This window comes from Mobula hypostoma, chromosome 31 (assembly GCF_963921235.1).
Source record: "Mobula hypostoma chromosome 31, sMobHyp1.1, whole genome shotgun sequence".
Classification (NCBI taxonomy): Eukaryota; Metazoa; Chordata; class Chondrichthyes; order Myliobatiformes; family Myliobatidae; genus Mobula; species Mobula hypostoma.
This window is the reverse complement of record NC_086127.1, coordinates 4215388-4359566: the sequence shown is the minus strand read 5'-3', so window position 1 is coordinate 4359566 and position 144179 is coordinate 4215388. Positions and strand designations below refer to the sequence as shown.

General features: G+C 48.5%; 2 protein-coding genes and 2 non-coding genes across 9 annotated transcripts in view; 2 read left to right on the top strand and 2 right to left on the bottom strand.

Annotated features, from left to right (window-relative positions):
• LOC134339949 (NACHT, LRR and PYD domains-containing protein 3-like) overlaps positions 1-26229 on the bottom strand; it is a 37635-nt gene extending 11406 nt beyond the window's left edge. The window contains exons 1-8 of the mRNA XM_063036751.1: positions 26023-26229; positions 21235-21327; positions 16425-16591; positions 15831-16002; positions 15660-15725; positions 11891-13622; positions 4285-4371; positions 10-180 (exon numbers count right to left, since the gene is read on the bottom strand). Of these exons, the coding sequence (XP_062892821.1) occupies positions 10-180; positions 4285-4371; positions 11891-13622; positions 15660-15725; positions 15831-16002; positions 16425-16591; positions 21235-21295 (2456 nt within the window). The 5' untranslated portion in view covers positions 21296-21327; positions 26023-26229. The remainder of the gene's footprint in view (positions 1-9; positions 181-4284; positions 4372-11890; positions 13623-15659; positions 15726-15830; positions 16003-16424; positions 16592-21234; positions 21328-26022) is intronic.
• Positions 26230-29346: 3117 nt separating this feature from the next.
• trnak-uuu (transfer RNA lysine (anticodon UUU)) lies at positions 29347-29419 on the top strand. The gene has a single exon. It is a non-coding gene; the product is annotated as a tRNA-Lys (tRNA).
• Positions 29420-60109: 30690 nt separating this feature from the next.
• Positions 60110-102703, bottom strand: LOC134339942 (equilibrative nucleobase transporter 1-like). Of its 6 annotated transcripts, none has more exons than XM_063036734.1 (12): positions 101590-102703; positions 88570-88702; positions 86141-86187; positions 79689-79765; positions 76815-76907; positions 74560-74699; positions 73048-73409; positions 72496-72546; positions 69094-69213; positions 68019-68211; positions 66023-66146; positions 60110-65344 (listed from the first exon to the last, which is right to left on the bottom strand). In XM_063036734.1, exons 1-12 carry the CDS (start codon positions 101771-101773, stop codon positions 65246-65248), a joined length of 1623 nt encoding a protein of 540 aa, XP_062892804.1. In that variant the 5' UTR covers positions 101774-102703; the 3' UTR covers positions 60110-65245. The 6 variants fall into 6 exon arrangements, with proteins under 6 accessions (XP_062892804.1, XP_062892807.1, XP_062892803.1 ...); XM_063036737.1 differs by having other exon boundaries at positions 73144-73409; XM_063036733.1 differs by having other exon boundaries at positions 60111-65344; positions 72496-72663; positions 73144-73409.
• A 36075-nt stretch (positions 102704-138778) lies between these two features.
• trnak-uuu (transfer RNA lysine (anticodon UUU)) lies at positions 138779-138851 on the top strand. The gene has a single exon. It is a non-coding gene; the product is annotated as a tRNA-Lys (tRNA).
• The last annotated feature ends 5328 nt before the right edge of the window (positions 138852-144179 follow it).

The window sequence follows — 144179 nt, the reverse complement described above, 5'->3', positions numbered from 1 at the left end:
GGTGCTTACCCCAGTATCTGAAGTTTACAGTTCGGGTCTCTCAGAGCTGCAGACAGCAGTTTCACTCCGGAATCTCCCAGTGCATTACCACGCACGTCCAGCTCCATCAGTGACCTGTTTGTCCTCAGCGCGGAGGCTAGATGGTTAACATCAGGGTCCTGAAGGCCACTGTGGTTCAGCCTGTGGATCAGAGAAAGATGGAAGTGGGAAGGTTGCATGATTCAGGGTAGAGGGATCAGGGTTCAGGATGCAAGATACAAGATACATGATCACTCATTGTCATTCCTCAGTGTACAAGTCTAAAGGGGAACAAAATATCTGTTTCTCCTGATCTGATGAGACCCTATGTTGGTCAACATTGACCGTGGACGCTGCATCCCGGCTCTTTAAGTAATACGCAAGCCAGGGCAGTATGATATGGAGAGAACATAAGAACGTGAGAAATAGGAGCAGGAGTCGGCCATCTGGCCCGTCGAGCCTGCTCCGCCATTCAATAAGATCACAGCTGATCTGACCATGGATTCATCTCCACCTGCCTGCCTTTTCCCCGTAACTCTTATGTGACGAGAAACCAAGTTATCAGAAGATTGATGCTAACGAGAAAGAGATAAGGGGGACAATGGAGGAACGTTCAAAATGTTAATGAGAGAGAAGAGAGAGATAATAGAAAAGAAACACAGTTCAGAATATTGGCAAACCAGTTGCTTTGAACCTGAACTGTTTGAAGTTGGATGGACAGGCAATACCCCAGCAGGGGAATAAAAAGTACAGGTTCGCTAAGGCACAACACACACCACAAGATCATGAGATAACGAGACCCTGGAAGAGCGGTGTGCCCCCACAAGTTGGTGGAAGTTTGGAGGTCTGATTCGAGGGAACCGGCCATAGACTGACAGGGTGAAAAGGTACAATCGGCGGGAACCTGGTGTGTGTGTCCGCCCTAGCCTGGGTGCCGGGTTCACTGCGGAAGAACGGTCATATCCGGAACTGAGGGGTCACAGTCGGTGACCACAGCGGGATAGAAGACATAAAAGGGTCCGCCCGAAAGCCAACTGCGAAGAACATCAAAGGTCTGCTTGAATCAAAATTTGCATTTCTCTCTCTCTCTCTCTCTCCAACAGCACAATAGCAATTACTGTGAACTGTACAAAGCTGAACTGAACTCTGCGTCACTTAAGACTGATCATTTTACCCCTAGACCGCGATAGAGCTTGGTTGATTCCTGTTACCCTAGTCCTGTGTACATGCGTGTTTTATCATTCCTAACCTGTTGCATTTATATCTGTACGATTAGAGTACTGTGTTACTTATTTCTTTAATAAAACTTTATTAGCTTCCAGTAATCCAGACTCCAACTAGTGGTCCACTTCTGCTGGTTTGGTAACCCAGTTACGGGGTACGTAACACTTAATTCCCCTATGATGCAAAAACTGGTCCAACCTTGTCTTCAATATATTTACTGAGGTCGCCTCCCACTGCTTCGTTGGGCAGAGAATTCCACAGATTCACCACTCCCTGAGAAAAGCAGTTCCTCCTCATCTCCGTCCTAAATCTTCTCCCCTGATTCTTGAGGCCGTGTCCCCTAGCTCCAGTCTGACCTACCAGTGGAAAGAACGTTTTGCCTCTCTCTTAGCTATGCCTTTCATAATTTCAGATGTTTCTATTGGATCTCCGCTCACCCTTCTGAATTCCGGCAAGTACAGTCCCAGGCGACTCAGTCTCTCCCCATATTCTAACCCCTTCGTATCTGGAAATATATGTAAGACAAGTTTGATTTTCTTCTGTTCTTATATTCATCCATCATGAAGTACTCATCATTTATTTCTCACGATTATTATTTTAAAAGAAAATTCTTTTTGGCTTTGCACAGCTTCTTGTCTTTTGCACACTGTTTGCTTCTCTGTACTGTTGGGTGCGGTCTTTCACTGATTCTATTGTGGTTCATGTAGTTACTGTGACTGCCCACATGAAAATGGATCTCAGGCTTATATATCGTAACATCTCTTGGCTCCATCCCTCCCCCTCCTGTCTTCTCCTATCATTTTGGATCTCCCCCTCCTCCTCCCGCTTTCAAATCTCTTACTCACTCTTCCTTCAGTTAGACCTAACGAAGGGTCTCGGCCTGAAACGTCGACTGTACCTCTTCCTAGAGATGCTGCCTGGCCTGTTGCGTTCACCAGCAATGTTTATGTGTGTTGCTTGAATTTCCAGCATCTGTAGATTTCCTCGTGTATACCTTATATCTCTTCATTTCCCTCTTTCCAGCTTAATCGGTTCTCTTTTTAACCGCAAGGTAACCAAAACTGCACACCGTGGCAGCAAACGCGGCGGGAGTGGCTAATACCAGGTAATTGGACGAAGGTGTAGGCGGGGTGTCAGGTGTTGTTTTAACATGGAGTGGTGGGTGCATGGAACGCCCTGCCGAGTCTGGCGGTAAGGGCGGATACCTTATGGTCATTTAAGAGACTCTTTGAAAGGCATTTGGATGACAGAAAATGGAGGGCTACCAGCGGGAGGGGTTAGTTTGATCTTGGATAGGTTAAAAGATCGGCACAATATCATGGGCAGAAGCACCTGCGCTGTACTGAAATGCGTTCTGTTCTACCTGAGCGCAGTGTTGCGGAGAAAAGCCGCTGAAATGAATATCAGACGTTTCACCAGGAATGAGGTGGGTAGTAGTTACGGGAGAGGCGTCTGGCCTACACCTTCGGGTTCACCGTTCCCGCGCCGGGACGGCGGAGAACGGTGGCGCCGCTCCTTTGGGCCACACTGCCCCGGGTGAGACGGGGAGCGGGCCTGACGCCGTCTTGACAAGTTCAAAGCGAAGGGACCGTCCTAGCGGGGAAGGCGCGCTATATTTAACCGAATTTCCCTGCAACCGATGGTAGAAATATCGGGAGCGGTGCTTCCACAATGTCCCCTGCGATCATTCGCTCAGTCCCCTCGCTCACGCCTTCTCTCTCTTTCAACAGCGAACCTGCTGACAACGGTGGTCCTCCTCAGGGGGAACTGCGGCCTTTCCCTCTACATGGTGGCCATGGCAACAGCGGATCTCCTGGTGATGGTATTCAGTCTAGTCGGCTACCACGTGGTCATGTACCAATTCCCGGCCTCCTTCCTGTCCTACACCGCCGCCTGTAAGGTCGTGCTCTCTTTCATGTCCATGAGCCTGCACTTCTCCGTTTGGTACACAGTCTTGTTCACCTTTGACCGCTTTGGGGCCATCTGTTGCCAGAAGTTTAAAACCATGTATTGTACGGTGAGGGCAGCCTCGGCGGGCATAATAACTGTGTCCGTTCTGCTGTGTTTCCACAGCCTTCCGTATCTGTTCGAGTACAAATCAGCACGGATAATTAACGGCTTTCTTTGGGGCTGTCAGCCCAGCGCTTGGTTCTTCACATCGCCTGTAGGTGTCGCATTCTCCTTCTCGCGAGGCATTTTAACGGCGATTGTTCCTTTCTGCGGGGTCCTCTTGTTTACCTGCCTCACCGTCAGGCGCATTTTAGTGGCGAGTAATGCTCGCCGCGGACTCCGGCGACGGGGCAGCGAGCGGGATCCCGAGATGGAAAGCCGGAGGAGATCCGTCATTCTCCTCTTCAGCGTGTCGGGCAGCTTTCTCCTGCTGTGGGTGACCGCCACCGTCAACTTCCTGACCAGCAAGCTCACCGGCACGGCGCATTACGCCGGCGACTACACCGAGCCTGCCTACATCGTCACGGAGGCCGGCTACATGCTCATGTACCTGAGTTCGTGCACTAACGCCTGCATTTACGCAGCCTCGCAGACGAAGTTCAGAGAGGAGCTGGGCGCCGTGTTGAGATGTCCGGCGGTGCTGAATCTGATATTACTTCAAAGACAGTGAAGTCAAACTAGGGGCACACGCGAAGTGCTTGCGTTCCTCCGGCACTTCGTGCGCGTGCTTGCGTTCCTCCGGCACTTCGTGCGCGTGCTTGCGTTCCTCCGGCACTTCGTGCGCGCGCTTGCGTTCCTCCGGCACTTCGTGCGCGTGCTTGCGTCCCTCTGGCACCTTGCGCGCGTGATGCTGTTGTTGGGCTTTAACAAGCTGACTTGCCTCCGTCTGCGTGTACTTTGATAATCAATTTACTGTAAACTTTTGAAACAGTCCACGGGCAGAGTGAGTGGGATCCTTCATGATATTTATGGTCTGAATATTGTTAGTCTTAACGAGCAGTTGCAATACTCGAGCCCTCAAGATCAATCTATTCAACAGTTATTAAAGAATTATTAGTTCATCAGCACACAGTCGCCCAGCCTTTCACTCACCACAGTCTCTGGATTTGACAGCCGGGGACTCTCAAAGCCGCAGACACAACTTTCCCTGCAGAATCTCCCAGGTGATTGAAACCTAATCTGCAAAAGACAGAGGAGGTGACAGACAAATTGATTCAAGTTCAAGCTCAGGTTTATCGACACTCGTCCACACACATGTATAAGGCTAAATGAAACATTGTTCCTCTGAGCCCAAAGTGCAACACAGTACACAGACGGTCCTGTGCTAAAGTCTAAGGATTGGAGAGCGAGTTTTTAAATCTAGCAGCAGAAAAGGATGGTGAAGGCTCGCTGGAGGGGTGTGGGATAGATGGCACAGAGAGCGTGCGTGGGGGGGGCAAGGGGTGTAATCATACCCAGCCCTGAGACACTGGGTCAGGTCATTTGATTCCAAACAATCATTTTATTGATCGGTACAGAATGTCTGTCTGGTGCTTCTCGCTCCTGTTCCCATTTCCCGACCATGGTTCTCTTCTCCCTGCCCCCCTTCACACGCTCAATCCACAATAGAAACCCATATCAGAATCAGGTTTATCGTCACTCACATGGGTCATGAAATTAGTTTTTTTTTGTGGCAGCAGTACAGTGCGATACGTAAAATCACTACAGCACTGTGCAGAAGCCTCAGGCAGCACAGATATCGAAATGTACCTGAGACTTTTGCACAGTACTGCAGTCGCACAGAGCAGATATCGTTACGATCCAGTGTTTAAAAGGCATCCGTTAGTCTTGCGAGACCATGGATCTGCGCCTGGAAAGCCCGCAGTTGCCCATGCTGCAAGTCTCCCCTCTCCATGACACCAATGTTGTCCAAGGGAAGGGCACTAGGACCCATACAGCTTGGTACCAGTGTCGTCGCAGAGCAATGTGTGGTTAAGTGCCTTGCTCAAGGACACACAACACTGCTTCGGCTGGGGATCGAACTCACGACCCTCAGTTCACTAGCCGAATGCCTTAACCACTTGGCCACGTGCCCACACGATCCAGTGTTTAAACTGGCAAAATATAATTCACATCAGTTCCTGAATGGTTTGGCCTGAAGACTGACAGGGTGACATAAAGTGTGATGTGCATGACAACATGAGGTTATGAGAATAACGTATAAGATCCTAAAGGGATTGGACAGGCTAGATGCGGGAAGATTGTTCCCGATGTTGGGGAGGTCTAGAACGAGGGGTCACAGTTTGAGGATAGAGGGGAAGCCTTTTAGGACCGAGGTTAGGAAAAACTTCTTCACACAGAGAGTGGTGAATCTGTGGAATTCTCTGCCACAGCAAACTGTTGAGGCCAGTTCATTAGCTATGTTTAAAAGGAAGTTAGATATGGCCCTTGTGGCTACAGGGGTCACGGGGTATGGAGGGAAGGCTGGGTTCTGAGTTGGATGATCAGCCATGATCATAATAAATGGCGGTGCAGGCTCGAAGGGCCGAATGGCCTACTCCTGCACCTATTTTCTATGTTTCTATGTTTCTATGTTATGTAAGAACTATAAAGTCACTACCATTATTTTAAGACTTGACTGGAAAATCAGCGCCAGGGCTGTTTACAAGAAGGGGACGAACAACACTCTATTCTCTAAGGAAGCTGAGATCCTTCAATGATGTTGGAGGTCTCTTTCTGGTCTGCAGGTACTGGTCTGGAAACTATAGAGAGAGTGCAGAGGAGATTTACGAGGATGTTACCTGGATTGGGGAGCGTGCCTTATGAAAACAGGCTGAGTAAACTCGGCCTTTTCTCCTTGGAGCGACGGAGGATGAGAGGTGACCTGATAGAGGTGTATAAGATGATGAGAGGCATTGATCATGTGGATAGTCAGAGGCTTTTTCCCAGGGCTGAAATGGCTAGCACGAGAGGGCAGAGTTTTATGGTGCTTGGAAGTAGGTACAGAGGAGATGTCAGGGGTAAGTTTTTCACACAGAGAGTGGTGAGTGTGTGGAATGGGCTGCCAGTGATGGTGGTGGAGGCAGATACGATAGGGTCTTTTAAGAGACTGCTGGACAGGTACATGGAGCTCAGGAAAATAGAGGGCTATAGGTAGTCTTAGGTAATCTCTCAGGTAAGGACATGTTCGGTCCAGCTTTATGGTCTGAAGGGCCTGTATTGTGCTGTAGGTTTTCTATATTTCTGGAGCTGAGTAGGTTAAAATATTGACACAACAGTGTGGGCTGAAGGACCTGTACTGTGTTGTAGAGTTCAAAGTTCCATGTGTCATAGTGTGCCAGTGAATGAGTGGGAAGGCTTTGGCTAAACAGCCAGAGGTACAGATAAGAAGAGGGAAGCTCTTTGTTTTAGGACAGAATATTTAGGAAGGAATGCTCCTCCTGTCAGATGTGGGAATTCAGGTTACCTGACTGTTTCCCTGATGACTACATCTGTGGGAAGTGCACCCAGCTTGAGAGTGGTGAGTGTGTGGAATGGGCTGCCGGCAATGGTGGTGGAAGTGGATATGACAGGGTCTTTTAAGAGCCTCTTAGATAGGTACATGGACCTTAGAAAAATAGAGGGCTATGCGGCAGGGAAATTCTAGGCAGTTACTAGAGTAGGTTACATGGTCAGCACAATATTGTGGGCTGAAGGGCCTGTGATGTGCTGTAGCTTTCTGTTTCTATGTTTCTGTTGCAGCGAGTGCAGTCTCCTTTGTGCTGGTGATGCAAAAAGACTGAATAAACTCATCAGAAAGGCTGGATCCAACCTTGGCTGCAACCCAGACTCCTCTGAGTTCCTGGCGGGGAGGAGGTCACTGAACAAACTGTTATCCATTATGACACGCACAGATGCTGGAGGAACTCAGCAGGCCAGGCAGCGTCAATGGAAACAGCTGAGTCCCTCCAGCATTTTGTGTGCGTGTCGCTTGCATTTCCAACATCTGCAAATTTTCTCTTGTTTGTTATCCATTATGGACAAACAGGCACAACCTCTCCGTGACCGACTGAAGAAGCAGTGGGCATCCTTTCGAATGGGCTCATTCAGCTCCTCTCGGTCATTACAGCCCAACCACATGCCTTCCACTCTATCACTGCAGCTCACCAACATGCTCCACTCTCTCTCTCATTACAGCCCACCAACATTCCCCACTCTCTCATTACAGCCCACCAACATTGCCCATTCTTTCTCTCATTACAGACCAACAATGACCCCTCTATTCTCTCTCATTAGCCCATCAACTTCCCCACACTCTCTCTCTCTCTCTCATTACAGCCAACTCCATCCCCCACACTCTCTCATCACAGCCCACCAACATTCCCCACTCTCTATCTCATTACAGATCACCAACATCACCCATTCTCTCTCATTACAGACCACCAATGACCCCCTCTACTCTCCCTCATTAGCCCACCAACTTCTCCACACTCTCTTTCTCATTACAGCCCACCAACATGTCCCCCACTCTATAATTACTGCCCACCAACATGACCCACTCTCTCTCTAGTTACAGCTCACCAACATCCCCCTCTGCTTCTCATTACAGTCAACTACCTCCTCCACACACTATCTCATTACAGCCCACCAACACCCCACCCCTTTCTCTTTCATTACATGCCAGAAACACTCACCCCGGTCTCTCTACCTTTGTTACAATCCCCAGTTACGCTGTCCATCTCCCCCACCCCTCGTTACACAGTTACCGCCTCTCCCTCTCACACATAAACACATGCGGGCATCAATAAGTTAGAGCGCTTTAAAAGGGTAACTGAGAGGACTGATGAGGGCAGGACATACGATTTTCATTACGGGGACATTAGCAATAGAGTCAGAAAAAGTACAGCACAGAAACAGGCCCTTTTGCCCAGCTAGTCCGTGACGAGCCATTTTAACTGCCTACTCCCATCGACCTGCACCGATAACCACAGCTCTCCATGCCTATAACCATCCACGTACCTATGCAAACTTCTCTTTGAAATCAAGCCCTCATGCACCACTTGTGCTGGCAGCTTGCTCCACACTCTCACCCACCCTCTGAGTGAAGAAGTTTCCTCTCATGCTTCCCTTAAGCTTTTCACCTTTCACCCTTAACCTGTGACCTCTGGTTGTAGTGGCACCCAACCTCAGTGGAAAAAGCCTGCTTGCATTTACCTGATCTATAGCCCTCATAACTGTGTATACCTCTACTAAATCTCCTCTCCATCTTCTACGTTCAAAAGAATAAAGTTCTAACCTATTCAATCATTCCTTATAATTCAGGACCTTCAGACCTGGCAACATCCTTGTAAGTTTTCTCTGTACTCTTTCAACCTGGTTTACATCTTTCCTGTAGGTAAGTCACCAAACTACTATTACGTCGACTCAGGCCTAGGGGGCCGGCGTCGGGTACGATGATGGACTCTCCACTTCTCCCTCTCCCTCATCAGTGTGTTCAGTTCATCTACATTAGCTGCGCCACTGTCTTCTAGGAACGTGTTGACCACAGTCTTGGGAGGGCGCCCAGGGTTCATCCTCCCATGCTTGGGCTCCCATATGATGACCACGCTGGTCCTGCTGGTAAGTTAGCAAATTTCAGGGCACATGCCAGTGATAATAAACCTGATTCTGGTTCTGGTTATGTGACCACTGATGCCAGGCAGACAATCCCTGAGGAGTATGGACAATGGCTGGAGTCACCCGTCTTGTAAAGACGCCGTCCAGAGGAAGGCAAGGGCAAGCCACTTCTGTAGAAAAATTTGCCAGGGATAATCATGGTCAGAGAAAGACCACGATCGCCCACATCAATACGACATGGCACATAATGAACGAACCGCAGGGAACAGAATGTTACCGCCCACCTTATCTCGGCCTCTTTTGAATACTTCTCGAAGGTTGCCCCTCATTCTTTCTTCGTCCCGAGGAATAGAGGCCCATGCTCTCCCTGTTACTAGGGCCCTTTAGTCTTGGCAACGTCCCTGCAAAACTTCTTTCGCCCTCGTTCCAATTTGGTCATGTCTTTCCTGTGATGGGGCAACCAGAGTGTTCTACAGTGGCCACCACAACGCCTTTTGACCAAAAGACAAAGACCATAAGACCATAAGACAAAGGAGCAGAAGTCGGCCATTCGGCCCATCGAGTCTGCTCCACCATTTTATCATGAGCTGATCCATTCTCCCATTTAGTCACACTCTCCCACTTTCTCATCATAACCTTTGATGCCCAGGCTACTCAGATACCTATCAATCTCTGCCTTAGATACACCCAATGACTTGGCCTCCACTGCCACCCGTGGCAACAAATTTCATAGATTCACCACCCTCTGGCTAAAAAAATTTCTTTGCATCTCTGTACTGAATGGGCGCCCTTCAATCCTTAAGCCATGCCCTCTCGTACTAGACTCCCCCATCATGGGAAACAACTTTGCCACATCCACTCTGTCCATGCCTTTCAACATTCGAAATGTTTCTTTGAGGTCTCCCCTCATTCTTCTAAACTCCAAGGAATACAGTCCAAGAGCGGACAAACGTTCCTCATATGTTAACCCTCTTATTCCCGGAATCATTCTAGTGAATTTTCTCTGTACCCCCTCCAACGTCAGCACATCCTTTCTTAAATAAGGAGACCAAAACTGCCCACAGTACTCCAAGTGAGGTTTTACCAGTGCCTTATAGAGCCTCAACATCACATCCCTGCTCCTATACTCTATTCCTCTAGAAATGATACCAACATTGCATTCGCCTTCTTCACTACTGACTCAACCTGGAGGTTAACCTTAAGGGTATCCTGTACGAGGTCTCCCAAGTCAAAGGAGCAGAATTAGGACATTTGGCCCATCGTATCTGCTCTGCCATTCAATCATGGCTGACCCCTTTACTCCCCCTCCTCAGTCCCACCCCGCGGCCTTCTCCCGGTAACCTTTGATGCCGCGTCCAATCAGGAACCTGTCAATCTCTGTCTTCAACACACCCAACGACCTGGCCGCCACAGCTGCCTAGGGTAACAGATTCCACAAATTCACCACCCTCTCCACATCTCCATTTTAAATGGACATCCTGAGGCTGCGCCCTCTTGTCCTAGACTCTCCCACCACAGGAAACATCCTTTCCACGTCTACTCTGTCCAGACCTTCCAACATTCGAAAGTTTTCTTTTTTTTCGTGCGTGTGCCTGCGTGCGTGCGAGTCTGTGTCCATGATGATGTCTTTTTCATGGCTTTTACAAGGCATGGAGCGAGATAGAGAGAGAGAGAGAGAGAGAGAGAGAGAGAGACAGAGAGAGAGAGAGAGAGAGAGACAGAGAGAGAGAGAGAGAGAGAGAGAGAGAGAGAGAGAGAGAGAGAGAGAGAGACAGAGAGAGAGAGAGAGACACACAGAGAGAGAGAGAGAGAGAGAGAGACAGAGAGAGAGAGAGAGAGAGAGAGAGAGAGAGAAACTGTGTGGCGAGCACACAGATGTTTTTGCAGTATTTTTCCCTTTGCTTTACGAGGTCAAGTTGCGATCGGGAGCAGACTCGACTGGATTTGAACCCGCGAACCTCGGTTCCCAGGTCTGGCACCGATGTCATTGCGCCACCAGCCAGCCCCTTTCGAAAGGTCTCAATGAGATACCCCCACCCCCGCAATCCTCCTAAATACCAGCGAGTACAGACCCAGAACCATCAAACGTGCATCATATGATAACACTTTCATTCCCGGATTCATCCCTGTGAACCTCCTCTGCACCTTCTCCAATGCCAGCACATCTTTTCTAAAATGGGGAGCCCACAACCTGTATAATTCCCCAACTCCTGTACTTGGTACCCTGATTGATGGAGGCCAGCAGGCTACACACCTGTCCGCTTGCCCTCCGCGGTCCCTCCATTCCACCCCACTCACTAGTGCCCGGCCATTCACAGTACACACTCAGTGGACACTTTATGAGTATGCCTGCAAGAAAATGAATCTCGGAGTGGTGCGTGGTGACATACATGTACTCTGATAACAAAATTACTTTAAACTTTGCACCTCCTGTACCTAAAAAAAGAGTGACTATTGAGCATCTGCTTATGGTCTTCTGCTGCTGCAAAGGTGCAAAGAAGAGGAAATCCAAGCAACACACACACAATGCTGGAGGAACTCAGCAGGCCAGGCAGCATCTGCGGAAAGGACTAAACAGTCGACGTTTCCCTCGATGCTGCCTGGCCTGCTGACTTCCTCCAGCATTTTCTGTGCGTTGCTCCAACTTCAAGGTTCAACCTGCTGTGCATCCAGAAATGCTCTTCTGCACACAACTGTTGTAACGCACGGTTATCTGAGTTATCGTCACCTTCCTCCTGTCAGCTTGAACCAGCCTGGCCATTCTCCCCTGACCGCTCTCATTAACAAAGGTAGTTTCACCCACAGATTTTAGTTTTTTTGTATTTTTCACACAGTTGTGTGTGAAAATCCCTGCAGATCAGCAGTTTCTGAGATTACTCAAACCACCCCACCTGGCACCAACAATCATTCCACAGTCAGTCACTTGGATCACATTTCTTCCCCCGTTCTGATGTTTGGTCTAAACTTCAGCGGGACCTCTTGACCGTGTCTGCGTGCTTTTTACGCAATGCGTTGCTGCCTCGTGATTGGCTGATTCGATACTCGCATTAACGAGCGGGTGTACCTCATAACGTGGACGCTGAGTGCGGAACAATTTCAAAGCTGGAGATAAATTAAAAATTACCTCAACTCCTGGCACTTGTGCAGCCCTGGCCCCAGCTGCTGGAGTCTTCCACTCTCGATACGGCAGCTCTTCAGGTCGAGGCGCTTCACTCTGTCACAGAGCCCAATGGCGTGAGACAGGACAGCGCAGTCGATCGGGGTCAGACGCAATCCACGGAATGAAAGCACATCCATGGACCCCAGGGTGGCCTGAGCCAGCCCGCGATCCTGGGACTCAAACAGGTAGTGCAGTGCATTCAGCAGCCTCTTTTGACTGGCTTCGCCCCACATGTTTCGGATCTGACGTCCGACTTCCTCCCTCACCCAGTCAGCCACCTGGCCGGCCGTCCGACGGGGGAGAGGGCCCAGAAACTCCTCCAGGACCCGCGTCGAGCCCGCGGCGCTGAGACCGGCGGCAAAGCGGAGGAACATCTCGAACCGCCCGTCTTCCTTGCCGCGGGCTTCAGCGAGGAGGTTCAGGTCCCCAGGGTCCGGCGCCAGGAATTGTGCCAGGGCGGCTATGAACTCTTGGACGGTGAGGTGGGGGAATGTGTACACCACGCTCTGGGCAGATTCCTCTCTCTCCAGGAGCTCTGTTGGAAAGCCGGACAGGAGCTGGGAGGGCTGCAGGTTCCATTTGATCAGATCCCCATCTGTAAATATAATGTTGCTTTCTGACACTCCAGTGAAAGCCATCTGACCAATCCTCAGTAGCAGGTCACAGGGGCTTTTGAGCTCCTGGCCGTGGTTTTTCAGGACGCTGTAAAGGTAGCAGGAATAGAGCTGGGTGATGGTCTGGGGAACTCGCCGCGGGTCGCGGACTGTCAGGGTGAAGGGCCCCAGAGCCAGAGCGAGGATGAGGCAGCAAGCAGGGTTGTAGCTCATGGTGTACAGGATCTCGTTCTCCTGCACGTGTTCGAAAACAGCGGACGCCACCGCCTGATCTTCAAAATGCCTGCTGAAATACTCCTTCCGCTCCTCGCCCACGAACCCCAGGATTTCAGCCCAGACACTGATGTCTGCCTTTTCCAGTAAAGGCAATGCAGCGGGACGGGTGGTCACCAGCACGGAGCACCCTGGGAGCAGCTTGTGCTGGATTAAACTGTACACAACGTCCGACACCTTGCACCGGAATTCAGGATCCGTGCACGTGTGCTGTGGTTCTGTGTCTCTCCGACTGTTGGCAAAATCAATTCTGTCCTTAAATTCATCCAGACCATCAAATATAAACAACAACTTCTCCGGGTCCTTCCAGACCTCTCCCAGAGTATTCCCAAAGTAGGGATACTGATCCAGGATCAGCTCCCTCAGGTTTACTCTGCAGTTAAGATTGTTTAAATCCCGGAATTTGAAACTGAAGACAAACTGGAACTGTTGGTATATTTTCCCCGTGGCCCAGTCATAAACAATCTTTTGTACCATTGTTGTTTTCCCAATCCCCGGCACTCCGGCCACTGCTGCCGAACTCCTGGGTCTGGATGTGCTCTGGGGAAAGCTGCTCCGGAACAGCTGATCCATCCGGATTTTCTCCAGCTCCGTCTGGAGGCCCATCTCCCCCAGCTCACCTCCGTCCGGGCCTCCCGCCAGCAGCTCGTGTTCCCCGACTCCCCGCCGTCCAGCGCGGGAGATGACCGTGACCTCGGCGTACCGATCCAGCAGCCGGAAAACTTGAACCTTCGCCCCGGTCTGCATCGTGGACACTCGCAGTGTCTCGGTCCGCGCCCGCAGCGTCTCCCTGTGTCTCTGCCGAACATCTTGCACGGAACCAAGACAGTGAACAATAGGGTTAGACGTCTCCACTTAAAGAGAATGCAAAATGCCCGAGAAAAACGGTTTGTCTGCTCGATAGGTCGGAGGGAGCACTTCGCTGGATGAATCCAAGGTGTGAGCTGTGACCCAGGTGAATCAACAGCGGTGAAGACACACTGACAAAATACCAAGGAAGTCTGCACGGGCTATATAGCTCAGGTGTTTGAGACTTTTGCACAGTACTGTGGTAATTTTATGCATTGCATTTGTAAGGGGTTTCTTCTTGTATGTTACTGCATATGTTAATCAAAATGGCATCTTTGTTATGTTAATCTTTTATGTTACTGCGTAAGTTAATTAAAATGGCTTTTTTGTTATATTAAATGCTGAGAAAGTCTCAAGCTAGCAGTTTGCTTGGGATATATTATTGGTAATAGAGCTACTGAACCAATGGGTGTCCATGTTATTCTTTCTTGGGGTGATATGCTGTCTCATATGGTTGGGAAATGGGAGTTTCGGCGGAGAGTTGGAGGAGAGACCGGGAGGACGACTGTTGTACTGGGAGTGCTCTGGTTGATCACTCTGGGTGCTCCCGAGCTGCAAGTCGAAGGGGTCGGAGTGGATGGCAGGGGGAAGAAAGGAAGTCCTGAGCTCCAACTGTGTGTGCACGAAGATATTGAACTTTGATAAGTCTGGCGCCTTTTTTTTCCCCCATTCCCTTTTGTATTGTACCTCTATTAATCTCATAGTCCTAATAATATTAATAAAGTGTAATTTGTTAAATGTACATTGTGTGCTGGCTGATGATTGATGTTTGAAGCCGAATCAGGTGGCACTTGCACAGAAACCAACGTAAGTGGGAGACACGGTTGGGCTGTGGACGGGGCTTCCCCTAGGTAAATATGAGCTGATATAGCTGAGTGTCACACATTGCAATGCTGCTGAAAAAAAAACTAGTCACATGACATACATACCCTGTCAGGGGTGTGTGGGGTCTCACAGTGTGGTAAGACCCTGTCAGGGGTGTGTGAGATCTCACAATGTGTCAGGAACCTGCCAGGGATCTGTGGGGTCTCACAGTTTGTCAGGACACTGTCAGGGGTGTGTGGGGTCTCAGAGTGTCAGGACCCTGTCAGGGGTGTGTGGGATCTCACAGTGTGTCAGGAACCTGCCAGGGGTGTGTGAGGTCTCACAATGTGTCAGGAACCTCCCGGGGTGTGTGGGGTCTCACAGTGTGTAGGAACCTGTCAGGGGTGTGTGGGGTCTCACAGTGTGTCAGGACCCCGTCAGGGGTGTGTGGGATCTCACAGTGTGTCGGGACCCCTTCAGGGATCTGTGGGGTCTCACAGTGTGTCAGGACCCTGACAGGGGTGAGTGGGGTCTCACAGAGTGTCAGGACCCTGTCAGGGATGTGAGGGGTCTCACAGAGTGTCAGGACCCTGTCAGGGGAGTGTGAGGTCTCACAGTGTGTCAGGACCCTGTCACGGGTGTGTGGGGTCTCACAGTGCGTCAGGAACCTGCTGGGGTGTGTGGGGTCTCAAAGTGTGTCAGGCCCCTGCCAGGGGTGTGTGGGGTCTCACAGTGTGTCAAGACCCCGCCAGCGGTGTGTGGGGTCTCACTGTGTGTCAGGACCCCGTCAGGGATCTGTGGTGTGTCACAGTGTGTCAGGACTCTGTCACGGGTGTGTGGGGTCTCACAGTGTGTAGGACCCTGTCAGGGGCGTGTGGGGTCTCACAGTGTGTCAGAACCATGCTAGTGGTGTGTGGGGTCTCACAGTGTGTCAGGACCCTGCCAGGAGTGCACGAGGTGGGGATCTCAGAGTGCATCAAGACTCTCCCAGGGGTGCCCAGGGGTCTGGCAGTGTGTCAGGAGCATGCCAGGAGTGTCTGGGGGCCCAACAATGTGTCAGGACCCTGCCGGGAATGTGTGATTCAGGGTTTCACAGAGTACCAGGTGACTGTCAGGTGTGAAGGGCCAAATGCCTCCTGTCAAACTTTGATTTTAACAAGAAGATGGACTTGAAATTACTTTTTGGCTCTCACCTGTCAGTTCAATGGGTGATTCCGAAAAACCTCGGGCGACGTTCATATATTCATGCACACCCAAACCTGTTCAAGTTTAAAAAAAAGAAAGGTTTTATGAAACCAGATCTGATTGGCACTGTTAATTCCGCAGAGATGAGATGACTTTGAGTTCAGCGTGCTTTACCGTACCGAACTCCTGGATTTCTTCCAGTATTCTGTCCAACTTTGGGAGCTCACCCCTCACTTTCACAAACGATTTCCACATCACAATCCAGGTCGGTGAGCCTTTCCCCATCACCAGACCGAGGAAGAGCTTGGAGCTGTCCATCCAGTTTCCCCTCTCCGCCAGCCGGTAGATTATCTGCAGGCAACAATGGTGCATTTGGCGCTGATTGGGCTGGCAAAGCGTAAACAGTGTGGAAAAGTGCCTGCAGCAGTTTTGAGTCGCGAAGCCCATTACGAGGGGGGGGGGAGGGCAATGGAATAACTGTTGTTAGTGTACGGCCCTGGGTTCCATCATGTCTAAGAGGAGTTTGTATGTTCTCTCCGTGACCGCGTGGGTTTCCTCCGGGTGCTCCGGTTTCCTCCCAAATTCCAGTTGGTAGGTTAACTGGTGAAATTAATTGTCCCATGATTAGGCGAGGATTAAATTGGGGGATTGCTGGGCAGCAGGGCCTGTTCTGAGCTGTCTATCTGACAACAAATAACTAAATAACTAAAGACATAAGCAAGCAAGCAACAGAACAGACAAAGTATAGACAATTACACCTTAGGCAACTGTACCTCATGTTCATCTGCACTCAAATGTCCTTCCTCTCTCAGCATCAGGCTGAACTTCCCAACCCCTCCTTCAATCGCCTCTGTCAGTCTCTCCCAGTAGAATTTCCCCAGCTGGAACAATTGGTAATCATCCCACTGCATCAGGAGCTCAGAGAGTGCGGACTTCGGATCTGTGGAGACAAATGGAGAAATTGGAAGTGAGAAATTATACACACCACTGTGAACGTAACAGTCATTGCTGAGAGGGAGAGAGACAGAGAGAGGGAGGGAGACAGAGAGAGGAGGAGAGACACACAGAGAGGGAGATAGATGGAGAAACCTTACTTTATACTTTATTGTCGCCAAACAATTGATACTAGAGCGTACAAACATCACAGCGATATTTGATTCTGCGCTTCGCGCTCCCTGTAGTACAAATCGATAGTAAATATTAAAAATGTAAATTATATATCATAAATAGAAAATAGAAAATGGAAAGTAAGGTAATGCAAAAAAACCGAGAGGCAGGTCCGGATATTTGGAGGGTACGGCCCACATCTGGTCAGGATCCGTTCAGCAGTCTGATCACAGTTGGAAAGAAGCTGTTCCCAAATCTGGCCGTACGAGTCTTCAAGCTCCTGAGCCTTCTCCCGGAGGGAAGAGGGACGAAAAGTGTGTTGGCTGGGTGGGTCATGTCCTTGAAAGGGAGAGAGAGAAAGGGACAGAGAGATGGGGCGAGAGGGACAGACAGAGAGAGAGAGACAGATAGGGAGAGGGAAAGAGAGACAGGGAGAAGGAGAGTGACAGAGAGAATGAGAGAGATGGAAGGGGAGAGACGGGGAGAAACAAAGAGAAATGGAGAGAGGGAGAGGTGGAGAGGAGGATGGAGAGACAGAGAGCAGGAGAGAGAGAGGGAGAGAGACAGAGAGAGTGAGAGAGACAGACACAAAGACAGAGAGACAGACAGCGATAGAGAGTTGGGATGTGAATGAATGTGTGTAGCACTGTGTGTGCTTTGTTCTACTGTGTCTGACTGTGTCTGTGTGTGTGTGTAGACTTCGGATCCCTGGAGAAATTATGCACAACGCAGCAATCATCATCATCATCATCACTGAGTGAGTGACAGAGTGAGGGAAGGAGTGAGAGAGTGAGGGATGGAGTGAGAGACTGAGAGATGGAGTGAGAGTCAGCAATGGAGAGAGAGTGAGGGATGGAGTTACAGAGTGAGAATGAGAGATGAAGTGAGAGAGTGAGGGATGGAGAACGTGGAAGAGTGCCATTGAACACTACAGTGCAGAAGGAGGCCCTTCAGCCCATCTAGACCATGCCAAAGAGGGAGAGTGCGACCGGGGAAGCGACAGTGAGAGCATGAGAGAGGAAGTGAGTGAGAGTGTGAGAGAGAGAATGAATGAGTGAGAGGCAATCAGAGAGAAAGTGAGAGTGAGCAAGGGAGTGTGAGAGGGAGAAAGAGAGAGCGCGAGAGCGTGAATGAATGCGTGAACTACCATGTGCTTGCATGACACTCCTGTGTTTCTCTGCACGCTGTCTGCATGTGAGTGTGAATGTCCACATCTCTGCAAGTTTGACTGTGTCTGTCTCTGTGCGTCTGCGCCATTCTGCACGTGAGTGTGTGTGTGTGTGTGTGTGTGTGTGTGTGTGTGTCTGTCTGTCTGTCTGTCTGTGCATGTTTGCAATTTGTCTCCAAAACCAGAATCTCACAGTGGGAGAGGAGGAGAACAAAAGGGACAGGGGAACAGTATCACCATCCGCAGGTCGTATCCTGCCCTGAGACCGGTTCCCTTGTCACACAAGGCTTTGTGATTCCTTGGAACTCACTGCCAAGACCTCTTTGAGGGGTCCCCTCTTCAGGTACATTTACCCTCACAGAGGCGTATAAAACCACGAGGGGCATAAATAAGGTGAATGGTCACTGTCTTCCCTTACTGCTCCCTCTAAGCTGCGCAGATGCATGGCCGCACAGTAACCGAAATGCTCCCACACACATAGCCTTTGTTGCCGTGCCAATGCAATAAAGGCAGATGAGAAAAAAAGTTTACGAAACGTTCAAGATTCCCTTTGTTGAACTGTGTTTCGTTGTACCCTTCAGTGAGTAAGTAGAAGAGAAAGTTGGTGATTTTTCAATGTCCATTCTAAATTTTCATTGTGTGCATCTTACAAAACCATGACGTTTAAAGAGCTGTGCAGGTTTCAGGCCGTGTAAAAATGTCCTGCTGTGAGCAGTGGGTGATAGACGCAGCTTTAAGATAAACTAGAGAGAATGCCCAAGGCAGGAGTGTTGGAAACTGGATGGGAAAGGTAGAAAGTGAGATGGGAAAGTCAAAAAAAGACACCAGAGGGGCAACTTCTTCACAGAGGGTGGTGTATACCAGACCATGCGAAATACCAGCAGAATCAGGCCATTTGGCCCGTCAGATCTGCTCCAACATTCAATCGCGGCTGATTTATTATCCCTCTCAACTCCACGCTGCTGCTCCCTCTCAATGACTTTCATGCCCTGACTGATCATGAACCTGTCAAACTCCGCTTTAAGCAAAAAGCATAAGAGCTGACCGTGGATTACAGGAGGAACGGAGACAGACTCACTCTGATCAGCATCAGTGGGACTGCAGTTGAGAGGGAGAGTAGTTTGAAGTGCCTCGCATCACTCCTACACATCACTGAACATCCCACCTGGACTGTACACACTGGCTGTGTGGCAAAAAAAAGCACAACAGCATCTCTTCCACCTCAGGCGACTGAAGAAGTTCACCAGAAGTCTCCAAATCTTCAAGACCTTCTACAGGGGCACTGAGAGCATCCGGACTGGCTGTATCACCGCCGGGTACGGGAACTGCGCCGACCCTGATCGTTGGGCACTGCAGAGAGTGGTGTGGACAGCCCAGTGCATCTGTGGATGTGAGCTTCCCTCCAGTCGAGACATTCACAGCACCAGGTGCAGAAAGGAGGCCTAGAAGATCATCGGGGACACCCGTCACCCCAGCCACAAACCGTTTCAGCCGCTTCCGCTGGCAAGCAGTACCACAGCACTAAAGTCAGGACTAACGGGCTACGGTACAGCTTCTTTCTACAAGCCATTAGACTTTTAAGTTCACACGTCTGTACTTTGTGAAGGAGTCATAACGCAAAGATTTTTACTCCCTCACGTTGTGGGACAGATGCAAGATTGAAATAAATTCCAAATTCTGTAATCAGAATTCCTAATGGACTTTAGGAGTTTGAGGAGAGTTGGCATGTCAACAAATGCACTCAAAAAATACTGTGGAGAGCATTCTGACAGGCTGCCTCACTGTCTGGAATGGAGGGGCTACTGCACAGGACCGATAGGAGCTGCAGAGGGATATAAATCTAGCCAGTTCCATCTTGTGCAGAGGGTTGTAAATTTAGTCGGCTCTATCTTGGGCACTAGCCGCTCAAGGAGCGGTGTCTCAGAAAGGCAGCGTCCATTATTAAGAACCTCCAGCACCCAAACATGTCCTTTTCTCACTGTTACCATCAGGAAGGAGGTACAGAAGCCTGAAGGCACACACTCAGCGATTCAGGAACAGCTTCTTCCCCTCTGCCATCCGATTCCTAAATGGACATTGAATCCTTGCACACAACCTGTTTTTTTTTTAATACAATTTCTGTTTTTGGCATGATGTTTAATCTATTCAATATACATGTACTGTAATTGATAGATTTATTTATTATGTACTTTGCGACGGGGTCATAATGCAAAGATTTTTTTCTCCCTCGCGGTTTGGATGTCTGTAAGATTTCAATAAATTCAGATTTAAAAGTACCCAATGACATGCCGTCTGTGGCAATGACTTCCACAGATTCGCCGCCCCCGGCAAAAGAAATTCCTCCTTGTCTCTGTTCTGATGAGGTGTCCTTCTATTCTGAGGCTGTGCCTTCTGGTCCCAGACTCTGCCACTATAGGAAACGTCCTCTCCACGTCTACTCTATAGGACTTGCAATAATCCATAGTTTTAATGAGATCCACCACCCCACAACCCTGTTCTTCTGAACTCCAGTGAGTACAGGCCCAGAGATAGTAACACTCTTTGACCAAGCTTGCCCATGCAGACCCAGGTGCTGATCTAAGCCAGTCCTGTTTGACCCATGGCCCTTTCCATTCTTCCATCTATCTGCCTGCTCTGCAGGAGAGCAATGGGGGGCCTCACAGTCAAGTTTATGATTATGAGGTGCAGATAAGCTGGATGGTAACATCCTTTTCCCCAGGGTAGGGGAGCCCAGAACTGGGGGAGGAAAGGGGGGGGTGAAAGGGTAAACACAAGGGGTTGAGGGGTAAACAGGGTGAGAGATGGAGGTGATTACGAGGAACCAGCTGCCAGAGGATGAGGTTGAGGTGGGGACAGCAGTATTCTTGACGAAGCACTTGGTTTGGTACACAGAGGAAGATGGGATGAATGCCAATAATTGGGGCTGGCAGGGTTGGGCTCATGGATAGCATGGGCAGGATGGGCTGAAGGGCTGAATTGCTCCACGTCCCTGTCCAAATGTCTTTTAAACACTGCCAATGGACCCGCCTCTGCCACTCATACCGTAGACCTGCCACCTTCAGTGTCAAAACAAACCTGCCCCATTAAATTCTTTCCCCTCTCACCCTAAACGTTTGCCCCACTGGCTTGAGGCTCCCCGACCCCAGGGAAAAGACTGCAACCACTCCCCTTATCATGCCTCTCCCCACCGTCCAGACCTCCGTGCGGTCACCCCGCTCCGAACTCCTGCCTTTCGAAGAACCAGGCATGGGAGCAGAAGAAGGCCGTTCAGCCCATCGGCTTCTCTGCTCTGCCATTCCGTCACCCACCTGGGTCCCTGTCCTCTGTCAGCGCCAGCACGTCTGCCCTGGAGTTGGCGTTTGTTGCCATGGCGACACCGGGCCACTGTCAGCTCCTGCACTCTGGAACAAAGAGTAGATTTGTCAGTGACGATTTGTGGAGTTGTTTTGCAGTTTATGTACAGCTTTTCATAAATTCTGTTATCTCTTTATTTTCCTGTACAGGGTTAAGGTGAGAGGGGAGGGGCACCGGGAGGCGGTGGGGGGGTTGCTGTCGGTACATGGAACAAGCTGCCAGACAAAGTGCTTGAGGATAGGTAACAAGTAGAAACTTTGGTAAAAACTGACTTTGACTTTGAAGGTGAGACGGGAGGCAGATTTGACAATTTGGTTCATCATCTCCAACCATTTATTTCACATCAGTGTACGCACAGTATACTCAGAGACTGGCAATCACCATTCGAGTTTTAGCTTCAGTTGGAAGTCAACAGGCTGTAGCAGCTAGCTACAAACTGGCGTCAAGCACGGGGTCCTCCATAATTTCGGAGGTCTGTGAAGCTTTATGAAAAGCATTGCAGCCAGAGTTCCTTCCCTGCCCTTCAGTCGCTCACTGGGAAGCTCTTGCAGCATAGGAGGAAATGCGATGCTACCAAGCGGATCAATCACAGTTGTTGTGGTCTGCGTCGCCGTGACGCGTAGTTACATTTTGGGAGAGGTGAGCGTCAGGCTACGATGTAAGGTACACGGCTACGGCGTAGATTTGACGCAGAAGTATAAGTTGGCCTTCGGACCTCGGCACAGTACTGTATAGGTAGATACTTTATTTATCCCAAAGGAAGTTACACTGTCACATCAGCATTACAAGTGCACAGATATACAAATATTAGACGAGCAGCAGAGAGAATTGAAAACGTTATCTCAAACAGTAACAGGAGGGGGAGTCTCTTCCCCAACTATCAGTTGACAGATTATCATTTAAATGGTGAAAGATTGCAGCATGCTGTTGTGCAGAGGGACTTGGGAGTGTTTGTTCATGAAAAGCAAAAAGTTGGCTTGCAGGTTCAGCAGGTTATTAAGAAGGCGAGGGGGATGTTGTCCTTCATTGCTACAGGGATTGAATTTAAGAGCAGGGAGGTGATGCTGGAACTGTACAGGGTACAGGTGAGGCCACACCTGGAGTACTATGTGCAGTTCTGGTCTCCTTACCTGAGGAAGGATAGACTGGCTTTGGAGTCGGTGCGGAGGAGGTTCACCAGGTTGATTCCAGGGATGAGGGGGTTAGACTATGAGGAGAGATTGAGTCACCTGGGACTGTACTCTCTGGAATTCAGAAGAATGAGAGGGGATCTTATCGAAACATACAAAATTATGAAAGGGATAGATAAGATAGAGGTGGGAAAGTTGTTTCCACTAATAGGTGAGACCAGAACTACAGGAAACAGCCTCATAGTTCGGACAAGTAGATTTGGGATGGGGGTGAGGAGGAACTGCTTTCCCCAGAGGGTGGTGAATCTGTGGAATTCTCTGCCCAGTGAAGCCGTGGAGGCTGCCTCAGTAAATATGTTTAAGACAAGGTGGGATAGATTTTTGCAGACTCCTGCTCCTATTTCTTATGTACTTATGGGAAGGTGAAGCTGAATCGCATTGGTCCATCATAGAGTCAGGTGGTCGTTATAAATACCTGAACAGCCAATCATGTGGCAGCAACTTAATGCATCAGAGCATGCAGGCATGGCCATGAGGTTCAGCTGCTGTTCAGACCAGAATGGGGAAGAAGTGTGACCCAAGTGACCTTGACCGTGGCGACAGTTGATCAGAGTATCTCAGAAACTGCTGCTGATCTCCTGGGATTTTCAGCTTACAGAGAATGGTGCGAAAAACAAGGGGGAAAATAGCATCCAGCGTGGGCACAAATGCTTCGTCGATGAGGGAAGCCAGAGGAGAAAGGCCAGAATGCTCCAAGCTGACAGGAAGGTGACGGTAACTCAGACAAGCATGTGGCAAACCTTGGAAGGAGATGGCCCCATCGGGTCCCAGTCTGTACCGAATTTAGTGGACACGGGGTGTGCACTCTCTGGGACATGTGAAGCCCTTGTTACCCCATCACAGGAAGGACGTTGAACGTCTGCAGAAGGAGTCTGCCTGGATTAGCGAAAAGGGGAATTCTCCGCGCACTTCAGGATGTTGAGGGAGCACATGCCCGTCCCCGTGGAGCAGTTTGTGGTGGAAGGACGTTCCTGCATGCCAACGTCTCCAACGTATCGATGCAATAGCAAAAAGGTGGCTCTACTTCACCAGGAGTTTGAGGGGATTGGCTCGGGCACCAGAGACTCCTGTAAACTTTCACAGAGGCATCCTGCGGGGAGCATTCAGACTGGTCACCTCACCATCTGGTATGGAGGGGGCACTGCGCAGGGTCGTAAACTCAGCTGGCCCCTGCCCCCGGCAAGGACACGCTCAACAGGTGATACCCCAAAAAGGGCAGCATCCATCATTAAGGATGCTCAGCATGCAGGACGTGACCTCTCCTCATTGCTGCTTTCAAGGAGGCATTACAAGAAAAGCTTCTTCACCCCCACCACCAGGTTTCTGACTGGACATTGAACCCACCCACACTGCCTCACTATTTTTTGCTCAATTTCTGATCTTTATTGTAATTGACAATTTATTTTACGCCCTGCACTCTACAACAGATTGCACGACACATCTCAACGACTAGTAAGCCTGATTCTGGTTTTGAAGAGGGTAAGAGCTGTGAGGAGAGATCGGACACACACTTGGATCATTTTTCTTTCTGGAGCATCAAAAACTGTGGAACAATTTGAGAGAATCTGACAGCCACATGAGACCCTGGTCAAACTGCACTTGGAATACTGTGCTCAGTTCTGGTCCCCTCACGACAGGAAGGATGTGGATATTATAGGGAGAGTGCAGAGGAGATTTATGAGGATGTTGCCTGATGGCATGAATATTGAATTCTCTAATTCCATTAATGCCCCTCCTCCCCTTTTAACCCCATCCCTTTTTTTATTTAAAATTTTTATATTTTTTTATTTTTCCCCTTTTTCTCTCTCTCTCTTTCTCTTTTTTTCTCCCTCTGTCCCTCTCACTATAACTCCTTGCCTGCTCTCCACCCTCTGGGCTCCTCTCCCCCCTTCTCTCTCTCCCCGGGCTTCCTGTCCCATGATCCTCTCCCTTCTCCAGCCTCGTATCCCTTTTGCCAATCAACTTTTCAGCTCTTAGATCCCCCCACCCCCGTTCCCTCCTGTCTTCTCCTACCATTTTGGATCTCCCCCTCCCCCTCCCACTTCCAAATCTCTTACTATCTCTTCTTTCAGTTAGTCCTGATGAAGGGTCTCGGCCTGAAACGTCGACTGTACCTCTTCCTAGAGATGCTGCCTGGCCTGCTGCGTTCCACCAGCATTTTGTATGTGTAGCTTGAATTTCCAGCAACTGCAGATTTCCTCACGTCTGCAAGGATGTCGCCTGGATTGGGGAGCATGCCTTCTGAGAATAGGTTGAGTAAACTCGGCCTTTCCTCCTTGGAGCGACGGAGGATGAGAGGTGACTTGATAGAGGTGTATGAGATGACGAGGGGCATTGATCATGTGGATAGTCAGAGGCTTTTTCCCAGGGCTGAAATGGCTAACACCAGAGGGCACAGTTTTAAGGTGCTTGGAAATAATACCAAGGGGATGTCAGAGGTAAGTTTTTCACACAGAGAGTGGTGGGTGTGTGGAATGCACTGCTGGTGACGGTGGTGGAGGCGGATACAATAGGCTACATGGAGCTTGGGAAAATAGAGGGCTATGTGGTAGGGAAATTCTGGGCAGTTTCTAGAGTAGGTGGGCTGAAGGGCCTGTAATGTGCTGTAAATTTCTGTGTTCTATGTAAGTGTTGATCGGGTTGTAGATATGGTAGTCTGTCTTTTTGCCCCAGAAGTAATGTCGGATATTGCAGGGGAAAAGCAAACACATACTATGTGCTGGAGGAAAGTTCCTCCAGCGTTTTGTGTGTATTACGATGGATTTCCGGCATCTGCAGAATCTCTTGGCTTTTGCAAGGCAGAGAGTTTTTTTAAGTTACTACATGGGGAGTGGCGGGGGAGGGTGGAGGTGCGGAAAGAACTGCCAGGGAAGTTGGAAGTAGAAATGGCAGAGGATGCTGAGACCGGGACACCAACCTGTCTTCACCTGTCGCCTGAGAGCTTGTACTTCCTCCCCTCCCTCCCCGCATCCTATTCTGGCTTCTCCGACCTTTCATTCCACTGTTTATTCCTTCCGTAGACACTGCCTAACCTACTGAGCTCCTCCAGCATTTTGCCTGTTCTATCCCCTGCAATGTTTAATGTAGACACTTCACTTTGTTTATTCACGCGTAATTCATTCCCAGATTAAATTCTAACTTTCCTAGGTTATTGAGCGGTATATGTGTGTTACGTGGACTACTGTGCTTTACATCCTGCTCCTGAGAAACGCAGTCTCGTTTGACAGTACCCATGTAAATAGTTAAATGACAATAAAGAGCCCTGCAGATTGTATATAGTGAAAGACAATATTGCGAATTAAAATGTAGTCCCTTCCATGATTAACCAATTCTACGGGCGGGACATCGTGCTCGTTCCCCAGAGTGATGGGTGCGTTGCCCTATGAGGAGCGTGGACACGCGGTTGGGGGGTGGGGCGGCAGGGGGTGGCCGCGCGCTTGGCGAGAGTGATGGGCGGATTGTCCAATGAAAAACGTAATCGTAGAGGGGCGGGTTCACACCGGTACGAATCGCTCCGCCCACCGGTTCCCCCGCCGCGTCTCCCGGACTCACCCGTTCGATACGAAACCCAGACAGGAAAGTGGGCTTAAATGTCTGCGGCCGACTTCAAGCTGCACCCGGAGCCGGTTCTGTTAAACGTCTGGCGACTTCCCCCCGCACTTGAGGGCTCCAAGGGACTCACCGAGGGGAACTCCGCCCTCAAACGCTTCCCAAAAGACCGGAGTCCCTCAGTGACCCACTCCCGTAGACGATCAAGGAAGTCGAGACGGTTACACCCCCAGCGGTGTGCGCATGCGCCGGAGCTACAGCCCCCGTCTGGCTGCGGAAAGTAGTTCTCTTCCTTTCCTCACTGTACAATTGTAAAGGAAACCAAATGATTGGTATAATAAGCATAAGGAATGCAATAAAGTCATATAAATACATAATATGAGCACTATCTATGTAGCATTGATTGCACAAGATTGTTTTCAGATTCAAGATTCAAGATCGTCGACGATGCAGTGCCCTGGTTCGCATCTTCACTGTTATGCTGTAGCTATTTCACTTAGCAGCTCTGTAAGAGCGGTCTGTTCTGCTTTCAGCCTGTTTGGGTTATAGTTGAAGGGATGAGGTGCACACAAGGAAATCTGCAGATGCTGGAAATTCAAGCAAAACACACAAAAAATGCTGATGGAATGCAACAGGCCAGGCAGCATCACTAGGAAGAGGTACAGTCGACGTTTCGGGCCGAGACCCTTCGTCAGGACTAACTGAAGGAAGAGTTAGTAAGAGATTTGAAAGTGGGAGGGGGAGGGGGAGATCCAAAATGATAGGAGAAGACAGGAGGGGGAGTGATGGAGCCAAGAGCTGGACAGGTGATTGGCAAAAGGGATACTAGACTGGAGACGGGAGAGGATCATGGGATGGAAAGCCTGGGGAGAGAGAGAAGCGGGGAGGGGAGCCCGGAGGGTGGCGAGCAGGCAAGGAGTTTTTGTGAGAGGGACAGAGGGAGAAAAAAGAGAGAGAGAAATAAAGGGGGAAAATATAGAAAATAAATAAATAAGGGATGGGGTGTGAAGGGGAGGAGAGGCATTAACGGAAGTTAGAGAAGTCAATGTTCATGCCATCAGGTTGGAGGCTACCCAGACGGAATATAAGGTGTTGAGAGTAATCGGGCAGTGGGCAAATGAGCCCTCTTGTGCTGTTTGATCTCGTCACTTGATCCCGCGCCTTCATTAATCAGGTCCAACACTTGCCTTTCTTGGATCTTGCCCCTCCTGACAAAGGTCATTGGGTCTGTTGAGGTGTGGTCAGGGTTAATCAGGGTGTGCCTAGGTTTGTGGGGGTGTGACCAGGGTTAATCGGGATGAGGTGGAATATGTGCCATCTGGGTGAGGGACAATGGGCTTTCGTTCGTGAGGAGATAAACATTAAAGATGCTTGGGAGAGCCAGTCGCAGCATACGATCCGGTGGGAGACCCGTTTGTTCCAGATGGATTGTGAGCAACGTTCGGAAGGTGGGGTGGGTTTCCACGCTGACAGAGAAGCTCCAATTTGTGCGCATTGCATTGGTGCTGCTTCCTGCACACATGCTGAACTCGTTGACTTTATTAACTTTGCCTCCAACTTTCACCCTGCCCTCAAGTTTACCCGGTCCATTTCCGACACCTCCCTCCCCTTTCGAGATCTTTCTGTCTCTGTCTCTGGAGACAGCTTATCCACTGATATCTACTATAAGCCTACTGACTCTCACAGCTATCTGGACTATTCCTCTTCTCACCCTGCCTCTTGCAAAAATGCCAACCCCTTCTCGCAATTCCTCCGTCTCCGCCGCATCTGCTCTCAGGATGAGGCTTTTCATTCCAGGACGAGGGAGATGTCCTCCTTTTTTAAAGAAAGGGGCTTCCCTTCCTCCACCATCAACTCTGCTCTCAAATGCATCTCCCCCATTTCACTCACATCTGCTCTCACTCCATCCTCCCGCCACCCCACTAGGAATAGGGTTCCCCTGGTCCTCACCTACCACCCCACCAGCCTCTGGGTCCAACATATTATTCTCCGTAACTTCCGCCACCTCCAACGGGATCCCACCACTAAGCACTTCTTTCCCTCCCCCGCCTCTCTGCTTTCCGCAGGGATCGCTCCCTACGTGACTCCCTTGTCCATTCGTCCTCCTCATCCTTCTCCACTGTTCTCTCTCCTGGCACTTATCCTTGTAAGCGGAACAAGTGCTACACATGCCCTTACACTTCCTCCCTTACCACCATTCAGGGCCCCAAACAGTCCTTCCAGGCGAGGTGACACTTCACCTGTGAGTCGGCTGGGGTGATATACTGTGTCCGGTGCTCCTGATGTGGCCTTCTATATATTGGCGAGACCCGGCGCAGACTGGGAGACCGCTTTGCTGAACACCTACGCTCTATTCACCAGAGAAAGCAGGATCTCCCAGTGGCCACACATTTTAATTCCACATCCCATTCCCATTCTGACATGTCTATCCACGGCCTCCTCTACTGTAAGATGAAGCCACACTCAGGTTGGAGGAACCACACCTTATATTCCATCTGGGTAGCCTCCAACCTGACGGCATGAACATTGTCTTCTCAAATTTCCGCTGAAGCCCCACCTCCCCCTCGTACCCCATCCGTTATTTATTTTTATACACACATTCTTTCTCTCACTCTCCTTTTTCTCCCTCTGTCCCTCTGACTATACCCCTTGCCCATCCTCTGGGACCCCCCCCCGCCTTGTCTTTCTCCCCGGACCTCCTGTCCCATGATCCTCTCGTATCCCCTTTGCCAATCACCTGTCCAGCTCTTGGCTCCATCCCTCCCCCTCCTGTCTTCTCCTATCGTTTTGTATCTCCCCTCCCCCTCCCACTTTCAAATCTCTTACTAGCTCTTGCTTCAGTTAATCCTGACGAAGGGTCTCGGCCAGAAAAGTCGACTGTACCTCTTCCTAGAGATGCTGCCTGGCCTGCTGCGTTCACCAGCAACTTTGATGTGTGTTGCTTGAATTTCCAGCATCTGCAGATTTCCTCGTGTTTGTGTCGATAGAGGTGTACAAGGTGATTAGAGGCTGCTATGTTCCATGTTCCAGGACATGTGCATAATAATCGATAATTACATAATATATGTACTCTGGCTCCTGACAGAGAGAGAGAAAAATTTCCCGCACTTCTCCTTTGAAATAAAACCTTAAATGTAAATCTCTCACGTGTGAACTTTTGTGTGCTTCGTGCTGGGAACGCGGCAGCGTCTGGACCGGGACTTGAACCCGGAACTCTCCGTCGGAGGCGGAGGTGATAATGGGTCGGGGAAGACAGCGAGGAATGAGATCAATGCCAGAGTAGTCAGTCAACCTCCGGTGGGCGCTCTGGAGCCGGATTTTCCCGGAGCCTGGATAGCTCAGTCGGTAGAGCATCAGACTTTTAATCTGAGGGTCCAGGGTTCAAGTCCCTGTTCAGGCGTTGACTTTTATATCGTGAGTTTGACCCGTTGCTTTCCATCTAAACGACTTCTGGAACGCGCTTTGTAAGCTTCTGCCTGTCTCGTCCTTTTGACATCTTTGGCATTTCACACGAGTCCCGGAGTCAGAGAGTCGGAGACATAAGCAACTACAGAAACAAGCGGGATGAGTCATCGTTATACAGAAGTTCACATGACGTAGACAGGCCCATCAGCTCACGGGTCACCGTCATACACAGGTTCACATGACGTAGACTGGCCCATCGGCTCAACAGGGTATCGTCATACACAGGTTCACATGACGTAGACTGGCCCATCGGCTCAACAGGGTATCGTCATACACAGGTTCACATGACGTAGACTGGCCCATCGGCTCAACAGGGTATCGTCATACACAGGTTCACATGACGTAGACTGGCCCATCGGCTCAACAGGGTATCGTCATACACAGGTTCACATGACGTAGTTCGGCCCTTCAGCTGAACGGGCTCCTGCGATGCCACATTCGAGTCAGGCCCATCCGCCGGCGTTTGTCCCCAGCGATCTTCTGAAAGTTTCCAGTCAACGCCCCTGTCCACGTGTCTTTTAAATGTCTGTCATTGCCGTTCCGCGTACCCCGTCGGAGTTCCACTCTCCATTCCCATTTCGACAGGTCGGCCCACGGCCTCCCCTCCTGCTCCACTCCTCTCCACAGTGAGGTCACTCTCAGGTCGGAGGACCAATGGCCTCCAACCTGACGATATGAACAGTGATTTTTTTCCAACTCCTTCCCCACCACACACCCCCAGCCTCAACGCGGGCGATGCCAACAGGCTCAATAAACTGATTAGAAAGTCTGGGTGTGTTACAGGAGTCAAACTGGACACACTGGAGGCGGTGGCGGAACAGAGGACCCTACGGGAAATCCTGGCCAATACTGGACAATGTTTCTCACCCTCCGCATAGCAAATTACACAGCATCCACGCCAACCGGGGGTTTGGGAGGGGTGGGGCTCCTCAATCTCAGATGTCTGGCGGGGCCGGAGATTGTCTTCCCTGGACTTACACAGCCAAGGAAACGAGAGCGTTTCGATTGCCACTCCGGATCTGATGCATCATAATACAGGAAGATAGTGAGCACGTTAAGATTTAGCTGTATGAATAGCCTGACTGTTTTACAGAAAGTAACTGTCGGTGCAGGACTATTGGTGCATAAGGTAACTCTGACAGGAGATAGAAACATAGAAACATAGAAAATAGGTGCAGGAGTAGGCCATTCGGCCCTTCAAGCCTGCACCGCCATTCAGTACGGTCATGGCCGATCATCCAACTCAGAACCCTGTACCTGCCTTCTCTCCATACCCCCTGATCCCTTTAGCCACAAAGGCCATCTAACTCCCTCTTAAGTATAGCCAATGAACGGGCCTCAACTGTTTCATGTGGCAGAGAATTCCACAGATTCATCACTTTCTGTGTGAAGAAGTTTTTCCTCATCTCGGTCCTAAAAGGCTTCCCCTTTATCCTCAAACTGTGACTCCTCTTTCTGGACTTCCCCAATATCGGGAACAATCTTCCTGCATCTAGCCTGTCCAATCCCTTTAGGATTTTATACGTTTCGTTAAGATCCGCCCCCCCCCCCGAATCTTCTAAATACCAACGAGTATAAGCCTATCTCCCGCTCCCAGCCGCGCACACGCGGACAGTCCTCCAAATCTAGGGCAGGCCTCCGGACTTCCGACCGACCCTCGGGCTTCGCTGCGTCTAATCTCAGTCTATTCCGCATTCTCCCTCGACCGCAGTAACACATCACCCCCTTGAAAGTCAGGAAATGCGACAGCTCTGCCTTAGAAGCAGTCAGAAGTATACAGTACACTGTCACGGTTGAAGATGCTTCCCTTCAGTGGTGAACCAACTATCTCACCTCTCAGTTAAATAGCCGACCCCTAATATTGGCAATGATGTCCCGGGACAACAAGCACCCTGCTCTCAATCATGCCTTCTGGATGGAGCACTAGGACATCACAACGAAGAAGCCAGCCCTTCGGCCCACACAGTCCGTGCCAACCATTTACCGCCCAGTCCCATCGACTCACGCCCCGACTGTAGCCCTCCCCAATCGTGTAGCCAGCCAAATTTCTCTTAGGCGTTGCGGTGTTAGAGGTTTCGATCGAGTTTCTTCTCACTCCTGTAAAACTCCAGCAGATGCACGCCCAACCCGTCCAATCTCTTCTTCAAATACCGTCTTCCCATTTCACAGCGTCAGTCAATTGAACCTTCTCTGATCTCTTCCACCCCGCTTCTGTAAGAGCGGTGACCAATGCTGTGGACAATTCTCCGGTCGTGATCTCACCAGTGTCCGATATAGAAATATTATGCAATGAAATATATATATATATTGTGGAATTGTGGAATGACACTTATATACAGATATGAAATTAACATAATGTTGGCTAACGTCTATTTATGTTTTCTAATCAGGTTAATGTTGTTCCATTATTGAAGGATCGAAATGGGGATAATCCTGTAAAAGACGGGTCAGTGAGTCTCAAGTCAGTGCTTGCGAATTTGTTGGGGAAGGTTCTTAGAGACAGGATTAACGAGCATTTGGGAAGATCCAGCCTTGTTTGGAACCGTCAGCGGGGTTTTGTGTGGGGCAAGTCGTGCCCCTTACGGACCCGACTGAGCTCGGGCTCTTCTCTCTGGAGAGAGGCAGGATGAGTTATGACACGGTAGAGGTGTAGAAGGTCATTCGATACACAGATCGAGTGGATAGCCAGAGACTCCACCGTCCTTCGCCCCCCCCCACCCTCCAGGGAAAACTGGCTAACACGACGGGGGCATATTTTTTTTAGCGATTAGTGGAAAATATGGTGAGGACAGCAGATGTATGTTTTTCACACAGAGTGTGGCGGGTGCGTGAACCGCCCTGCCAGAGATGGCAGTAGAGGCAGATACTTAATGGGAATTGAAGAAACTCTTAGATAGACACGTAGATCATAGAAAACAAAAAACGGAGGGTAATGCGGGAGAGAGAGGTTAGTTTGATCTAACCCTTAAAAGATAAAATGGTCGGCATAACATCGGTGGCCGAAGGACCTGCACTTTGCAGTAATGTCTTATTGTCATAACGGGGGAGCTGGGAGCGGACCCAAATGCAAGACACAGACTCTGAAGTACTAGGAGCAGGACTTGACTAGAGTTTGGGATGTGACTGGAAGCAGACTTGGAGCTGGGACAAGAGCACAGACTAGGCTAGGAGAGCGGGACCAGGACAGGGAACTGGGAACTAGGAGCCTGTGCATGGACTCCGACCCAGAGGCTGGACAAGGACCCAGACCCCTAGGCAAGGCGAGGTGAGTCTTCAGACGAGGCAAGGTGAGGCAAGGCGAGGCTTCAGGCAGGGCTCGGGCAGGAAGGTGAAGGGAAGAGCAGGGAGCAGTCCAGCAACTGAAGCTGAACCCGGGAGCTGTTTGTGTAGCCAGCCCAAGATCTGAATCATGTGCTTCGATTAAGGCATACAACAGGACAAGGGAAAACCGGAAAACCTGTAATACGGATCGATGGGCCGGACCATGAACCGGAATGCGGACTTCACGGACTGGACCATGACACCTATGCTGTCATCTCTGTTCTGAAAGCTGTGTATTCTCTAACTCTAGTACATCCTCAAATGAGGTGCCTAATGGGTATAGGAAATGCAAGAAAAACTTAAAAATGAAATCAGGAGGACTAAAGGAAGGTATGAGAGTGCTCTAGCAGACATGAAGGAGAATCCCAAGGACTTCTACAAATATATTGAGGTTAAAAGGTTGTTCAGTCGTTAAGAAGAATCGGACTCTTCGTGACCTCATGGACTCCTGTACACCAAGCCTTCTTGTTGGCAACTGACTCTGTCGGATCCCTCAAGGCCATACGCACTGTCTGTGTAATATTATCTATCCATTGTAGCCTCTGTCGTCCTCTCCTTCTTTTACCTTCTGTTTTGCCTAACACGAGAGTCTTCTCCAAGGAATCCTGTCTTCTCATGATGTGGCCAAAATATTTGAGCTTTTATCTCATAATCAAGCCCCCTAGTGAGCAGTCGGGCTGTATTTCTTCAAGTATTGACTTGTTGGGTCTTCTTGTTGTCCAACGAACCCTTAACACTTTCCTCCAGCATCCAAATTCAAAGGCGTCGATTCTTTTGTATTCAGCCTCACTAATGGTCCAGCTCTCACCGCCATATATCACAACTGGAAATACCATAGACGTGACCATAAGGATCGCTGTAGACAATGTTGTGTCTCTGCTCTTCAGTACTTTATCCAAATTTTCCATCGCTGCCCTCCCCAGAACTAAGCATTTAATTTCGTGGCTGCAGTTACCATCTATACAAATCTTTGCACCGAGGAAGACAAGGATTGCACAAGCGTGGCCTTCTTGAAAATCAGAGTGGCCATCTATGCAAGGGTTAGGGTGGGAGGGGGATGGGTGGCGATCTTAAATTGACTGTTTGTATCTGTATTTATTCGGGAGGCGGACACAGAGTCAAGGACCGCTACGTGAAACCAAGCGACATAGGTGAAAACAAGTCTTCGCTCGGATGAGCTCAGTGCCTCCTACGCTCGCTTTGACCGTCAAAACAAGAAGGAACTCCCACGAATTCCCACGAGTCCCCGATGATTCCATGAGTTCAGTCTCTGAGGCCGGGGTGAGAGCATTCTTCAGGCGGGTGAATACATAGAAAGCATCCAGGCCAGATGGTCTACCTGACCGAATACAAAAGAACTGTGCTGAACAGTTCACTGACATATTTAACCCTTCGGGTAGGCAGTCTAAGATACCCATCTATTTCAACTATAGCATTGCCGAAGAACAACGTGGTGACCTGGCGAATTGACTACCATCCAGTAGCAATTACAAATCCTCGTGATGAAGTGCTTCGAGAGGTTGGTGATAAAACGTTTCAACTCCTGCCTGAAAGAGTCTTGTATGCACTCGAATTTCCCTACCGCCACCATCGCTCAATCCTGGAACGTCTGGACAGCGAAGAGGCGCACATCACGATGCTCTTCATCGACGACAGCTCGGCATTCAATACTATCCTCTGCCCAAAAACTCAATTCGGCCTCAATACACCCTGGTGCAGTTAGTTCCTCGATGTAACGACCTGTAGACCCCAGTCCGTTCGAATTGGTAACAACACCTCTACGGTTTCCATTAGCACATTCGCGCCACAATTCTGTGTGCCTGGACCCCTGCTCTACACGCATCATACAGGGAACTGCAAGGTCAAGCAGAGCTCAAGTTCTGTGTTTAACTGTACTGCCGGCACCGCTGCCGCTGGCCGAATCAAACGCGGTGACCACTCAGCATTTGGGAAGGAGATTGAAACTCTGGCTGAGTGGTGCTACAACAACAACGACCTCTCACTCAGTGCCGGCAAGACCAAGGGGATGATTATTGAATGCAGGAGGAGGAAGCTGGAGACCGTGAGTCAGTCTTTATCGAGGGATTAAAGGCGCAGTGGTTCAGTAAACTTTAGATACCTCACTGTAACTATTTTAGAGGATCTGTCCTGGGTCCATCACGTGAGTGCCATTACCATAAGTCATAGGAGCAGATTTAAGCCCTGTGGCCCATCGAGTTTGCTCCACTATTTCATTGTGATCCAATTTTCCTCTGAGCTCAAATCTTCTGTCTTCCCTCCATATCCCCCCATGTCCTGAACAATCAAGCATCTACCAACCACTGCCTTAAAATACGTGAAGACTTGGCCTCCACAGCTGCCTGCGGTAAATAATTCTACAGATTCACCACTCTCTGGCAAAAGACATTGCTCCTCATCCATTTTAAAATGATGCTCTTCTATCCTGAGGCTGTGTCCTCTGATCTTAGACTCTACCGCCATAGGAAACATCCTCTCCACATGCTCTATCAAGGCCCTTCAGCATTCGATAGGTTTCAATGAGGTCATCGCCCATTCTTCTAAATTCCAGTGAATGCAGGCCCAAAGGCATCAGACGCTCTACATACGATAAGTCATTCAACCCTGAAATCATTTTCGTGAACCACCTTTGAACACTCTCCAATTTCAGCACATCCTTTCCAAGATAGGAGACCCACAATCTGCTCACAATACTCCAGTCTGAAAATTACTTTCATATTCTCGTCCTCTTGAAATGAAGGCTAATATTCCGGTCTTTACCATCCCCTCCGACCTTCAACTGTCGGAGGCAGAACGCTCTGTTCTCAGTAAGGGCCTCACGTTTGTCCCCCTTCGCCCACACCTCAGCGAGTTCCGTGTTCGCCACGATGCGGAACTTTTCTTCCGCCGTCTCCGTCTCCGAGCCTACTTCTTCGGCAAGGACTCTTCCACCCCCACCGATGACCCCTTCTCCCGTCTTCATCCCTCCTCTTCTTCATGGACACCCCGCTCTGGTCTTCTGCCTGCTCTGGATCTCTTTATTGCCAACTGCCGACGGGACATCAACCGTCTCGACTTCACCGCACCTTGTCCCCATTCCAACCTCACTCCTTCGGAACGCTCTGCTCTCCACTCCCTCCGCACTAATCCTAACATTATTATTAAACCCGCTGATAAGGGGGGTGCTGTTGTAGTCTGGCGTACTGACCTCTACCTTGCCGAGGCACAGCGACAACTCGCGGATACCTCCTCTTATTTACCCCTCGATCGTGACCCCACTAAGGAGCACCAGGCCATTGTCTCCCACACTATCAACGACTTTATCCGCTCAGGGGATCTCCCTTCCACTGCTACCAACCTTATAGTTCCCACACCCCGCACTTCCCGTTTCTACCTCCTACCCAAGATCCACAAACCTGCCTGTCCTGGCCGACCTATTGTCTCAGCTTGCTCCTGCCCCACCGAACTCGTTTCTGCATACCTGGACACTGTTTTATCACCCCTTGTTCAATCCCTTCCGACCTATGTTCGTGACACTTCTCACGCTCTTAAACTTTTCGATGATTTTAAGTTCCCTGGCCCCCACCGCTTTATTTTCACCTTGGATGTCCAGTCCCTATATACTTCCATCCCCCATCAGGAAGGTCTCAAAGCTCTACGCTTCTTTTTGGATTCCAGACCTAATCAGTTCCCCTCTACCACCACTCTGCTCCGTCTAGCAGAATTAGTCCTTACTCTTAATAATTTCTCCTTTTGCTCCTCCCATTTCCTCCAAACTAAAGGTGTAGCTATGGGCACCCGCATGGGTCCTAGCTATGCCTGCCTTTTTGTTGGGTTTGTGGAATAATCTATGTTCCGTGCCTATTCTGGTATCTGTCCCCCACTTTTCCTTCGCTACATCGACGACTGCATTGGCGCTGCTTCCTGCACGCATGCAGAACTCGTTAACTTTATTAACTTTGCCTCCAACTTTCACCCTGCCCTCAAGTTTACCTGGTCCATTTCTGACACCTCCCTCCCCTTTCTAGATCTTTCTGTCTCTGTCTCTGGAGACAGCTTATCCACTGATGTCTACTATAAGCCTACTGACTCTCACAACTATCTGGACTATTCCTCTTCTCACCCTGTCTCTTGCAAAAACGCCATCCCCTTCTCGCAATTCCTCCGTCTCCGCCGCATCTGCTCTCAGGATGAGGCTTTTCATTCTAGGACGAGGGAGATGTCTTCATTTTTTAAAGAAAGGGGCTTCCCTTCCTCCACTATCAACTCTGCTCTTAAACGCATCTCCCCCATTTCACGTACATCTGCTCTCACTCCATCCTCCCACCACCCCACTAGGAATAGGGTTCCCCTGGTCCTCACCTACCACCCCACCAGCCTCCGGGTCCAACATATTATTCTCCGTAACTTCCGCCACCTCCAACGGGATCCCACCACTAAGCATATCTTTCCCTCCCCGCCTCTCTCTGCATTCCGCAGGGATCGCTCCCTACACAACTCCCTTGTCCATTCGTCCCCCCCATCCCTCCCCACTGATCTCCCTCCTGGCACTTATCCGTGTAAGCGGAACAAGTGCTACACATGCCCTTACACTTCCTCCCTTACCACCATTCAGGGCCCCAAACAGTCCTTCCAGGTGAGGCATCACTTCACCTGTGAGTCGACTGGGGTGATATACTGCGTCCGGTGCTCCCGATGTGGCCTTTTATATATTGGTGAGACCCGACGCAGACTGGGAGACCGCTTTGCTGAACATCTACGCTCTGTCCGCCAGAGAAAGCAGGATCTCCCAGTGGCCACACATTTTAATTCCACATCCCATTCCCATTCTGACATGTCTATCCACGGCCTCCTCTACTGTAAAGATGAAGCCACACTCAGGTTGGAGGAACAACACCTTATATTCCGTCAGGGTAGCCTCCAACCTGATGGCATGAACATTGACTTCTCTAACTTCCGCTAGGCCCCACCTCCCCCTCGTACCCCATCTGTTACTCTTTTTAATGCACACATTCTTTCTCTCACTCTCCTTTTTCTCCCTCTGTCCCTCTGAATATACCTCTTGCCCATCCTCTGGGTCACCCCCCCCCGTCTTTCTTCCCGGACCTCCTATCCCATGATCCTCTCGTATCCCCTTCTGCCTATCACCTGTCCAGCTCTCGGCTCCATCCCTCCCCCTCCTGTCTTCTCCTATCATTTTGCATCTCCCCCTCCCCCTCCAGCTTTCAAATCCCTTACTCACTCTTCCTTCAGTTAGTCCTGACGAAGGGTCTCGGCCTGAAACGTCGACTGCGCCTCTTCCAATAGATGCTGCCTGGCCTGCTGCGTTCACCAGCAACTTTGATGTATGTTGCTTGAATTTCCAGCATCTGCAGAATTCCTGTTGTTTGCGTTTAAATTCACTACTGCGAAGCCTCTTCCGGTGATGCCTACACCGAAGAAGTTTAGATCCTCTCTTCGACGGGAGTTCAGTGAAACCATCTCTCACTGCTCCCCATCTGTGATTTCTTCGGCTCTTCAACTTTTCGACCAGACTTTGACTCAAACTCGCGATCACTGCCATGTATCCTTTCTTGGAACGTGCCTCCGTCGCCAACTTACTCCAGTTGGCTTTAGGATTCGTTTCCAAGCCTCTCAATTTGGACCTTCTGAGGATCCCAGGTACTCACATTTCATTGACTCTGCCTCTCGCCGCTTCTCCCGTCAAGCTCTGAAGGCGACGCTCTCCGCCATGAGGAGGTACTTGGTGTCCCTATCCCAGACCCTTCCACACCTTCGGGACACTTTCTTCGCCGTCTGTAATGGTCCTACCCGCTATTTCATCCTCCGTCGGATCCACGCCTGCAATCGCCGTTTCTTTGACTTTGTCATGTTAGGCAAAGATCGCAAGATCTTACATCTACGGACTCCAGAGCCTGCCGGCCCCGACGCTAGCAGGCATGAACTTTCGGTTGCGGCCTCTGCCGTTGGTCTCGGCGGCTCCAACACCTCAGGACATATTCAAAACCCGGACTCCAGCAACGACCATGGAGACACTCAAAGCGATCGCGCAACCACCAACTGCGACTCCAGCCTTGAACTCCAGGCCGGGTCTTTATGTGCTGCTGTTGTGACTCCCGTCTCCCCTTCCCCCACCACCACTCCGCAGCCCCGTCTTCCTCAGATCCCACCGTCAGCTCCTGGGCCCTCATAGGCTCCATCTTCCTCTCACCCCAACCCTCCCCTCTCCACTGACACCCCCAGCCTCCCCCCTCCCCCCTCCCCCCTCTGATCCCAGCTCTAATCCTTGCCGGGTCTTTACCATCCCCTCCGACCTTCAACTGTCGGAGGCAGAACGCTCTGTTCTCAGTAAGGGCCTCACGTTTGTCCCCCTTCGCCCACACCTCAGCGAGTTCCGTGTTCGCCACGATGCGGAACTTTTCTTCCGCCGTCTCCGTCTCCGAGCCTACTTCTTCGGCAAGGACTCTTCAACCCCCACCGATGACCCCTTCTCCCGTCTTCATCCCTCCTCTTCTTCATGGACACCCCGCTCTGGTCTTCTGCCTGCTCTGGATCTCTTTATTGCCAACTGCCGACGGGACATCAACCGTCTCGACTTCACCGCACCTTGTCCCCATTCCAACCTCACTCCTTCGGAACGCTCTGCTCTCCACTCCCTCCGCACTAATCCTAACATTATTATTAAACCCGCTGATAAGGGGGGTGCTGTTGTAGTCCGGCGTACTGACCTCGACCTTGCCGAGGCACAGCGACAACTCGCGGATACCTCCTCTTATTTACCCCTCGATCGTGACCCCACTAAGGAGCACCAGGCCATTGTCTCCCACACTATCAACGACTTTATCCGCTCAGGGGATCTCCCTCCCACTGCTACCAACCTTATAGTTCCCACACCCCGCACTTCCCGTTTCTACCTCCTACCCAAGATCCACAAACCTGCCTGTCCTGGCCGACCTATTGTCTCAGCTTGCTCCTGCCCCACCGAACTCGTTTCTGCATACCTGGACACTGTTTTATCACCCCTTGTTCAATCCCTTCCGACCTATGTTCGTGACACTTCTCACGCTCTTAAACTTTTCGATGATTTTAAGTTCCCTGGCCCCCACCGCTTTATTTTCACCTTGGATGTCCAGTCCCTATATACTTCCATCCCCCATCAGGAAGGTCTCAAAGCTCTACGCTTCTTTTTGGATTCCAGACCTAATCAGTTCCCCTCTACCACCACTCTGCTCCGTCTAGCAGAATTAGTCCTTACTCTTAATAATTTCTCCTTTTGCTCCTCCCATTTCCTCCAAACTAAAGGTGTAGCTATGGGCACCCGCATGGGTCCTAGCTATGCCTGCCTTTTTGTTGGGTTTGTGGAATAATCTATGTTCCGTGCCTATTCTGGTATCTGTCCCCCACTTTTCCTTCGCTACATCGACGACTGCATTGGCGCTGCTTCCTGCACGCATGCAGAACTCGTTAACTTTATTAACTTTGCCTCCAACTTTCACCCTGCCCTCAAGTTTACCTGGTCCATTTCTGACACCTCCCTCCCCTTTCTAGATCTTTCTGTCTCTGTCTCTGGAGACAGCTTATCCACTGATGTCTACTATAAGCCTACTGACTCTCACAACTATCTGGACTATTCCTCTTCTCACCCTGTCTCTTGCAAAAACGCCATCCCCTTCTCGCAATTCCTCCGTCTCCGCCGCATCTGCTCTCAGGATGAGGCTTTTCATTCTAGGACGAGGGAGATGTCTTCATTTTTTAAAGAAAGGGGCTTCCCTTCCTCCACTATCAACTCTGCTCTTAAACGCATCTCCCCCATTTCACGTACATCTGCTCTCACTCCATCCTCCCACCACCCCACTAGGAATAGGGTTCCCCTGGTCCTCACCTACCACCCCACCAGCCTCCGGGTCCAACATATTATTCTCCGTAACTTCCGCCACCTCCAACGGGATCCCACCACTAAGCATATCTTTCCCTCCCCGCCTCTCTCTGCATTCCGCAGGGATCGCTCCCTACACAACTCCCTTGTCCATTCGTCCCCCCCATCCCTCCCCACTGATCTCCCTCCTGGCACTTATCCGTGTAAGCGGAACAAGTGCTACACATGCCCTTACACTTCCTCCCTTACCACCATTCAGGGCCCCAAACAGTCCTTCCAGGTGAGGCATCACTTCACCTGTGAGTCGACTGGGGTGATATACTGCGTCCGGTGCTCCCGATGTGGCCTTTTATATATTGGTGAGACCCGACGCAGACTGGGAGACCGCTTTGCTGAACATCTACGCTCTGTCCGCCAGAGAAAGCAGGATCTCCCAGTGGCCACACATTTTAATTCCACATCCCATTCCCATTCTGACATGTCTATCCACGGCCTCCTCTACTGTAAAGATGAAGCCACACTCAGGTTGGAGGAACAACACCTTATATTCCGTCTGGGTAGCCTCCAACCTGATGGCATGAACATTGACTTCTCTAACTTCCGCTAGGCCCCACCTCCCCCTCGTACCCCATCTGTTACTCTTTTTAATGCACACATTCTTTCTCTCACTCTCCTTTTTCTCCCTCTGTCCCTCTGAATATACCTCTTGCCCATCCTCTGGGTCACCCCCCCCCCCGTCTTTCTTCCCGGACCTCCTATCCCATGATCCTCTCGTATCCCCTTCTGCCTATCACCTGTCCAGCTCTCGGCTCCATCCCTCCCCCTCCTGTCTTCTCCTATCATTTTGCATCTCCCCCTCCCCCTCCAGCTTTCAAATCCCTTACTCACTCTTCCTTCAGTTAGTCCTGACGAAGGGTCTCGGCCTGAAACGTCGACTGCGCCTCTTCCAATAGATGCTGCCTGGCCTGCTGCGTTCACCAGCAACTTTGATGTATGTTGCTTGAATTTCCAGCATCTGCAGAATTCCTGTTGTTTGCTAATATTCTATTTGTCTTCCTCACCACAGACTCAACCTGCAAATTAACTTTTATGGAATCCTGCACAAGGACTTCCAAAGTTCCTTCGTCCCTTAGGTTTATTGTGTATTTTCGCTCCGTCTTTCATTTCATCTACCAAAGTGCATGACCATACACTTCCCGATACTATACTCCATCTGCTCTTTCTTTGATCATTCTCCAAAGTGTCTAAGTCCTTTTGTAGCTCGTGCTTCCTCAAAAGTACCCGCCCCTCCACCCATCTTCATTTCGTCTGCAAACTCTGCAGCAAAGCCAACAATTCCATCAACGAAATCATTGACATATAACGTAAAAAGAATCGGTCCCAACACTGTGGAACACCACTAGTCAACAGCAGCTAGCCAGAAATGTTACCTTTACTCCCACTCCTTGCGTCCTGCCAATCAGCCACTGTTTTAACCGTGCTAGAATATTTCGTTTAACACCATAGGCTGGTAGCTTGTTAAGCAGCTTCATTTGTGGCAACTTGTCAAAAGTCTTATGACAATCCAAGTGCACAACATCAACCGATTCTACGTTGTCCATCCTGTTTGTTATTTCTTCAATGAATTCCACTTGAATTATCGGGCAAGATTTTCCCTTGAGGAAACCATACTGACTAACGTGTCTCCAAATACCCTGCCACCTCATCCTTAATAATCGACTGCAACATCTTCTCAATCACTGTGGTCAGACTAACAGGCCTATTGTTTCCTTTCTTCTGCCTCTTTCCCTTCTTGAAGAGTTGAGTGACATTTGCAATTTTCCAATCGCAAATGTCACTCTTCAGGAACCATTCCAGAATCTAATGACTGTTGAAAGGTCATTACCAATGCCCCCACGATCTCTTCAGCCACCTCTGGGGTGTATACCATCTGGAAAAGAAGACCTATCTACCTTCTGATCTTTCAGTTTCCCAAGAGCCTTTTCTCCAGTTATTGTAACTTCAGACACTTCATGACCCCTGACACTTGGAACTTCCGCCGTACTGCTGGTGAAGACAGAAGTGAAATGCTTGCAACATACATCAAAGTTGCTGGTGAACGCAGCAGGCCAAGCAGCATCTATAGGAAGAGGCGCAGTCGACGTTTCAGGCCGAGGCCCTTCGTCAGGACTAACTGAAGGATGAGTGAGTAAGGGATTTGAAAGCTGGAGGGGGAGGGGGAGATGCAAAATGATAGGAGAAGACAGGAGGGGGAGGGATAGAGCCGAGAGCTGGACAGGTGATAGGCAAAAGGGGATACGAGAGGATCATGGGACAGGAGGTCCGGGAAGAAAGACAAGGGGGGGGGGTGACCCAGAGGATGGGCAAGAGGTGTATTCAGAGGGACAGAGGGAGAAAAAGGAGAGTGAGAGAAAGAATGTGTGCATAAAAATGAGTAACAGATGGGGTACGAGGGGGAGGTGGGGCCTTAGCGGAAGTTAGAGAAGTCAATGTTCATTCCATCAGGTTGGAGGCTACCCAGACGGAATATAAGGTGTTGTTCCTCCAACCTGAGTGTGGCTTCATCTTTACAGTAGAGGAGGCCGTGGATAGACATGTCAGAATGGGAATGGGATGTGGAATTAAAATGTGTGGCCACTGGGAGATCCTGCTTTCTCTGGCGGACAGAGCGTAGATGTTCAGCAAAGCGGTCTCCCAGTCTGCGTCGGGTCTCACCAATATATAAAAGGCCACATCGGGAGCACCGGACGCAGTATATCACCCCAGTCGACTCACAGGTGAAGTAATGCCTCACCTGGAAGGACTGTTTGGGGATCACTTATTGTGCTTTATCATCACATTATTAAGCTTGTTGTGCTTCTTTTAAAGCTATATCGGGTCAGGAGTAACCAGTTATTTCCTATTATTTCCTTCTACTTTACACTGGTGTGCTGGGAATGACATTAAACGATTTGGAGTCAAGTGTTGCGATCCCCGGAGAAGCTCCGATTACAAGATAGACAGGTCGGTGTAGCTTTCTCGGAGTCGGGGAGCCACAGGGCCATAATGCATGGAAACGGGTCCTTTCGCTCAGTTCCTCCATGGCAAGTGTATTGCCCAGTCAACAAGACCCATTTCCCATTGAGTTGCTGACAGTCCCATCGATATATTTATATCAGTGACTCCCCACTCTTCGCCAGACATGACAGACACCAGGTTCAATTTCAACTGTCATTGAATCACACACTCGGATGCAGCTAAACGAAACACCATTCCTCCGGGACCCAGGTGCAAGACACAGTGCACACAGTCGCACACCGCATGCAGTACGTAATTGGGATAGCTGATGCAGTCACAAAATAATGTTAACGTAAGTCGCCGAGAGGAATGGCCTGAAGATTGATGGTGCGTGGGAGTTTGCACTGGAGCCACGTTGCTGTAAGAACAAGCACGCAGCAGTTCCTCATCTCATGCCGGCTCGGCCGCAGACGGAGGCAAGTCAGCTTGTTAAAGCCCAACAACAGCAGGACGCGCGCAAGGTGCCAGAGGGACGCAAGCGCGCGCACGAAGTGCCGGAGGAAGGCAAGCGCGCGCACGAAGTGCCGGAGGAACGCAAGCACGCGCACGAAGTGCCGGAGGAACGCAAGCACGCGCACGAAGTGCCGGAGGAAGGCAAGCGCGCGCACTAAGTGCCGGAGGAAGGCAAGCGCGCGCACGAAGTGCCGGAGGAACGCAAGCACGCGCACGAAGTGCCGGAGGAACGCAAGCACGCGCACGAAGTGCCGGAGGAAGGCAAGCGCGCGCACGAAGTGCCGGAGGAAGGCAAGCACGCGCACGAAGTGCCGGAGGAACGCAAGCACGCGCACGAAGTGCCGGAGGAACGCAAGCACTTCGCGTGTGCCCCTAGTTTGACTTCACTGTCTTTGAAGTAATATCAGATTCAGCACCGCCGGACATCTCAACACGGCGCCCAGCTCCTCTCTGAACTTCGTCTGCGAGGCTGCGTAAATGCAGGCGTTAGTGCACGAACTCAGGTACATGAGCATGTAGCCGGCCTCCGTGACGATGTAGGCAGACTCGGTGTAGTCGCCGGCGTAATGCGCCGTGACGGTGAGCTTGCTGGTCAGGAAGTTGACGGTGGCGGTCACCCACAGCAGGAGAAAGCTGCCCGACACGCTGAAGAGGAGAATGACGGATCTCCTCCGGCTTTCCATCTCGGGATCCCGCTCGCTGTCCCGTCGCCGGAGTCCGCGGCGAGCATTACTCGCCACTAAAATGCGCCTGACGGTGAGGCAGGTAAACAAGAGGACCCCGCAGAAAGGAACAATCGCCGTTAAAATGCCTCGCGAGAAGGAGAATGCGACACCTACAGGCGATGTGAAGAACCAAGCACTGGGCTGACAGCCCCAAAGAAAGCCGTTAATTATCCGTGCTGATTTGTACTCGAACAGATACGGAAGGCTGTGGAAACACAGCAGAACGGACACAGTTATTATGCCCGCCGAGGCTGCCCTCACCGTACAATACATGGTTTTAAACTTCTGGCAACAGATGGCGCGGGAACGGTGAACCCGAAGGTGTAGGCCAGACGCCTCTCCCGTAACCACTACCCACCTCATTCCTGGTGAAACGTCTGATATTCATTTCAGCGGCTTTTCTCCGCAACACTGCGCTCAGGTAGAACAGAACGCATTTCAGTACAGCGCAGGCGCTTCTGCCCATGATATTGTGCCGATCTTTTAACCTATCCAAGATCAAACTAACCCCTCCCGCTGGTAGCCCTCCATTTTCTGTCATCCAAATGCCTTTCAAAGAGTCTCTTAAATGACCATAAGGTATCCGCCCTTACCGCCAGACTCGGCAGGGCGTTCCACGCACCCACCACTCCGTGTTAAAACAACACCTGACACCCCGCCTACACCTTCGTCCAATTACCTGGTATTAGCCACTCCCGCCGCGTTTGCTGCCACGGTGTGCAGTTTTGGTTACCTTGCGGTTAAAAAGAGAACCGATTAAGCTGGAAAGAGGGAAATGAAGAGATATAAGGTATACACGAGGAAATCTACAGATGCTGGAAATTCAAGCAACACACATAAAAGTTGCTGGTGAACGCAACAGGCCAGGCAGCATCTCTAGGAAGCGATACAGTGGACATTTCGGGCAGAGACCCTTCGTCAGGACTAACTGAAGGAAGAGTTAGTAAGAGATTTGAAAGTGGTGGGGGAGATCCGAAATGATAGGAGAAGACAGGAGGGGGACGGATGGAGCCAAGAGCTGGAAAGTCGATTGGCAAAGCTGATATCGAGGATCATTGGACAGGAGGCCCAGGGAGAAGGAAAAGCGCGGGGGGCGGGGGGTGGAACCCAGAGGATGCGCAAGGGGTATAGTGAGAGGGACAGAGGGAGAAAAAGGAGAGAGAAAGAAAGAATGTGTGTATAAATAAATGACGGATGGGGTACGAGGGGGAGGTGGGGCCTTAGCGGAAGTTAGAGAAGTCAGTGTTCATGCCATCAGGTTGGAGGCTACCCAGACGGAATATAAGGCGTTGTTCCTCCAACATGAGTGTGGCTTCAACTTTACAGTAGAGGAGGCCGTGGATAGACATATCAGAATGGGAATGGGACGTGGAATTAAAATGTGTGGCCACTGGAAGATCCTGCTTTCTCTGGCGGACAGAGCGTAGGTGTTCAGCGAAACGATCTCCTAGTCTGCGTCGGGTCTCGCCAATATAATGAGGTATGTTTTTTTTTCAACACAGGCTGTGCGAGTTGAAAAGCACGCCGCCAGCACAAGTGATGAAAGAAGACACGATATCGGCGTTTAGGATTGAGAGAGCCAGTGAACAAGTATAGAATGGGAGGAAATGCACCATGGGCGGGCAGATGGAATTAGATGAACTGGCACAGACATGAGGGGCCCAAGAGCCGGTATCCGCGCTGTCCGGTTCAGTTTTCTGTATTGTACGGCAGGGAGGGCTGGCGAGGTTTCGGCTCTCGGAGCCTGAAACCCGGCGGCGGGCTGGGCAATGAGCCCCCAGCGGAAATGGCACCTCGGCTTACCCGGAACCCCGAACGCCGCGAGGGCAGGGTAATAGACGTCCATCACGTGCCTGATGGTTAGGACAGCCATTGGTCGGAATGACGCGCGAGCCGTGCCCGACCCGTGGCTCTCGACTGGGGAGTGCCTGAGATCCGAAACGCTTCCCTTTTATGCAGCGGTTCTCTGGGCCCGCCGAGAGTAAAACCCGGTGACGCAAGAGCTCCTGTTCGTTACAGTCAATTAACAACCAAGGCGCGGCCTGCAGTTCTGGGCGCCCGAGGAATCGCGGGGCGATCAGTGACAGCTCGGGGCCTCAAACCGCCCAGGGGGACTAAATGATGACAAAGCAGCCGCAGAGGGAAGGTGAATCTCGCGGTCCTGGTAGAATTAGCGAAGGTTCCACCCGTTTTTATCGCCGACCAAGCACAGCGGGACAGGTAAACAGAGGCCCAGGAGGAGAGAGGACAAATAAGGGTCAATAGAACGATATTCGGCTGGTATTCAGTCGGCCTGGGTCATTGGGCCGAACGACCAATTTCCATGCTCGGTGACCGTGACTCCCATGGGGCAACACGCGACCTTCATTCCGAACTCACATCACGTGACCATCCGCAGTTTGCCGGTTCCTTCATCCCATGTGGGTGGGAGGGATCTGACTCCCAGCCGTGTATTCCCGTCGGCGGGTCTGCAGCGAAATATCGCCGCATCACTCTTCCAGCATCGCTGGCAGTATCTCACATTCGCAGTGGCGAGACCTCTGGAACCAATCTCCCCTTTCATCTCCCTGTGAAAGTATTACCACTCGGGATCAATAAAGCATTTATGATGATGATGATGATGATGATGATGATTATTATTGTTATCATCATCATCATCATCATCATTATTATTATTTCTGAACGTGTTGCCACGTTCTCGGACCTTTAAACCTCCCTTTCATTGTAATTCCGTTATTGTCAGTTGAGCAATTGTTTTCACGTTACTTCAGACTGCAGCTAAATCTTTGTGATGTCCTGATGTTCTGCTCTCGGCGTTGTATTTATTAATATCCGACATGATGTCGACTCTGAGAGCTACAGGCGCAGAAACAATTTCACGGCACCACGGTGTGCGGTCAGCGGCCACTTTATTAGGTGCACCTGTCCACCTGCTCGTTCATGCAAATATCTAATCGGACAATCATGTAACAAAAACGCAACGCATGCAACCGAAATTTCCTCCGTCATTGTGTGTGTGTTGCTCTGGGTTTCCAGCATCCGCGGAGTTTCCGCATGAAAGTAGATACGAACAAGAGGTTCAGTTGTTGTTCAGACCAAACACGGGAACGGGGAAGTAAAGTGATCTCGGTGACTTTAACCGTGGAATGATTGTTGGTGCCAGACGGGGTAGTTTGAGTATCTCGGAAACTGCGAAGATTTTCACGCACTGTAGTCTGCAGAGAATGGTGCGAAAAAACAAACAAGCAATCTCTTGTTAGTCTCCCACACTAATTTCCTGCTTGTACGATCACTCAACGTTTGAGGACGGCCTGCTCGAGGCTGATTTACAGCTGTCCCATATTCTTTCCATTTCTTGATGATTGACTTAACTGTACTGGAAGTAAAGTTCAGTGACTTGGATATTTTCCTGTATCCATCTCCTGACTTGTGCTTTGCAACGACCTTTTCGCGGAACTGCTTGGAGTGTTCTTTTGCCTTCATGGTGTTGTTTTTGCCAGGATACTGACTCACCAGCAGTTGAACCTTCCAAATACAGGTGTATTTTCACTACCATCAACTGAAACACCTTGGCTGCACATGGGTCTCCAAAAAACAGATCTAATTACCAGACTTCAAAAACCAACTGCCTGCACCAGTGATGACTTGGTGTGTTACATTAAGGGTGGGCGGTGGGGGGGGGGGGAGGAGGTGAATGCTTATGCAATCAATTATGTTGCCTTTTATATTTATAATTCATTTACTTCACTTTGTAGAGATCTGTTATCACTTTGACACGAAAGAGTCTTTTCCTGTCGATCAGTGTCAAAACAGCAAAATTAAGTCCACAGTGATTCAATGTTCTAACACAACAAAACATGAAAACTTCGAAGGGGTGTGTGTGTATGTGAATACTTTATATAGGCTCTCTATCTATCTATCTATCTATACATCTATCTATCTATCCACCTATCCATGCATCTAACTCCGAATCTATCTATGACTCACTCTATCTATCTATCTATCTACCTATCGCAGTGAAAAAGACTTAAGTATATGTAAATATCTGTAAAGCGAAGATGCTTTCAAAAATTACACTGAACAACAAAGGTTTTGCTTCCTGAATTCCTTTGGGTATGGCCTATGGATTACAGGCTGCTGTTCACGAAAATCACCATGAAATGTTCCCATTTCTTTTGACGGAAATCGCCGATATTCGTTATTTCAATTCACAATTCAAGTCAATTAAAATGTCTGTCTGGTCCAGGCATTTCTGGGTATGCTTAGTCAGGGAGGATGCTGCATGGCAGGACTGTATTCAGAAATGCTCTGAATTTCGGTGAAGCATTTCAATATTTAAGACAGAAGCTTCCCAGAATCACTAATGCCAATACTGTGGAATTCATATTGTTGGTTCACAAATCAAGCATGGTCGTCAATAGCAGGCAATACCAACAACCTCTGGTGGGACCGGAGAAAATCACAAGGAAGGCATTCAAGGATGTTAGTAAAATTTTTCTTGGCAACTACAGAGCACCAAACTACGTGCAGCTGGTTGACAACATGCTTCAAGCATACAAAACCATGGAGTGCAACATGTCACTAAAGATTAGTTTTCTGCATTCCCATTTAGACTTCTTCCCTGAAAATCCTACCGTTACCAGTGATGGACATGGTGTAAGGCTTCACCAGGTCATTGCGGTCATGGAGAAACAGTATCAGAGCAACTGGAATCAACCAAAGCAGGCTGATTATTGTTGGACACAGGAGAGAAGCCCCAGTCACTGTGTATAAACGAAAATCGTCACCAAAACATTTTTAGCTCAGGTGAACTATTGCAAAGCGTCAGCACCATTACGCTAATAAACGCATTACGTTCAATGGAAATGAATTTCTCGTTTTTCCAAATTCCTACGTGATACAAGTACTCTGGAATTATATTTCTGTTCGGTTTCGAGCGGTTTATCTACTCTCAGAAAATGTACTATAAAGAGCAGTAAACAGTTAAAAGAAAAAAAAACAGCATTTAGTGTAATGCACTGCTTCACGTTTTTACTGTTATGCTGTGTAGAATTAATTTTGGCAGTTCTGTTAGAGCTGCTTGTCTTCAGGTTGTTCCGCTTCGGCTTGTTTGGGCTGCTGTTGAAGAACCAGTCGTGGCATACGATCGGATGGGAGAGCCGTTTGTTCGAGATGGACGTTCGGAAGATGGTGTGGGCTTCCACACCGACCGCGGGCCCAGCGCGGGAGTGACACAGAAGTTCAAGGTGCACATTTCACTGTCTAAATAGAACGGGCCCTTTCAAATTTGTTTTTCTTTACTAACCTTTCAGTTAAAGTAAGATTCGTAAATATAATCCTTTTAATCGCATGCAGTGTACTGTTTGTTACTACTTTGTTACTCCTGAGAGTTGGCTTCGTAGTTCCAACTGCTCCTTAAGTTTCTGACTTGTGGGACTCTCCGGGCATTTGGGCGCTGGCCCGCGCACTTCAGGCGAGTTCAGGGAGGGTTCGAGTTGAGCTGCAGAAAGCACCGGCCGTTGGTGGCAGAACAGAGAACACAGACCAGCGGGGCACACAGACAGGCCCTGAGACTCACGATGTCCTGCCAAAATAATTCAGCCAACGACGCCTAATTTAACGAACCGTCTCTGCTTGTGAGATCTCCAGGACTCTCCGTTCTCTGCATACTGGCGCGCCTCCACGGGAACCTCCGTCGCCACATTGAGTTGCTCTGATTAGCTGATCAGATGATTCCCGAATCAGTCCTGGGTCCACGAAATTAGGGGAAATGGGGGTTTGTCCGCTTCCCCTACCATTGATCCGTCAAATGCGCTGTAGCTAGAGGACTGTGAAGCTTTAAGAAACGAACAAACGACAACTAGAAAGTCGCCAAGAAGATAAAGACTGAATACCAGAGCAAGCCAGCCAATAATATTCAGATACATGCAGTGTAAAAGAGAGGCGAGAGTAGGTATCGCACCTTTGGAAAACGATGCTGGAGAAGTTGCAATGCGGTGAAGGAAATAGCAGACGAACCGAGTAAGTACTTTGCAGCATTCTTCACTGTGGAAGACACTAGCGGTGGAATTTCCAGGTGTCAAGGGTTAATGCAGTGCGTGAAGTTGCCATCACGAGAAAGATGGTTCTTGGGAGCCTGATATGTCTGAAGGTAGACAAGACGTCCGGATCGGATAGTGTGCACCACCGGGTTCTGCAATGGGTGAAAGGAAATATAGGTCAGGTAGTTTTGACTTCAGAGGTTGAGAAGATGTTGGCGTTGTTGGTGAAGGATGAGGTCTCCGGGTACATAGTAAAATAGGCCGTAGTCAGCATGGTTTCCCAAAGGGAAAATCTTGCCAGACAAATCATTTGGAATTCATTGAAGAAATAACAAGCAGGACAGAGAAAGAAGAAACGAATCGATTTTCAGAAGGCCTTTGACAAAGTGCCACACATGAGGCTGCTTAACAAGTTACGAGCCCGTGGTACCACAGGGAGGATTCTAACATGGATAAAGCAGTGGCTGATTAGAAGAAGGCAAAGAGTGCGAACAAAGGGAGACTTTTCTGGTTGGCTGCCGGTGACGAGTTGTGTTCCACAAGGATCTGCGCTTTTGACATTATATGTCAATGATTAGGATAATGGAGTTGATGGCTTTGTTTCAAAGTTTGCAGACGATATGAAGATTGGTGAAGGTACAGCTAGGTTTGAGGAAGTAGAGAGGCTACAGAAGGACTAAAACAGATTAGAAAAGTGGGTAAAGAAGTGGCAGATGAAATACAGTGTCGGGAAGTATATGGTCGTGCACTTTGGTAGAAGAAATAAAAGGGATAGAAACATAGAAAATAGGTGCAGGAGTAGGCCATTCGGCCCTTCGAGCCTGCACCGCCATTTATTATGATCATGGCTGATCATCCAACTCAGAACCCCGCCCCAGCCTTCCCTCCATACCCCCTGACCCCCGTATGTCCTTCCTTTCTATTGCGTTAATCTCTTCTTTAACCAGCAACGCCACCCCACCTCCCCTTCCTTCATGTCTATCCCTCCTGAATATTGAATATCCCTGAATGTTGAGCTCCCATCCCTGGTCACCCTGGAGCCATGTCTCTGTGATCCCAACTATATCATAATCATTAATAACAATCTGCACTTTCAATTCATCCACCTTGTTACCAATGCTCCTTGCATTGACACATAAAGCCTTCAGGCGCTCTTTTACAACACTCTTAGCCCTTATACAATTATGTTGAAATTACAACAATTAGTTATGATGACTAATTTCTAAATGGAGAGGAAACGCAAAAAAAAAAAAATGAACACGCGAAGGGACTTGGGGCTGCCTGTGCAGGATTCCTTAAAGATTAGATTGCAGGTTGAGTCTGTGGTGAGGAAGGCAAATAAAATGTTTACATTCATTTCAAGAGGACTTGTATGTAAAAGCAAGGATGCAATGTTGAGGCTTTATAAAGTACTGGAGAGGCATCACCTTGCCTATTGCGAGCAGTTCCGGGTCCCTTATCTTGGAAAGGATGTGCTGAAACGAGAGCGGGTTCAAAGGAGGTTCACGAAAAGAATCCAGGATTGACTGGCTTGGGATATGAAGAGCATTTGACGGCTCTGGGCCTGTATTCAGTGGAGTTCAGAAGAATGAGGCGTGCCCTCACTGAAACCTATCGAATGGTGAAAGGCCTCGATAGGGTGGATGTGGAAAGGATGGGGAGAGTCTAAGAGTAGAGAGCACGGCCTCAGAATAGAGGGGCATCCTTTCAGAACGGAGATGAGGGGGAATTTCTTTAGACAGAGAGTGGTAATTCTGTGGACGTCTTTCTGCAGCCAACTGCAAAGGCCAAGTGTTGATGTTGATGGTTACGTGGAGGAGGCAGGAGATTGGGGCTAATAGGAAAAGTGAAATAGGCCATGATGAAATGGCTGTACAGCCTCGATGGTCAAATGGCCTAATTCTGCTTATTGTACAGGAATTTCACCACCCAGGCCATGCTTTCTCCTTGCTACTACCATAGGGCAAGAAATACAGCAAACTAAAATCCCTCAATACCACTTTGGAGAACAACAATTGAACTTCAACCGCGGAATTCCTGAACTGACGAAGGCAATTTCATCCATCTCAACTCTGAACTGATTCCACAAGCTGCAGATTCCATTTCAAGGACTCTACAGCTCATGCTGTCAGCATTACGTATGTAAGTAGCGATTGATTGATTGATTCACTCAGTCATTATTCATTTACATATTTTTATAGGCATCCATTAGTCTCGTGAGACCATGGATTTGTGCTTTGGAAGGTTTCCAGGGCGCAGGCCTGGGCAAGGTTGTATGGAAGACCAGCTGTTGCCCATGCTGCAAGTCACCCTTCTCCACGCCACCGATGTTGTCCACGGGAAGGGCATTAGGACCCACACAGCTTGGCACCAGTGTCGTCGCAGAGCAATGTGTGATTAAGTGCCTTGCTGAAGGACACAACACGCTGCCTCAGCCAAGGCTCGAACTAGAGACCTTCAGATCACTAGACGAACGCCTTAACCACTTGGCCATGCGTCAACACATTTAAATTTTATGTTTGCATTTATTTACATATATTTAATTATTTATCCACACATCCATTTATTTATCATTTTACCACTGTATGAATGTATGTTGTATGTATCTATTTATTAATCTATCTAATTATCTATCTATCTATCTATCTATCTATCTATCTATCTATCTATACATCCATTTAGACATCTATTTAGGTATATATTTATCTCTCTATATATTTATTTATGTATCTCTGAATGTATGTTGTATATATCCATTTATTTATCTTTATCCCATTATCTATCTATCTATCTCTCCATCCAGCCATCTACTTATCTATTTATTTGCACGTTTTGCCTACTTTTGAACATTGGTCATTTGTCAGTATTCGTTATGAATAGTTCTTCATAAATTCTATTGCCTTTCTCTAGTTTCCTTTGAAGTAAGTGCATGGAAGAAATTGAATACATAATTAATATGTTGTGAAATTTACAGTAATTTACGAATAATTAATAACCTAAATTTACTTTGATTTTGAACTTGACTTCGACAGGGAAGCAGAATTGACAGTACACCGCTGTGTTGGAGGGGCCCTTGATGCCTGCGGCCCGGGCGGTGGGTGCAGTGAAGGGAAGGCAGTGGTCTGCTGCCAGAGGTAACGGGAGGATCTTTCTGTAAAGGTCAATATCAGCCAATATTGTGGCTGTAACCCAATGCATAAAAGCATATGGACATGGCCAAGAAACTTAGCTATTGCTCAGTTCAGAATGAGGAAAAAATGCGAATTGTTGACTTTAACTCTGGAAAGATTGTTGGTGCCAGATGGGGTGGCCTGAGTATCCCAGAAACTGTTGATTCACTGGCATTTTCACGCACAACAGTCTCTAGACTGGTGCAAGTAAAAAGTCCAATGACCGCAGAAGTTTAGGAAATGATGAGATACATCGATAGGTTACACAGTCGGAGGCCTTTCCCAGCCTGGAAATATCTGATACTAGAGTACATAGCTCTCAGTTGTTTATAGGAGATGCGGCGGTGCCGCTTCTCTTGCCCTATCTCCCACAGTCCACTTTCCTCTCCTCTCAGATTCCCTTTCCTCCAGACATTAATCCTGTCCACTTATCACCCCAATGCTTCTGACTTCACTCTCCCCTCCCCGCCCACCTACCTCGCCCCTCACCAGGCTTCACCTGTCGACATCCCCTCCCCCACGTCCTTGTTCTGACATCTTCCCACTTCCACTTCAGTCCTGCTAAAGGGTCACGGCCAGAAACGTCCACTCTATTCCTCTCCATAGATTTTGCCTGACCTGCTAGGTCCCTCCACCATTCTGTGTCCGTGTTTTACTCCGGATTTCCGGCATCTGCGGAACCCCATGTGTTAATCACCGCCTCTCTCTCTCTCTCTCTCTCTCTCTGTCACACACACACACACACACACACACACACACACACATACACACACATAACTGAACACCACTCCACTCCGTTTGCAATTTTAGTTCATTTCTTTCTCAATTACTGCTAAAACATTGTTTACAGTGTTTACATTTACATCATTTATTATTATATTGTAATTTGTCCTTTACTGTGCCAATTGTCTTGCTTATTAATTATTGTACTGTCTTGCATTGTTTTGTGCACTTTACGTAGACCCCTGTAGCCTGAAGTCTAATGTAGTTTCGTGTTGTTTCAGGTACTCTAGTGTAGTTTTCTGTTGTTTCAGATAGTCTAGTGTAGTTTTGTGTTGTTTCAGGTGGTCTGATGTAGTTTTGTGTTGTTTCAGGTGGTCTAGTGTAGTTTTGTGTTGTTTCAGGTGGTCTAGTGTAGTTTTGTGTTGTTTCACGTAGTCTAGTGTAGTTTTCGGTTGTTTTAGGTGGTCTAGTGTAGGTTTGTGTTTGTTTCAGGTAGTACAGTGTATTTTTGTGTTGTTTCACGTAGTCTGGTGTAGTTCTGTGTTGTTTCAGGTAGTATAGTGTACTTCTGTGTTGTTTCAGGTAGTGTAGGGTACTTTTGTGTTATTTGAGGTAGTGTAGTGTAGTTTTGTTCTGTTTCAGGTAGTCTCGTGTAGTTTTGTGTTGTTTCAGGTAGTCTAGTATAGTTTTGTGTTTCACGTGGTCTAGTGTAGTTTTGTGTTGTTTCAGATAGTCTCGTGTAGTTTTGTGTTGTTTCAGGTGGTCTAGTGTAGTTTGATGTTGTTTCAGGTAGTCTAGTGTAGTTTTATGTTGTTTCAGGTGGTCTAGTGTAGTTTTGTTTTGTTTCACTTGGTCTAGTGCAATTTTTGTGTTGTTTGATGTCGCACCACGGTCCTGGACGTTCGTTGTTTCGTTTTTACTGTGTACTGTACCAGCAGTTATGGGTGAAATAAGAATAAAGGCGACTTGATTTGACTTGACTTGTCTCTGACGCCCATTACTCCTCCCTCACCCTATTCACCGTTTGTTTTCGATCCCTGTGTCACGTGATAAATAGTTGACCTCTGCACCCTTTCCATATCCCTGTCCAGACATCCCTCGACTTCATTTGCCGCAGGAGAGTCAAGCGCAACCAATACAAAGGGCTACGCGGTCGGGAGATTCCGGGCCCTTTCTGGAGTGGATTACATGGCGGGCACAACGGCGTGGGCCGAAGGGCCTGTAATATACATTTCTGACTTCTATATCATCTCTCTCCATAGCTGAGGTCCTCCGATCCTTTGCATTTTCCGCAGCGCAACCCATTTCCCACCCATAGTCCGACTGTGAAAGGTGTACGCAATGCTACGAATGTGGTGTAAGATTGTGATCGAATTCTTATATTCAATGCCCCAGCCTCCAAAGAAAATCATTCATGGGTTCCCTTCTCACGCTATATACCTGCGTTCAAAAGGACGCCCAGGTTTTTCTCTTTGACCAACATTCCTCAGTCCTCTGCCAGTGGCACTGACTTGTACAATTGACAACGGGGGAACCAGAATCGCTGCATCTTTTTCTTCCTGACCGCTAAATATTTATTATATTACCCTTGTTGGTGATTCAGCTGTAAGACGTACCACCCGGCCGGGACGGAGCTGATGGGGGCGGTGGCGGTAGCACCTAACATTCGTCCTGTTCATGTTGCATCGCTCGTTCTTGTCCGGGGGCCTCTCAGCCTTCCTCCCCGTGACATAAGTTTCGCCCGCAGTGCTAAGTGTGGTGTGTCAGGATTTGGTTGCCCGAGTAGGTTTCCTCAACCGGAAAGAACTTCAGAAGAACTCAAATCCGGTGTTTTGGAGGAATGAGCAAACAGATAATTCGGGGTGAATTGAACACTGATGGATCATTAAGGTGGGTGATCGCTGGTGTAAGCTAGCATCTATCTCAGGTAATTGCACTCCAGCTGAAGGTTCTCAAACACAAACATCCGCAATCCCGTTCATTCCCAGTTGCTGCGTGACGGGCTAAGTTCTTATGTGTCTCTCCAGGTTCCAGCAGCTGGACCCGTTATGCCTCCGATTTACCAGGGATAAACAGTGCGGCTTTGAGTGGCGAGACCGTGCCTTACAACTCGCTTCAGCTTTTAGAGACCATCGCGAAGGGAAGGTGTCCATTTCAGACTGAAAAGGTCACCCGTGTGAGTCTAATCCAGAAGAGCTAGACTAGAGGCCTCCTGGTTATGGACAAAGCACTGTGGTTGGGAGAGGGCGCGGAGAGCCTGACAAGGATCCTGCCTGGACTAGAGGGGCTGAGTTACAGGGAAAGGTTGGCCACGCTGCGTCATCATTCACTGGAGTGCAGATGCACGAGGGCCTCACTGAAGTTTCCAAAATCAGGAAGGGTACGGATGAGGTGGGCGATCATATTCTTTACCCTGGAGTTGGCGTGTCCACACTTCCAAGGGAACAGGTGACAGGTACAGGATGAGGAAGAAATAGAGGAGGGAGGGAGAGAGGGAGGGAGGGAGGGAGAGGGAGAGATAGATAGTTAGATGAATTGCTTGAGAGAGAGTGAGACAGTGAGAGGGAGAAGAGTGGGAGAGAGAGAGAAGAAGAGAGCGGAGGGAGAGAGAGATAATTGGACAAAGAGAGAAAACGAGAGAGAGAGTGAGAGAGAGAAAGGGAGATAGAGGGAGAGAGAGAGGAGGGAGGATGAGAGAGAGTGAGAGAGACAGGGAGAGTGAAAGAGAGAGAAGAGAGAGTAGGGAGAGAGTGAGGGTGAGGGAGAGGGAGAGAGAGGGGAGTGAGGGAGCTGGGAGAGTGAGAGAGAAAGGTGGGAGAGAGAGAGGGAGGAGAGAAAGTGGGAGAGACAGGTGATAGAGGAGAGAGGAAGAGAGAGTGTGGAGGGAGAGAGAGAAAGAGGAGGGAGGGAGACAGAGATGCCTGAGAAGAAACTGCGCTACACAAAGGTTAGTTCAGAAGCTGCATCTGGACAAGGACACGGAGGGAAGGGGCCTCGAGGTTTAAAGGCCGAACTCTGGCAACTGAGACCAGCAGGGTGGACGCTACAGTCGGCATGGACCAGTTTTAGTGCCGTGTGACCGCATGACTCTACTACCGCGGGGAGCCTGGCAGACTCCAGGCTGCGGCTACAGGAGGGGTGGTTGAAGGATGTTTCTCTGACTGCTGTAGCTTTTCAGGACGGCCTGCAACGACACCTCCGTTGTCAGTGATGTAATTTGTCAGACACCGGCGATGCAGGCAGTGCAGAATATTCTCAAAGAACACAGCGGGATACAGGTCAGTTGGAAACACAGTCAGATGAACAAGTGGAATTCAGTACGAGGGAACGTATGAGAGGAAAGCATCGAGTGGATATCAGGGTTCTCGGGAGCATTGACGTACAGAGGGACATTAGAGTGGATATTCGTCAGTTCCTTAAGCTGGCAAAACGGGAAAAGGTGGTCCTCGTGTGAGAGAGCTGAATGCAAGAGAGAAGGCGGATGAAAGGTTGAAGGAAGAGAGAAGGCGGATGAAAGGTTGAAGGAAGAGAGAAGCCGGATGAAAGGTTGAAGGAAGAGAGAAGGCGGATGAAAGGTTGAAGGAAGAGAGAAGCCGGATGAAAGGTTGAAGGAAGAGAGAAGGCGGATGAAAGGTTGAAGGAAGAGAGAAGCCGGATGAAAGGTTGAAGGAAGAGAGAAGCCGGATGAAAGGTTTGAAGGATATGCAGCATCTATTCAGCAGGAAGAGAGAAGAGAAAGGCAGGGAAGCAAGGAATAAACGGGGCTGGAGAAGGAGATGACAATTGAGAAGGCCTTGGTCAGTAGAATCGAGGAAAGACCAAGACGTTCTGCGTGCATTTAAAAAAAAATATATAATAATAACCAGACTGACAAAGAGTGAAAGTAGGGAAAACCCTTCATGAAAAGTTGCCTTCAGTATTCACCACTGAGAGAGACTTTGACGTCTACGAGGATGGCGTCAAACGGACTGATATGCTAGCATATGTTAAATTAAACATAAAAAATGATGTGCTACAGGCACTGGTGTAGCTGGGTTCCCAGGACACTGATTGTGCCTTTCGCCATTATTTACATAGAACATAGAATAGTACAGCACAGTACAGGCCCTTTGGCCGCAATGTTGTGCCGACCCTCAAACCCTACCTCCCATATAACCCCCCACCTTAAATTCCTCCATATACCTGTCTAGTAGTCTCTTAAACTTCACTAGTGTATCTGCCTCCACCATTGACTCAGGCAGTGCATTCCACGCACTAACCACTCTCTGAGTATAAAACCTTCCTCTAATATCCCCCTTGAACTTCCCACCCCTTACTTTAAAACCATGTCCTCTTGTACTGAGCAGTGGTGCCCTGGGGAAGAGGCGCTGGCTGTCCACTCTATGTATTCCTCTTAATATCTTGTACACCTTTATCATGTCTCCTCTCATCTTCCTTCTCTCCAAAGAGTAAAGCCCGAGCTCCCTTAATCATGATCATAATGCATACTCTCTAAACCAGGCAGCATCTTGGTAAATCTCCTATGTACCCTTTCCAACGCTTCCACATCTTTCCTATACTGAGGCGACCAAAACTGAACACATACTCCAAGTATGGCCTAACCAGAGTTTTATAGAGCTGCATCATTACATCGCGACTCTTAAACTCTGTCCCTCGACTTATGAAAGCTAACACCCCATAAGCTTTCTTAACTACTCTATCTACCTGTCCACACGTGTCCACACTGTCCATTAGAGTAGTAGCAAATGACTGAACAGGGGCAAATGTTATTCCTTTGTTCAGGAAAGGAAGTAGGGGTGACCCAGAGAATAATAGACGCATAAGTTTAAATTCAATTGTCATTCAGCCATACACAAATACCCAACAATACAGCAAATCGAAACAGCGTTACTCCGGGGCCAAGTTGCAAAACGCAATACCAACAGTCACGCACAGAACAAAGCACACATAGATAATACAGCATTGAAATATTGTCCTGAGTCGATGAATGTTGCGTCAGTGTGCAGTCTTCTGCCGAACGAACACTGGAGAGCAGCATTTTCTCCAACAAGTACGCTGGAGAACCTTGGGTTGGCCCAATCGAAGCTGCTGTGACAAAGCGTGTCGCCAACTTACCGGGAGAGCTTTACTTTAGTGTGCATAATTTATTGGAGAATATTCCTAGACAGATGATTTGTGAACATTTGGAGAAGCATATCCTGATGACCAAGAGTTAGTCCAGGCCATGCTTCACGAGACTGACTGAATTCTTTGTGCATGAGACGAATTAAATCATAAAGGTACATCAGTGGATATGGTATATAGTGATTTTAGTCAGGACTTGGATAAGGTTCCCCATCGTTGACTCATTACGAAAGTCAATAGGCATGGGATACTGGGAAAACTAGCTGTATGTATACAGACATGTTACCCATAGATGGCAGGGGATAATTATAGATGGCGCCTATTCAGACTGTATGCCCGGTGACCCATGTAGATAAGTTATCTCTGACTCGCCTGAGGAACTGGAAGGGTGTCAGTAAGTTTGCATATGATACGAAGCTTGTTGGTGTTGTCGATACTGTCGAGGATTACAACGGGACGTTAACAGGACGCAGAGCGCGGCTGAGATGAGGCAGGTGGAGGTCAGTCCGGAAAAGTGCCAAACGATTTGCTCTGTCAGTCGGATTTGATGATAGATTAGGATAATTGACAGCCAGGGACATTTTCGCGTGGCAGGAATAACCAATAATTTTTACGCTGTTATAGGAAAAGTACAGGGTGAAAGACAGAGGTAAGTTTTTTTTAACATAAAAATTGTTGAATGCGTGGCAAACACCATGCCAGGGTTTGTGTGGAGGCGGATACGTGAGGGATATTTTACGAAACTCTTGAATAAGTACATGCTTATAGAAAAAATGAGGGCTATGCAGTAGGAAAGAATTGGATTTATTCCAGAGTAGGTAATGAACTTTAGTAGTAATGAACTTTAAATACATTGGTGTCAATATATCAGAGGCTTTGTCCTAGGACCAGCAGACAAGTACCATTTAAAAAAAGGACGGACAGAGCATCTGCTTCCACTGAATTTTTCGTGCATTCGTTGTTTCACATAAAACTTCGTCAAACTTTAACAGATAGACATCGGAGAGCATTCTGACTGGTTGTGCAGTTTTTCGCAAATAAAACAGAGTGAGGCGTTTTTATCTTAAGTGAAACCCGCGAAGCGTTTTATTGAACTCCAAGACCTAAACACACACACACACACACACACACAAAAAAGCTGAAAACTTTTACGTAAAAGAATGCCATCGCATCAGACCAGCCTCTTCAAATGAAACCCGAACTCAACGTCGGTGCTTTTCACCCGATGACGTTACCCTACACCCCTCCCCCCACCAGCATTCACTAAAACCGGCCTGGTAATCCTGTCCGGATCTCGGTCGAACCGCCCGGCTCGGGTCCAGTATTCCGTGGATGGAGCTGCGTCTGGCTCATCCAGAGGTGCGTTGACACGGTCGCGGTCACGTTGTGACGCCAGGGGCATGGCAGCCACTTTAGGACCATCTACCGAAATACGTTCAGGTTTGCCCCTTTTAATCTCTGATCAAAGTTTTTTCTCCTCGCTCCAAAACGCGGAACGGGCCACAATATGGGGTTGGAGGAGAGGGAGCAGGGGGTAAGAGGGCGTTGGTGTGCATCATGGCGGACGAAAACAAACGAGGCGGAATGTAGATCAGCAGGAGCCCTGGGGTGCAGCATACCATGATGGGAGGTAGGACTAGGTGAGAAGGGATTTAATTTACTGAGGAGGGTGGGACGCTGCTGGGCGGCCGACCATGTGGTCGTGGCGTCGGGAATAAATTCACCAGGTTCTCGTAACGGCTGTCCATGTAACCAACTCAGCGGCGGGCGACTGTAGGTCCTCTTTTAGAGCTGTTAGCTCCAGCAGGACCCACGGCAAACGGTGATGACCAATCCGTCAGGGAAGCCCTCAGAGTAGTCTTTGAGGAGCGGTGTAACTGTTCCCTTAGGCCATTGGACTGCGGGTGATATGCCGTGGTGTGATGCAGCCAAACGTCGTGTTTCCGGGCCATTGCAGCCCAGAGGTTTGATATGAATTGGGAACGGCGGTCGGAGGACCTATCAGACGGGGTGCCAAACAGAGCAATCCAGGTGCTGATGTACGTCCGAGCCACGTCTGCGGCCGTCGTCGATGCTCGAGGGACGACCTGGCGGTGTGCTCCTCCGTAGTAAGAAGGTGCGTGAAACTTCTCGAGAAGTAGGAAGAAGACCAACAAGGTCCACATGGACATGGTCAAACTGTAGCTCAAAAGGCGCCAATGGCGCCCGAACGTGACGGTTAATTTTCGCTCGTTGGCACTCCACGCCGTACGCAGTGCGATCACGCATGCGCTTCCTGAGGCTGCACCAAAGAAACTTCAGATGAACCAATTACTGTGAGGCCTTCACGCCCGAATGCGACAGACCATATGGAGATCGAAAACAGTCTGTCTTCAGTCTGCGGGCAGGGTGGGGGCGCTGAGACATCTCACAGGAGAGAGACCGAACTTAACGTCGGCTGACCGCAGGCCCCGTGACTGTTGTTGGATAAGCTTTTAGACAGCACCCGCAGCATATTCTGGGGCGTTAGTAGTGATGGCTATGGGTGCTTTGGGGAGCGAGTGCGCCAGTCGGAAGGAGGAGCAGAAGCTGGAGGCGCGACGCAGCGCGCCCGCCCTCTCCGGTGATGAAAGTCTGTTATCTGTCAAGTAGGAGGCCGTGCACAATCCTGATTTGATGGAGACAGACGTGAGATCACGGAGGAACATCTGGTGAAACTTCTGAAATGCCTGTTTCGCTGCCGCTGCTACCGTGTGATCCGAAATCTCCGGAGGGGACGGCCCCGAATCCTTGGCGTTGCCTGTTGCTTGGCGGCCGGGGGCGGGGTCGAACCGCTCGGCAGAGATGGCGCTTGGTGCCCTGTGTCGGAGGGCTGGTCGGAGGCTCGAAGTTTTCGGACGGACTCAGAGTCGGACTGTGGTCGGGTGCTTCCAGGATGCTGCATCGACAAGTTTGCGGCGCTGGAAGCTCGTGGCAGGGAGAGTTTTTCCCTCCTACCGTCTGCGTGAGATTTTGAGGCTATCGGGACTTTGAGAGGCTTTTTTTTAACCTTCCTCATGGTCCGCTCTTATCAAATTATGGTATTGCTTGCACTGTTGTAACTATATGTTATAATTGTGTGGTTTTTGTCAGTTTTAGTCTTGGTCTGTCCTGTGTTTTTGTGATATCTTTCTGAAGGAACATTGTATCATTTTTAATGCATGCATTTCTAAATGACAATGAACGAGGGCTGAGTGTCCCCATAATCTAATAATCTAATCTAATTAGAAAGAGCTCTTGGTAATATCATCAAACACCTTGGCCTGATCGGCTGACCAGTCATGGGGAATTGTCTTTAAGGGCACTGTACCCGGGGGAGCATCAGATCAGCAACTCACGGATGAAGCAGCGATGGAAATTTATCATACCTAAAAATTCCCTTGTTTTTTATAGTGGTGGTGGTGGTGAGGGGGTGGGGTGTGATCTATAACAGCCGTTACTTTTGATGGGAAGGGTTTCGCACCTTCTGCCGAGATGCAAAGGCTGAGAAAGTCAATAGTTGACAAACAAGCTGACATTTAATAGGGTTAATATCAGTCTGTGTTAGGTTAAGCTGTGTAGAAGTGTGCGGAGATGGGATACATGGTCGGACTTGGATGTGCTGGCGACAGGTCTGTCATCCATCTGAACAAAAAGAAAATCTAATTCACTTAATACAGAGTCCATCTGCCGTTGCGAAGTCGGTGCAGCGTTTTTCAGTCCAACTGGCATGACAAGAAACTGAAAAAGGCCAAACGGAGCCGTTATTACAGCCGTTTTGGGAATGTCCTCCGATCACACAGGCACCTGATGGTGACCCTTCAGTCAATCGGTCTTGGAAAAAAGAATAACTTCCCGGATAAACGTGCCGCAATGTCTCGGATGTGTGGGACCGGGTAACGATCGAGGGTGGTGACCTCTCTAAGGCCTCGGTAATTCCCACATGTGCGGCGACTGCCATCAGACCTAGCGACCATATGGAGGGGCAAAGCCCAGGGGCTATTCCACTGGCGTAGGATACCGAATCGTTTCATGTTGCCAGACTTGCCGAAGGGAAGCTCGAAAACCAATTGCGCCAACTACCAGAGCAAAACACTAAGCGAGAAGGAGTGAATTTACCTGGGCGCCACTGACCAGAACAGGTGCCTGCCCTAGGTGAGTATCAGATGAAAGCTTACTCAAATCTTTCCAGCATTTCTGATGAAGCTGAGCTCAGGGGCCATTTTGACCAGCGCATTGTCGATTTGCCTGGCTTGACTTGTTCTCAGCCACACCAAAGCTCTTCAAGGCACGTCCTTCGCCCCAAAATTGAGGCGGGGCTCAGGAACGAGATGATTGAACCAGTTACCATTTTCACAATGGCAATCCCCTCCTTTGCCAGCACTCAAAAGTGATGGCAGCGTTAGAATATGTGGGAATTGCAAGGTGACAGTGAATTAATGGCGCCGAAGAGCATACATCAGATTCTTCCCGAGCCCTGTCTCATCCTTGCTTTCGAACCTTAAGTAGTCTTCTTTCTTCCTCCTCAATGTCTCCTGCTGACCGTGATTCACCCTGTATTCTTTTCTCGGCTGTACTGGGACACTCTTAACTGGAAACCCCGTGCAATTGCTTGCTAGACAATCTTTACATTTCTGTTCTGCATTTCCCCAAGCACATTTGTTCCGGATTTATGCTCCCAAGTTCCAGCCTAATACCATTATAATACCTCCTCCTCCGATTTACCGAGGGTAGCAGACACCAACAGAATTAACAAACTCATTCGTAAGGCCAGTGATGTTGTGGGGATGGAACTGGACTCTCTGACGGCGGTTTCTGAAAAGAGGATGCTGTCCAAGTTGCATGCCATCTTGGACAATGTCTCCCATCCACTACATAATGTATAGGGTGGGCACAGGAGTACATTCAGCCAGAGACTCATTCCACCGAGATGCAACACATAGGAAGTCATTTCTGCCTGTGGCCGGCAAACTTTGCAACTCCTCCCTTGGAGTGTCAGACACACTGAGCCGATAGGCTGGTCCTGGACTTATTTCATAATTTACTGGCATAATTTACATATTACTATTTAACTATTTATGGTTCTATTACTATTTATTATTTATGGCGCATCTGCAACGAAAACCAATTTCCCCCGGGATCAATAAAGTATGACTATGACTATAACTATGACTATTAGTGGATTAGTAACGCCCTGGAAATGTATTTTTCAACGTGACACACAAAGCTGACCGCGGTGTTGATCTTACGGGTCGGCTTTGGGGAGTGGTGAGGGCTTCACTGTGCCCTCCGCCGGCTCTCCCGTCGGCAGTAGAGGTAGACGTTGACTGGATGGGCGTAAGTCAGGGCGACCAGGGCGATGAATGCGATGTTCAGCTGGGAAAGGAGGGAGAAAAAGACGATAAGAGAGACGATGAACTGAAGCAGTTTCCATCCCTCAGCCTGGAGTGGGGCCACTTGTCATCGCACCCCACCCCTCTCACCCCACCCGGCTCACCCCCGGTCCAGTTCCGTACTGGCAACTCGCAGGACAGTGAGTTGGCACCAAATCCTCGGGGCCATTCCCAAATCTGAATAGAAGTATTTACACCTGGTACAATGCGGAACAATCCTGATCAATCGAGTCTCCATCACTCGATCAGATAAACCTTTCAAAATCAGAACCACTCGCTGTGTGCGGAAATAATTGAGGTCCTGTGTTAACTCGCTTCAGCTTGAGCTATTCCGCAAACAGTCTCACTCTCCGCAGATACAGCTTCTCCTCACCTACTCTAACGGCATTTGTCACGATTTGGACTGCTTCTGTTCAAGGTGTCCTTAAACCACCTCTGCTCTCGGGAAAGCAACCCGAATTTCTCTGGTCCTACCACAGATAGTTACGCTCATTCCCTCTGCGCACTTCCACAACATTCACGTTCCCCCTAAAGGTCGTTTCCTGCAATCAGTCACATGTCACACCGTGGCCTGGCTTTCGGCGTCACACCCCGATCCATCTCCCAGCCACAGGGAACAGACGCACGGTTCACAGGGACTCATCAGCCTCCCGATACTTACGTACAGTGGGTTGTCCTCCAAGGGGCCGTTGACGAGAAGGAAGAGAGGATACTGGAGCAGGTTGACCAGGGCACCCACGATGCTTGTTATCCCGAAGAGTTTCCCAAAGTGGCGCGGAGGGAACCTGCCGAGGGAGGGGAAAGGCAGAAGGTTTCAGGGAATGGATATCGCAATGCTGGGCCATTCGGCCCAAATAGTCTGTTCTAATACCGGTCCAAGGTGCTTCCTCTCATCCCAGCACAGTACAGGAACCTCCCATTCACCCCAACATTGTTGCGTCACTCATAATGCTAATTTATGCAAATCCCTTCTGCGCTCTCTGCGCGACATGTATCTCCACATTCCTCGTCCGTTCATGGGTTTACCTCGGTGTTTTTTTTAAAGTATTGCCTTCGTGTGCTGCTTTCGCGATTTCTCCAGCAGTCCGGTCCACACACCTACGATTTGTTTCGTGTTGTTGTCTCGAACGTGCTTCCCAAATCTCCCTTAACTCCTCTTTAAGGCTTCCCCCTCTCACCGTAAATGCTTGAAATGTCTACGCTGGGAATAAGACAGCTTGTGCCTCTCGGTTTAATTAATCTACTGTGTATCTGGTCCCTCCCGAGCCTCTGAAGCTCCAGAGAAGACAAACCCAAGTTTGTCCAGCCTCTAACAACAGGAATTCTGCTGATGCTGGAAATTCAAGCAACACACATCAAAGTTGCTGGTGAACGCAGCAGGCCAAGCAGCATCTGTAGGAAGAGGTGCAGTCAACGTTTCAGGCCGAGACCCTTCGTCAGGACTAACTGAAGGAAGAGTGAGTAAGGGATTTGAAAGTTGGAGGGGGAGGGGGAGATCCAAAATGATAGGAGAAGACAGGAGGGGGAGGGATAGAGCCGAGAGCTGGACAGGTGATAGGCAAAAGAGGATACGAGAGGATCATGGGACAGAAGGTCCGGGAAGAAAGACAAGGAGGCGGGGGGGACCCAGAGGATGGGCAAGAGGTATATTCAGAGGGACAGAGGGAGAAAAAGGAGAGTGAGAGAAAGAATGTGTGCATAAAAATGAGTGACAGATGGGGTACGAGGGGGAGGTGGGGCCTTAGCGGAAGTTAGAGAAGTCGATGTTCATGCCATCAGGTTGGAGGCTACCCAGACGGAATATAAGGTGTTGTTCTTCCAACCTGAGTGTGGCTTCATCTTTACAGTAGAGGAGGCCGTGGATAGACATGTCAGAATGGGAATGGGATGTGGAATTAAAATGTGTGGCCACTGGGAGTTCCTGCTTTCTCTGGCGGACAGAGCGTAGATGTTAGGCAAAGCGGTCTCCCAGTCTGCGTCGGGTCTCGCCAATATATAAAAGGCCACATCGGGAGCACCGGACGCAGTTTATCACCCCAGTCGACTCACAGGTGAAGTGATGCCTCACCTGGAAGGACTGTTTGGGGCCCTGAATGGTGGTAAGGGAGGAAGTGTAAGGGCATGTGTAGCACTTGTTCCGCTTACACGGATAAGTGCCAGGAGGGAGATCGGTGGGGAGGGATGGGGGGGGGGACGAATGGACAAGAGAGTTGTGTAGGGAGCGATCCCTGCGGAATGCAGAGGGGGGCGGAGAGAAAGATGTGCTTAGTGGTGGAATCCCGTTGGAGGTGGCGGAAGTTTCGGAGAATAATATGTTGGACCCAGAGGCTGGTGGGGTGGTAGGTGAGGACCAGGGGAACCCTATTCCTAGTGGGGTGGCGGGAGGATGGAGTGAGAGCAGATGTACGTGAAATGGGGGAGATGCGTTTAAGGGCAGAATTGATAGTGGTGGAAGGGAAGCCCCTTTCTTTAAAAAAGGAAGACATCTCCCTCGTCCAGCCTCTTCTTGCAGAACTGTGCTATACGTCTTCTGCACTCCCTCTCCAACGCCTTCACATCGTTCCTGCAAATGTGGAGAACAGAACTGCCCGGAACACTATAAATACTGGCTAAATGGAGTTATGTGACGCAAACCCGGCACGGCGCGTGGCACTTACGTCATGACGAGGAAAGCCGAGATACCACCGTACAGGAACGATCCTGCCAGCATGAACAGGACAAATGTCAGGTATTGCACCTCCGGCACGGGGATAGCGGCGGAGATGGAAAAGAGCACGAAGAGGGTGACGGTAATGGCGAAGGAGAGCACCGCCGACTGCATGTCCGCCAGTCTCCGGAAGGCGACCGAGCCTGGGATGGGGAGGGGAGAGGAGACAAGGTTTCAGCACTTGTCCATCAAATGCGTCCCTTTGCACAAACACTCCAGGAGAGAGACGAGTGAAACTATGATTTCAGGTGGTGAGACGATGCACTTCCGGAAATCGAGCCGATGCGCCATGAATGGGAAGCGACTAGGGAGCGGAATGGCCCAGCGGTTCTCAGGAATGTCAGAGTAGGGGGCCAGGAGACGGCTGAATAGAAATGTTTAACATTTTGAGATGCATAAAGAGAACGGTAACAGACTAATCCATTGGGTAGAACACTGCAGAACAATTTGGGAAAGAGCATTAGGCTGAGATGGGAATCATTGAAAAGGGTCTTGAGCGATAACTTTTTCATGCGGTGGGGGCGGGGTGTGACAGGATATTCGGGTACGGTGGGTGGGCGGTAGTGGGCCTGTTCTCGCTGGGTCGGAAGACTGCATGCGTGATCTCTGAAACTGCATGTGGACAGAACATATGGGCTTGACAATCGGTGCGATTGAATGCGACGAGTGTGCGGTGGTCTTTGTGGACCTGTGGGCGTGAGCGTGAGTGAGACGGTGAGCGTGCACGCCGCGACTCGAGTGGATGTGAATGCCCAATGGCCGTTCTGAATGAGAGAAGAAGAGAGCGCGACTAACAGAGCCTGATAAGATATGTGTGCGTATGTGTGTGACAACGTTTGAGGACGTGAGTCTGATGCTGCTTGTCGTGGGCGACAGAGCGACATGCGAAGTGTGAGATTCACACAAGACGCCAGACGCTCAGAACGGGACGAGCAGATCCTGACGCACGTGTCCCAGGTTACCCAGTGAAGAGGGTCACCCCGATCGCAGGTCACCGAGAAAGCGTCACTTGACTACGGGACTACCTGACTCCCACTTCGAACGCCCGCCTCTCCACTTGTGTCGATCGAGGATTAACCCGTTCCAGGAAGCGCAAACAATATTGAGGAGCTGGGTGAAGGCGAAGGCGGCGGTCAACCTGCTGACTAAGAGGGAGAAGAAGGAAAGATTAAGAATGCGTGTAGAAGGGAGGTAGGCATGTGTGGAAAGGGAGAGAGGGGGGGAGAAATGGAGAGAACGAGCGAGAGAGAGAGATGCTTCTCAATTCGTAAGGGTGTGTCAAATGTAACGAGACGAAGTGATAGGCATGTGGTGGAGAGGAGTAACAGTCAGCAATGATAGAATGGCGAAGGGTACTCGATTGGCCGAATGGCCTGACTCTGATCCAATGTTTTCTAGTCTCAGGGTATGATTTGCCCGTGTTTCAGCCATAGTTCCGTCAACCACATCCTGTGACTGTCAAAGGGAAGGGAGAAACACACGACAGAGTGAAATCACAGGGATAAGAAAACCAACAGAGAGAGAGAGAGAGAGAGAGAGAGAGAGAGAGAGAGAGAGAGAGATGGATAGGTACATAGATGGGTAGAGAGATAGAGGGAGAGAAATAGAGAGGCCGGGGGAAGGATTGAGTAGCGAGAAGGAGACAGCGATACATTTCTCCAGAGCTGCGGGCACAGAGCAGTGCATCATGGGAAACAGCCTCCCGACCATGGACTCTCTCTACACTTGTCTCTCCGCAGTGAAGCATCGTAAATCGACAAAGAGCGCACACACCCTGGACGTTCCCTCTTCTCGACTCTCCCAGAGGGCGGAAGGTACAAAAGTCTGAAGGCGCGAACATCGAGACTGAAGGACAGCTTCTGCCCCGAGGTTACATCGTTCTCTTTTACGACAACATGGGTACTGGACCTCCAAGCCGACGTCGATTTGGTCTTTCACCTGATCGTACACCTGCAACCCACTTTCTCCGCAACTGTCAGTCATTGTTTTACCTCGCTTTTCCTCAATCCTCAAGACAAACTCCTCAGTGTACCTCGGTCCAGGTGACAATAAAATAAACAATTTCAATTCTCTACCTGCGATGCTGCGCAGAACGTTATACATTTTGCTAACTACCCTCGGTAGGATTAGTCTTCCGCTGGACAAAGCGACGTGCTGTGACTCGCAACCAGGACGGCAGTCTGATTGCCTCCGGCAGCCGGATGTCACCCGCCTCTCCGTCTCGTTCCGGCATCTCCAGATCTGACACTGGTTTCATCCTGACACCTGGCTTATAACTTTGTCCTCCAGAAAAATAGCTGTGTTTCTGTTTTTTTTTTAACATTCTAGATCCTAGTATTCGCGATCTATGCTGACTTCGCCCATTTCCAGGGGCTGGGCCGCGTGAAACTTTTATGACCGGCTTTCTATACATTCTATTTTTTTCTGTTGGGTGCTCTAATTAAGACAGCTGATTCATATATTGGTCTGGCTACATAAATAGCTCCTTGGTTCAGCTTCAGTTGCTGGATTGTTCCTGTCCAAACCGCCTGTCTGAATCCCTCCTCTTCCCCTTCCTCCTGAAGCCTTGCACTGCAACTAGTGTCTGAAGCCTTGCCTCGCCTTGCCTCGGCTGAAGCATTGCCTCACCTTGTCTCGCCTGGAGCCTTGTCTCGCCTTGCCTCGCCTTGCCTCGCCTGAAGCATTGCCTCACCTTGTCTCGCCCGGAGCCTTGTCTCGCCTTGCCTCGCCCGGAGCCTTGTCTCGCCTTGCCTCGCCTGGAGCCTGCCTCGCCTGTAACCCTTGCTTGCAACCTTTGCCTGTACCGCTGTCAAGTTCAACCGCCGGAGCAAGATAAGGAACTGTCTATCGTTGTTTTGTACCTTCTCTGTGTCCACGCCTTCACTAGGTAGGTCCGCTACCTTCTGTTGGGAACTGTCTCTCGGTGTTTTGTGTACGAGTCCCGGCCCTACGTACTGCTCCCTAGGAGGGGTCTTGACGCTGCGTACAGCACCGGCCCTAAGTCCTGTGCCTCAGCAGGGGTCCCGGCTCTCAAGTCCAAGGCTCTGCGCTCCTGTCCTCCCTCGACCAAGGTTCTGAGTTCCTATCTATCTCGACCAAGTCTCTGCGTTCCTGTCTCCTTCGAACAAGTCAAGGTTTCGTGTTCTCGTCCTGTTCATATCCCTCGCCCTGCCCATGTGAATCGTCCTGTGCTGAAGTCCACTCGTTATGTACTGGAGTTCCCTCGTCTTACCCAGGAGTTTCTCGTTCTGTCCTGTAGCCTTGCCTATTCCTGTCTCCCAAGACCACGTCATGTCTTCGGCTAGTTCCAGAGACCGACCCCGAGTCAAGACACAGGTTCTGGGTCCCTGTCCAGTCTCTGGCTCGGAGTCTGAACCCAAGCCTCGTCATGTCCTCGCCTCGAGGAACCCAATCCTCGGCATGTCCTCGCCTCGAGGAATTCAAGCCTCGTCATGTCCTCGCCTCGAAGAACCCAAGCCTCGTCATGTCCTCGCCTCAAGGAACCCAAGCCAAGAATAACCCAAGCCTCGAGGAACCCAAGCATGTCCAGTCCTGTAGCCACGTCATGTCCTCTCCTAGCTCCGTTGTCCGAGCCCAGTCAGGACCTAGGTTCTGGATCCTTGTCCAGTCTCTAGATCGGAGTCCAAACCCAGGCTCTTAGTGGCCAGTTTCTAGTCCTGGTCCCGCTTGCCCAGCTAATGTCGTAGCCCAAGTCTGTTTTCTTGTCCCAGCTCTCTGGTCAAGTCCTGTTCCTCGTTCTTCAGTGTCTGTGTCTTGCATTTGGCTCTGCTCCCAGCGTCCTCCCCACCCATGACACCCTCAGCTTCTCCTTCCTTTGTTCCTCAAACCCTCCGGCTCCGCCTTTCTGTCACAATCCCTCTCCAGCCACCTGCCTTTCTACTTCCTCCTACACCTCCTTCCACCTCTCCGCTGGTACTGTCCATCCCCCAGATCTCTTCTATCCTTTCACAACTCCCTCTCCCTGGTCCACACCTCCGACCTCCTCCCTCTCCATCTCTTCTGCCCCTTCTCTATCCTCCTTACCCTCCCTCACCAGCTCCGTCCCTCTCCGTGACTCCCCCCACCCTCCTCTTCGCAACCCTCACTCTCTCACCCCTCCACAGCCGACCAGCTCAGGCTCACCGCTCCTCCGTTTCTCACTCTCATTCGCCACCTCCGCTATTTCACACACTCCCGCTCTCTCCCCTCCTCCATCTCCATTTCCCCAACCTCATTCCACCCCTCCCTTTCTTCCTCACCCTCTCTGGCTCCTGCTCCATCCTTCTTTCTCTCCTCCCCCTCCCCCTGTCTTTCTCCGAACTCCCTATTCGCCCTTCCTGACTACCAAATCCTATTCCCCCTCCTCTACGTCTCCGATTTCCCTCAGCCCCCCTGTCCCAATATAGGGAGTGTCGTTGCGAACTGACCTTGCGTGGCGTCGCCATCCGTCAGCAGGCCGAGCAGCGGGTTCAATGTCCCTATAAAAAAGACCAGGCGTAGCTGACTAAGCGTGGACCAGAACAGAGCGGTCAGGAACAACCAGGAGAAGACAGAGTTCCGAAAGGAGGCATCGTTTTCCTCTCTGACTCCCGAACCTACAGCGGGTGGAGAACAGGATTTAAAGCGGGAAGCTGCGGAGCGAGAGCCTCTCATCCCACCCTTTTAGCCGGGGGTCCGTGGCAGGGTGGGTGTCTAAAGTCTAATTTCTGGTATACAATTTACCGTTCCGAGTTCGTAAATGTGTTTAAAACTATGAGGCACAGGCAGACCGATAAAGTCATCGTCTAGTCCCAAGAGTGGAAGTGTCTCTGGAACATGGCCGGCATGTTGGCGCCAGAATTTGTGGTAACACCTTCGGTCTGTTCGCGCGCCTCCTGGCTGTGCAGGTTGTTCACACAAACAAAACGTTTGATCGGATGTATCGATGAGCATTTATCAATAAATCGGAATCTGATTCTGAAAGAGAAAGGCGTTCTCACCTGCTATCTCAGCTGGTTGCATATTCGCTCGATTAGCCGGCAACTGATTTCTATCTTCCGCGATACCTTCGGACACCAACGCCGCTTCGTTCCTACCTTCTGTTTCCGCTCCTCCCTCTCCAGAGTGTCTGCTATTTTCATCTTCCGTCTCTCCCTCCACCCCGTGCTCTCCCGCTGCCTCTCCCGTGAGTCGCTCGGTCCTTTCCTGTTCCACTTCCTGCTTCCTGTTCGTCCATCCCTCGCTGCCTTGCGCCTTCCGTTCGTTGCCGTCTGCTCTCATCTCGTCTGCTCCCTGCAGGACGTTCAGCTGGTTGGCAGAATCTGACTTGAACGCGGTCAACCGTAACTTCTCGCAATTCACTCTGAGCGGGGAAGCAAAACGTCATGAAGCGTCATTACGTCAGACCGAATCCATCGGGACTATGGTCTTGAAAAAGCTGGAGAAATAAAGTTAACTCTCACCACATAATTATTCTGCGTAAAACAGCCCGAACCCCTGAGTTCATTTCCTTCCTTCGGCGCAGTGCCGCTGTCCTAATATTCTTTACAAAAAAAAGTCCCGGAGGCACTCTGGCCTGCAGTGCATTGTGGGGTATACGCAATTTATAAATAACCATCCCTCCTGCATCTGACATTCGCCGCAATGTGATTGCGTCCCACAGCTCATTCCTGGACCTTTGTTATTCTACATGGAAAACGACAGAACCCTGGGATACCTATACACACTGTAAACCGACTGAACCTCCAGACTATTTCCCAACCTTTTGCGCATGCGCGGACTCTGGTGATTCTCTCTGCAAACTACTAAACAGCTGGATGATACTGAGGAGCCTCCGTTATTTTGCATTAAAACCTCGTGATCCTGGTATAACCCATTCCAGGACATGGGATATTCTGTACGTAAACTTCTTGAATCTCCATATTAAATCCCATCCAATCAGTCACTCCTGTAAACATGTTATACTGTGTTTAACCCTGCAGAAACTTTGTTTTGCATCTGTACTAGAAAACGTTACTCAATCCCCTGAACAGTATCCCGACACATAACCCACTGCAGCACAGAAGCCTCTCTATATAGAGACCTTCTGAACGGCAGGATTATTTCCTAGCCTATAACCGATTCCTGAACACCTCGTATCCACACATATACCACTCAATCTCCGGATTCTCCGCTATCCGATGAATCGCATCCCGCGGACCTATTATTCTATATATGAATCCACTGAACTCCGGATTATTCCTCATCGTGTATCTCACACTCGGGCATATGTTTTATGTTCAAACCCACAGAAACCTGGGATTATATCCCTGTCGTCAACTCACTTCAGATTACCGGCTATTCTATGTATCAACCAATTGAACTGCACGATATCTCAGTTTGAAACCACCCGTCAATCTCCAGTTATCCCAGAACGATACGAACGACCCGATATCCACATTCGGTTTCAGCTTGTACCCCATTGCTGTTTCCTGCCTTTGCTCCAGAAACCCCGTTCCCGTTCTGCGCCTTACCCGTAGGTGAAGCCCTCCGGCAGTGGGTAGGGGATGTGTCCCCAGGGAAGGAGGAATACGGTGCGCAGGACGAGCAGGACGCTGAGGCAGCTGATAAACAGGAAGATGGCCTTCAGGGAGAAACCAGCTTCATAGACCACCTGAAAGGGGAGAAACGTCAGAGTATTGGCGGACGTCAACAGCACTGGTACTGACATAAACCCATCCCTTTGCCACCCACAACCCTCACCCCTCACCACTCCCTCCGCCATTGCTCTCTGAAGGAACCAAGCATTTCCAAGTCGTTCCTCTGTCCGAGTCCCCTGATCATCTCTCCACTTCCACCTCTTCCAGCTCGGTGTTTCATCTTCCACCGTTCTCCGAATTTCCTACAAAACTCGAGACGACTTTATTTCCAACCACAGTCTCCTTGTTAATCTCTCCCTCTCTCTCTCTCTCTCTCTCTCTCTCTCTCTCTCTCTCTCTCTCTCGCTCTCTCTCTCCACACACACCCCCCACCTCCCACCTCGTGCTTACAGTACGCCCATCTACACCCGTGTGTCTCTGTGACTATCGCTGGCGAGAGATTATAATCCCTCTTCACAACCCTCCAGCGACGTGTCAGTCCACGGCGTGCTCTGCAGCCAAACTGAGGTCGGACGCGTATTAACGGCACGACACCTCGTATTCCGCCCTGGCTGACGCCACGTTATTGGCATGAACATCCATCTCTTCCAGTTGTAGAAAGCATTCCTCCTTGTATCCTCTCATGTTTGTTTCAACGTCCCCACCAGTCCCCGTGACGTCTTCCCTTCACCCACACACCGTTCTCTCTGTCTGCCCATCATTTGTCCTCCCGGTTGCTCTCCTCACTTCCCTCCTTTAATTCCGTGAACCACTCCTCTCAATATCCATCTCAATGAATATAGAAACTTGTTGCACGGTGCAATCTTGTGTCGACTTTTTAGCATCCTCTAAGACAGCGGTTCCCAACCACATGGCCGCGGACTGGTACCGGGCCGCAAAGCATGTGCTACCCGGCTGCGAGGAAACGATACGAGTCAGCTGCACCTTTCCTCATGCCCTGTCACACCCACTGTTGAAGTTTAACGCACGCGAGGTCATCAGTGACCCAAGACGTGCAAAGGAATGAGTCCGTGACCCATTTGTGAATGTTTCCGGTGAATCTTCCATGTCAGCGCGGGAAGAAGATCAACTCCTCAAGCTTGCAAATGCCGGCGGGCTGAAAAGTATGTTTGACATAACATCTCTGCCGGCATTCTGGATCAAAGACAAGGCTGAATATCCTGAGATAACCACGAAAGCACTGAAAACTTTGCTTCCATTTCCAACATCATATCGCTGCCAAGCGGAGTTTTCTGCAATGAATGCAACGAAAACTAAATTGCGGAATAGACTGGACATAAGGAACCCTTTTCGATTATCGCTGTCACCCTTCACCCCTCGATGGCACCGTCTTTTCGCAGAAAAACAAGCCCAGGGCTCCCAATAATTCAGCGACATTGATGTGTTGCAATGATTATATATGTTCATACCAGGAAAATATACGCTGTATGTTTAATATCCAAACGTTACTTAAAATGTTATGATGCCATTGACTTATAAGCAACTTCGAATTCGGTGGTCCCCTACCTCCGGGCCGCGAAGGTTTCAGGGGTACAGAGGTAGCTGGGACGCACTCAGAACATCTTTAAGAAAAAACCCGACATAAAAAAAACTAATTGATTAGGTGCTGCCCGGCACGTACATGTCGGCCCAGATCAGAGCCTATTGCCGATTCATGCAAGGTAAATATGCGCTGTGTGGTTAATATTAAATTCGTTAGATAATCCCCTTTAGAAACGAAATTGAGTGTATTAGCCACTTATAAGTGAACTATAGTTGACTTATCACCTATACTCCGGTCGTGTTTAACACCCCCCTTCCCCCCCCCCCCACTCACCCGGCTGGCCGGTCCACGAGAATATTGTCACTATCAAACCGGTCCGCGGTGCAAAAGAGGTTGGGGACCCCTGCTCTAAGATCAATGTACTAATTACCTTTAATACAGCTTTACAGTTTTTCCATCAGCCATTTACGAATCGAAAGTTTCTTGACCCGCCTCATGTATCTACCTGGACCACCACCCATGCCAGGCTGTTCCTCGCACCCACCATGATCTGTGTGACAACCTGTCCCTGAATTCACCCCACTTTCTTCATCCCTTCTCACCACGGAAAGCTTCCCAAGAGTTACTTTGTTGACAGGACTCTCACCTTGACCACTAGGAACACGATCGGAGCTGAACCAAAGGCTCCCGTATGCAGAGCGATAACGGTGGAGCTCTTCCTCCCGAACAAGATTCCAGCCTGGGGAAATCGGACGCAAACAGAACAAAGTCAGTGGAACTGTCCGGAGAAGCTGATGAAATAATCAGCCCTGACCCGTCTATTGAGACATTGACAATCGAAGGAAATGTATTATCGAAGTAAGTTTACAATCAGTGACCACTTGATTGGGTAGTCCTGTACACCTATTCTTTAATGACAATACCTAATCAGCCAATCATGTGGCAGCAACTCAATGCTTAAAAGCATGCAGACTTGGTCAGGAGATTCAGTGATTATTCCCTGCCCGCCTCCCACTCACAAGCAGCAGCAAAGCAACACCCTCCCCGCGCTTCCCCACCAGGAAAAAAAAACTCATTGGCGGCCCCCCACCGAGCACTCAGGCTTGCAGCAAAGCATCAATAAAGACCCAGCCGAGCAACAGCAGCAGACGTCGAACGTACACTGAGTGGCTGCTGCGTTCGGTACAGGAACTAGCTGATGAAGTGTCCATTGATTGTCTGTCACCATACACTGCCTTGAGATCCATTTTATTGCGGGCATTTAACAGGCTTCAGTAGGTTTCAACAGGGACATTTAATGTTAGAGAAATGAGACCATGTACATCCTGCAACTCTTTTCTTCGTAAACATCCAGAAGAACACAGGGGTGCCCCGAAGAATGAATGATAGCTACATATTAGAACCATAAAGCTACCTCCCCCACGGCCTCCCACGCTCAAGCAGCAGCAAAGCGACAGCCCCCCTCCCCTACCAACGAAAAATACATCGGTGCCCCCGACCGAGAACTCAAGCGTCCAGCCAAAGCATCAAAAAATACCCAGACTTGCACTTGCCACTACCGCCAGCACATTTCAGTCTGAGTAAAAACACTTACCGCTCACATCCCCCTTGAACCTACCCCCTCCCACCTTCAAGGCGTGCCCCCTGGTGTTGGGAATTTCAAACCTGGGGAAGAGATTCTCCCTGTCTACTCTATCTCTCCCCTCAAATATCGTATAAACCCTAATCAGGTCTCCGTTCAGACTCCGCCACTCCAAGAAGATAACCCAAATTCATCCAGCCTCTCAGGCTGGCGCATGTGCTCTAATCCAGGCAGAAACCTGATAAACCTCCTCTGCCCCCGCCCCAAAGCCTCAACATCCTTCCTGGGGCGACCAGAACTGTGAACAATAATCCAGATGTGGCCTGAACAGACTTCTATAAAGTTGCAACATAACCGCTTGACCTTTACACTCAATGCCTCGATGGATAAAAACACGCATCTGTCAGCCTTCTCAACCACCTTATCGACCTGTGTAGCCGCTTTCAAGGACCTATGAACTTGGGTCACTGAATCTCTCTGCTCAGCAACACTGTTGAGGATCTTACCCTTAGCTGTGTACTGTCTCACTGTATTTGCCCTCCCCAGGAGATTCACCTCACATCTATCTGGGTTAATCTCTATCTGATGATATCTACAACTCGTCTATATCACGTGATATTCTTTGCCGGTTGATGAAGGCAAGTGCTTCCCAACCTGTGACGTCATTTCCGACGACATTTTCCAGGGCTCTAAAATTCAGCTTGGATGTGGCAACCTCTTTTGACTTCTCAATATGGAACATCTCTGACTTGAATTCAAAGAAAAGCCTGATGCAGTTCCCCGGCGAGTTACTCAGCTGGTCAGATTCCATTGCAATTTGCTGATGGCGTTCTTCACTAGATCCTGCACAACCAATTAACGATGCCTTGCACAGTCCCATCTCAGTCTTTTCTATACAGAAGCAAGCACAGTGGTTGCAAAACGTACCCCAGGAGAGCGTCACTAGTCACTGACCCCCAGCCCGATAAATATCCTTCCTCCACTCTCTTCTGCATCCGAACATCAAACCCTTTATATATCCACTTAGCCAGGTTTCCCTCAATTTCATGCCATTCCGGTTGCTACATTTGAGAAGCTTGGATAATTACATGGGTTGTGTGGGGGTGGCTATGGAGGTTAATGGTCTCGGTGCGGGTCGATGGAACTCGGTATAATGACAGTGCCGAACAGACTGTACACTCCGATGGGCCTTCTTCTCTGCCGCAGTGCTCGATGACCAGAACCAACCTTCCATACTATAACTTGTCAATGGTCTTTCTGAATTGCTGCAGAAACAAAATCCCCCTCGCTGCGCTCATCAACACCTTTCGAAGAAGCCTGAATCTTTTTTGAGACACGACATCTCATCATCAAAGCCCAGTTAACGATCGGTAGTCAGTCCTTATCCATCCAATTAGCAGTAGATCCTATCCATCAGAATTCTCTCCAGTAATTCCATAAGCCATCTGCCTCACCTTTCGCCCTAACAGCAAGATGTTGTCCCCGAACCCTTGCTACCGCACTTTCAACAGTCTTCTGCGGACTTCCCATCCTTTAATCTGTCAACAATCTTTCCCCTTCTCAGGACGTTCCCCGCTAATGCAACCACATCTGACCTTTCCGCGGTCAAGATTTGAACTTGTGGACAAGTCCTATCTTTCTGCAAAATAATTTAGAACTATCTCTGACAACTGTCCCGGAGTTCGTCCTGATAGCATGTCAATCTCTCTTTCCTGAAGAGAAGGCCCAATGATACGTTCCTTCTCCAGCAGCTCCCTCTGCATGTCGATTAAGGCTGTAATTCTGGACTCATTTTATACAATCCACCCAGTCTGATCATTGTGCATTATGGGGGAACCACAGGGCGGAGCTCTCCCTGCATTAGTCCTTTGAACCCCACGTTTCACGCCCGTTCTGTCGCTGACACCACGCGGAAATGAAAGTGACCCCCCGGAGCACCTTTAGGTTTGTTGTCAGTAGGAAGACTCCTCCCACTCCAATGAGTATGAGCGCGGGAAACAGCAGCAGCGCCGACGCTGTGACAGGGAATGAGAGCGAGAGTGAGGCGGAGACCAGGAGCATTTGACGGCGGATCTCACTCTCTCTTATGAGCACACTCTTCCTCTTCCCTTCTCTCGTGCTCGCACAGTGCACAGACAGACACGGAATCACGCACAGACACGCAACCACGCACAGACACGCAACCACGCACAGACACGCAACCACGCACTGGCACACAGACACGCACAAACACACAGCCACGCACTGGCACACAGACACGCACAAACACACAGCCACGCACTGCTACGTTCCGTCTATTTTAATCACCGTGTAACTTGAAACACTGGCATTGTAACTATTGAAACTGTCAAACATTTTAATGTAAATATATTTTATGTGGATTATTTTTTAATGTAGATTATTTTCGTTAATACACAATAAATATTAAGATGTTGCACAGTTATATTAGCATTGATTTCAAAATCATATTAACATTATGAAAAATAGCATTCTCGCTACGTGGCAATAAAGGCAATGTGCGGGGGAGCATTTCAGTTACTGCAACGGTGCTTGGAGGCGAGGGTGACGCACACGTACACAAAACACACCAACGTGAACACAAAGTCCACACACACAGGTACAGGAACACGAAACAGAAATACACAAACACATTACACTCACAAATATGTATACACTCATATAGACAAAGATAGGCACATGCACCACTGCAGACAGAAACACAAGAAACACGCAAATAAACAGTCAGGCAGAGGGTCAATAAACACACCGGATAAATATGGACACACTTAGGCACACTTACATTCACTCTCTCTCTATCCACCTCCCCCCTCCCCACACACACACACACATATACATACAAATACACACATACATATATATAGTAAAGGGTTTCTTTTCATATTAGCTTCTTGGCCTCATAAAATGGCTTCTTAGTAATGTTAACTGCTGATGTAAGGAGTTCTCTATAGCAGCATATTTGGGTTATAATCATCATGACTGGACTTTGGAATGCCTTTGCTCAGCAACAGAATAGATGTTATTCTTCCTTGTGTATGAAAGCTATTGTTTTTCGCGGGCTCTGATCAGAAGCCGCGATGGGGCCAGAAAGAGGAGACGCGACCCGAGAGATGCTGTAAGCTGGGCGACGGAACGGACCCCGAGCGGGAGTCCGAGGCCCAGGGTCCTCGGCAAGGAGAGGAAACGAGGACAGACTCGTGTGGAGCGTTTGGTCGATCACCGAGGGTGGTCCCATTCGAGTGTCGGCGGAGTTCGGAGGACATCGACGGGAGGAAAGGATACCTTCGTGTGTTTGTTTGTGTGTGTGTGTGTGTGTGTGTGTGTGTGTGTGTGTGTATTGGCTTCCCTGTAATGTTTCGCTGTTCAGATAATGGTTTCTCTGTGGCAGCAATGTTTAGGATATGAGTAGTGATAACGGCGCGTGTTAGCCTATCAGAGGGATGTTGTTCTTTTTTGTGGGTCTGGAAGCAGGGATATCGCCGTCTTTTGTCGGCGTGAGATGAGGAGGGAAGGCGCGACTGGAGAAAGTTGTTAGACCGCCGTACGAGTGGACTAGAAGCGAGGGTCCAAAGGTCCGGGACGCTCGGAGGAGTTCGATGGAGGATGAATGGACGTATCAGTAAGCTCCAATATGCACATCTGACTTTTTATTTTTACTTTCTTTCCTCGCCCTATATTCAGATTCAGATTTATAAAGTCAATTCATTCGGTGTATTGTCCGATATTTTGGGCTTCGGATTTGTAACCGGGCAACACATCACGCAGCATCCACACAACCGAGATTTCTCGGTCTGGCCGGACCAGAGGCTGTGTCTCGAAGACATACGCATGCTGACCGAACCTGAGGGTTACAATTGTGGGGGCTAGACCGGGATTGAGTCCGTTGGATTGCCCTGCGCATTGAACCAGTGAGTTGTGTGTTTAAATCTGTGTTGGTACGGATGCTGCTGGGGTTGAGGGGTGGTTCTCTTCCGTGGGGTTACAGGTAACTAATGCGTGCGTGTTCTGTATGGTGAATATTTGTACCCCGGATGAATTGGTAATTCGATTTTTGAGTACGGTTAAAGCTGTTGGCAATGTTGAGGTTGTATAGTGGAGATCTGATAAAATGGCGGGCTCAGACTTTGTTGTAGTTCAGATTAGCGTTGACGTAACAGTAGTGGAACTGCCAGCGTCTATCAGTGAGGCGGGGCGATGGCCTGTCAATACTGTCAGGGAGGAGGGTAATGTAGCCGAGCGGGCCGAGTCCCAAGTCTTGTTTCCTGTAGCTGGGGGCGGACATTTCAAAGAGAGGATTGTATCGTTTCTCAGGCGTGAGGGGAAGGAGTCGTCGGATTTGGAATGTCTAATTCGTCCCCGTACCTCAGTGAAGAGAAGAAAACGCGTCGGAGGCACGGAACGACTCCTCCAGCAGCGTACAGTCTCGGTCGTAGCACCTGGTGGTGAAATGACCGCGGCCAGCCCAACCGGGAATGGCAAAGGAGATTGTAGCAGAGCTGAGAACTGAGATGTCCCGGATGTTAACAGCGGGTGAGGACCCCCGGATAACAGGACTAGCCGACAGGCGAACCCCATATGGGGACGGACCACTACACCAGACATGCTCAGGATTTCCCTACTAAGCACCAGAGCGCGTTTACGGTGGCCAAAGTGTTATGGGAGAAATATTTCATTCATTATGGCCTTTCCAGGCGTACACCTAGTGATCAGGGACGGCCTCACGACATCAGACTCATCCATGATTTACTGGACATTCTTGGAGTCGAGAAGTCGCGAACCACGCCTTATCACAGGCAGGGTGATCCCCAGCCCGAGAGATTTAATCGACCCTTGCGAGACATGATGGGGATCCTGGAGATCAGCAAGAAGAGCAGGTGGAGTTAACATATTGGATATCTGGTTCACAGTTACAACTGTACTCAAAAGGAAGCTACTGGGTATTCGTCATATTGTCTACTGTTTGGGCGCGAGGCGAGGTTGCCCACTGATATTTGACTTTTGGCCTGAAGAGGGTGACTTACCACCAAAGACTTATTCGAAGTATGTGTCCGACATGAGAAGGCAACTGAAAAGGGCGCATGAATTACCGGGGGTCGCAGCAGCCAGTCAGAATCAAGGAAATAAGAGGAGGTATGTTCAAATACTGAGGTATTCCCAACTCCTGCCGGCAGACTGGATCCTCTTAAGAAGTCTGGGGCTATGTGGAAAAAATAAACTGGAAAAAATAAAGCTGGAAAAAATAAACTGGAAAAAATAAAGCTGCTACGCCCTATGTGGTGGAGAGTCAGAGGTCAAACCGACCGGTTTTCCGGGTGAAACCAGAGGATGGGAATGGGCCTGTCAAGATTCTCCATCGGATCCACCTGTTGCCCCTGGGACAAGAGGTGCAGAAGACCCAGAGATCGACTTGGAGCCTACACCTGGTAAGAGAACTCTGCGGAAACGCGAGGCGACTGCAGGGCCCACAGCAGGCGAGTGGAGGCCTGTCCCCACCTCTCAGACGGATACTGATTCGGAGGATGATGACCCGGATTTGTGGTCTATGCTGCCTTTCGCTCACTCCCCAATGATAGAAACACAGAAACACTGAAAACCTGCAGCACAATGCAGGCCCTTCGGCCCACAAAGATGATGTGAACATGTACTTACCTTCGAACTACGTCTGTACGTAGGCTTACCTGTAGCCCTCTGTTTTTCTATGCTCCATGCACCTATGCCTTCTTAGCTACAGAGTCAACCTGCGTAGCAGCTTTGAGTGTCCGATGGACTTGGACCCCAAAATCCCTCTGATCATCCACACCGCCAAGAGTCTTACCATTAATTCTATATTGTGCCATATTTGTTCCACCAATAGTTGTTCACATGGTTTGTGAAGGGCAGATCGTGTCTAACAAGCCTGATAGAGTTCCTTGAGGAACTGACCAGGCATATAGATGAGGGTAGTGTAGTGGATGTGATCTATGTGGATTTTAGTAAGGCATTTGACAAGGTTCCACACGGTAGGCTTATTCAGAAAGTTAGAAGGCATGGGATCCAAGGAAGTTTCGCCAGGTGGATTCAGAATTGGCTTGCCTGCAGAAGGCAGAGGGTGGTGATGGAGGGAGTACATTCAGATTGGAGGAGTGTGACTAGTGGTGTCTCACAAAGATCTGTTCTGGGACATCTACTTTTTGTGATTTTTATTAACGACCTGTATGTGGGGGTGGAAGGGTGGGTTGGCAAGTTTGCAGACGGCACAAAGGTTGGTGGTGTTGTAGATAGTGTAGAGGATTGTCAAAGATTGCAGAGGGACATTGATAGGATGCCGAAGTGGGCTGAGAAGTGGCAGATGGAGTTCAACCCGGAGAAGTGTGAGGTGGTACAGTTTGGAAGGATAAACTCCAAGGCAGAGTACAAAGTAAATGGCAGGATACTTGGTAGTGTGGAGGAGCAGAGGGGTCTCGGGGTACAGGTCCACAGATCCCCGAAAGTTGCATCACAGGTCGAGAGGGTAGTGAAGAAAGCTTATGGGGTGTTAGCTTTCATAAGTCGAGGGATAGAGTTTAAGAGTCGCGATGTAATGATGCAGCTCTATAAAACTCTGGTTAGGCCACACTTGGAGTACTGTGTCCAGTTCTGGTCACCTCACTACAGGAAGGATGTGGAAGCATTGGAAAAGGTACAGAGGAGATTTACCAGGATGCTGCCTTGTTTAGAAAGTATGCATTATGATCAGAGATTAAGGGAGCTAGGGCTTTACTCCTCAGAGAGAAGGAGGATGAGAGGAGACATGATAGAAGTGCACAAGATAATAAGAGGAATAGATAGAGTGGATAGCCACTGCCTCTTCCCCAGGGCACTACTGCTCAATACAAGAGGACATGGCTTTAAGGTAAGGGGTGGGAAGTTCAAGGGGGATATTAGAGAAAGGTTTTTTACTCAGAGAGTGGTTTGGTGCGTGGAATGAACTGCCTGAGTCAGTGGTGGAGCAGGTACACTAGTGAACTTTAAGAGACTACTAGACAGGTATATGGAGGAATTTATGGTGGGGGCTTATATGGGAGGCAAGGTTTGAGGGTCGGCACAACATTGTGGACCGAAGGACCTGTACTGTGATGTGCTATTCTATGTTCTATGTTTTATGTTCTAAAATGAACCAGTTCACCCTTATCTGGCTTGAACTCCATCTGCCACTGCTCAGCCCAGTTTTGCAACCTATCAATGTCCCACTGTAACCTCTGACAGCACTGCGCACTATCCACAACACCCGAAACCTTTGTGTCATCAGCAAATTTACTAAAAAATCACGAAGATTAAGGTCCCAGACAGGTCCCTAATGCACACCACTGTTCACCGGCCTCCATGAAGAATATGACCCAACTACAACCACTCTTTGCCTTCTGTGAACAAGTCAGTTCTGGATCCACAAAGCAATGCTCCCTTGGATCCTTAACTGAGGCGTGCCTCTTGATTGAAGAAGAGTCTCCCGGACCTTTTACTCTGAGTCAGCTGAAGTGTGGAGTTTGGGGGAGGAGTTGGGCAGCCCAGGTTGCAACGGGACCCTGCAGGGAAGGAAGTGAGGCTTGTCAACGGGACAGAGGGATCCGAGCTGCAGATGGGAAAGAGTTATAGGTCCGGGGAGGCATGAAGTGTCCCCAGTACTGTCTGGGCCTGAAGGGTTAGGTGAGCCGTTACGGAGGGCTCAGAGAACTAGAGGACCACTGGCTAGGTCAGCCTGTGTAGCTCTGAGGGAACAGAATGTGAATCTACCGTTTTGGGGAGCTTTGTCACTGCCTATTGCACCTGGATACGAGTTTGTGTTTTCGAGGAAGAGTTGGCGAATTGAGCACATGACTACATTTGGTGGGGGGAGAGTGTACGGCGCTGTAACGGCTTCCCTGTAGTGTTTCACTGCTAAGGTAATTGTTTGTCGGTAGCAGCAATGCTTGTGTTATGACTGGAGTTAACAGGGGCTTTGGATTGTATGAGAGCCAATGAAAGGGATGTTGTTCTCCCTTGTGGGTCTGGGAGCAGGGATTTCATGGTCTTCTGTTGGCGAAAGATGAAGAGGGAAGGCGCGAGTGGAGAGAATTGGTAGACCGGCGGACAAGCCGTCTCGGAGCGAGGGTCCGACGGTCAGCGACGCTTGGAGAAGGTCGACGGGGAACGAGTGGACGAATCCGTGAGCTCAACATGCTCAAAATGCTTCATCTGTCACCCGTTATATTACTCTTCATTTCTATATACAATTAGAGGCACACACACGCTGTCTCTATCTCTACCCCCATTCTCTCTGTCTCTGCCTCTCTCTCTCTAACACACACACACACAAGCAAAGTCGTGTGGTCCGACCAAGATTTATCAGTAGACAGAATAGAAAGATATTCACTCACCCGCAGTGGAAAACGCGATCAACAGGGTGCCGGTAGTGAACAGCAATCTGGCGAGAGACAAATCCAAACTTTGACACCCAACCATCACTCCTGCTTCCTCCCATCACTATCGTTACCCACGGAATCCTGTCCAGCAGATCCAGACCCCATTTTCCCAGCTTTGGAGTTCATGAATGGAGCCTTTTCAAACAGATCATCGCAACTCAGAACAGGTCATTCGCCCTCCGCCTACCCTCTCTTCTCTGTCTGTCTGTCTGTCTGTCTCTCTCTCTCTCTGTCTCTCTCTCTCTCTGCCTCTCTCTCTCTCTCTATCACTCTGTCTCTCTCTGTCTCTGTCTCTGTCTCTCTCTCTCTCTCTCTCTCTCTCTCTCTCTAATTATACATCTATCTATCTGTCGATCTGTCTATCTCTCCTCTCCCCCTCTCCACGGCATGAGAAAGGGCGAATGTTTCAAAGTGGATCCGAAGGGCAGTCATTTGATCTTATTTACGAACGAAGCCGGGTACATGGTACGGAGTACCAGAGGAAGTAATAGGGCTGGTCAAACTGGAACGGCAAAAAGACACTTGCTGTGTGTCCGTGAATAGGAATGTTTAAAGGAAGATAATCCAACGGGGTAACTGCGACAAAGACATGGAAGCAATGTTATCAACATGTCAAAACAGTGTGCCGAGCACAATTTCCAGGACGCTGTCAGGATCCTCGCGCCTTGGGTTACAGGGAGACGTTTACAAGGCACCTGATTCCCGTCTTGGGGCTTGGAATATAAGTGGCCTTCGGGTCGACTGTGGGCTGCTGGTTTGTCTCGTCAGATCCCTTTGGAGCAACCTGCTGATGGAAGGCTTGTGAAACCATTCGTGATCTCGAGGCCTGGTTGGAGGACCACCGGTTCATGAAGCCTTGTTGCCTCTCGTCGGAGCAGTCATCGTGGTACGGACTTGGCCGTTTCGGTAGCCAGCCAAGGTTGCTGGCTGCTCCGAGACTCAGAGCCACCCGGATTGAACTCCTTTCCTGCCCTTGCCTCCGTTGGGTAAGCCAGCCCGTAATTGCCGTTACCCTGCGGTTGGTTCTGTCCCTTCCTGTCCCTTGCCTCCTTTGGATAAGCAGGCGTTTGCCGTTACCCTGCGGTTGGGTCCTTGCCTCCGTGGGCTGAACATCCGAGTTCCGCGACCTGCCCAGGGATTCCGCGGCCTGCTCAGGAGTAGCTCCAAGGCCAAGCTCTGAGAACACAAGCCTCTAAGATGCCAGGCCAAGCTCCAAGAACCCAAGCCTGAAGTCCCCAGCCTCCAAGCCTCGACCAAGACTCCAGCCTCCAAGCCTCAAGACCCAATGCCCCAGCCGGCAGCCAAGCTCAAGACCCAAGACCCCAGCCTGCAGCCAAGCTCAAGACCCGAGACCGCAGCCTCAAGACTCAAGAGCAAAGACCCCAGCCTGTCTCCAAACTCAGGCCTCTAGACCCCAGCCACGTCCTGTCCTGAAGCCATGTCATATCCTTGCCTGGTTCTGGGGTCCGAGCCCGAGGAAAGATCCAGGTGCTGGGTCCTTGTCCAGTCTCGGGCTCGGAGTCGAAGCCTTGTCTCCTAGTCCATGGTTTCTAGTCCTGGCCCCGCTTTCCCTCGCCAAGTCTGCGTCCTTGTCCCTGCTGTTTGCATATATCCTACCACGTCCCTACTCTAGTCAAATCCTGTTCCTTGTGCTTCAGTATCTGTGTCTCGCATTTGGGTCCGTTCCCAACGCCCCCCATTGTGACAGAACAACCCAGCCCACCATAGACCCAGCAACACAGACACTGTAGATTAAAGTGGCCACCTATGATTCCCCTCACAATGGCACACGGACCACACGGCAGGAAACCCAGGGACCAAACTACCATACTCAGAGAAACGATAAAGGACAAAATAGCTCCGGTGGAGACCATATTGCATATGGGAAAGTACACTATCCCCAATATTACCCGAGACTTGCAGAACACAGCAGAAAGTACAGAGAAAATTCACGAGCTGACACTTAATCCATGATGTCTACGCCGAGCATTGCACCAAACGAAGCCATACCTAGCAATCTGGGAAACATCACCCTTTCTCACCTTCGCTAAAAACTCTGGGTTTGAAGATTCCATGAAGACGTCAATATTCATTTCTGCTGAATACCACCCACAGACCAATCAAACAAAAGAATTGGATATTTCCCTTTTCCAAATCAGGTTGATAAATTAAACAAGCACTTCAACGCAAAATTGGAACAAATCCCTGGCAAGCCCCCAAACGTATGTCACGTGGCCGCCAACAATGAATATAGAATCGAGTCAGGTTTTATAAAAAACAAACAAACATTTATTAAACTCTGCTCAAAAAAAATAGCGAAATGTAATTAAACGACTAACTTAACCAGAAGTTAACTGCTATACGGCAACTCAACAGGGACTTACATGGCCAGGAGGCGAGTCAGCATAATGCCGTAGCGATCCAGCAGCAAACCGCTGGCGAAGATGAGGAAATTCGTAAGAAAGTCGCTGATGGTGAAGATGAGGGTGAAGCGTTCGTCCTGTGGTACACAGCTTACTGAAAGGGTGAGAGAGAGCGAGGGTCAAAGATCACATTTCATACTTCAAAGATCGAAGCAAATTCAATATCAAAGTATTATGTGTAACACTGTACTGCCGTGAGATTCGTTTTTCCTGATGGCATTTACAGGAATATAAACAAATACAGCAGACAATGAAAAACTACACGCAAATAAAGGTGGAGAACAGCCAACGTGTGAAAGAAGGAAAATCTTGAAAATATTTTTTCATAAAGTTAATAAGTATTCCTGACGCCAAGAGCAGCAGAGATCTTGAAAGCGAGTCTATAGATTGTGTTGAGTTGAGTGACGTTATCCTCACTGTATCAGGAGCTTGATGGCTCAAGGGTAACAACTGACTTTGAACCTGGTACTTTGGGACCTCCGGCTTCTGTGCCAATGAAAAGGCGAGAGACTGAGGGTGATGGATGGAGAGAGAGGAAAGGATAAGAGCCTGGGATTGGGAATGCACTTCTGTCTTCTTTTTAAATTTTCATTGGCTCCATTCCGTACCTTTAATTCACTGGGAAGGCCGCAAGAAAATGAACTTCACGGTAGCGCATAATATACTTAGAGAACTAGAGAGAGAGAAAGAGAGATAGAGGGAGGAAGAGAGAGAGAGAAGGCGGGTGTGGATGGCGGACGGACTCTTCTCATGCCTACTCTCACAAGGAATGCTTCGCAAACCAGGCAATATCCTTGCAAATCTCCTCTGCACCCTTTCTATTGTTTCCATGCACTTCCTGTAATGCGGCGACCGGAGCTGAGTACAGTACTCCAAGTGGGGTCTGACCGGGGTCCTATATAGCTGCAACATTACCTCTCAGCTCTTAAACTCAGTGCCACGATTGATGAAGGCCAGTGCACCGTATGCCTTCTTAACCACAGAGTCAACCTGCGTAGCAGCTTTGAATGTCTTATGGACTTGGATCAAAAGATCCTCTGATCCGCTACACTGCCAAGAGTCTTACCATTAATGCTATATTCTGCCATCATATTTGACCTACCAAGGTGAACCACTTCACACTTATCTGGGTTGAACTACATCTGCCACTTCTCAGCCCAGTTTTGCATCCTATCAATTTCCCGCTGTAACACCTGACAACCCTCGACACCATCCACAACACCCCCAACCTTTGTGTCATCAGCAAATTTACTAACTCATCCCTCCACTTCCTCATCCAGGTCATGTGTAAAAATCACAAAGTGTCGGCGTCCCAGAACAGATCCCTGAGGCACACCACTGGTCACCGGCCTTCCTCCAGAATATGACCCATCTGCAACCACTTTTTGCCTTCTGTGGGCAAGCCAGTTCTGTATCCACGAAGCAATGTCCCCTTACATCCCATCCATCCCTCCTTACTTTCTCAATAAGCCTTGCATAGGGTACCTCAACAAATGCCTTGCTAAAATCCAGGTGCACTACATCTACGGCTTTACCTTCATCAATGTGTATGGACATATCCTCAAAAAACAATCAGGCTCGTAAGGCAGGACCTATCTTTCACAAAGCCATGCTGTCTATTCCTAATCATATTATACGTCTGCAAATATTCATAAATCCTATCTCTCAGAAACTTTGTTGCAACTATATGCTATAATTATTTGTTTTTTTGTTAGTTTTTCAGACTTGGTCTGTCATGTGTTTTCGTGATATCATTCTGCAAAAACATTTTTGTCATTTCTTAATGCATGCATTACTAAAGGACAATAAAAGAGAACAGCGTGTTCTCATAATCTAATCTAATCTAAACGTTTCACTGACTTGTCTGTTCTTATCCCTCTCCAATGCTATGGTAAAGGAGATAGAATTGTGATCACTATTTGAAAAATGCGGTTTCCGGTGAGAGACCTGACACCGGACCAGGTTCATTTCCCAATACCAGATGAAGTACAGCCTCTCCTCCTGTAGGCTTATCTACATACTGTGTCAAGAATCCTTCCAGAACACACCTAACAAGCTTCACGCTATCTAAACCCCTCACTCTACGGTGATTTGATAGGAAAGGGAATGTTGTTCCACAACCTAGAGGCTACAACAGCAAAGTCGTAGTCACCCCTGAACTTAAATTCAGATCGCAGGACAGCCAGGAGCCCCAAGTCAGCCGACTTGAGGGACCCGGAAATAGAATAAGGGATTAGAAGTTCAGTGATTTAGGAGAGGGCGAGCCCATTTAGGGCTTTATAAATAAAACAAGAGAAACTTAAAATCAATTCTAAACCGTACTGGTAGCCTGTGTGTGTGTGTGTGTGTGTGTGTGTGTGTGTGTGTGTGTGTGTGTGTGTGTGTGTCTATATATGTATTAATGGGTGACAATTAGCACATTTTGCTCACAGTAAAATCTGTCCTACACAATTCAGAAGAACATTCATTGAGTTGGGTTCACTTTAAGAGGCTTGCCTTTCACAAAGTCATGCTGTCTATTCCTGATCATATTATGCGTCTGCAAATATTCATGAATCCTGTCCCTCAGAAACCTCTCCGTCAACTTAACAACCACTGAAGTAAGACGCACTGGTCTAGAATTTCCTGAGTTATTCTTACTCCCTTTCTTGAATAAGGGAACAACATTCGCAACCCTCCAATCCTCCGGTACCTCTCCCGTCCTTATTGATGATGTAAAGATAATCTCCAGAGGCTCAACAATCTGCTCCTTCGCTTCTCACATGAGCCTGTGGTCCATCTCGTCCGGTCCCAGTGACTTACCCAACTTGATGCTTTCCAAAAGCTCCAGCACATTCTCTTACTTATTATCTGAATGCTCAAGCCTTTCAGTCTGTTGCAAGTCATCCCTACAATCGCCAAGATCCTTTTCAGTAGTGAATACTGAATCAAAGTATTCATTAAGCACCTCAGCTATTTCCTCCGGTTCCATACACACTTTTCCACTGTCACACTTGATTGTTTCTGTTCTCCCACATCTTATCCTCTTGCTCTTCAGATACTTATAAAATGCTTGGGGTTTTCCTTAATCCTGTCGGCCAAGGCATTCTCATTGCGCCTTCTGGCTCCCCTAATTTCATTCTTAAGCTCCTTCCTGCTAGCCTAATAATCTTCTAGATCTTTATTGCTAGTTTTCCGAATATTTCATAAGCTCTGCTTTTCTCTTTGACCAGATTTACTACAGCCATTGTACACCAGGGTTTCTGTACCCTACCAGCCTTTCCATGCCTCAGTGAAAGGAGCCTACGCAGAACCGAACGCAAATATCCCCTGAACATTTGCACATTCCTTCTGTCCGCTTCCCTGAGAACATCTGTTTCCAATTTATGCTTTCAAGTTCCTGCCTGATAGCCTCATATTTCCTATTAATTCAATTATAGTTTTAATTAAATTAAAGCTCGAAGTATTTGAACGACTCAGAGTCGGACTGTGGTCGGGCATGGCAAGAGAATTTTCTTCCTTCTCTTGCCTGCGTGAGATGTGGGACTTACGAGAGACTTTGAACTTTTTTACTGTGCTCATGGCCTGTTCTTCATTAAGTTATGGTATTGTTGCACTGTTGTAACTATATGTTATAATTATGTGTTTTTGTTAGTTTTTCAGTCTTGGTCTGTCATGTGTTTTCGTGATATCATTCTGCAAAAACATGTTTATCATTTCTTCATGCATGCATTACTGAATGACAATAAAAGAGAACAGCGTGTTCTCATAATCTAATCTAATCTAAACGTTTCACTGACTTGTCTGTTCCTATCCCTCTCCAATGCTATGGTAAAGGAGATAGAATTGTGATCACTATCTGAAAAATGCGGTCTGCGGTGAGAGACCTGACACCGGACCAGGTTCATTTCCCAATACCAGATGAAGTACAGCCTCTCCTCCTGTAGGCTTATCTACATACTGTGTGAAGAATCCTTCCAGAACACACCTAACAAGCTTCACGCCATCTAAACCCCTCACTCTACGGTGATTTGATAGGAAAGGGAATGTTGTTCCACAACCTAGAGGCTACAACAGCAAAGTCGTGGTCACCCCTGAACTTAAATTCAGATCGCAGGACAGCCAGGAGCCCCAAGTCAGCCGACTTGAGGGACCCGGAAATAGAATAAGGGATTAGAAGTTCAGTGATTTAGGAGAGGGCGAGCCCATTTAGGGCTTTATAAATAAAACAAGAGAAACTTAAAATCAATTCTAAACCGTACTGGTAGCCTGTGTGTGTGTGTGTGTGTGTGTGTGTGTGTGTGTGTGTGTGTGTCTATATATGTATTAATGGGTGACAATTAGCACATTTTGCTCACAGTAAAATCTGTCCTACACAATTCAGAAGAACACTCATTGAGTTGGGTTCACTTTAAGAGGCTTGCCTTTCACAAAGTCATGCTGTCTATTCCTGATCATATTATGCGTCTGCAAATATTCATGAATCCTGTCCCTCAGAAACCTCTCCGTCAACTTAACAACCACTGAAGTAAGACGCACTGGTCTAGAATTTCCTGAGTTATTCTTACTCCCTTTCTTGAATAAGGGAACAACATTCGCAACCCTCCAATCCTCCGGTACCTCTCCCGTCCTTATTGATGATGTAAAGATAATCTCCAGAGGCTCAACAATCTGCTCCTTCGCTTCTCACATGAGCCTGTGGTCCATCTCGTCCGGTCCCAGTGACTTACCCAACTTGATGCTTTCCAAAAGCTCCAGCACATTCTCTTACTTATTATCTGAATGCTCAAGCCTTTCAGTCTGTTGCAAGTCATCCCTACAATCGCCAAGATCCTTTTCAGTAGTGAATACTGAATCAAAGTATTCATTAAGCACCTCAGCTATTTCCTCCGGTTCCATACACACTTTTCCACTGTCACACTTGATTGTTTCTGTTCTCCCACATCTTATCCTCTTGCTCTTCAGATACTTATAAAATGCTTGGGGTTTTCCTTAATCCTGTCGGCCAAGGCATTCTCATTGCGCCTTCTGGCTCCCCTAATTTCATTCTTAAGCCTCTTCCTGCTAGCCTAATAATCTTCTAGATCTTTATTGCTAGTTTTCCGAATATTTCATAAGCTCTGCTTTTCTCTTTGACCAGATTTACTACAGCCATTGTACACCAGGGTTTCTGTACCCTACCAGCCTTTCCATGCCTCAGTGAAAGGAGCCTACGCAGAACCGAACGCAAATATCCCCTGAACATTTGCACATTCCTTCTGTCCGCTTCCCTGAGAACATCTGTTTCCAATTTATGCTTTCAAGTTCCTGCCTGATAGCCTCATATTTCCTATTAATTCAATTATAGTTTTAATTAAATTAAAGCTCGAAGTATTTGAACGACTCAGAGTCGGACTGTGGTCGGGCATGGCAAGAGAATTTTCTTCCTTCTCTTGCCTGCGTGAGATGTGGGACTTACGAGAGACTTTGAACTTTTTTACTGTGCTCATGGCCTGTTCTTCATTAAGTTATGGTATTGTTGCACTGTTGTAACTATATGTTATAATTATGTGTTTTTGTTAGTTTTTCAGTCTTGGTCTGTCATGTGTTTTCGTGATATCATTCTGCAAAAACATGTTTATCATTTCTTCATGCATGCATTACTGAATGACAATAAAAGAGAACAGCGTGTTCTCATAATCTAATCTAATCTAAACGTTTCACTGACTTGTCTGTTCCTATCCCTCTCCAATGCTATGGTAAAGGAGATAGAATTGTGATCACTATCTGAAAAATGCGGTCTGCGGTGAGAGACCTGACACCGGACCAGGTTCATTTCCCAATACCAGATGAAGTACAGCCTCTCCTCCTGTAGGCTTATCTACATACTGTGTGAAGAATCCTTCCAGAACACACCTAACAAGCTTCACGCCATCTAAACCCCTCACTCTACGGTGATTTGATAGGAAAGGGAATGTTGTTCCACAACCTAGAGGCTACAACAGCAAAGTCGTGGTCACCCCTGAACTTAAATTCAGATCGCAGGACAGCCAGGAGCCCCAAGTCAGCCGACTTGAGGGACCCGGAAATAGAATAAGGGATTAGAAGTTCAGTGATTTAGGAGAGGGCGAGCCCATTTAGGGCTTTATAAATAAAACAAGAGAAACTTAAAATCAATTCTAAACCGTACTGGTAGCCTGTGTGTGTGTGTGTGTGTGTGTGTGTGTGTGTGTGTGTGTGTGTGTCTATATATGTATTAATGGGTGACAATTAGCACATTTTGCTCACAGTAAAATCTGTCCTACACAATTCAGAAGAACACTCATTGAGTTGGGTTCACTTTAAGAGGCTTGCCTTTCACAAAGTCATGCTGTCTATTCCTGATCATATTATGCGTCTGCAAATATTCATGAATCCTGTCCCTCAGAAACCTCTCCGTCAACTTAACAACCACTGAAGTAAGACGCACTGGTCTAGAATTTCCTGAGTTATTCTTACTCCCTTTCTTGAATAAGGGAACAACATTCGCAACCCTCCAATCCTCCGGTACCTCTCCCGTCCTTATTGATGATGTAAAGATAATCTCCAGAGGCTCAACAATCTGCTCCTTCGCTTCTCACATGAGCCTGTGGTCCATCTCGTCCGGTCCCAGTGACTTACCCAACTTGATGCTTTCCAAAAGCTCCAGCACATTCTCTTACTTATTATCTGAATGCTCAAGCCTTTCAGTCTGTTGCAAGTCATCCCTACAATCGCCAAGATCCTTTTCAGTAGTGAATACTGAATCAAAGTATTCATTAAGCACCTCAGCTATTTCCTCCGGTTCCATACACACTTTTCCACTGTCACACTTGATTGTTTCTGTTCTCCCACATCTTATCCTCTTGCTCTTCAGATACTTATAAAATGCTTGGGGTTTTCCTTAATCCTGTCGGCCAAGGCATTCTCATTGCGCCTTCTGGCTCCCCTAATTTCATTCTTAAGCCTCTTCCTGCTAGCCTAATAATCTTCTAGATCTTTATTGCTAGTTTTCCGAATATTTCATAAGCTCTGCTTTTCTCTTTGACCAGATTTACTACAGCCATTGTACACCAGGGTTTCTGTACCCTACCAGCCTTTCCATGCCTCAGTGAAAGGAGCCTACGCAGAACCGAACGCAAATATCCCCTGAACATTTGCACATTCCTTCTGTCCGCTTCCCTGAGAACATCTGTTTCCAATTTATGCTTTCAAGTTCCTGCCTGATAGCCTCATATTTCCTATTAATTCAATTATAGTTTTAATTAAATTAAAGCTCGAAGTATTTGAACGACTCAGAGTCGGACTGTGGTCGGGCATGGCAAGAGAATTTTCTTCCTTCTCTCGCCTGCGTGAGATGTGGGACTTTCGAGAGACTTTGAACTTTTTTACTGTGCTCATGGCCTGTTCTTCATTAAGTTATGGTATTGTTGCACTGTTGTAACTATATGTTATAATTATGTGTTTTTGTTAGTTTTTCAGTCTTGGTCTGTCATGTGTTTTCGTGATATCATTCTGCAAAAACATGATTATCATTTCTTCATGCATGCATTACTGAATGACAATAAAAGAGAACAGCGTGTTCTCATAATCTAATCTAATCTAAACGTTTCACTGACTTGTCTGTTCTTATCCCTCTCCAATGCTATGGTAAAGGAGATAGAATTGTGATCACTATTTGAAAAATGCGGTTTCCGGTGAGAGACCTGACACCGGACCAGGTTCATTTCCCAATACCAGATGAAGTACAGCCTCTCCTCCTGTAGGCTTATCTACATACTGTGTCAAGAATCCTTCCAGAACACACCTAACAAGCTTCACGCTATCTAAACCCCTCACTCTACGGTGATTTGATAGGAAAGGGAATGTTGTTCCACAACCTAGAGGCTACAACAGCAAAGTCGTAGTCACCCCTGAACTTAAATTCAGATCGCAGGACAGCCAGGAGCCCCAAGTCAGCCGACTTGAGGGACCCGGAAATAGAATAAGGGATTAGAAGTTCAGTGATTTAGGAGAGGGCGAGCCCATTTAGGGCTTTATAAATAAAACAAGAGAAACTTAAAATCAATTCTAAACCGTACTGGTAGCCTGTGTGTGTGTGTGTGTGTGTGTGTGTGTGTGTGTGTGTGTGTGTCTATATATGTATTAATGGGTGACAATTAGCACATTTTGCTCACAGTAAAATCTGTCCTACACAATTCAGAAGAACACTCATTGAGTTGGGTTCACTTTAAGAGGCTTGCCTTTCACAAAGTCATGCTGTCTATTCCTGATCATATTATGCGTCTGCAAATATTCATGAATCCTGTCCCTCAGAAACCTCTCCGTCAACTTAACAACCACTGAAGTAAGACGCACTGGTCTAGAATTTCCTGAGTTATTCTTACTCCCTTTCTTGAATAAGGGAACAACATTCGCAACCCTCCAATCCTCCGGTACCTCTCCCGTCCTTATTGATGATGTAAAGATAATCTCCAGAGGCTCAACAATCTGCTCCTTCGCTTCTCACATGAGCCTGTGGTCCATCTCGTCCGGTCCCAGTGACTTACCCAACTTGATGCTTTCCAAAAGCTCCAGCACATTCTCTTACTTATTATCTGAATGCTCAAGCCTTTCAGTCTGTTGCAAGTCATCCCTACAATCGCCAAGATCCTTTTCAGTAGTGAATACTGAATCAAAGTATTCATTAAGCACCTCAGCTATTTCCTCCGGTTCCATACACACTTTTCCACTGTCACACTTGATTGTTTCTGTTCTCCCACATCTTATCCTCTTGCTCTTCAGATACTTATAAAATGCTTGGGGTTTTCCTTAATCCTGTCGGCCAAGGCATTCTCATTGCGCCTTCTGGCTCCCCTAATTTCATTCTTAAGCTCCTTCCTGCTAGCCTAATAATCTTCTAGATCTTTATTGCTAGTTTTCCGAATATTTCATAAGCTCTGCTTTTCTCTTTGACCAGATTTACTACAGCCATTGTACACCAGGGTTTCTGTACCCTACCAGCCTTTCCATGCCTCAGTGAAAGGAGCCTACGCAGAACCGAACGCAAATATCCCCTGAACATTTGCACATTCCTTCTGTCCGCTTCCCTGAGAACATCTGTTTCCAATTTATGCTTTCAAGGTCCTGCCTGATAGCCTCATATTTCCTATTAATTCAATTATAGTTTTAATTAAATTAAAGCTCGAAGTATTTGAACGACTCAGAGTCGGACTGTGGTCGGGCATGGCAAGAGAATTTTCTTCCTTCTCTCGCCTGCGTGAGATGTGGGACTTTCGAGAGACTTTGAACTTTTTTACTGTGCTCATGGCCTGTTCTTCATTAAGTTATGGTATTGTTGCACTGTTGTAACTATATGTTATAATTATGTGTTTTTGTTAGTTTTTCAGTCTTGGTCTGTCATGTGTTTTCGTGATATCATTCTGCAAAAACATGTTTATCATTTCTTCATGCATGCATTACTGAATGACAATAAAAGAGAACAGCGTGTTCTCATAATCTAATCTAATCTAAACGTTTCACTGACTTGTCTGTTCCTATCCCTCTCCAATGCTATGGTAAAGGAGATAGAATTGTGATCACTATCTGAAAAATGCGGTCTGCGGTGAGAGACCTGACACCGGACCAGGTTCATTTCCCAATACCAGATGAAGTACAGCCTCTCCTCCTGTAGGCTTATCTACATACTGTGTGAAGAATCCTTCCAGAACACACCTAACAAGCTTCACGCCATCTAAACCCCTCACTCTACGGTGATTTGATAGGAAAGGGAATGTTGTTCCACAACCTAGAGGCTACAACAGCAAAGTCGTGGTCACCCCTGAACTTAAATTCAGATCGCAGGACAGCCAGGAGCCCCAAGTCAGCCGACTTGAGGGACCCGGAAATAGAATAAGGGATTAGAAGTTCAGTGATTTAGGAGAGGGCGAGCCCATTTAGGGCTTTATAAACAAAACAAGAGAAACTTAAAATCAATTCTGAACCGTACTGGTAGCCTGTGTGTGTGTGAGTGTGTGTGTGTGTGTGTGTGTGTGTGTGTGTGTGTGTCTATATATGTATTAATGGGTGACAATTAGCACATTTTGCTCACAGTAAAATCTGTCCTACACAATTCAGAAGAACACTCATTGAGTTGTGTTCACTTTAAGAGGCTTGCCTTTAACAAAGTCATGCTGTCTATTCCTGATCATATTATGCGTCTGCAAATATTCATGAATCCTGTCCCTCAGAAACCTCTCCGTCAACTTAACAACCACTGAAGTAAGACGCACTGGTCTATAATTTCCTGAGTTATTCTTACTCCCTTTCTTGAATAAGATAACAACATTCGCAACCCTCCAATCCTCCGGTACCTCTTCCGTCCTCATTGATGATGTAAAGATAATCTCCAGAGGCTCAACAATCTGCTCCTTCGCTTCTCACATGAGCCTGTGGTCCATCTCATCCGGTCCCAGTGACTTACCGAACTTGATGCTTTCCAAAAGCTCCAGCACATTCTCTTACTTATTATCTGAATGCTCAAGCCTTTCAGTCTGTTGCAAGTCATCCCTACAATCGCCAAGATCCTTTTCAGTAGTGAATACTGAATCAAAGTATTCATTAAGCACCTCAGCTATTTCCTCCGGTTCCATACACACTTTTCCACTGTCACACTTGATTGTTTCTGTTCTCCCACATCTTATCCTCTTGCTGTTCAGCTACTTATAAAATGCTTGGGGTTTTCCTTAATCCTGTCGGCCAAGGCATTCTCATTGCGCCTTCTGGCTCCCCTAATTTCATTCTTAAGCTCCTTCCTGCTAGCCTTATAATCTTCTAGATCTTTATTGCTAGTTTTCCGAATATTTCATAAGCTCTGCTTTTCTCTTTGACCAGATTTACTACAGCCATTGTACACCAGGGTTTCTGTACCCTACCAACCTTTCCATGCCTCAGTGAAAGGAGCCTACGCAGAACCGAACGCAAATACCCCCTGAACATTTGCACATTCCTTCTGTCCGCTTCCCTGAGAACATCTGTTTCCAATTTATGCTTTCAAGTTCCTGGCTGATAGCCCCATATTTCCTATTAATTCAATTAAAGTTTTAATTAAATTAAAGCTCGAAGTATTTGAACGACTCAGAGTCGGACTGTGGTCGGGCATGGCAAGAGAATTTTCTTCCTTCTCTCGTCTGCGTGAGATGTGGAACTTTCGAGAGACTTTGAACTTTTTTACTGTGCTCATGGCCTGTTCTTCATTAAGTTATGGTATTGTTGCACTGTTGTAACTATATGTTATAATTATGTGTTTTTGTTAGTTTTTCAGTCTTGGTCTGTCATGTGTTTTCGTGATATCATTCTGCAAAAACATGTTTATCATTTCTTCATGCATGCATTACTGAATGACAATAAAAGAGAACAGCGTGTTCTCATAATCTAATCTAATCTAAACGTTTCACTGACTTGTCTGTTCCTATCCCTCTCCAATGCTATGGTAAAGGAGACAGAATTGTGACGCTATCTGAAAAATGCGGTCTGCGGTGAGAGACCTGACACCGGACCAGGTTCATCCCAATACCAGATGAAGTACAGCCTCTCCTCCTGTAGGTTTATCTACATACTGTGTGAAGAATCCTTCCAGAACACACCTAACAAGCTTCACGCCATCTAAACCCCTCACTCTACGGTGATTTGATAGGAAAGGGAATGTTGTTCCACAGTCTAGGGGCTACAACTGCAAAGTCGTGGTCACCCCTGAACTTGAATTCAGATCGCAGGACAAGCAGGAGTCCCAAGTCAGCCGTCCTGAGGGACCCGGAAATAGAATAAGGGATTAGAAGTTCAGCGATTTAGGAGAGGGCGAGCCCATTTAGGGCTTTATAAACAAAACAAGAGAAACTTAAAATCAATTCTAAACCGTACTGGTAGCCTGTGTGTGTGTGTGTGTGTGTCTATATATGTATTAATGGGTGACAATTAGCACATTTTGCTCACAGTAAAATCTCTCCTACACAATTCAGAAGAACACTCATTGAGTTGTGTTCACTTTAAGAGGCTTTGGTTTTGTTCATAATAAAATTAAAGGGCAGTACTTTGGTTGAGAACAGAAAACGTCTCTCGGAGTTTTCTTCTCGAAATACTACCCGTTAAGGAGGGAGAGCGAGGGAGAGAGAGAGAGGTAGAAAAATAGATAAATAGATAGGGGGGTGGTGCGGGGAGAATGACAAGGAGATGGACTGTAAGTGTGCCAGCGTGTGTCCACGTTTAACAGGTGAGTTTGCTATGGCTGAATTTTGATGTGTGTATGATTGGGATTTGGGAAAAAAAAAACTTACAGTGAGACAAAGGACAGACAGGGGGAAAAAGAGGTAAGGGCAGAGAAGAACAGTGGTGGAATGTGGAAAAGAGAGAGAGAAATGAGACGGAGAAAGAAGCCAGAAACAGGGAAGCGAGGGAGTAGAGAGTCAATAAGGAGCGGGGAGCGAGAACGAGAGACAGAGTGAAGCGAGAAACAAGTGCGGAGAGCAGACTGGGAAACTGCAGAACTGAGACAGATAGCGGGTGACCGACAGAGAGAGAGAGAGTGACAGAGACGGAGCGGAGAGAGAGGGAGACATTGAAAGACTGTGTGTGTGTGTGTGTGTGTGTGTGTGTGTGTGTGTGTGTGTGTGTATGAGAGAGAGAGAGGGAGAGAGAGGGAGAGAGAGGGAGAGAGAGAGAGAGAGAGAGAGAGAGAGAGAGAGAGGGGAGAGAGAGAGAGAGAGGGGGGGAGAGAGAGAAAGGGAGAGAGGGAGAGAGGGAGAGAGAGAGAGAGAGAGAGGGAGAGAGAGAGAGAGAGAGAGAGAGAGAGAGAGAGAGAGAGAGAGAGAGAGAGAGAGAGGAACTCCGCCATCCCCAGCAACTTTATCCACTTATGATGTTGGGAAAGACTCTTATTCATCCCTCACGGACTGTCATTATTCCTGGCTTCCCACAATTCCCCCGCCCGCCCTAAACTCCCTGCAGTTTATGTCATAGCCCGACACTCACCATTCCTCAGCCCAGAGTGGTTGGATGTGTTCTGCGGGGGGCAGAGATCAGCGAAGTACTCCTCCTTTTTCAGTACAATGACGAGCGAGGGCCAGCCGAATAACATGCCCGCGAAGCCAAGGCACTCTATCACCCCAGTGACACAGGTACAGGACAGCTGAATCTTCTTGCCCAAGCGACCCATTGACGCAACCCGCAGCAGTCACCGCGGCGGTCAACTGCCCGTCCAACAGAATGAAACTCTCTCAGTTCCGGCCACCCGACAGTGCAGGACGCCCTCAGCACTGTCCCTTCTTCGTGAGGTTTACCCCCGGTCGCAGATCCCTGGTGCTGCCGCTTTCCCTCTGTGCTGACCTTCTGTTCTGCAGAGCAGCTAAATCACAGAGGAGGAGGAAATGCAATTAAAATTTAGCCGTCATCAAGCAAAAATGCTGCCGTCCTGGTTTCCCGTGCCAGCTGCAGAAGTTAGTGCCAACATCGGGTGTGAGAAATGCTGATCAAAGGCAGAAGCCTGGACGTCGTCCACACGGTTGTTTGGAACGCAGCTATTTACGTGACATGGAGGCGCATGGAATGATTTACTTCATAGGGTGAGGCATTGAAAAAAATAATTCTGTTGCAACATTAAAACAGCTTTCGGAGCACTATGCGGTGTATTAATCGCCAATCTATTGGTGGAATATGGTGGCGCTGCCGACAACGCAAAGCAAGTTCATCAGGATTGGAGGACCCCAGTGACGGAAAGAGATTTCATTGGTGGGTCTTCACTTCCCTGTGGCCAATGAGGTCGAGGGGCGACAGGATAGAGACCTGGAAAGGGCAAAGAGGACAGGTGACTGTCACGTGGCACAGGTATCAAAAGCAAACGAAATCACACCTTGCACTCGGACACTATTCATATCACTCCATTCCTTTTCGATTCTGCAGTCTGTCCGAATGTCCATCAAACGCCGCCAGTGATTTCGTTTCCACCAGCGACAGTAACGGAGCGATCCGTGCTCCCGGCTCTCACTGCACATCTCCTTTAGTATCCGATATTTCAAACCCGGGAAAGGAATCTGCCTGCCCACGCTATCTATGCATCTATGCCCACTTTCCCAAACTTCTGCTTCTCTCTGGGCCTTTTTTCCCGCCATTATATATCAACTCTATGGACTGCTGTGTGTGAAAATCCAGGGCAATCAGCAGTTCCTGGGATGCACAGACAACAACCAGCAATCCTTCCAGTGTCAAATTCATTTGAGATCACGTTCCTTCCCTCCTTCAGATGTTTCTTCTCCAAAACAACTGAACCTATTCCCCACATCTGCATGATTTTTTATGCACTGAGTTGCTGCCACATAATTGAATGATATTGGCCTTTACAGAAAGCTCCTCCCGCTGTGTGCCCGTGACAGCACACCACTCCCTTCTGATCAATCCACCCTCAGCCCGGACAACAGGCATCAACGCCCCTCCGACAGTTCGCCGTATAGACCTTTCTGATCCCCTGTCAAAGTAAAGTTCAAAATCAAAGTCGATTTAGATTATTAGCCATTATCTAATTACGTGTATGTTACACAGAGACAATGATGACCAATTGATTTCGGGTATTTTAAAGGAAAATAAGGAAATACAACGGAACAAATTTAAAAGACACTATACGTGAACAAGACTGAGAAATGGCCAAAGCTGAAAAGCAGGAAAATTGTGCAAATAATAATAAATATGTATTAAAGAAATAAATACCTACATATAGCATGTACATGAATGCTTAACAGTTGGAGAGGTGTTCTTTTCATGAAATTCTGCACCTTTTTGCTCCAAACATACCTTTGCTTATTGCGGCCAAAAAGTTGTATTCAAAAGGTTCAAAGGAATACCGAAACAAGCCTGATTCATTTTGGAAAAAGGTCCTGTGGACTGATGAAGTTAAAATAGAACTTTCCAACTGTTAAGCCCGGGGTTGGATCAATCATGCTTTGGGCTTGGGTTGCAGCCAGTGGAACGGGGATCAATTACTGGTCGAGGGAAGAACGAATTCAATTAAATACCAGCAAATTCTGGAAGAAAACATCACACCATCTGTAAAAAAAAAAGTCGAAGATCACGGCTTCTGCAACAGGATAATGATCAAAAACAAACCTCAAAATCAACAATGAACTACCTGACGAGGAGCAAGCTAAAGGTTTGCCATGGCCCTCACAGTCCCCCGACCTAAACATCATCGAGAATCTGTGGATAGAACTCAAAAAAGCAGTGCATGCAACACCACCCAAGAATCTCACAGAACTAGAAGCCTTATTGCACGGAAGAATGGGCGAAGATTCCCCAAGGAGCAATTGCAAGAATCTTAGCTGGCTACAAACAGCGTTTACCAGCTGTGATACTTGCCAAAACGGATGTTACTGAGAACCACCCATTGCCGGGTGCCCAGAATTTTGCTTCGGGCCCTTTTACTTCTTAGTTGTTTTGAAATTGTCAAAGATGGAACTTAAAATTTTTCTCGCTTAAAATATTAAAGAAAAGTGTGATCTTTAACTTTCTCTTTTGGAAATCAGTTGATCTTTTACTCGCTTAGCTATTCACAATAACAAAATTTTTGACCAGAGGTGCCCAAACTTTTGTATGCTACTGTATATACGTAGAGCTACTTGGTACAAAATGTAGTGAAATGAGCCTTCTTTTTCTCGTTCAGTAGAACTCTTATCTATCTATCTGTCTATCTATCCATCTGTCTACAGTGCACGCGCGCACACACACACACACACACACACACACACACACACACAAACACACACACACACACACAGACACAGACACACACACACACACACACACACACAGACACACTCACACACACAGACACACACACAGACACACACAGACACACTCACACACACACAGACACACACACAGACACACACACACACACACACACACACAAACACACACACACAAACACACACACACACACACACAGACACACACACACACACAGACACACTCACACACACAGACACACACACAGACACACACAGACACACTCACACACACACACACAAACACACACACACACACACACACACACACACACACAAACACACACACACAGACACAAACACACACACACAGACACACACACACACACACACACACAAACACAGTGGGTACTTCATAAAAGTGACCACTGAATGTCTATGAAGAAATAATTGCAACATCACAAATATTGGATCCAATATCCTCTGTCCCTACGATAGAAGCTTTTAAGAGGCTCCGGTGGAGGAAGGTAAATATTCAGAGAATGGACACCACACCAGCCGATACGATGAGTTGTGTTAGACGTCACTGGCCGATCACCCCTGAGCCCCTCCCTTTCCCTTTCTGATTGACAGTCCCACCCGTGACGTCCGAAGTCAATCCCTGTCCATAGATGCTGCCTGACCTGATGAGATCCTCCAGCAGTTTGCGTCTGTTGCTCTGGTTACCAGCATCTGAAGAATCTCTTGTTCTGGTGAACATTGGCAGTTGTCCTATCACAATAACTATGATCTTTCTTAAGGACAACGGTAAATCGAGTCCTCCGAGTCCAGACCTGATCTCTCTGGGGCTGTGAACAACACCAGAAGGGTTTCTCGTTTCGGCACTGGGACACTCGGGCAATAGGATTCAGGCATGGGGAACAGGTCATTTTCTGCCTGCTGTGCGTCCGCTTGCATTTCTTCCAACGCCAACCGTTGTGCTCAGAGGCCGATGCTTCCAGCTCGCTGCACGGTTGTGGTTGCACTGAGCAAGAAAACGAAAGCTCGTGTCACAGTTAAAGTGATTTTTAAAATCAAAGGCTGTATGTGTCACCATACAGAGATGTCTCAACTTGCAGGAATTCACAGGAATATAAAGGAATACAATAGAGATTATGAAAATTATAACTCAATAGATACATGCATACATACATACATACGTACATACCCAGACAGGCAGATAGATAGATAGATAGATGGATAGAAAACTAGATGGATAAGTAGATAGATAGATATACCGATAGAGAGAGAGATAGATAGATAATAGATAGATAGATATATCACAAGATAAATAGATAAACAGACGGATGGATAAATGTATAAATAGATTGACGGAAAGAGAGATAGATAGCTAGATAGATAGAAAGATACTTAGCTAGACAAATAGATAGATAGATTGACAGATAGATTGAAAGATAGACATGTAGATAGACAAATAGTTGGACAGGTGGATAGAGAAGTAGACAAATAGATAGACAGATGTGTATATAGATGGATAGATAGATAGATAGATAGATAGATAGATAGATAGATAGATAGATAGATAGATAGATAGACAAATAGATAGACATATAGATTTGTTAATAGATAGAGTTCTACTCAACGAGGAAAAGAAGGCTCGTGTCAAAGTTGAAGATATTTTATTACAAAGCACGTACCTGTCACCACATTTTACGCAGAGTTTCTTTTTCTTGCAGTTACACGGAAATAAAGGACTGCAATGGTGCCGATGGAAACTATAAATAACAAAGACTAACAACAAGACGTGACAGATTTTTGGAGACTGGTTGAAGAGAGATTTCAAACTCACATCAGGTAGCATATCTTTGAACAGCGACTTGTGGACACATGGAAGAAACTACCGAGCCGTGCAGTTCAGAGCCGTACCTGAGAGACTTTCAGACATTAACTCGATAGTTATTTCAACACACTATGAAAACAGGAGATATGCAATTCTTATGGGCTGAATAGCTGGTTCCTCTCAAAATCTTTCTCATGTTCCAATTTAAAAGTCGGGCGTGGGACCGTGCTGATGCATCAATTCTCCGTATGTCCTGATGCGCAGTGTGTACTTTTAAATCAAGCAGACTGGTTTCTCCTCTTTTGTTTCTACTTAAGGTAGCTTAATTGCAGTTGGAGTACGTACCTTGCTGTCTGTAAGTCACTGCGGGACGCGCTGAAGGTTTTTTAAGGTCAATCCCTGGTCCTTCCCTCACACACGGAACGCCCTCGGCAGTCTCCGCCCTTCCGCTGGCGTTGCTGCTCGCGCGAACCTGTGCCTCTTGCGCAGAGGAATGGTCTCAAGGGGTTGCCGTCACCGTGACAGTCAGCACAGAAACGAACCCTTCGGCCCATCACGGGCATACCGACCCACTTGCCCATCTCGGCGAATCCCTTTCCTCTCCGTTGAGAAGACATGGTTCGATTCAGGTCTTTTTAGTCCGATCGCTCCCGAAACGTAGTCGTTGCCACTGATCTCACCACCTTGCCCGGGAGCGATATCTCAGCTATTAATTACTTTCTGTGTATGAATATAACGTCACTCATCAGATCTCTTTTCGAGCACCTTCTTCTCACCTTGTACCCTTCCCGGTAGTATGAGCAAGGAGCGGGGATGTCCCAGATGCCGAGGTCCCTGGTGAGAGTTGTCGGTTTCTCAACACGACCTTGGCGGTGGGGAACATGCTACCCGGCCGTTGATTCGGTGTGTGAGCGAGTAGGTCAGCGTGTGTATGAGGGAAGTTGAGCAGAGTTCGTAGAAGAGAGCGGTAGTGTGTGTAGTGGAAAAAATAAATGAACACCGATTTGTCATTCCTCAGCGTGTGGTAGGGTCAAAGGCGAAAGACAGCGGTAGAGTTTCAGGTTGCCTGAGTCAGGGGATCAGACAGACAATGTCCGAGCGTCATAGCTTCGGGGAGACTGTCAGGGGGTCAGATGTCAGGGGTGTGGTAGGAGGTCAGGGGTCGCTGACCGTGGGAATGTCTCAGGGCTTTGAAGGGTAAAAGTTCATATACAGGAGAGACGGGGGAAGAGAGAGAGAGAGAGAGAGAGAGAGAGAGAGAGAGAGAGAGAGATAGTTGGCAGACAGAGTGGACAGAGGGAGGAAGGACGAGAATTGGTGGGAGAGAGGGGAGTGGGGTGAAGGGAGGGGAGTGGGTGAGAAAAGGCGAACGGGGGCGTGAAGAGGGAGTGTGGAAGGAGGAGAGAGAAGAGGAGCAAAGAACAAAGACGGGGGACATGCTGGCTCAGAGTGTGGGGACAGGGATAGAGACGGGAGAAAGGGTTGGGAGAGGGTGAGAGGAATTACGGCGGTTGGATGTCTGGGTGTTTTTTAATTGGCATCATAGACAGCACGGATAAAACGGGCCGAAGGGCCTGTTGCCGTGCTGTTCTCTGCAGCGTGTCGCCCCATGACGTGCCATTTAAACGTGGACCTGTCTTGCTGCTTAATGAATGCTGTGTGTGCCCCGAGCACTTTTAAACCGCTCCGACTGGTTTTCCTTACGTGGCAGTTTACATCTTGTCCGCAAGTCACCGCGGGGCGGGCTGAGCATTGGTTGTAATCGCCCCTGGCCCTTCACTCACTCACAGGACGTCCTCGCTTTGCTTCCCGCTCGAACCAATTCGCCCTGCGCAGGCAGATGGACTGAGACAGGTTGCAGTCACGGTATCAGGCATCACGAAAAGAAGCCCTTCGGCCTATCAGGATCAGACTGGCTTTCTTGCCCATTTTCGCATACTCCATTTCTCTGCATTGAGGACAGACGCTTCGATTTAGATGTCTTTGTCACAATGTAGAAATGTTTCACTCCGTCTGTCCTCACTCCACTCTATTTCCTCCACGCTTGGGACAGGGTTCCTCCTGAACCCCCACCTCCGACTACCACCTCACTGGTTTCAGCTTCCAACACGTAATTCCCTGTAAATTCCGCCATCTCCAATGGGATCCCACCACCAAGCACATCTCTCCCCCACCCCACCCCACTTTCTGCTTTTCCCAGGGATCGAACCCCACACGACTCCCTTCTGCACTCCACCCTCCCCACTGCTTTCCCTCCTGGTAATTGTCCTTGCAAACGGAACGAGAGTCAGACCTGCCCCAACACCTCCTGCCTCACTGCCATTCAGGGCCAGAAAATGTCTTTGCAGGTGAGGCGATGCTTCACCTCCGAGTCTGTTGGAGGTCATCTACTGTACCTGGTGCTCCCGGTGTGGCCTGCCCTATATCGGTGAGACCCGGTGCAGATCGGGTGACCGCTTTGCCGAGCACCTAAGCTCCGGCCCCTGGAAGAAAATCGGGATCTTGCCGCAGCCACCCATTTCATTTTCACTTCCCATTCCCATTCCGACATGCCACAGTCCGCAGCCCTCTCTACTGCCACATCGAGAGCACACTCAGGCTGAAGGAACAATACCTTGTATTCCGTCTGGGTAGCCTCCGACCTGATAGCATGAACATTGACTTCTCAAACATCCGGCCATGTTCCCTACCCTCCTTCACCATTCCTATTCCTATTCTCACTCTCACCTCATTTCCTTACCTGCTCATCGCTTCCCTCCGTTGCTCCTCCTCCTTCTCTTCCTTCCATGGTCTTCTATCCACTCCTATCAGATTCCCCTTCTTCCACACCTATATCTCTTTCCCCACTCAACTTCCCAGCTCTTTACCGCGCTCTTTCCTGGTTTAGAATTGCACTTATTCCTCCCCTCAATCCATATTCCCTCCCTGACTTCTTCCGTTCCCTTCCAGTCCTGCTGAAGGGTCTGGGCCCGAAATGTCAACTGTTTACTTATTTTCCATAGATGCTGCCTGGCCTGTTGAGTTCCTCCAGAGTTTTGTGTGCGTGATTTGGAGCTCCAGCACCTGCAGATTTTCCATGTTTCTGACACGCAGTCGTTGCCTCTGTTCCCGCCACCTTTCCAGGGAGCGGTGTCCAGATGCAAACTACTTCCTCTATATAAGTAGCCATTCACCCTTCCCCCCCCCCCGCCCCCGCACAACCCCCGATCACTATTAAACCACTATCTTCTCAACTTATAGGATAGGATAGTTAAGAAGGCCTATGGGATGCTGGGCTTCATTAATAGAGCGATTGAGTTCAAGATTCGAGAGGTCATGTCGCAACTCTACAAATCTCTGGTGAGAGCACACTGGGAGTATTGTGTTCAGTTCTGGCCACCTCACTATAGGAAGGATGTGGAAGCGATGGAGAGGCTGCAGAGGAGATTTACCAGGACGTTGCCTGGATGGGAAAGCAAGTCTTATGAGGCAAGGTTAGCAGAGCTGGGACTTTTCTCTTTGGAGCGTAGAAGGATGAGAGGGGACTTGATAGAGGTCTACAAGAGTATGAGAGGCATAGATAGGGTGAATTTCCAGTACCTGTTTCCCAGGGCACGAATAGCAAACACCAGAGGGCATATCTGCAAAGTTAAGGGAGGGAAGTTTACGGGAGACATCAGGGGTAAGTTTTCTTACACAGAGGGTTGTGGGTGCCTGGAATGACTTACCAGGGATGGTGGTGGAGGCTAAAACATTAGGGGTATTTAAGAGCCTCTTGGACAGGCACATGGTTGAAAGATAAATAGACAGTTACGGGGTAGTGTGGGTTTAGTACATTTTTAAGGAATATATGGGCCGGCACAACATGGAGGGCCGAAGGGCCTGTACTGTGCTGTAGTATTTTAGTGTCTAGTGTCTAGTGTCTTATTCCCTTCTTCGGACACTCCAGAAGCGAAGAAGTTGCGACTGTTTCCACTAATTGTGTATAATAATTAGATATATCTTCACTGAGATATGGGTCTTACAAGATAGCAGAGTACATTGATGCCTTCCTTAAGCAACGATCTCAAAATCCCCCAGCTACATCAAAGTCACTCGCCATTTCTTCCAGGTAGCTAAAGCATTCGATGAACGTTGAGAGCCTGTGCACAAATATAGAGACAGACAGGTGAGACGGGTGTACAGAGGCCGTTAAGGAGATCTTGCAAAAAAAACAGACAAACTCAACCAGTGTGTGTGTGTGTGTGTGTGTGTGTGTGTGTGTGTGTGGCTGTGTTTCTGTGTGTGTGTGTGTGTGTGTGTGTGTCTGTGTTTCTCTGTGTGTGTGTGTGTGTGTGTGTGTGTCTGTGTCTGTGTGTCTGTGTGTGTGTGTGTGTGGGTCTGTGTTTCTGTGTGTGTGTGTGTCTGTGTTTCTGTGTGTGTGTGTGTGTGTGTGTGTCTGTCTGTCTGTCTGTCTGTCTGTCTGTCTGACTGTGTGTGAGAGAGAGAGGTCTCCATGTACAGTGTCATGCAAAAAACTGGCCACCCCTCGACTCCGAAAAACCTCTTCCTGGCACAAACAAAAAATTCACAGGACTGAATAAGTCTACGATCCACCCCCATGCTTACCAGTTGGTGAGGGGTTCTTTTCATGAAATTCTGCCCCCTTTTTTCTCCAATCATACTTTGCACATCGCGGCCAAAAAATTCCATTCAAAAGGTTCAAAGAAACGACTAAACAAGCCTGATTCATTTTGGGAAAATGTCCTGTGGACTGATGAGGTTAAAATAGAACTCTCCAACTGTTAAGCCCGGGGCTGGATCAATCATGCTTTGGGCTTGTGCTGCAGCCACTCGCACGGGGAACAATTACTGGTCGAGGGAAGAACGAATTCAATTAAATACCAGCAAATTCTGGAAGAAAACATCACACCGTCTGTAAATAAAAAAAAAAGCCGAAGATGAAAACAGGATGGGTTCTGCAACAGGATAATGATCAAAAACACACCTCAAAATCAACAATTGACTACCTCTCGAGGAGCAAGCTAAAGGTTTTCCATGGCCCTCACAGTCCCCCGACCTAAACATTATCGAGAATCTGTGGATAGAATTCAAAAAAGCAGTGCATGCAAGATCACCCAAGAATCTCACAGAACTAGAAGCCTTTTGCAAGGAGGAATGGACGAAGATCCCCCAAAGACCAATTGGAAGAATCTTAGCTGGCTACAAACTGCGTTTACAAGCTGTGATACTTGCCAAGGGCGGTGTTACTAAGAACCAGCTATGCAGGGTGACCAAACTTATCCCTCGGGCCCTTTTACATCTTGGGTTTTTTTGAATCTGTCAAAGATGGAACTTAACATTTTTTCTTGCTTTAAATATTAAAGACATGTGTGATCTTTAACTTTATGCCTCTTGGAAATCAGTTGATCTTTTATTCGCTTAACTATTCATAATAACAGAAATTTTGACCAGGTGTACCCAAACTTTTGCATGCTACTGTATATACGTAGAGCTACTTGGTGAAATATGTAGTGAAATGAGCCTTCTTTTTCTCGTTCAGTAGAACTCTTATCTATCTATCTGTCTATCTATCCATCTGTCTACACTGCACGCGCGCGCGCACAGACCACACAGACACACACACACACACACCACACACACACACACAAACACACACCACACACACACACACACACACACACACACACACACACATACACACACACACACACAAACACAGTGGGTACTTAATAAAAGTGACCACTGAATGTCTGTGAAGAAATAATTGCAACATCACAAATATTGGGCCCAATTTTCTCTGTCCCTACGATAGAAGCTTTTAAGAGGCTCCGGTGGAGGAAGGTAAATATTCAGAGAATGGACACCACACCAGCCGATACGATGAGTTGTGTTAGACGTCACTGGCCGATCACCCCTGAGCCCCTCCCTTTCCCTTTCTGATTGACAGTCCCACCCGTGACGTCGGAAGTCAATCCCTGTCCATAGATGCTGCCTGACCTGATGAGATCCTCCAGCAGTTTGCGTCTGTTGCTCTGGTTACCAGCATCTGAAGAATCTCTTGTTCTGGTGAACATTGGCAGTTGTCCTGTCACAATAACTATGATCTTTCTTAAGGACAACGGTAAATCGAGTCCTCCGAGTCCAGACCTGATCTCTCTGGGGCTGTGAACAACACCAGAAGGGTTTCTCGTTTCGGCACTGGGACACTCGGGCAATAGGATTCAGGCATGGGGAACAGGTCATTTTCTGCCTGCTGTGCGTCCGCTTGCATTTCTTCCAACGCCAACCGTTGTGCTCAGAGGCCGATGCTTCCAGCTCGCTGCACGGTTGTGGTTCAACTCAGCGAGAAAACGAAAGCTCGTGTCACAGTTAAAGTGATTTTTAAAATCAAAGGCTGTATGTGTCACCATACACTAGATTGAGATGTCTCAACTTGCAGGAATTCACAGGAAAATAAAGGAATACAATAGAGATTATGAAAATTATAACTAGATAGATACATTCATACATACATACATACATACCCAGACAGATAGATAGATAGATAGATAGATAGATAGAAAGATAGAGAGATAGACAAATAGATAGATAGATGGATAGATAGATTGAAAGATAGACATACAGACAGACAAAATGATAGACAGGGAATACACAGATAGACAAATAGATAGACAGGTGGATACACAGATAGACAAATAGATAGACAGATGCTTAGATAGATGGATAAATAGATAGATAGACAGACAGATAGATAGATATATAGATTTGTTAATAGATAGAGTTCTACTCAACGAGGAAAAGAAGGCTCGTGTGAAAGTTGAAGAAATTTTATTACAAAGCATGTACATGTCACCACATTTTACGCAGAGATTCATTTTCTTGCAGTTACAGGGAAATAAAGGACTGCAATGGAGCCGATGGAAACTATAAATAACAAAGACTAACAACAAGACGTGGCAGGTTTTGGAAACTGGTTAAAGGGAGATTTCAAACTCACATCAGGAAGCAAGTCTTTGCACAGCGAGTTGTGGACACATGGAACGAACTACCTAGTCGTGCAGTTTAGTGTCGTACCTGAGAGACTTTCAAACAGTAACTCGATAGTTATTTCAACACACTATGAAAACAGGAGTTTTGCAAGCCTTATGGGCCGAATAGCCGGTTGCCTTCAAAAACTTTCTCATGTTCTAATTTAAAAGTCGGGCGTGGGACCGTGCTGATGCATCAATTGTCCGTATGTCCAGAGGCGCAGTGTGTACTTTTAAATCAAGCAGACTGATTTCTCCTCTTCTGTTTCTACTTATGGGAGCTTAATTGCAGTTGGAGTACGTAGCTAGCTGTCTGTAAGTCACTGCGGGACGCGCTGAAGGTTTTTTAAGGTCAATCCCTGGTCCTTCCCTCACACACGGAACGCCCTCGGCAGTCTCCGCCCTTCCGCTGGCGTTGCTGCTCGCGCGAACCTGTCCCTCTTGCGCAGAGGAATGGTCTCAAGGGGTTGCCGTCACCGTGACAGTCAGCACAGAAACGAACCCTTCGGCCCATCACGGGCATACCGACCCACTTGCCCATCCTCGGCGAATCCCTTTCCTCTCAGCTGAGAAGACATGGCTCTATTCAGGTCTTGTTCGTCCGATCGCTCCCGAAACGTAGTCGTTGCCACTGATCTCACCACCTTGCCCGGGAGCGATGTCCCAGCTATTAATTACTTTCTCTGTATGAATATAACGTCACTCATCAGATCACTTTTCGAGCACCTTCATCTCACCTTGTGTCCTCTTCGTTTACTCCTCAAGTGGAAGGAATTTGGTTGATTTCATCGAATCGTCGTCAGGTTTACGTTCACGGAGATATGACGTGAGATTTGAGGGCTTTTTTTTCGCGGCAGCACAAATTCATAAAAATCACTAAAAGTGGAAAAAATAATCACGCGGACAACGAGGTGGTGCTTATGGTTTCAAAGACCCCTCAGGAAAGGTGCTGGAGGAGGAAGAAGCTGAGAGCGAGTCTTCAGGCCCGGGTGAGCCTTCCCGGTAGTATGAGCAAGGAGCGGGATGTCCCAGATGCCGAGGTCCCTGGTGAGAGTTGTCGGTTTCTCAACACGACCTTGGCGGTGGGGAACATGCTACCCGGCTGTTGATTCGGTGTGTGAGCGAGTAGGTCAGCGTATGTCTGAGGGAAGTCGAGCAGAGTTTGTAGAAGAGAGCGGTGGTGTGTGCGGTGGAAAAATATATAAACGCCGATTTTTCATACCTCAGCGTGTTCTAGGGTCAAAGGCGAAAGACAGCGGTAGAGTTTCAGGGTGCCTGGGTCAGGGGGTCAGACAGAAAATGTCCGAGCATCATAGGTTCGGGGAGACTTTCAGGAGGTCAGATGTCAGGGGTGTGGTAGGAGGTCAGGAGTCACTGACCGTGGTCATGTCTCATGGTGTTGAAGGGTGAAAGTTCATATACAGGAGAGACGGGGGGGAAAGGGGGGGGGGGAGAGAGAGAAAGAGACGCAGAGAAAGAGAGAGAGAGAGAGAGAGAAAGGAAGAGAGAGTAGAGAGGGAGGTAGTTGGCAGACAGTGTGGACAGAGTTGGCAAAGGACGGGAATTGGTGGGAGAGAGGGGAGTGGGGTGAAGGGAGAGGAGTGGGTGAGAAAAGGGGAACGGGGGCGTGAAGAGGGAGTGTGGAAAGAGGCGAGAGAAGAGGAGTAAAGAACAAAGACGAGGGACATGGTGGCTCAGAGTGTGGGGAGAGGGACAGAGACGGGAGATAGGGATGGGAGAGGGTGAGAGGAAATACGGCGGTCGGATGTCTGGGGGCTCTTTTAATTGGCATCATGGACAGCACGGACAAAACGGGCCGAAGGGCCTGTTGCCGTGCTGTTCTCTGCAGCGTTTCGCCCCATGACGTGACATTTAAACGTGGACCTGGCTTGCTGCTTAATGAATGCTGTGTGTGTCCCGAGCACTTTTAAACCGCTCCGACTGGTTTTCTTTACGTGGCAATTTACATCTTGTCCTCAAGTCACCGTGGGGCGGGCTGAGCATTGTTTGTATGTGTACATGTCCAGGTTTCTTACAATAATTACAAATAGGACCAAAGTGTCTTTCCTTCACTTGTCTCCCTTCATCTTTACCTTTCTCACTAACTTCAGATTTAATTTCTGGTTTACCTTGACTCTCTGTGCTATCTTTCCCTTTAAAAGTCCGACCTGGAGAAAATTTCCTCTTATGAATGAAAGCATACTCATCAGCTCCTGCAATGTAGCAGTGTCCCTTTCATTTAAGTATGTCCTCACTTTAACAGGAATGCTCCTTTTAAATACCTCCAGTAAAATCAACTCTTTCAATTTATTATACGGCCCATTCACATTTTTAGAGGAAACCCAGCTCTCAAAACATACAGATTTCTCGTAGGCAAATTCCACGTAATTTTTTTCCACAGATTTCTTCAACTTTCTGATTCTTTCTCTGTAAACTTCGGGAACCAGTTCATTTGCTTCCAATATATGGCGCCTCACAGTATCATAATCAAGTGCTGGCTTAGCAGTTAAAGCTGTATAAACTTGTTTTGCCTTGTCTCTAATTACACTTTATAACATCACTGGCCATTTCTCTTTCGGCCACTCTGAAATCAGAACAACAGTTTCGAAATGTTGGAAATATTTGTCCACTTCTACTTCAGTAATTGGAAGAACTAAAATAAGCTCGCGACTGGCAATAAACTGTTTCCTAGAACCAGAAGACTGATTCTCGGAATTTAATTTCTCCATCTGTAGCTCAAACTCCCTCCTTTTATTTGCTTCCCGTTCTTCAAATTCCCTTTTCCTATGGACTTCTCTAGCCTCGAATTCCTTCTGTTTATTTTCAGCTTCTAACCGACTTCTTTCCAAATCAGTTTCTAATTGCTTTAACTCTATTTGTTCGATATGTAACTGCATCTCTAGATTACTCAATGGAAACCTAACACTTCTTCATCAAAAACACCCAACTCTTTATAGTGTGCCCCGATTTTTCTCTGAATTACTGGCTTTGTGGTAACCATCGGAATTCCTTTAAGATCTAACCTTCTAGCAATCTCGGAAACATTACCTTTCTTGCCTTTGTTAAAAACCCCAGGTTTGGTGATTCCATAAAGTCGTTAATATTCATTGCTGCCGAATACCACCCACAGACCAATCAAACAAAAGAATTGGTTTCTCTTTTCGAAATCAGATTGATAAATTAAACAAGAACTTAACCTCAAAATTGGAACCAATCCCGGACAAACCCCCAAATTTATGACACGTGACCGGCAACAATGAATATAGAATCGAGTCAGGTTTTATAAAAAACAAACAAACATGTATTAAACTCGGCTGAAAAAGTAGCGAAATGTATTTAAACGACTGACTTAACCGAAAGTTAACTGCTATACCGCAACTCTGAAACGGTTCTTAAAAGGTTAAAAGCGAAAACAGTTCTTAAAGTGGTAAATACGAACACAGATCTCAGAATAGTAAATTCGAAAGTCCAAGAGATTTATACAGTCAATTAGGAGAGACTTTCCTGAAGTAAAGAATTCCTCAAAGGCGTCACCTTACTGCTGCTCCTACTCGGAATCTGCCTTGCCCGCAGGATTCACAATAGCAGAAATAAAATGGTTTAAAGGAACAGACCTTTTCCTCTGGAGAGTAAACATTACACTATCCTTCCCACTTTAGCAGGAGATATCACAGTTGCAGGTCAGTTTTTCTTGAACGAAGATTCAATAAAGGTCGACCCTCTCCAAAACCTCCAAACGATATCAGCTTTACTCGACACGGCCAATTCCTGTACTTTGGTAACGTCTTCACTCTCCAATACTACTTACAATAGAAAGTAGCACTCTACTTTGAAACAAAACTGCGTCTTAAGCCAAATACGCAGCAATACGGAGTAACCAGCACAAAACTAAACTGAAAACTAACTGCATCACTAACCAAGGGTCTTCTTTATATACCTGTTGACAGCAGGTCATCATGTGACCTCAGTGGCGAGAAAATAGCATCATGTGACCTCTGCAAGACCATTACATCATGCTGATAAGACACTCAATTACATCATGCTCATAAGACAGTCACAAGACAACCGTGAGGTATGTAACACTCTCATCACCATATACAGTTCTGTCAGGTCAGCTCTCACCCTCTGTCACTCCAAGGAGAAAAGGCCAAGTTCACTCAACCTATTCCCATAACATAAGGCACACTCTTCAATCCAGTCAACATCCTTGTAAATCTCTTTTGTGCTCTCCCTATCTTACCCACATCTTATAGCAGGTTGTGCTTTGCGGCCTAGTTATTAGGCTCTATTTTGGAGTAAGACCTAACCTCCCTCCTTTGTAGTTTCCACTGATCCCTATTTTGTATCCAGGTGTGTGGGTGTCCCTTGGATTAAATTAAACTCTCAATGCTCTGATTTTGTAAATCCAGTCCATATTTGTAGGCCTAATTATTAGGTCCAATATTGACCTTTCTGGGGAGTAGGTTTTGTTTTTTTGGCCAAGGTTTTTAGACTTCATTTGGAAAATAGGTTTCTGATGTCTCAATCCATTTCCTCTGTCCTCTGTTTCTTTGAAGGTTTGACCAGTTATTGTTTCCAGCCCCGGAATCTCCAAGGAATAACGACATGCTATACAAATGTCTATGAATAGGTCTGCCCTGGTTAACCATTGCATTATGACTGAGTGCCCTGTGAGTCTGACTCGTAGGCTGTTTTCTGTCTCGCTTGTGTATATATTATGGTACTTTTTACATTGAATGGCAAAAACTAGGTTCTGCTGTTCACAAATTATCCTTTGGTCTTGCTAGTCCCACTTTCCAGGAGGTCTTTTGTGTGTGCCTTTGATATTCTTCAGTGTCTGCATGTACTGTAGTCTCCCACAGCAGAGTTTGGTGCTGCGTGATCTGCATGTACTTTTGTCTCTCACACCGCAGTCTGGTGATGCATAATTTGCATGTACTGCAGTCTCCTCCACTGCAGCTTGGTGCCACAGGTCCTGCGGTCTCCCACCACACGGTGTGGTGCTGCATGAAACTCGGTACTGACTGGCATATCCTCGAGATTCTACCCCTCTGAAAAGCTACTGTCTGCTCTCTCTCTCTGGATGAGTTTGTTTTTGCAGGTTCTCCTCAACTGCCTCTTTTCACCTGTCTGTCTCTATATTTGTGTGCACGCTTCCAATATCCATGGAGAAGAGTAGAACATCAGATTGATTTGGCTCCGTGGATGATATGGCAAGTGTCCTTGATGTAGCTGGGGGAGGGATGGGGTTTGAGATAGTAGCTTAAGGAAGGCATCAATGTACTCCGCCATCTTGTAAGACCCATAGCTCCATGAAAATAAATATGATTACTATACCTTATACTTTATTGTCGCCAAACAATTGATACTAGAACGTACAATCATCACGGCGATATTTGATTCTGCGCTTCCCGCTCCCCGGAGTACAAATCGATAGTAAATATTAACAGTTTAAATGCTAAATCATAAATAGAAAATAGAAAATGGAAAGTAAGGTAGTGCAAAAAAAAAATAGGAAACAAACGAAAGGCAGGTCCGGATATTTGGAGGTAACGGCTCCGATCCGGGTCAGGATTCGTTCAGCAGTTTTATCACAGTCGGAAAGAAGCTGTTCCCAAATCTGGCCGTACGAGTCTTCAAGCTCCTAAGCCTTCTCCCGGAGGGAAGAAGGACGAAAAGTGTGTTGGCTGGGTGGGCTTTGTCCTTGATTATCCTGGCAGCACTGCTCCGGCAGCGTGCGGTGTAAAGTGAGTCCAAGGACGGAAGATTGGTTTGTGTGATGTGCTGTGCCGTGTTCACGATCTTCTGCAGATTTTTCTGGTCTTGGACAGGACAACTTCCATACCAGGTTGTGATGCACCTCAGAAGAATGCTTACACGCAATCAGTGGAAATGGTCCATACTTCTTTCCTTTCTGGAGTGTACGCAGAAGGGAATAAGGTGAGAAGACAGTGGGTTAAAAGTGATCTGAGGGGTGAGGGTGTACTTATATAGAGGAAGTAGTTTGCATCTGGACACCGCTCCCGGGAAAGGTGCGGGAGCAGAGGCAACGACTGCGTGTCAGAAACATGGAAAATCTGCAGGTGCTGGAGCTCCAAATCACGCACACAAAACTCTGGAGGAACTCAGCAGGCCAGGCAGCATCTATGGAAAATAAGTAAACAGTTGACGTTTCGGGCCCAGACCCTTCAGCAGGACTGGAAGGGAAGGGAAGAAGTCAGGGTAGGAACATGGGGGGTGGGGAGGAAGGCGAAACCAGGAAGGGGCGCGGTAAAGAGCTGGGAAGTTGACTGGGGAAAGAGATATGGGTCTGGAAGAAGGGGAGTCTGATAGGAGTGGATAGAAGACCATGGAAGGAAGAGAAGGGGGAGGAGCAACGGAGGGAAGCGATGGGCAGGTAAGGAAATGAGGTGAGAGAGGGAAACAGGAATGGGAATGGTGAAGGAGGGTGGGGGACATGGCCGGATGTTTGAGAAGTCAATATTCATGCCATCAGGTCGGAGGATACCCAGACAGAATGTGAGGTATTCTTCCTGCAGCCTGAGTGTGGCCTCAGCGTGGCAGTAGAGAAGGCTACGGACTTAGGCATGTCGGAATGGGAATAGGAAGTGGAATTGAAATGGGTGGCTGCGGCAAGATCCCGATTTTCTTCCAGGGTCCGGAACGTAGGTTCTCGGCGAAGCGGTCTCCCGATCTGCACCGGGTCTCACCGATATACAGAAGGCCACACCGGGAGCACCAGGTACAGTAGATGACCCCGACAGACTCGATGGTGGATTTTATAGAGAATTTCTGTGTTGGAAGCTGAAACCAGTGGGGTGGTAGTTGCAGGCTGGGGGAGGAACCCTGTCCTTGGCGTGGAGGCAATAGAGTGGAGTGAGGACAGACGGAGTGAAACATTTCTACGTTGTGACAAAGACATCTAAATCGAAGCGTATGTCCTCAATGCAGAGAAATGGAGTATGCAAAGATGGGCAAGAGATCCGGTATGATCTTGATGGGCCGAAGGGCTTGTTTTTTTCTGATGCCTGATACCGTGACTGCAACCCGTCTCAGTCCATTTGCTTGTGCAGGACGAATTGCTTCGAGCGGGAAGCAAAGCGAGGACGTCCAGTGAGTGAGTGAAGGGCAAAGAGAAGGGAGCAGTGTCAGATGATTGTGTGCACCAGATTGAAACACCTGTAAATCCACAGGGTTCGATAAATACCAATGATATTTTGCAGAGTCTGACCAAGTTAAGAGGGGATATGAACATTTTATAACCGAGGGATTTGAATCCTTGAAATAGGAATCCAATAAGTATCCTTAGAGATACTGGAGCTTCTCAGTCACTGATGTTAGACAGTGTTCTAAAGTTTAGTGATGAGTCTGACATTGATGAGGTAAACCATAAAAGAGGAGTTGGAAGCGCCCTTATGCCAGTACATATGCATAGAGTAAATTTAAGGTCAGGATGAGTTACAGGGCCTGTAAAAGTAGGACTACAACCCAGTTTACCCGTGAATGATGTTTCTTTATCGTTATGGAATGACTTAGCAGGTGGACAAGTTTTCCCTGAAGTGCATTTGACAACAAAGCCCATTTCTGAGGAACCACAGATGGACGCTAATATGGATTCTTCCTGTCTTGTAACCCGAGCTATGGCTAAATAGATTGACTGGATGAGGTTGTTCAAATTGGGAGTCGAATTTTGAGGATGTGTCAGAAACTTTCTTACCTTCATTATTTGATCAACATTATTGCAGTAAGTCTGACCAGGAAGATTTGCCTTATCTCGGAAGGAGATGATAGCAGAGCAGAGTAGAGACCCTGTGTCATGGTCCGGATCGGGGTCCCTTTAAATTTAGCTTGTTTATGTTACGATCCGGACCGTTGATTCCCTGTTTTCCCGTGTTCCTCGGCTTTGGTGATTAGAGGCAATTAACGCTCGGCTGAACCGCTAGTTTATAATCTCCGGCTTTCAGCCGTTCTGGGCGGGAGTGTCTGCGAAATCTGCAAAGTCACGGCATATCAATGTCATCTGGCCGGAGCAAGCCTAGTCTCCACCCGAAGCGAGTGCTGGTAATTCGCCTTTCCACACCTTAGCAACCCTGTCCAGTTACCTCGCCGAAGCGAGCCTGCAAAGTTTCCTCATCAAGGTGGGTCCGTCAGTTAACCCACCGGAGAGAATCGAGAGCCGCTGTCTACTGTTCCCGGGACGAGTCGAGAGCTTGACACTATCCGGAAGCTCCAAGCACCACGTCCTGGCCGCGGCGGCGTCCAGGTACCAGGTCCGCGTCCACGTCCACGTCCTGGCCGCGTCCAGGCACCAGGCACCAGGTCCGCGACGCGTCCACGTCCTGGCCGCGGCGGCGTCCAGGCACAAGGTCCGCGTCCGCGTCCCGGCACCAGGCACCAGGACCGCGTCCCGGCACGAGGCACCAGGACCGCGTCCCGGCACGAGGCACCAGGACCGCGTCCCGGCACGAGGCACCAGGTCCGCGTCCGCGTCCACGTCCTGGCCGCGGCGTCGTCCAGGCACGAGGCACCAGGACCGCGTCCGCGTCCACGTCCTGGCCGCGGCGTCGTCCAGGCACGAGGCACCAGGTCCGCGTCCGCGTCCACGTCCTGGCCGCGGCGTCGTCCAGGCACGAGGCACCAGGTCCGCGTCCGCGTCCACGTCCTGGCCGCGGCGTCGTCCAGGCACGAGGCACCAGGTCCGCGTCCGCGTCCACGTCCTGGCCGCGGCGTCGTCCAGGCACGAGGCACCAGGTCCGCGTCCGCGTCCACGTCCTGGCCGCGGCGTCGTCCAGGCACGAGGCACCAGGTCCGCGTCCGCGTCCACGTCCTGGCCGCGGCGTCGTCCAGGCACGAGGCACCAGGTCCGCGTCCGCGTCCACGTCCTGGCCGCGGCGTCGTCCAGGCACGAGGCACCAGGTCCGCGTCCGCGTCCACGTCCTGGCCGCGGCGTCGTCCAGGCACGAGGCACCAGGTCCGCGTCCGCGTCCACGTCCTGGCCGCGGCGTCGTCCAGGCACGAGGCACCAGGTCCGCGTCCGCGTCCACGTCCTGGCCGCGGCGTCGTCCAGGCACGAGGCACCAGGTCCGCGTCCGCGTCCACGTCCTGGCCGCGGCGTCGTCCAGGCACGAGGCACCAGGTCCGCGTCCGCGTCCACGTCCTGGCCGCGGCGTCGTCCAGGCACGAGGCACCAGGTCCGCGTCCGCGTCCACGTCCTGGCCGCGGCGTCGTCCAGGCACGAGGCACCAGGTCCGCGTCCGCGTCCACGTCCTGGCCGCGGCGTCGTCCAGGCACGAGGCACCAGGTCCGCGTCCGCGTCCACGTCCTGGCCGCGGCGTCGTCCAGGCACGAGGCACCAGGTCCGCGTCCGCGTCCACGTCCTGGCCGCGGCGTCGTCCAGGCACGAGGCACCAGGTCCGCGTCCGCGTCCACGTCCTGGCCGCGGCGTCGTCCAGGCACGAGGCACCAGGTCCGCGTCCGCGTCCACGTCCTGGCCGCGGCGTCGTCCAGGCACGAGGCACCAGGTCCGCGTCCGCGTCCACGTCCTGGCCGCGGTGGCGTCCAGGCACGAGGCACCAGGTCCGCGTCCAAGTCCTGGCCCCGGCGGTCTGTGATTCCTATCCTACCCCCTTGTCTGAATCCGTTCTCTGCCCCTCTCGTCTCTAGCACTCCTTTGCAGCTTCCACCTGCACTTCGGTCTAGTTTCATCACTGGAGCTAGATAGGTACTGTCTGGTGTTCATTCGTGTTGGTCTTTTCTTGTCTTGTCCTCGCCTCCGTGGGTTAAGTCAGGCCGACTTGCCGTTGCCCCGCGGAGGGTCATGAGTCCCGGCCCTATGCCCTGTACCCAAGGAGGGGTCCCGACTCTGTGTTCTGTGTATGTGTCCATGCTTCCATGTACCTGCTCTCCCGAGACCGAGGCTCTGTGTTGCCATGTTCCTCCTCTCCCTAGCCCATGTCATGTCCATGCCTGGTTCTGGGTCCGAGCCCGAGGCACGACCCAGGTACTGGGTCCTTGCCCAGTCTCTGGCTCGGACTCCATACCCTAGCCTCTTCATGTCTCCTCTAGTTCAGGGAGCCGAATCCGAGTCCTAGTCCAGACCCTTGGTCCCAGCCTTGTCGTAGTCCTCAGTCCTTGTCCAGTTCGCTATTCCTACTCCTGCCTTGCTCTCCTGGTTTCGAACTATAAACTAAATCTAAGTAACCTCACAAGATGTGTCTTGCATTTGGGTCCACCGTTGCTCCCCATGCCCCCGCCATTGTGACACCCTGAGATTATCAAATTAAAGGAACAAGCTCTTCCAGATACGGAAATTGAGAAGGTGCCAGTAGGATATTACTTTGAAAAGGGAGTGTTAATGAAGAAGTGGAGATCACCTACAATTCCTGCAAGTGAGGAATGGGAAGTTAATCACCAGGTAGTAGTTCCTAAAGTTTATCGAAATGAGATTTTAACTATGGCTCATAGTATGCCTTTGGGTGGCCATCAAGGTGTAAAGAAAACCATGAACAAGGTTTTTAAACATTTTTACTGGCTAGTTATAAGAAAAGATTTGGCGACATTTTGCAGGACGTGTCATACGTGTCAAATTGTGGGTAAACCTAATCAGGTTACTCCACTGCAACCGATTCCAGCATTTGGTGTGCCGTTTTCCGAAATTATTATAGATTGTGTCGGCCCATTGGCAAAGACTAAACTGGACATCAATATTTGCCGACCATCATGTGTGCTGCGTCTAGGTTTCCGAAGTCAATACCTCTTCGGAATATAACAGCCAAAACTGTGACAAAGGCTGTTATAAAATTCTTTACTTAATTTGGGCTGCCTAAGCAAATAAACTCTGATCAAGGTAATAATTTTATGTCTGGGTTGTTTCAACAGATAGTTTATAAACTGGTAGCAAAGCAGATTATCTCATTTGCATATCATCCAGAATCACAAGGAGCCTTGGAGAGATTCCATTCTACCCTTAAAACTATGATTAGGACATATTGTGTGGAAAATGAAAAGGACTGGGATGAAGGCATACATTTACTACTTTTTGCAATCGTGGAGGCGGTGCAGGAATCATGAGGTTTTAGTCCATTTGAACTTGTGTTTGCGCATAGAGTTCGAGGACCTTTGTCCTTGTTGAAAGAACAGTGGATTAATAAAGAGGTACATACTAATTTGCTAGATTAAGTTTTAAAATGCAAGGAAAGATTGCATAAAGCTTGTATCTTAGCCATGAAAAATTTTAAATCGGCTCAGGAGAAAATGAAAATTGGCATGATAAGGAAGCTAGAATGTGGTCATTTAAGCCTGGGGATAAGGTGTTGGTTCTTTTCCCGGTGCAAACGAATCCATTACAAGATAAATTTCATGGTCCTTGTGGGATTAAATCTAAAGTAAATGATGCGGATCACGTGATAAGAACCCCAGATCGAAGAAAGACAACACAGCTGTGTTATACAAATATGATAAAACCGTATTATGAGAAACGGGCTGCTACTATGACTGTGGTCAATAATAATAAGTTTCATCCCACTGGGAATTTAATGGATGATTCATCTGAAACTCATTGTAAACCCAACATTATTTCTGCCAGATTACCAAACTCCGCAGTTCTGGAAAATATTGATGATAAATTAGGTCATTAACAGCCAGAGCAGAGAGAGCCGCTGAAACAGTTGATTTTTAATTATAGAGGTTTATTTCCAGTCGTCCCTAGAAAATCCACCGTAGCTTCACATGATGTAGATGTTGGAGATGCAAAACCCATAAAACAACATCCATATCGGATGAACAGGGGAAAATGTCAACTTGCTGAACAAGAAATTAAGTATATGTGAGTGAATAATATTATTAGACCTTGTAATTCGAATTGGAGTTCACTGTGTGTTGTGATGCCTAAGCCAGACAATAGTATTCGGTTTTGTACAGATTACAGAAAGGCGAATGCTGTGACAGAAGCTGATGCATATCCAGTCCCTAGGGTAGATGATTGTGTGGATAAAGTTGGACAAGCAAAGTTTCATACAAAGATTTGATTCGTTGAAAGGTTATTGGTATGTTCCATTGAAGGATAGAGGTAGAGAGATTTCTGCATTCGTAACCCCATCTGGGTTATATGAATATAATGTTCTTTCATTTGTGATGAAGAATGCACCAAGTACTTTTCAGCGGATGATTAAGAGTGTGATTCATGGGTTAAAAGATACAGATGCCTGTAGTGATGATTTAGTTACGGGAAATAATATCTGGAAAGCACATATTACTGCAGTGGAGAAACTATTTGAAAGACTTTCAAAAGCTAACTTAACTATTAACTTGGCTAAAAGTGAATTTGGTCATACCACAGTGACCTACCTTAGTTATGTTGTGGGTTAAGGAAAATTAGCTCCTGTTCAGGCAAACGCTCAGATAATTTAAGAAGTACCCACTCCAACTGGTAAGAAAACTGAGAAGGTTTTTGGGTATGGTAGGAATTACCGAAAATTTTGTAACAATTTTGCAAACACTGCTCGTGAGTAAAAATGAAAAGGTGGTTTGGACAGGGCCTTGTCAAGAGGCTTTGATAAATTGAAAACTATACCATGTAGTCAATCTGTGCTTAAACCCCCTGACTTTGATAAACCATTTTCATTTGCTGTAGATGCTAGTGATGAAGCTGCAGGAGCAGTGTTACTTCAAAGGGGTGAGGGTGATGAAGTTGGTCGTCTGGTTGCTTACTTTTCTAAGAAATGTAATGCCCATAAAAGAAATTATTCAACTATAGAAAAGGAATTATTATCTCTTGCTTTGGCTTCACAACATTTTGACGTGTACGTTGGTAATACTCAGAAGTCACTCATAGTTTACACCGATCATAATCCGTTAGTGTTTTTGAGTAAGATGAGAAACAAAAATAGAAGATTACTAAATTGGAGTTTGATGTTACAGGAGTATAATATTTTGATATTTCATATTAAAGGTAAAGATAATGTGATTGCTGATTGTACATTTAACATCTGGATAGACAGTGTAAATTTTTCTATGGAGTGGTATTTTAACACTTGTAACACTCCTACTGTGTATTAGTTTGCAAGATGCTGTATGATAATACTGTAAATAGTTAATTGTTAAAATTTTGCTCTTAAAAGACCAATTTTCTTTTGAGGGAGGTGTTACATACCTCATGGATGTCTTGTGACTGTCTTATGACCATGATGTAATTGAGTGTCTTATGAGCATGATGTAATGGTCTTGTGGAGGTCACATGATGTAATTTTCCTACCAGTGAGGTCACATGATGACCTGTTCTCAACAGGTATATAAAGGAGACCCCTGATGTGACGCAGTTAGTTTTCAGTCTAGTTTTCTGTTGGTTACTCCGTACTGCTGCGTATTCGTTTTATGACGCAGTTTTGTTTCAAAGTGGAGTTCTACTTTCTATTGGAAGTAGTATTGGAGATTGAAGACCTTACCAAAGTACAGGAATTCGCCGAGTCGAGTAATGCTGATACCGTTTGGCTGATGGGTTTTGGAGAGGAGAAACCATTATTGAATCTTCGTTCAAGAAAAAGTGACCTGCATCTGATCAACAGTAACGTGACTTCCTCGAAGAAATTTTTACTTCAGGAAAGTCTCTCCTAATTGACTGCATAAATCTCTTGGACTTTCGAATTTAACATTCTAAGAACTGTGTTCGAATTTACCACTTTAAGGACTGTCATCGCATTTACCCTTTTAAGAACTGTTTCAGAGTTACCGTGTAGCAGTTACTTCCGGTTAAGTCAGTCGGTTAAATACATTTCGCTATTTTTTAGCAGAGTTTAATAAATGTTTGCTTTTTTTATAAAACCTGACTCGATTCTGTATTCATTGTTGCCGGTTACGTGACATAAATTTGTGGGCTTGTTCGGGATTTGTTCCAGTTCTGAGCATAAAGTAACATAAAACCAGATAAATCAAACAGGTTAGCTGAGTTTATGCATATATAGGTGTGTAAATATTAAAACCAAACTTCCTGAAGCTTTGGAGATAAGTGATACAGTCTTACGATAGTTGGAAAACGAAATTATTTCAGTTCCAGATATTGAGTTGAGTACTTTTTAGGAGAGAGAGAGGTGAGTTGTTATCGACGTAAAGGCTAATTTATACTTCTGCGTCAAATCAACGTTGTAGGTACAGCGTACCACGTAACCTACGCAGAACCTACGCGATCCCTATACCGTAGCCTGATGCGCACATCTCCGAAAATGTAACTGCGAGTCACTGCAACGCAGACCACAACAACTGTGATAGGTCTGCTTGATAGCATCGCATTTTCTCCTACGCCTCCCCGTAAGCCCATAACACTTAGGGGCATGATTAGGCCATTCAGCCCATCGATTTGCTTCGGATGATCCCAGGTCCCACTCAACCCCGTGTACCTGCCTTCTCGCCATAACCCTTTGCTGCCACGGCAGATCAGGGAACTAATAAGACCAGAAGGCCTATGAGCGGAATTCGGCCATTTAAACCATCGATGATGCCATTCCGAAGGGTCTCGGCCCGAAGCGTCGGCGGCTCTCTCTTATCCGGAAATGCTGCCTGGACCTACAGCGTTCCCCCAGCATTCTGTGCACGTTGCTTGGACTTCCGGCGTCCGCAGATTCTCTCTTGTCTGGTGGATTAACGTAGAACACGGCCAGCAACTGAACAACCCACCCACCCACAATCCACACATACACAAACCTCTAACACCAGACGAGGTCGTCATCTTCGATCTCTGGCAGACTCGGATTTGGACACGAGCTCGCCAACATAAGGCTTCGACTTTCGCAGTGGACTCGCAGGGAGACGCAAACTCCAGGCTCCGGCCAATGGGCCTTTAGCTCCGGACACTAGATTCGACCCTTAGGCCTTAATCCACGATCTCGGCATCGACCCCGGGACCTGCCGATCAAACTCTGGACGCCGATGATTGGAACCCAAACACTGGGTCCCGAACCGCGGTCGTACCGATTCATGAGACCAGGAGCGCCTAGTTCCTCCGGGCCGGATGGAAAACAGCGACTGCGGTGACCAGCCTAAACCTCGCTGACACGAGGGAGGGGGCACCTATCCTCGCACAGGCTGATAACCGTTCGAGAATTTGACTCACCAGTAGCGGAAAAAGCGATTGCCGGGGTGCCCGCAGCGTACAGGAACCTGGCAAGGGGAAAATGCAACCTTTGATACCCGACCATCGCGTCTACTTTCTCCCGCCACTCTCCCGAACCACAGACACCCATCCGGAGAAAAAAAGAATTCCAAGGCCCTTAATTTTCCGGTTTACCAATTGAGGACGACCGAACAGGCAGACGGTAGGGTGCCCTTTAAAACACAGAGCATCCCAGCTGTCGAGCTGAGAACGGGCCTTGCGGGCTCAGAATGACCATCCCGACGGCTCCGTGTCCTGGCGACCGTGACACCAGATTGATCGAGCGGCGTCATTGACTGGCCGTTCGCTGGCCTGAGGTTGTTTGGAGAAGTCATGGCGGGTGTCCTGACTGGAACCTATCGAATGATGGATGGCCTTGAGAGAGCGAGGATGCCTCCGACGGTGGGAGCGTCCTTTTAGAGCGGAGACGAGGAGGGATTTTTTTTTTTAGCCAAACGGTGGTGAATCTGTGGAATTCTTTGCCACAAGAAGCTGTGGAAGCCAAATTTTTATGCATATTTAAGGCAGAGGTTGGTAGATTCTTCCTTGGTCAGGGCATGGAGTGAGACCGGGAGATGGCAGGAGATTGGGGCAGAGAGCGGAAAACAAATGGATCAGCCGTGATGAAATGTCGGAGCAGACCCGATGGGGCAAATGGCCTAATTCTGCTCCTATATCCTGTCGTTTTGTGGTCTTTCATGAAGAATGAAGGACAACCTGGCGCTACGGAAACCAAAACTGGACCTTGATTGTCAACACTTGCAACGTTGAGACTGAAAGCGGATGTGACAGTTTGCGGCGCGGTGGGTGGGGGGGGGTGAGATATGATGGGCTTTTAGATATGCACCATGGATGTGAGAGAATAAAGCGGTATAGTGCATGCATGCAAGGGGTCCAAGGTCAGCGAACCCACGGGACCTCTAGAGGCCAGGCACCGAACTGCGATTAGGCCTGACCTGGGGTTAGAGGACAGAGCATGCGCGCAGAGGGGGAGCAAATGGCTGGTTACGCCGATTTTATCCCTTTCTTTTTGTGTGTCTTCTATCCTGTCGGTTGCTGTGTTGCCCTGCCGAGCGCGGTGGTCTTGCGGTGTTGAAGCCAGAACGTGCGGCGACACTCGCGGGCTGCCGCCGGCACGCCCTCGGGCAACACACACAAACTGCTGGAGGAACCCAGCGGGCCCGGCAGCACTGATGAAAAAGAGTCGACTTTTCGGGGCCGGAGACCCTTCGGCAGGACTGGGGGTTGGGGGGTGGGGAAGATGAGGATCGGAGTAGGAAGGGGGGCAGGAGAGGAAATGGTATAAGGTGGTTAGTGATAGGAAAAAACCGGGAGAGGGGAGGGGGCAGGGGGTTGAATAAAGAGCTGGGAGGTCGATGGATGAAAGGGTTAAAGGGCTGGAGAGGGGGGAATCTGATAGGATAGGACAGAAGGCCATGGAAGAAAGGGAAGGGGAAAGAGTTCCCAGATCTTTACTTCACCCTTCCCCCCCCCCCACCCCCCACTACTCTGACTCCTCATCTTTGATCCTCCGTCCTGATGAAGGGTCCGGCCCGAACGTCAGCTGTTCACTCTTTTCCACAGATGCTGCTGCCTGGCCTGCTGAGTTCCTCCAGCATTTTGTGTGCGCCTGTTCCTCGGGTTTTCGCCATCTGCAGATCTTTTCTTGCCTGCGCCATCCTGGGGCATGTTGTATGCTGTCGCAGGTGGCGAGTTTCGCTGGATGTTCCGATGCACACGTGATAAATAAGTCTGATTCTGAATCCATAAACGCAGATTACATTAGTTCATCTTTGGGCAGGGTAAGGTTGGGAGCCACCTGTTGGATTTGGCAGCCTTGGAGCGAATTTCTGTCATTTGCGATCGATTTCCAAAACGTGCTCCCTCACTCTGTTGGTCTGGTCGTTATCCTCATCCCTAGAAGTCAAGCACGGATTTCAGAACCATGACGGTAAAAAAAAAGTAACGAGGTGTCGAGGTTGGTGTCAATAATATCATTTAAGAGGAGCCTGCATAGGTAGGTGGGCCTTAGAGGCGAATGAGCAGAACTCAAAAACTGGGACTTGGTTAATTTGATTTTTAAAACATTTTGACTCCCTACCCCGTGCTCTGCTCTTCCCCCACCCCCCGCCTTGAACCTTCCGTCAGCGGCGCCCGCCTTCCCACGTGACGTCCGTCGCACCTTCCTCCTCCTGGGGCCGTCTACACCGCACGTGGAACAACCGCCTACTCCCCTCCCCCCCCCCCCACTAACATCACGTACTGCCCCCTGCCGCGCTGCAGCTACATTAGGGAGGGAGTAAGGCGGATTGGGTGCGCAGGGAAAGGCAACGAGAAGAGAGGAGGAGGTTAGATTCTCTGTATTTATCCATTTCCGGGATGCGGGAGTCGGCAGCGGAGGCGGCATTTGTGACCCACCCCGAGTTGCCCTTGAGTGAGTGGGGGGATGCGCTGCCTTGTGAGGAGAGCACACTATGGGAAAAGTGGCATGAGGAGGGACACCAGAGGGGTGATCGGCAGGTGGGGAGGATTGGATGGGTTAGGGGAGATCCAGGCTGGGAAATGCACAAGAAGACAGGTCGGGGAAGAAACTGCTGGAGAAATCGATGCTTGCCCGCCATCGTGGAAGCTACCCGAACGGAAAGTGGAGTGTTGTGCCTCCAATCTGAGAGTGGGAAGACGTTTCTTTTTTTACGAATTGACAAGTAATATCGGAAACTTGCTGCAGCAGAATCTTACTCCGCACGTCTCCTTGAAGGGTAACCCCTTGTCACGTGACAGCAATGTAACCCAGTATCAGACGCTTTGTACCCTGGGAAAGGGCACTGAACGCCGACTCTATCTACGTCCCGAGAAGATCATCAAATTTCCTCTTATAGTGGGTGCCCCGTCATCTTACTTGTGCCGCTTGCGGAACCATTCTGCATCCTGTCCCAAGCCTTCACGTCCATCTTGTGACCAGACGGCCAGAACTGCCCAGACCGATCCAAATCCAGCCAACCTAGATTTCCGCAACACTAAGTAAACATGAGGAGGGAAATTCAAGCAGCACACATCAAAGTTGCTGGTGAACGCAGCAGGCCAGGCAGCATCTCTAGGAAGAGGTGCAGTCGACATTTCAGGCCGAGACCCTTCGTCAGGACTAACTGAAGTGACTCTTCCTTCAGTTAGTCCTGACGAAGGGTCTTGGCCTGAAACGTCGACTGCACCTCTTCCTAGAGATGCTGCCTGGCCTGCTGCATTCACCAGCAACTTTGATGTGTGTTGCTTTCCTCAATGCTAATTCCTTACTCGTAAACTCAATGCCCATGGCTGAGAAGGCAGCCTTGCCGTATGTCTTCCTTACTGCCCAATGGACTAACACTATGCCCCCTCATGTTAGCCATTTCAGACCTGGGAAAGAGCCTCTGACTATCCACATGATGAATGCCTCTCATCATTTTATACACCTCTATCAGGTCACCTCACATCCTCCGTCGCTCCAAGGAGAAAAGGCCAAGTTCACTCAACCTATTCTCATAAGGCATGCTCCCCATCCAGGCAACATTCTTGTAAATCTCCTCTGCCCTGTTTCTATCTTATGCACATCCTATAGTGGGATGTGTTTTGCGGCACAGTTGTGAGGCTCTATTTCAAAGTAAGACATAATTTCCCTCCCTTTAGTTTCCACTGATCCCTATTTTGTATCTGGGCGTGTGGGCGCCTCGAGGATTAAATTAAGTTCTCAATGCTCTGATTTTGTAGATCCTGTGTGCATTTGTAGTACTAATTATTAGGTCTAATAGTGACCATTCTGGGGACTAGGTTTTGTTCTTTGGCCTATGTTTTAAGGTTTCTTTTAGGAAATAGGTTTCTAATGTTTCAATACCTTTCCTCTGTCCTCTGTTTCCTTGAAGATTTGACCAGTTCATGTTTCCAGGCCTGTGATCTCCAAGGAATGGACTACATGCTGATGCAAATGTCCATGAACAGATCTCTCCTGGTTAGTAAAGGCATCTGTTAGTCTTGTGAGACCATGGATCTGTGCCTGGAAAGTCTTCACTCTCCAGGGCACAGGCCTGGGCAAGGTTGTATGGAAGACGAGCAGTTGCCCATGCTGCAAGTCTCCCCTCTCCCCTCTCCATGACACCGATGTTGTCCAAGGCAAGGGCATTAGGACCCATACAGCTTGGCACCGGTGTCGTCGCAGAGCAATGTGTGATTAAGTGCCTTGCTCAAGGACACAACACGTTCCCTTAGCTGGGTCTCGAACTCACGACCTTCAGGTCGCTAGTCCAATGCTTTAACCACTTGGCCACGTGCCCACACTGTCCTGGTTAACCACTGCAATATTACTGTGAGTCTGAATCTTAGAGTTGCCTGTCTCCCTTGTGTATAGGAAGGGTGATTGATAAGTTCGAGGCCTAAGGTAGAAGGCGATGAGTAATACAGCTCTCGTTACATGCACGTGCAGTTCAACTCTTTGAGAGATAATGCAGAAAGTTTGAAGTTTCTCCTCATCACATCTATCTTAGGCCACGAACTTATCAATCACCCCTGCTGTGCACCACTTTCTGGAGGTCCAAGCCGCCGACTTCTGCAAAGAAGGGATCCATATGCTCCACGACCGCTGGACTAAGTGTGTAAATGTAGGAAAAATAAATGTGCTAGGTTTTGTAAAGTTGACGCCGTCTACCTTAGGCCACGAACTTATCGATCACCCCTCGTATATTATGGTATTTTTTTACACTGAATTGCGAAAGCTATGTTCCGCTGTTCACAAATTATCCTTTGGTCTTCCTAGGCCCACTTTCCAGGAGGTCCTTTTGAAACTCTAAAGTGCCTGCATCCATGTCCTGCAGTCTTCCACACCACAGTCTGGGGTTGTGCATGCAATTCCGTTAAAAAATGTTAAAGTCCGTCCCGACTTAGGCCGGTTTCCGTGGCGTGAAGCGACTGAGAGAACGAGGCTCCACCCCCCGTCCCCCGGATAGGATTCCAGCCAGTCTCCCGCGAGGTTAACCCCCAGCATTTTGCCGGTACCCAATCTCAGCTGGGTGGACTGGAGCATTGTGTGGTTAAGCGCCTTGCTTGAGGACAGACACGCTGCCTCGACTGGGGCTCGAACCCACGACCTTCAGCTCGCTGGTCCAACGCCCTGACCATTTGGCCACGGGCCACACTTGGTACTGGCTGCAATATCCTCGAGATTCTACCCCTCTAAAATGTCTACTCTCACTAGATTTTTTTTTTTGCAGGATCTCCTTAACTGCCTCTATACACCTGTCTGTCTCTATATTTGCGTACAGGCATTCAATATCCATGGAGAAGAGTGAAGCATCAGAGTGAGAAGACAGTGGTTTAAAAGTGATCTGAGGGGTGAGGGTGTACTTACATAGAGGAAGTAGTTTGCATCTGGACACCGCCCTCGGGAAAGGTGGCGGGAGCGGAGGCAACGACTGCGTGTCAGAAACACGGAAAATCTGCAGGTGCTGGAGCTCCAAATCACGCACACAAAACGCTGGAACAATTCAGCAGGCCAGGCAGCATCTGTGGAAAATAAGTAAACAGTCGACGTTTCGGGGCCGAGACTCTTCAGCAGGACTGGAAAGGAAGGGAAGAAGTCAGGGTAGGAATATGGGGGGGAGGGGATGAATAAGTTCAAGGCGAAACCTGGAAGTGTGGGGATGAGGTAAAGAGCTGGGAAGTTGGTTGGAGAAAGAAATATAGATCTGGAAGAAGGGGAATCTGATAGGAGTGGACAGAAGACCATGGAAGGAAGCGGGGCGGGGGGGAGCAACGGAGGGAAGTGATGGGCAGGTAAGGAAATGAGGTGAGAGAGGGAAACAGGAATGGGAATGGTTAAGGAGGGTGAGGGAAATAACTCTCTTATGTAAGGATTTTGCTTCATAGGATTTTCTATTGGAAGTGTCTATCTTTCGTTGTAATTGTAAATTTAAGTCTCCCCCACATATCAGGAGACCTTCTGTTTCCGTTACCATAATATTAGTAATTTTCTGCAAGAAACTAATATCACTTCCTTGGGGTGCGTATATATTGAATAGAGTAACTGAATTTCCATCTATATTCCCCCTCACCAGAATATATCTGCCGCCCTTATCTCCCATATAGAATACTTTCTCAAAATTTAGCTTGCTTGAGATAAGAATAGCAACTCGTCTCCTATGCCCCGATTTATATGAGGAGAAAAACGAATTAGTGAAGCCCATTCTCTTTGGTTTTCCATGTTCGTTATCACTTAAGTGATTTTTCTGTAATTGTCACCATTTCCTGTAAAATAGAATTTTACAACGTTTGGTTGGATTTAACAGCCCACTGACAATAACAGAAATGAATTTTATTTCGTCCTTAGCCGTGTGTATTTATCTATCAATATATCATTGAAATTAGCAGAATCAAACTTTTTCGATCTACTCCCTGAACAAATTCGAACCAAGAAACGTGAATAATAAAAACAAAGCAACGGAAGTGTGATTCCAAGGCTGAGCTCTCTACTGGATGACCCTGGGTTGAGCTAGAGGAAACGTCTAGCCGTGGGCTACGCTCCTCTACCTTCTTCCCTGTGAGTTGGGGGAAAGCCCCATTACACTACTCATAAAAGTAAGTTAATAAGGCTATGTTCATTACACAGAAAAGTTTTCCCTGTGTATTCCTCCCATATATATATTCTCATTCAGGTGGGGAAAAAGGAGTGAATGAATGAATTTTAAAAATTGAGTATTATGAAATCCACGTTATGATAAGTGTTTCTTGAAATGCGTAGAACTCCGTCTATTTTTGCTTCCGTTTATCCTATCAACACTTTTAAATTTAGCCGAACCTTATGGCTCTTCCGGAGGGGGTGAGGGCTGTCCTCAGAAAACTCACAGACTCTTCTTGATATTGTCTCGCACCTCCTCCCGTCCCCTGCTTCCTCGGTATTCTTACTATTTCCCAAGCAGATCGGGATAACTACTCAGCCAGGCTTTCCCTCGGTTTGATCACGCTGACGGTCAGCCGTCTGATCCTCATGTCTGTCGTCTGATACAGTTCCATACCATTCTCATAAAACACGCGCAGTTTCGCAGGGTACGGAGTTTGGAATCTAATCTTTCTGAAGCACTAAACCTCTAATCCTTTATGTTTTTGTGCTGTTTGTTCATATATAATTTAACTCGTTTCACCCCACTGCCGCCGAGAAACACCAAAGTTCACCTGAGATAAAACACTGAGAAGAAACCGGAACCTGATTCTACTGAAGTCTCACAGAAGAAGAAGACATCCCGGGTCACAGATCGGAGTGTTGTCTGCGTGGAGCCTTGGTTTAATGAGTCGCCTGTAAACTACGGGTGTTCTTCGTTACCTGAACCCTGCTCCCGCGTCCGGTTTCACCTATCACCTGTCACCTTGTATTTTTTCCTCCCCTCCCCCTCCCCACCCCCCAACTTCTTACTCTGAATTCTCGGCATCCTTCCCAGTCCTGATGAAGCGTCTCTGCCCGAAACGTCGACTGTTTACTCTATTCCATACATACTGTCTGGCCTGCTGAATTCCTCCAGCAAAGTCCTGACGAAGGGTCTCGGCCTGAAACGTCGACTGCGCCTCTTCCTATAAATGCTGCCTGGCCTGCAGCGTTCACCAGCAACTTTGATGTGTGTTGCTTGAATTTCCAGCATCTGCAGAATTCCTGTTGTTCACCTATCACCTGTCACCTTGTATTACTTCCTCTCCTCCCCCTCCCCCACCTTATTATTCTGAATTCTCCCCATCTTTTCTGGTTCTGATGAAGTGTCTCGGCCAGAAACGTCGACTATTTACTCTTTTCCATACCTGCTGCCCGGCCTGCTGAGTTCCTCCAGCATTTTATGTGTGTATATGTTGCGTCTTCTTTCACTCTGTCTATCACCCTCGTAATTATATATACCTCTGGCAGGTCACCGTCCCCCTCAAACCTCCTACGTTCAAAAGAATTAAAAGTTAAAGTCCTGATAAAAGTTCCCGGCCAGAAACGTCGACTGCTTACTCTTTTCCATAGATGCTGCCCGGCCTGCTGAATTCCTCCAGCATTTCGTGTGTGTCGCTGTTTCCTTGCTGGAAATTTCAGACATCCTACAGAGCCCGGATCGCTCAGTCGGTAGAGCATCAGACTTTTAATCTGAGGGTCCAGGGTTCAAGTCCCTGTTCGGGCGATGCATCAAGAGTTCAAAGTAAACATATTGGGTCGCCCAGCGATTAGCCGACACGCGTTATATTGCCAGCGATACGCTCCTCTGGTGAAGATTCACAGGAGCCTGAAGTTAGAAACCCACAGTCTACCCACAGATTAGTTCAGGTACCTCGGAGGCGTAGCCCGAAGCGCAACGATATTACAGTTTGTGCGGGGGGCCGGTGAGGGATTCGGAGTTCAATCCGGCCTCCTCTGTAAAACGTCCGTGCGTCGGCCCCGTAGAGTGCGTGCTTTATCCCCGAGTGCCCCGGTTTCCTCCCGCAGTCCATGAGGGTAGTTTAACTGGACATTATAAATGTCCCTTTTTTTGCAAGGAGCTGGCCTTAGATCGGTGATGTTACAGCTTGCTGAGACAGAGCTGCTGAAAGGACCGGTAGAGTCTAATCCGCGGTGTGTCGATTCACAAATAAAGAAAAGAAAGAAAGTAAATCTCCACCTCAGGGCATTGATGGAGTCAGAGGCGCGTCCTCCTCCTCGTTCCCTGAAGCTGATGAGCAGCTCCTTCCGGACGCGGTGGGAAAGGCGGGAGTGTGACGTCACCCCGCAGACTCTCCCGGTAGTCTTCTGCAGGATCCTTGTTGACTTTGAAGAATTAGAGAGCGCAGCGACAGGCCCGGCAGCTCATCGGACCCTTTCCGACCTTCAAACATTTCAGTGCATAACGCTATCACGCGGAACACGGGTATGCAAACCATGTTTTTCACTGTAGCTCGACACGTGTGTTAATAATGAGCCAACATGGCAATTTACCACGCACAGAAAACACGCCCGAAGTTTGAGCGGGCGGGGGTTAGTCAGACAGCAGAGGGCACGTTGGCAGCCGGTGACCCGGAGCCTGGATACACCAGTCTGCAGAGCTTCAAACTTTCAACCTCAGGGTCCACAATTCAAATCCCTGTTTAGGCGCTGAATTCACATCGCACTTGGAGTAACGCCCGAAGATTTCAAGTCCGTGCCTGACGGCCGGGAAGGACAAGCAGGGCGCTTTCTTAAATGTCTGACACCCAGTAGCCGTCCTGCAGAGCGGTGCCAGGAGGAGAGAGAGTCGGTCGGACGTTGTCGAGGCGATCGCTGTTCTGTCGGTGTCAGGCGGAGGGATGAGCCGGTTGTTGACGTCACGGACCGTGGCGGAGCACGCGCTCCTGTCTGCAGCAGCGGTGTTCAGGTGTGGATGGCTGAGGTTCCCCGGTGTAAATATCACCCACAATTTCCCCCGATCCTGCTGCGGCGAGGAAAGTGCACGGGAAGCTCTAATTCCTCAGATGCCGAAAGAAACTCTGCATGTGTATGGAACCGGAGGAGATAGCAGAGGTACTTAATGAGTACTTTGCTCCAGTATTCACAACGGAAAAGATTCTTGGCGATTCTAGGGATGACTTGCACGGACTGGAAATACTTGAACATGTAGATATTAAAAAAGAGAAAGGGCCGGAGATTTTGGAAAGCATCAAAGTCGGATAAGTCACCGGAACCGGATGAAATGTACCCCAGGCTATTGTGGGAGGCGAGGGGTGAGATGGCTGGCTCCTGGCAATGATATTTGTATCACCAATAGAGACGAGAAAATTTCCGGAGGATTGGAGGTTTGCGGATGTTGTTTCTTTATTCAAGAAAGGGAGTAGAGATAGCCCAGGAAATTATAGACCATGAGTCTTACCTCAGTGGTTGGTAAGTTGCTGGATAAGATCCTGAGAGGCAAGGTTTATGAACATTTGGAGAAGTATAATATAATTAGGTATAGCCAACATGGCTTTATGAAAGGTTGTGCCTCAGCCCAATGATTTTTTTGAGCATGTGACTAAACACAGTGATGAATGTAGAGCAGTAGATATAGTTTGTGTGGATTTCAGCAAGGCATTTGACCACGTACCCCATGCAAGGCTTATTAAGAAAGTAAGGAGGAATGGGATGCAAGGGGACATTGCTTTGTGGATCCAGAACTGGCTTGCCCACAGAAGGCAAAGAGCGGTTGTAGACGGGACATATTCTGCAAGGAAGTGGGTGACCAGTGGCGTATCTCAGGGATCTGTTCAGGGACCCCTTCTCTTCGTGATGTTCATAAATGACCTGGATGAGGAAGTGGAGGGTTGGGTTAGTAAATTTTCTGATGACACCAAGGGCGTAAGTGTTGTGGATAGTGTGGAGGGCTGTCAGAGGTTACAGCGGGACACTGATACGATGTAAAACTGGGCTGAGAAGCGGCAGATGGAGTTCCACCCAGATACGTGTAAGCTGGTTCATTTTCTGGAAGCCCGGATAGCTCAGTCGGTAGAGCATCAGACTTTTAATCTGAGGGTCCAGGGTTCAAGTCCCTGTTCGGGCGCTAAATTTATGTTTAAAATCCAACTGCATCGGAAAACGAGTCAGCAACTTGTCACTGAGACCTCCATGTGCTGTCAGATGTCAAGGGTGTGGTAGGAGGTCAGGGGTCACTGACCGTGTTCATGTTTCAGGGTGTTGAAGGGTAAAAGTTCATATACAGGAGAGACGGGGCTGCGGGGGAAGAGGGGGAGAGAGTGAAAGAGACGCAGACAGAGAGAGAGAGAGAGAGAGAGAGAGAGAGAGAGAGAGAGAGAGAGAGAGATAGAGGGAGGGAGAGCGAGCGTGAGGGAGAGAGGGGGGGGAGAGAGGGGTGCAGATAGATGGGAGACAGGGTGGGCAGAGCGGGAAAGCGGGGAAAGCGGGGAACGACAGGAATTGGTGGGACAGAGGGGAGTGGCTGAAGGGAGAGGAGTGAGTGAGAATAGTGGATGGGGGCACAAAGAGGGAGTGTGGAAGGAGGAGGGAGAAGAGGAGCAAAGAACAAAGACGAAGGACATGGTGGTTCAGAGTGTGGGGAAAGGGAGAGAGACGGGAGAAAGGGATGGGAGAGGGTGAGAGGAAATACGACCTGAGTTAGGAGTAAAGATTGAGTGGGTATGGTCTGTCCTCTTTCTAACATAGAAGACTGAGAGGAGATTTGATAGAGATATACAAAATTATGAGGGGTATAGGAGCAGGCTTTTTCCACTGGCGCTGGATGGGAAACAACCAGAGGTCATGGGTTGAAGGTGAAAGGTGAAAAGTTTAAGGGGAACATGAGGGGAAACTCCTTCACTCAGAGGGTCGTGAGACTGTGCAGTGAGCTTCCGGCACAATTGATTCATCCGAGATCGATTTCAGCGTTCAAAGAGAAATTCAGATTGTTTCATGGAAAGTTGGGATGCGAAGGGCTGTGGTCCAGGTGCGGGAAGTTTGGAATAGGCAGTTTAAATGGTCTCGGCATGGGCTAGATGGGCCGAATGGCCCGTCTCTCTCCTGTTTTTCTGTATGACTCTATAACTCCAGTCATTGCCGTTCTGCCGTCATTCCTGAGTGTGTCCCTTTCCCATCAACATCTCCCAGTTCTTTTCTCATGCCTGTTCCTCCGCTGTAATATTAATACATCTGACCAGCGCATTGCCCTTTTGACGTGTATTTGCTTTCTCTCTTATCGATTTGTAGCCCACGTCTTTGCTACTGTTCAGAGGCCTGTACATGGCTCCCGTCAGGGTCGATCTACACTTGCAGTTCCTTCGCCCTACCCACAAGGATTCTACGCCGTCCGATCTTGTCAGTTCCTTCTGAGGATTTGTTTTAATGTTTCTTTTTTTATTTGCCAACAGAGCCACGCCTCCTCCTCTGCGGACCTGCCCGTTCTTTCAATGCAATGTGTATCCTTGGAGCTTATGCTCCCAGCTGTAATCCTTTTTTCAGCTCGATCCTGTGATGCCCACGATGTCAACCAGGCCACTTTATCAATGCACTACAATTTCATCTCCCTTTTCCCGTATACTGACTGCATTCAACTGCAAACCCTTCAGTCCTGTATCCATCACTCTTTCCGATTTTGTTCCCCTTTGACATTGCAACTCAGCCTGTTGACTGCAATTTTGCCCCTATCATCACCCTGTCTTTGCTAGCATGCGTTTAGGGGTGGTGGACTCGGAGGGAGATTTGCGGTTTTTTTAACACAGCGAGTGATGAGTGTGAGGAATGGGGTGCCGGTGTATGTGGTGGAAGCGCATATGTTGTTGGTGCTTAATTTGTCACCCAGCTGAAATACTCCAGGACCTCCAGGACCGACCAGACGCAGACACAGACACTCGCCAGGGAAGTGTTTCAAAGTTCAAAATAAATTTATTACCACGGCATGCATACGTCACCAATTGCTACCCGGCAATTCGCCTTCCTTCAGAAAAAATGTTCATGTAGAAAAAAAAATCTATTCTTAACAAAGACTGGCGAGCATTGAATATTCAGAACAGGACAAATCGTGTGAAAAAAGTAAATAAATAAATCCGAGAACAGAAGTTTGTAGAGCTCTTCAAGGTGAGTGGATGTAGTCAGTTCCGGGTTGAGGTGAGTGTGGTTGAATGCTGGAGCGCTGGATGGTTGTCCGGTCACGTGGTGTTCCTGAACATGCTGGCGTGGGACCTGAGGCTACTGTCGCTCCGAGCCTATGGGAGTAGCGAGAGGATAGAGAGCGGCCCGGATGGTGGGGACCCTTGATAATGGGGAAATTATTTCCTGCGGCACCACTCCTTCTAGTTGTGCTCAATGGTAGGGAGGGTTTTCCCCCTGTGTAAAAAATTCGGCTGTAGATTATGCCGTCCTGAGCATCGGTGTTTCGATCTTACGATGCATGAGAAACGGAAGCAGCGTGGTCTCAAGTCCCCAACCCCCGCGCAACATTCTGACACATGGCGTCCAGGCAATTGTGTACAAAGTTGTTCAAATAAACGTGAGAGAGAGAGAGAGAGAGAGACAGAGAAACATCAAAGGGGACCGAGAGACAGATACGTGTTCGAATTCCCCTGGATAAGGTTCAACTGGGGGTGGGGGCACAGAATAATTTTATTGTGGGCACTATCTGTCTCTAGTTGCTTCTCGATTCTATGGATGGGCCGTGCGACGTCCCCGGGCACGGTAAGCGGACACGCCCTCCCCGTAGCACCGCGACCACAACGACCCACAATTCTTCACGAGTCGCCGAACCGATGATTTAGAGAGGCGTCACGTGACGTCACGGCGCTTATATTCTCCGCCACCACGGGAGCTGGGGAGAGAATTTCCCGGCCATCCGACACAGGGATGGGGAGTGGTTCCTTTCGTTAGAGGGTGGCGAATATATGGATCTCAATGCCACTGGTGACTGTGGAGCCCGAGTCATTTGGGTCTGTCGAGAGCGGAGGCTGCCAGACTCTGGACTAGTCGGGACGTCGAAGGTCACGGGGGTGGGGGGAAGGCAGGAGAATGAGGTGAGAGGGATAATAATCCAGCCGTGTTGTAACAGCAGTGCAAACTCGATGGACTGAATGGCCAAATTATTCTCCAACAGTATGTCCTAAGCCCTTATGATCTGTACACCAGTGTGGCCACTCTCAAGGATCTATGGATGAGCACCGCCCCCCGCCCCCCGCCTGTCGCCCCAGGCAATGTCCATCTGTTTATCAGCGGTCCCAGCGTCCTTCCCCAGAGCATGGACATCACCGCACAGGAATGACCATTTCTAGCCACGGCGATCTGGTGCCAAAATAGTAAATCTAGTCGTTGATCGCCTGTGTCAGCTAACCTCTGCTGCCTGCTCGATGCTCTTAGCCCTCCATTCCCTGCACGTTCATGTCCCCGTCTCAGAGCCCCTTGCGATACGTTTGCCTCTCCCACCACTGCTAACGCAATGCAGGCACAACTCTCCGGGCAGAAAACTTGTCACAATCATCTCCTTTGAACTTGCGCCCTTCTCACCTGGAATGTCTACCCTCCAGTCATATCCTGGAGGGAAAGGATATCAATCTATTCCATCAACACCTCTCAGACTCCCCAGAGTTACACACAGACACACACACACACACACACACACACACACACACACACACACACACACACTCACTCCAAGGACCAGTGAAATCAAACTGAGCATGTCCTCATCCTACAGGAGGCCCACCGGCCTCTCGTGATTTCGGAAGCACTACCTGCCTCAGTCAGCCTGAGAGCCGTGTCGGCTGTAATCGGGGCCTTGCGCGCTGCCTCCCGGACCCGGTCGCCCAGGCCCACGGTTAGAGCCAGGACTGAGAGTCGTCCGGCGGTCCTCCGGCTTCCGGCTTTCGGCTCAAGAGTTAAAACTGACTGCTGAAACAAAACTGGTCGGTTTCAATAGGTGCATTCAAAGTCAGAGAAATGTGGACAATGCACATCCTTAAATTCTTTTTCTTCACAAACATCCTCGAAAACAGGGGAGTGTCCCAAAGAATGCATAACGTCAGAATCACAAAGCAGACCCTTCCCTCCAATCTCCCCCTCCCGCCGATAAGCAGCAGCAAAGCAGCGAAACCCTCCACTCCCCACCAGAAAAAAACATCTGCACCCTTCACCGAGCACTCGAGCGTGCAGTGAAGCATCAATAAAGACACGGACTTACAGTACCCCAAAGACGACTCGTTCATCCGGTTACAGAAACAACGTGATGAACCCTTCTACACCTGCGGTGTTCCTGGGTTTCCATCCGGGTCTTTCAAGGCGAGCAAGGATAGACCAAGATGGAAGCCCTTCCTTGCTGCCTTAAACGCCAGTGGCGTAACGGGTACTGAGTGCAGCTTAGCCTCTCTAATCTTAGCTGCATCCGGTAAAACCCTCTCAAAGGCCTTCACATCCTTCCAGCAAAGAGGCTAAACCTAATTAGCAATGCTTCCGAATTAGAGGTTTATAGGCGAGCAAACGCTCCCCTTGCGTTAACCCTTTCCGTGCCGGCGGATCATTCTTCTGGACCCTCTCCACTGTCAGTACCTCCATTCCTAGAGAACCAGGACCGGGTCCTGCTCTGAAGTCCAATGGTCTTAAGGAAATCTCCCACCCCTGAGCGTGGCGACTGATAACTTGCTACGTCCGTGAGGTCCGGAGCTGGTGAGTTCCCTCCCGTTCCTATCACCCTGTGACCGGGTTCGGACATGGACCAAGTGCGGAGTGAGAGAGACACTGAAGCGGGTCGATATTTCACAGGCTTTAGTGCGAAGAGTGTTAAAGGGAAAACAAAACAATAAACGCTCGGCCAAACAGGGCCGTTAACTAAAACTTTCAATTGGAGAATGAAGTAGGGAACCCCAACAGAGACAGAAACCGGGGAATCCTGAGGGGCCTGACAGCCCCAGCAGAGACTGAGACCGGGGTATCCTGAGCGGCCTGGGAACCCCAACAGACTGAGAGAGCGGGGAATCCCGGGGGGCCTGGGAACCCCAACAGAGACAGAGACCGGAGATCCGAAGCGGCCTGGGAACCCCAACGGAGAGAGAGACCGGGGAATCCTGAGCGGCCTGTGAACGCCAACAGACAGATCAAGAAACCTCGGGTGGGGCCCAGATGGAGGCTTGGGAGTCCAAGTGCGGGAGAACATTGAAAAAAATCCTAAACACATTAAGCTTTGGAATCGATCGGAGAAAGAAAACCCTGGGAACATAGAGTTCTTGGGAAAACTTGAAACCATGAAACTTAAAACCTAGCGAAGGAACCTTTTCAAATCTTGTTCACAGTCTTTTATTTTTCACAATTTTTTTCCAGAGACAATCAGGATATACACTCTGTTTTACAGATCAAAGCAGCATGGGGGAGTGGGGGGGGGGGGAGGTTTCTTTCATCG

Bases quoted from the DNA above. Each gene is read 5' to 3' on its own strand.
- LOC134339942 (XM_063036732.1), bottom strand. From the start codon at position 101,773: ATGGGTCGCTTGGGCAAGAAGATTCAGCTGTCCTGTACCTGTGTCACT. The intron at 86,188-88,569 runs GTAAGTCCCTGT...GTCTCTCGCCAG, and splicing joins CTGACTCGCCTCCTGGCCAT to ATTGCTGTTCACTACCGGCA. The intron at 79,766-86,140 runs GTGAGTGAATAT...TCCCTGTCACAG, and splicing joins GATCGCGTTTTCCACTGCGG to CGTCGGCGCTGCTGCTGTTT.